The sequence below is a fragment of the Pipra filicauda genome, unplaced genomic scaffold (assembly GCF_003945595.2).
Source record: "Pipra filicauda isolate LSUMZ 115617 unplaced genomic scaffold, ASM394559v2 scaffold179_size1759329_pilon, whole genome shotgun sequence".
Classification (NCBI taxonomy): domain Eukaryota; kingdom Metazoa; phylum Chordata; class Aves; order Passeriformes; family Pipridae; genus Pipra; species Pipra filicauda.
In genome coordinates, this window is record NW_024104286.1 from 206,317 (window position 1) to 350,495 (window position 144,179).

The 144,179-nt window shown below is 41.0% G+C and overlaps 3 protein-coding genes across 7 annotated transcripts; all 3 read right to left on the minus strand.

The window, feature by feature from the left end:
• Positions 1-9,017: 9,017 nt before the first annotated feature.
• Positions 9,018-20,083, minus strand: TAGLN3 (transgelin 3). The gene is made up of 5 exons (XM_027744197.2): positions 19,700-20,083; positions 19,097-19,278; positions 18,086-18,260; positions 13,469-13,571; positions 9,018-9,579 (listed from the first exon to the last, which is right to left on the minus strand). Exons 2-5 carry the CDS (start codon positions 19,274-19,276, stop codon positions 9,438-9,440), a joined length of 600 nt encoding a protein of 199 aa, XP_027599998.1. The 5' UTR covers positions 19,277-19,278; positions 19,700-20,083; the 3' UTR covers positions 9,018-9,437.
• Positions 20,084-28,533: 8,450 nt separating this feature from the next.
• On the minus strand, positions 28,534-36,292 carry ABHD10 (abhydrolase domain containing 10, depalmitoylase). The gene is made up of 5 exons (XM_027744161.2): positions 36,187-36,292; positions 32,597-32,780; positions 31,744-31,855; positions 30,671-30,808; positions 28,534-29,609 (listed from the first exon to the last, which is right to left on the minus strand). The coding sequence occupies exons 1-5, from the start codon at positions 36,290-36,292 to the stop codon at positions 29,268-29,270; spliced, it is 882 nt and encodes a 293-aa protein (XP_027599962.2). The 3' UTR covers positions 28,534-29,267.
• Positions 36,293-38,243: 1,951 nt separating this feature from the next.
• Positions 38,244-106,086, minus strand: PHLDB2 (pleckstrin homology like domain family B member 2). 5 transcript variants are annotated; one of them, XM_027744152.2, is made up of 20 exons: positions 106,039-106,086; positions 96,724-96,833; positions 92,077-93,425; positions 82,767-83,150; positions 80,304-80,447; positions 79,300-79,437; positions 68,888-69,016; positions 64,470-64,625; positions 63,878-63,988; positions 63,031-63,120; positions 59,693-59,836; positions 58,695-58,868; positions 57,764-57,904; positions 56,757-56,856; positions 49,248-49,455; positions 47,319-47,409; positions 46,853-46,999; positions 44,172-44,391; positions 40,928-41,013; positions 38,244-40,211 (listed from the first exon to the last, which is right to left on the minus strand). In XM_027744152.2, the coding sequence occupies exons 2-20, from the start codon at positions 96,770-96,772 to the stop codon at positions 40,071-40,073; spliced, it is 4,002 nt and encodes a 1,333-aa protein (XP_027599953.2). In that variant the 5' UTR covers positions 96,773-96,833; positions 106,039-106,086; the 3' UTR covers positions 38,244-40,070. The 5 variants fall into 5 exon arrangements, with proteins under 5 accessions (XP_027599953.2, XP_027599955.2, XP_027599958.2 ...); XM_027744154.2 differs by lacking the exon at positions 68,888-69,016; XM_027744155.2 differs by lacking the exon at positions 58,695-58,868 and having other exon boundaries at positions 40,071-40,211.
• Positions 106,087-144,179: the final 38,093 nt, after the last annotated feature.

The following is a 144,179-nucleotide window of genomic DNA, read 5'->3' on the forward strand; positions in this document are numbered from 1 at the left end:
CAGTTAGTTTTCCTCGCTCCAAGGAGCAAAGCAGTTTTTCTAAAAAAATAGATTTAAAAAATGTTCTTTTAGAGGTCCTGGTTGCCTTTTGATGGATAGACACTCACCCATCCTGGAATAAAAACATATCAGTAGGAGCACCGTCTTTAGTTTCTTCGTTCTTTCAGTAGCTCCTACTGGACACAGGAACAGTTTGTCCCAGCACAGCAGCTCTGTTGCTGCACAGAGGTGAGGATCTGGAGAGAGCATGTGCATTTTGATGCTCATTCAGTCTTATTTTTAGACAGCCAAGTAAACAAGCAAATGCCATTTCTCTTTGAGCAATGTACACTACCGGTCTCCACTATGAACAGCTTCCCACTAATGTGAATAAAGATCTGTCTTCCCTCATTCCCAGCCAAGACAACAGGACTTTCAGCTTCACTTGCTATATATGGATTTAAATTAGAAATATTAACTGAGAATATACAAACACTGACCAAAGGAACAACTAAAATTTGAGACTTCTGGTGACCCTATGATGACAGAAGGGGTATTGGTGATGTTAAGTATGACCGTTTTATGTTTCCATTTGTAGAGGTCATCATGTCCCTCTTCTCCCAAATGAGGGTGATCTTTCTTTTTTCTATGAGAACAGCTGGTTCTCCTCTACTGTAGTCTTCTTTTTTTCTCCTAGAACTTATTTTGTTCTGTCCATCTTATCCTGTATTTCATGGGTTATTTCAAGTCTGCTCACAGGAAAGACAGCTTTATATCCATCTATTCTCCTAATTAATTTTTCTTTCTAATTTGCTTTTTTCTTTCCCCCCCCTAAAGACCCACCACATGCGTAAAACAGGCAAGTTAGCAGCAGGTAGGAAATGTTTGCTTTTAGTTTTTATTTTCTATCAGATCACATCCCCTCCCCTTTCCAGATTGAAACAAGGAGTCCAGGAATAAAACAAAAAGAAAAAAACAAAAACACAAGAAACAAACAAACAACCCTCCCCCCTTGTTTTCTCTGCTCATTGGAGGGTGTTATATGCATCACCCCCCACTTAGCTGCGACCACCGCAGTTCAGTTCCTTGCAGACTTTGCTGACCACACAGTGCTCTGTTGGGGCTCACATCTCACCACCATGACACTGCAAGCAAACAAATAAATCCAGCTGTTTCCATCCTGCATATTCTGATACTCTAAAAATACCACTGCAAAGTTTTGAAGTTTAAAGCATGCTAACCATTCTGTGCTGGCCTTGATCACACATGTTATACCTACAGTACAATTAAACTAACAATATCTTTAAGGAGATTGTCTTAAAACCAAAGCAAAATTACTCCTCTTATTTCAAAATCACTGTAAAGAATGTAACATTTTCTGAAATTCATTGTCTTCAAAACTAATGATTCATCCCATTATACCTAGTAGAGAGTCTCTTAAAGAAAGCAGACAATGTTCAGGACTGAAAACTCCTTCCTCTATACCTCCCACTTTTTAAAGAGCTGGCATTTATACTTAGCTGAAGGGCATGAGCATCATTGCTCCTGCAGTTAAGTGCTCCCTGGGCCCATTTATCTCCAGCTAATAATCCAATTTGCCTGGATGTACTTGCCTCCAGTGGGAGGGCAATTCACAGAGCAAATGCAGAAGGTAGTTCTTAGGGGACTCATCATATTACACAGAGACAGGCACTTTAAATACAGAACATATTCTGCCAAAGTGAGCTTCTCTCGTGCAGCCCGCTTCAGTGACGTGGCAGTACTATGGCTTGCTTTTATTTCACAACTCCCACTTATAAACCAAGCAGCACAAAAACTGTTTAATCATTCATGGATTCATTTTACAGAATACAGAGACTGCTGAATCTGGCTGTAAACAGTAATTTTGCTTTTGATCCTTATCTATACCAAGTACATAAAAAGAAAGTGGAAAAGACAGAAGAAATAAATCAGAAAAAAAAAGTTTATTACTGTAAATGCACTACTCTTTTTTCTACTTATTTTAACTTAACACATTACAGGTGTCTCACGCCCAGAAAACCCAGAAACCTACCACAACACTTACCTTCACACGATACTTCTTCTTGTATTCCCTCTGGGAAGGTTATGGCAAAGCTTGACTTATTAACACATACACCCCAGAAAAATCATCTCTGTTCTAGCTGTTGTATTTGGCACCCCACAAAACAGCTTGTAAGATGGTAATGCTTTTGGGGAAAGGATTCAAATAATTAAATGTGTCCCAGCACAAAGAGAAGACTTTCATTTTTAAGCAACATCTCACAAAACATCTTACAAAACACATTGTGATTTCAGTGGATCCTTTTGAGACCTGGGTAGAAATGCCTTCTAATTGCACTAAGAAATCCTACAGAGAAGATCTCCAAGACAAATGGTAGAGAATGAAACTGAATGCACAGGAGTCCACAAAGCAATTTCCAGTACTTAGAAACTGCAGGTCTGTTCCTTAAAACTCACTATATTGACCTTCATGGTGGCAGTCAGCACATCTGGGCTGTGGGGCTCTCCCAAGTGATCCAGCTGTCCTGCACTTGGGAGACAGGCACCTTCATACAGCTGCACGCCTGCACAGCCCGCTTTCAGCTGTGGCCACGCTGCCCCTGCTAGCAACAGCTCCATCAACACCCTGCAACACACTTACTAATAAACAGCCAAGAAAAGGGTTAATAGCTGCTTTGCCACAGTCCCAGCAGCACCTGACAATTCTGAGTCATTTTAAGGACACTGCCCCAGAGCAAAATCTCCCACAACAGGAAAGCGAAGTGCACTTTAAGTTATGCACATGAGCATGAGTTTTGTTTTCCTCACCTTCTCTCTCCTCGAGTAAGGCCTAAACCCTTCACTCCAGTTCCCTCATGCAAACTAGCAACAAGCTCTTGCTTTTCAGTAGCAAAACCTTCTCCAGCTGCTACTCATGTGGGCACCCAGCTGTAGCTCATCTTCATAAAGTCATAGAATCATTTAGGTTGAAAAGGAACCTTATTGAGACCTCTAATTGACTCCAACCATTATCCATATTCCAAAATACACTTTTGAGGTAGGGGAATACAAGAAATACTGCTTTAATTTAGCACCACTGGCAGAACTTTGGCACAGTGCTTAATGCATCTGAACTGTCAGAGCAGAACACGAGAAAAGGGCTCCTTAAGGATGTCAGGGGATGATGAATGCACTGGGCACATGCACAGATTCCCTTGATATTCCACTTGTGCCTTCCAAATTTGCTATCTGATTTATTGATTTTTCCTCCTTGAATCAAAAGGTTTTTCTATTCACTTGGAAAACCAATGTTGCCATGGTATCAAAGCACCTAAAAGTCAGACCTGAATTTATGTGACCATTTTTCTGAGAGATGAGGAAGGGGTTTTGTCCTCTTTTACCAAGAGCCAAAGCCACAAAGACCAGGTCCGGTGCTCAGCAGCTCTGGGGGTGTTAAGGCACATCCATGGAGGGAAGCACTCCTCCAGCATCTTTGAGAACCTGGTCAAAACAACTCTTTGGTTGTGTGCTGGTAGGAGCTGGAAGCAGCAGTTACCCATACATTTACATTATGTGTGGGAGCTAATACAAAGAAACTTAGAATGAAGTGTTGACTCATAATGACACTAACACAAAGCCTGCTCCTAAAAGCAATCCCTGTTCACTTTTGTTGTCCTTTCCATGCCTTGACAAGAAATGAGAGAAACAGAACATTTAGCTGATTTCTGTGCAAACAAAAAAGCTTTCATCCACCTCACGTCTTTATCATCTTTATCGACAAGATGACAACGCATACCTTTTCTTAAAACTCAGTTTGGAAATACCCAGCAGTTATCAGTCTGTCTCAGACACGTGCTGCTTCAAGCCCCCGCAAGCCACGTGCCTGGGGGTACCTGCTCCTTCCCTCCAGCACTGCCTCTACCCTTGCCAGGCAAGCTGGGCCCTGCAGAACTCAGAGCAGAGCAGAGACCTCTCCCACATTTCTGGACATCACTTCTGAACCTAAGGATTGAAGCTGCCACGTGGTCTGCAGAGCACTGACTCACTGGAGCATAGGATTTACGCCTTTAACATTTCTACCAAACTGAGCCATTTAACAGAATTTCATTAGGGAGAAAGTTCACCTCTCTAATTTCCCCTATAAATCCAATAGAACCACTGACAAATCTATTTCTACATCTGAGGAATGGCATTAGAACTTCACTTGAATGTCACAGCATCATGCACTCTGCTGTTGCGTAAACACTGCAAGATGAGAGCAGAAAAATTTCCTTCCATCCAAGGCTGTGATTTTCCCCCTTTGGTAATAGTTAATATACTTTTTTTCTCTCCCCTCTGCCATTTTATCTCATGGTTTTCTACTGCTCAAGCTTAGTCACAGGCCTATGGTGGTTTTATTTTGGAAATTCATGTGGGAAGAACAACCTCAGCGAAGTTTAAATAGGTACATTGATTTGTTAGGGTGGGGAGTAGTGACTGCCTCTGCATGTTTTCCTAGCAGTCACTTGTGTTGTCTTGCCTCTGCCACTTGCTGTTTCTGCAGGACAGCCAGTCCCACAAAGGGGAAAACAGTTTTGTTTCCAGTCAAAAGCATACTGTGTGTAAAATTCATGCTGACAAAATTGTCTGTTCCTCTGCCTGTCTGTTTGGTGCCAGTCTTAAATTTAGGGTGTTGCAGATTGTTTGCCTTGGTAGCTTACGTGTGCATTAAAAATATCAGCTTCTATATTTCTTTTTAAGTTTACAGAATGCAAAATAGCTGGAGGAAGGTCTGTGTACACAGGCTTATCTGTAGCCTTGGTAACTCCTCGCTCCCTGGCTCAGGACCTACCATGGCAGTCACCGAACAAGCTTAGAGTAAATGGCTGAATTTCTTTCCTCTAAAGGTGCTCACTCCCCTTCTCAACATATTTAAAGCTTATTTCTAGTTAGGAGACATTACCATATCAGTGATGCTATTAATGTCTGATCTGTTCAAATCATCACTATCAGTATTAGCCTTCCCATTAGAGGAATGGAGGTAGCAAATCCAAACAATGCAGACAGAGCCAAATGCAATCAATTACAGACGTAAAAATGAAACTCTGATGTCCTGAGTCCTTATCCTTGCTCCTTGGTGGCTCTGTTTTGGCCTACAAAACAGCTTAGTCTGAATGCATTGTGGCCAGCGTGTGAACAGTCCATGCAGGCAGGTCCCAGATGAGAGGGACAGGGCTGATGGTGCCCGCTGCTGCCAGCAGCACCTTCCTTCTCCTCTAATCCCTGCTGAGTGTGGGGGATGCTGTTTAGAAGAGGCATCTTAAAAAGTGATGCTTCGGGCTAATTTACTGAAGAGCAAAGCCTCTTCATGCCGTTCACTCTCATTAGTTTTCATTTAAAACACACCACGTTATGTTAGCCTGACAGTCCTCAAGCTCCTGGCTGGACTTAATACTGACTTTCTTTGTATTTTCTTTCTGCTCTCCTTATACATGAGGATAAACTTGGATCCTACACTCATGCATTTGGTTCTTCCTCCCTCACACGTGTTGAGCATCCTTTCCAAAGGCCATCAGATGCCACCTTAATGGTAAAAAGAAGTTACTAAGCAATTGTACATAACGAGGTCATGGTCTCAAACCCTTTATTTAGGCAGATAAATGTCATTTACTTGTGTACAGGTATGTCAAACTGAAGCTCAAGGGTAGCAATATTTAAGGTGTTTCTGGTCCAGCCTGCTATGATGGGTATCTCTGTGGTACCATTATTTAAAAGGGGTGATATTTAAAGCACTTTCTCACCAAAATATTCTATTCTATTCTATTCTATTCTATTCTATTCTATTCTATTCTATTCTATTCTATTCTATTCTATTCTATTCTAAAGCTGGGATAGCTGATTATGTTATAGTCAAGCTTCAAACAGGATTATAGGCAGTGTGTGTGTGAGGGATCTTAGCTCATTCTTGCTGTCAAACTGAGTCCACAGCTTTCAGTGAGATGTTGTTCATCATCTGCAGAGGAAATCCTCCTCTAAGCAGTAGAGCTAGGAGATTAAACATGAACCCCCTTCTCCCAAACACATACTATACCCCTCAGTGTTCAGAGCTCCTGTATGCCTTTATTCTAATGTATATCAAGGCTTTTAAGTAGTAACAATGCAGAAGGTTGTTACAGAAAATAATTAGCCTTCTGGGACACCTGTGTAAGTGCTTCTGATGCAGTAGAAGCAAACTTACAATGACTTTTTGTTAATATGAGAGAAGCGATAATGCTTCCTGATAACTTGGTTACAACTGGCATGGTACTGTATTAAATTTACTTCTTAGCTTCAGATGTTTGTAAACTTACTAGTAAGGATATCTTAACAGAAGAAGATTACTAGGCCAGAGTGCATTAACATTTAATTAACAATAGCATTAATATTTCTGTATCTATCATATGGGGATATGGAAGGACAAGATTAGCCCACAGAATGAAGTATATTTTGAAGCATTGAATGCCAGATATTAACAGCTAGAACAGTTTGATGGCTTGTAGCCTCTTTTTTTTATCACTGCCAGAGGCAGACTGCTGGGCTAGACAAACTGCTGCTCTGACCAGTAGATCCATCTGCTCTTCTGAGTCAGCCATGCTAATGACTTGGACCTGAATTTGCCCAGGTCCTCTCCTGCAAGGTCAGGAGAAAATCTGACAGTGGAGCAGGTGGTGCCACAGCATGGCATCAGGGATACAGAAAGCAACATACCCTGGGAACTCAATTGGCAAGCAGCACTTAAAAATAGTGTTTTTAGAGAGAAGAGCATACAGAATGGAAATTCTGCAGCCAAACAGAGAGGGGAGAACCAGGTCACTGAGGTCAGGAAAGATTGTGTGTCGCCTGTGGGGGTGGTGTGGGGGAGAAGGTGTGGGGTTGTGGCCTTTTAGACCTCTTACCTACCTTCAAGGCAGTTCTTCCAGCTCGTCCCATCCAGCCATTTTGCCTGCTGTGGCTGTGACTTTGCGTTAGAGGAAGGTGGCTGCTGTTCACATTCATCAAGGTGAAACTTCTGGTGGCATTTGTCTTGCCATTTGTCTTGCCATCAGTCCAGATTTCCTTAGTCATCTTATTTGCTTTTATTAAGAAAAACTGCTATTCTCTTCACGTTACACCCGATGTTATGTCTACGGGCAAGTGACATATTACACTTTGCACTGAGCTAATGCCCCACCACAACTGAAAGGTGAGCTCCCACATGAGATGCACTCTCTGGGGTGGTCATCTGCTCCTCTGCTGAGCTTATTCACCTAAGTAACAGAAAAATATCCCTGAACAGGCAGTAAACACAAAAAAACGTGTTTGACAGTAGCACAGTGGAGGAGCCAAGATGCCCTGGCAGGTATAAGAGGAGGTACTAGTGTGGACAGGACCTTTTCAGTGGCAGCTACTACAGATCCACTAAGCTCCAACCATGTAATGTGACCTTCGCATCCCTCCTTGCTCTGCTCTGCAGTGCTTGGCCAAAGTGGGGAGATGTTCTTCCTCCTGACAGGGATGATGGAGCTTCCTATGAGCTGGGGTTCAGTTTACTCAGTGGTAGAAACTTTTGAAGCTACATCAACATGTGTGTCACTGGCTCCAGGGCTACTTAGTAAACAATTAGCTGTCACCATGTGTCACTGGGTTTAAAGCCAGACAGAAGTCACTCCTACCTATGTATGTAGGCACTCAGAGAGCTGTCAGAACAGATTACTCTTCATTTGTTACCTGACTAGATATTATATTTTCAGACCTTCTCGGAAGCCTGTCATGAATTAAAAAGGAAAAAAAAAAAGAGCCCACAGAGTTCAATTATCATGTTTCCCTTCCCACTTGCCTGTGGGGAAAAAGTGATTTAGTTTTGCGAGTGAAGACAGCAGAGACAGTTAACAGCAAGAAAACCCTGCAGAGAAAATTGCATGAATGCCTCAAGTGTATGTGCCACACAGCCCCGAGGCAACCTGAGCTGACCAGCAAATCAAGTATGTGGAGTTAGCTCTGGTGTGCTCCTGTGGCCAGATGACTGTGGCTGCGAGTTCTATTGACACTCCAGCAAACTGCCCCCGAATGAACCACAGGCCACATTTACAGATTGTTTGAGTTTGAACTCCGGGCATTTTTCAGGTCAGAATTGTTTTGGTACTTTTGTTCTATTTCTTTCATTGAATTTAAGACACACCTTGCTTTGTGTGTTGTTTGATATAGTATCAACTATCAGAAGATGAAGCCCGTTCTCACCTCTGACTGACAGACTGTTCTTTCACAGTGAAGAATTCCTCAAGTTTGGAGACTTGTCTGGTGCAAGCTGTACTGAGTCTGGCTGGGATGGAGCCTGCAGGGTGCTGTGCTTTGGACTGGTGACTAAAGAAGTTAATTACGCACCAGTGTGGTGGCTACTGCTAAACAGTGCCTGAACAGTGCCAAGGTCTTCTCTTTCTCATTCTGCTCCCACAGCTGGGGTTGGGCAAGAAGTTGGGAGGGGACACAGACGGGACAGCTGACCCCAACTGGCCAAAGGGATATTTCATACATACTTTGTCAGCAACAAAAGCTCAAGGAAAAGGAGGAGGAAGGGGACAACTGTAGTAACAAGTAACCATCATGCATACTGAGGCCATGCTTTCCAGAAGTGGCTAAACGTCTGCCTGCCAATGGGAAATAAGTGAATTAATTCCTTATTTTTCTTTGTTTTCATATGCAGCTTTTGCTTTCCCTATTAAATGGATTTTGGCTTGATCCACAAGTTTGTGGGCTGCAGTTGACCCAGCATGCTAGTTAAATTGGGTGGGACTACATGAATCAGACTCAATGGATAATAAATCTTTTCTTCTTTTTAGGAAAATTCATTGGATGTGCCTTTAGAGAAACACTAAATTGAACCTGTAACAACACTGTAAAACACTACAGCAAAGAGTCACTCAAACAGGGCTCTGGGTTAGAGATGGGATAGACTGACCATTGAAAATACCTAAATCCTCTGCACTGTACCATGTGGTCATTGGTTTTACTTGCTTTTACCTCTAAATAATGAGTCTAAGAGGTGTCTTTAATTTGTCTTTATTCTTAGGTCAAACAATATCATCACTGAATTGAAGAACGAGGTTACTGGTTGAAATACAAGTGCAGTGTGAGACAAATATGGAAGATAACACTTTGCAAATAAATTAATACAGAATAATTGTCTTTGCATAGTTCAGAAGTGAAAAGTAGGAGGCAGCAGTGCGCACGTGCTGTGAACTGATACACACCACCACAAAAACCCAAGTTCATAGATGAACTCTTGCAGCTGCAAAGAAAACAAACCAAACCAAAAATACCCCAAACCTTAGAGAGCACTAACTATTAAAAACCAGGCAGAAAAGGAACTAATGAGATTTTTTTGTTGTGTTTTTTTTGTTTTGTTCTTTTTCTTAACAGACCATGCTGCAGAAAGTGTGTTTTCTCCACAGACAGAGATGTTTTTAGATAATCTGCCTTGGCATTCCATAGCCTGTCATACCCGACTGTGATGCTCCTTTGTTGCTGCCCATCTGAAGGCCTATTACGTTCTGTCCCTGACGAAGCTGCTCTTCTGAAAATCCTCGTCGATTCTGCTGTGCTTTCCTGTCCAGATACACACAAAAAAAGTAACATACATGCCATCATTCTCCATATGCTCAGAGGACCACAAAAAGCAATCTGAAATTGGCTTATGTCCCTTGTAATGTCATTTGCACCATCCCATGTGCTGGACAATACTGGCTGGGCTCATTGCTGCAGTTAGAAGTAATGCTCTAGTCAAGCTTCAGACTGTCACTGTACCACTTATTCCAGAAGCCCGAGGGACTTCCCTAGCAGCTATGACAGGTAAAATATTTATGTAGTGCTGTATATAACACACAAAATAGGATTAATTTGTGTTAAACCCTATAGCTCTTAACAGTTGTAGTCCATGGGATCTGATCAATGAGACACTTACCTGTGCTATACTACAAGTTGATGCCCATCTAGAGTAACAGTACAAATTGGCATAATTTTACTCCGTGGAGTAAATGAGATCTGAATGTCCCCAGAGCAACAATAGGTTGGTGAAGGGACTTACTTGCTCATTTTTGCGGAGTAGACGGTGGTTGCCCACAGGACAGAACAACCGCTCTGTTTCCATTTCCAAATCTCTCACCTCTAAGCAACAGACTTTTCCCTTTGCACCTGTGTCTTAACTGTATGACAGTCCTTTAAATTCTGCCAAGACATGCTGACCACTTCTGTTCGGTGTCCTAGGTCTCAAAAGCCCTTTAGATTTATGAACCTTTGCTGGAATGTAAAAGGAGCCTTTATCGCCTTGAAAACAGCATTGAGAGCCATAGTGGTAAAGAAGAAACACAGAAGTTTGCACTCTGTTGCCCTGCAAGAAACTGTACAGCTTGGATTAATCTTTCATTTTAACAAGGTGGAGAAAACAGGCAATTTACAAGGGAGAAAGATCAGTCTCTTCCTATCAAACGAGCCATATGAATCAGCAGAACTCCAGACTGAGGGAGGCTTTCCATCTACCACACCCTACTCCCACCCAGGTACAATGTTTTTCCTTGCTGTGTCTGCTTACACTGGGATCAGGTTACGCTGCAATACTGCATCCAGTTACAGTTCCCCTTTTCTCCCCACCCCACCACTAGATGAGAATGCTAGATTAGGTACCTGCTGTGATTGAAAACCATCAACATGATCCTCTCCGTGAGGGTCAGATCCTGTCCTGTGCTGAGAACCCTGGCTCAAGTCCAGAAAAGCACTTACACTCTTTGCTAGGCTCAGGGTGTTCAGGACATTGCAGGAGAAGAACCCACACCCACATGAAAGCCCAGCAAGGCAGAAAGGTGAAAAAGATCCACAGGAAACCAGTACTGACCTCTCGTTTTTTAGAATGGGTCTTCAGTGGTAATGTATTGCCTAGTAAGAGGGCTTATAGAGGCCTGTCACAGGCTCTCAGATTCCACACCTCCCACCAGAAAGCACAAGTACACTGTTTTGGAGGGAGGCACACAGAACCGTGGGTGCCTCAGAAAGCAGCTCCTCTCACTGCTGCTTAATGTCTTTTCCAGAATACTTACACTGGGCATGGAACTGCTGCCAGGATCTCCACAAGAGGATGTTTTTAGAACTACTCCTATTACCTAATTGAATCTCGGGTTCGCTGTGTCTGCCTCTACTTTAATTAAAAAAACAGGAAAGCATTTTTTTTTCTCTTTCCTCCTAGGATTTTCAGCTGTATTGATGAGTACTTCCACAGAAAGTCTAAAAGTAACTGAGGAGGAAAAAAAATGAGAACTGCAAAAAAGAAATAAAAAAGAGACTAGCTGGAAGCCTGGGTATGCTAATAAAAGTTGATTATATATACAATTTGGATTATACAGAGTTATTTTTACCACCATAAGCACCCCATTTAGTATATGATGGTCTTACAGATAGCAACATGTACACAATTTGGTTTTAGGTGGGTGGAAATGGCCTTAACTGAGACTGTAGAAAAAGGGGTGAGGGCAAGTCTACTCCCTCTCAATGTCTCACACTATGTCAAGTTCTTTTTGGCTTGCCTGCCATCACCTGGCGTCACTCTTACCTCAAACTGATCTGTTAACTTTTTGTGCCAACTTTACACCAGTGCTTGTGGTTGGCAAACCACTGGATAACAAACAGCCACGGATCCATGAACTTTGGTGGGGCATGCAAGGAAGAGGGAATCAGGCCTGATGGTACCACATATGTGAGACACTGGCAATGGAAAGTTAAATGGCTTAGCTGAAGTGTGGCATTATCCTAATCACTGTAGATCCCTGCATGGGTACTCTTACACCATTTAATATTGGTCTCTCAGTTTCACTAAAGGCGATTAAGAATCAGCCTGAAAGCCCAGAATTATGAGTCACACTGTGTGGCAGCAAGGGGGCTTCCTCTGCCTGAAGGGATGGGTAAGCTACTCAGAAAACAACTTCTGATCTGCAACATATTGTAACGCCAGCTTTCCTTAAATTAGTGGCTATAAAAGGGTATTTCAGGGGCTGCAACAGATATGGATTGGCTATCCAAGCAGTACAGGCTGGGCAGCCAGCTAGAGGAAAAGGGAGGTGATCACCTCTTCATCTATGCCAATGAAAACTGCTCCCACCCACAATTAAGAGTCCAGATGAAAATTAATTTTTCCATGAAGGACTTTGTTTTAGTTACATAAAACAAATAAGCCTGTCTGGGTCATAGTGATTTCATGTCTGGTTTATATTAAAGCATGTAACTGGATTTGAAATCAATTTTAAACCCAATTATATTCCATAAATATAAATCTATTTGTGCACCACATTAAGTTAATGTAGCCTGATTTCATATAAACAATGCATAGGAGTTTGCATTTATTCGCCTAAAATTCAAGTCTCCCTTACACTCAGTTTAACCAGCGCAAGGTTGAAGACAAACAAACTGAAGTTTGCTTTATTTTTGCTGAGCCTCTCCTAGACATCAGAAAATTCAAGGGAAGAAAAGAAATGCAGTCAGCATTCTTTTTGCTAACATGCCTCAGACATTTCCATGTAAGAAATACTCTTGGATGGCAGAATCTCATGTCAATAATATGCCTGTGGGGCAGGAGGGCTACCTGTGGGAGGATTTCCTTTTCTTCCTGTCCCTGCTTCTCAGCTTCCCTAGCCAAAACAAGAGGAGGTTCAGAACAACTAAACAGCTTTGCCAAGACAGAGATTTCTTCACAGATAAATGGTGCTCCCCAAGAGAAAAGAAGACTAGGAAATGATACAATTTTTGGTTTGATGAAAAAGGGAAAAAGGCTTCATGCCTTGTCTCTGCTTGGTAAAGGGCTCACTATATGGGGGTTTCCAGACATCCATAACAGCCTTCATTAGTATTTCTGTCTGCTATCTGATGTGAGGCAAAATGTACACTTTTGCTGCCAGCTACTCTTAGGACACACATATCTGTATGGCTGCTGCCATTTTCATTCCCTTGGATTCATATATGGATATTGAGGATTAGCTGAATCTTCTGAATAGATGAATGTCATCAGAACTGGTGGCTAAATTTGCTAAGTATCATTGCTTTCCTTCTAGGGAAGGAGAATCAGGGATAAAGTCTGTGAACAAGAAAATTATGCATCTTCTTCAATGATCACTGCAGGCACCTCAAGCAGTAAGATGGATATGCTACAAAGAGAAAAAGCTGCAGTACACAGTTCCCATGGGGCTCCTCCCCAAGCAGTCCTGGTGTAACTTTAGGCCAACAAGATAGGGTAGGACACACAGCTAGAATGCTGGGAGCCAGTGAAGGGTAGAAAATATTGCTGCCTGGGCCTTTGATTCCCTTCTCTAGACTCCAGAGAGAAAAATCTCTCCATTACAAGGAAACTTTGGAGAGATTCATCCTTTCCTTTCCCAATAAATTTCCTTTAATTCTAAAGGCACACAATATTACCAGCTTTCCAGGGAAGACAGCTCTGAGCAGCTCTGGACTTTACCTGTGAAACCAGGATGGATCTCCTTTGTAGCAGCCGTCATCCTTGGTGACTGCCAAACTGCCTAGAGCCATTAAGGTTCTCTGCACTGCTGCCATGTCCTTCCCTAGAAAGCCAGACAGTGAAGTTAATATATGTCCTTGCACAATAAATAGCTTGGCACACTGATAAATAGTTTTATCCAATGTATTAACTAACTCCCTCAGCTCCCCTGAAGAAGTGCATTAATAGCATTATAAATGCTATTTCACTATTGCTAAAATGGAGGTGCTGGCATGCAAGAGCTTATTAAAATGTCAACAAAGGGATAGTGTTAAAGTGAAACTTAATTATTCAGACACTTCAAGGTTTCCTGGCCTTTGGTTATTTTAATGTCTTCTGCCGTACCATTTTAAGGGTATATAATCCTTTTGGTAAAATTTTCTCCTAAGAAGAGATTACTCTGGTGTACAAATAACGGTAATATACTCAGTAAAATATGTCTGAAGGAGAACAGTGTATCAAATAACAGTGCTGTGTCTCATTTTGTTCAGAGTAAAGTTGATCCCTGTGCTAACAAAGCTCACAACAGTCTTGGTGAGCTCCCGTGGAGATAGCTTTTATCAGTTCTTCCCAATTTAACCATCAAACCACCCTAATCCTTCCTACTGGCTTCAGTTCTCTGCACTTTCAAACTTTCAGTTTCTGCCATCCAGTCCACTATTCTTCCCCCTTCTCCCTATGCTATCTTACCTCATTCCTCAGTTCAAAAAGTCATGGCTTATCTCATTTTTAGCCAAATAAAAATTATAGAACTCGTTGCCCAATCCTGATATGCTAACTTTTGGGAAACTTTCTAGCAAAATTGAGTTTGCAGCAGGTATTTCCAATTGTGTGAGGTGGTAAGTTGTTGGAAATCCACCTGCTGCTTCTAACTTCTTCTGAAATTCTTCCATAAGTGTTTCTATGACTCCCCTCCCCTTCTTTCCATTCCAGTTCTCCCTCTTTCCTAAAGTAATGTATCTAGTTAACAGATCTGATTATGGTTCTTCACGTGTGAAAGCAAGTAATTCATAAAAACATGAGATACCAGAGAGATGATGATAATAGACCTCAGAAATACCTCCAGTGGTCCAGTATCAAGGAATATCACTGTACACCAGCTGGAGTGTAGAGGGAAGCGAGCACTGCACTGTCTGTGTTTATGCTGAGCATCACTCTGATTATAGGCAGATTCAGTCTGGGGCTTTGGTTCGTACAAACCTAAATGCCTAACACTGTGGCTGAGGTGAGGAAGACACGCCAAGGCTGAAAACACCTATCAGCTTCCAGTTGTGGCTGTCATTCAGACTACTACAGTCTATCAGAATCCTATTTGCAGAGGACCATTTGCTCAGAAAATAAATTGTCGGTCACCCAGAATCCTCCTTTTACTGTTAATGCAAACTGCATCAGGCGAGTCCTTGCGTAAGGAGGGCAGCTGAAGAGCCGACATCCCACACGCGCACGTACACGGGCGCGCACCGAGGAGGGCGAGGCAGAGACACTCAGAGCTCCCCAAAGCAGCAGATGTACCATATGCTGCAACAGATGCCACATACAACGTCCTTGGGATGCCTCGCATATAACAAGGAGTGCGGTGACTGACTGGGATGAAAAGGGATGTGAAGAAAGATTTAAAAGTGAATCAGCTGAATAGTGACGGCAAGTGAAGAAAAAAGAAAAAGAAACAAAAGACAGGCAGTGAAACATGATGATCAGCCTCGCAGAGCCATCTGGCAGCCCCCCCACGCTCTGCGCTCAGCTCTGCTTTATTTGTCACTGAGTCGGAGATGCTGCAGGGGAAAAAGAGTGAGTGGGAGCTGAACAACACGTGACAAAACAAAGCCACGGCCATGGCTCTGCTCTGCAGAGACTCCTTGCTGCATATGAGGGGTGCTGTGAGTGAGGAAAGACCCAAAATCCAAATGGTCTTGTGTCACTTGACCTCTTCTAGCAAATGTTACAAGGGGCTCGATGGTCACTGTAAAAAAAAAACCACTGTGAAAGATTTTAAATTTCCAGTGAAAAAGTCACCTAATGCTGCAGCCACCTGACAGAAAGGATCATACATGTTCTCTGAAGCCAGACTTGACTCTGGCATTGCAGTAAATTGTAGTTAGTGCCTTCCCTCAGCTCCAGTACTTGTTTATTGGTAGCCACATGGGCTGCCCACCTGGCCCACAGCTTCGGCTCCCTGAATCGTGCTGCAGGGACCCACGCTGATGGCACGCCTGCATCTTCAGTGTCCTCTGCAGTGTGCTTGGAATAGCACAGCCTCCAAGAGGAACTTGGCACTGCCAGTGCAAGGAGGAAGGGGCCTCTGCTCATGTCTTATGCCTTTCTCTTTGGCAGAAATCTCTCTGGAAGGGCCTCTTCTACAAGTCCAGAAAGGGGAAGGTTCAAGTACAAAGATGGAGAACTGCTCTGCCTAGTATTCCTGAAATGCTTTTTTGCAAAGGTTGAACAAATACCCAGAGGTGCAGCTGCCTCTTGCCTGCCTGGAAATATACCAAGGAGGTATCTGCACAATGCATTTATGTAAGAAAAGGCCAAAAGAGAGGTGATACTTCCCCAGATCAAGAAGTCTCAGAGATGAAGACAAATGCACCAGATGGACTCAGTGAGTTTGAAACAGCCAACAGCAAATTGTGTCCTAAAACATTTTCATTAATCATTGCTAAGAATTTCAAAGCAGAAGCTCCCAGAAAACAATTAGTGCAAGGGAAAAGCTGTTTTTCACTCACACCCTTTTCTTTCACTATAAACATTGACATCTCTCTTTCTAAAGAGGTTATGGTGTGAGGAGTAGGAGTGCTGCAATTATGAAACAGCGAAAAAGAGACTGTCCTTTCTGTCCAGCTTCAGATGATTCATCCCTGAAGAAGGACAGATGCTACAGGTCAGAGTTACAGTTAGACACAAAAAGCTTGCAGTGACTCACTGCTGGAGAGACATACTGTTTCATCTCAGCACTGAAATGAGCAGCAGGAAGAATGAAAAGGGAGTGGGAAAGTGAGGAGACAGATTAGCTTTGGGAAGTCTTAAAATAACAGTGAAGAAAAGTCTCCCTCCTAGGTTGCAAGTTGTGTTTTGACTTGCTGTCCTCTGGAAGTTACTACCTTTTTTCCTTACATCTGTTGAGAAAAGGTGATGAGTGAAAGAGAGAAATTAGGAGACAGCCACCATCATTAGGAACTTTTTGTCTTCAAAGCAAGTCCTTTTCCTAGTAAGGATCAAAGTACTGTATTTTCATTTGCATGGTGTGAAGCCTCTGTAAGTTGCAAAAGACTGCAAAGAACATCTGAAATGAGCCATTATCATCCTTTACAAGATAGATGGAGCTTCTCTGTCAACAGCCTGCTAGGCTGAGGGGTGGGAAGGTGCTAGGTCAGGGAAGTGAAAATCTCTTCATTTAAGACATTTAAAGGTAGATTGGATGAAACAGTAAAGACTGAACTGGAAGAAACAATCCTGCCCTTGGCCCCCAGATGTATGGTTTTGTCAAGCAAATTTGGCACTCTGAGACCATTACATATCCCAGTAACTCCAGCCTCCAGCTGTCAATATATCCTTTCCCTCTAACCCATTCACAATGAGCTCCCTAATATTTCATTCCTCCAGCTGTCCTTCATAGGAGTGATCTCTTCCACATATCCCGACTGCCTGTGAAAACAAACCCCACTTTTTTCTCTCAGTGTGTGCTCCTACATAAACTATGCTGACCAGCGTTCCCAGTGGATTGTTTTCCTCTTTCCAGTGTTTCATTCTCAAGGCAGATTTTTGACCCTTTCAAATGTGCCTTTCACTACCCTGCAGCTGTCCTTGCTCTGAGCCCTCATCCAAAGCATTGCATCACCTTGTCCAGAGAGATGCAGGATATACAGTGTACTTGGTTAAAGCACCATGAAGGGATGCATCAACACCACAGAAGTGGGCAAAGCCAGCCACATGAACGTACAAATGACTCAGCTCTTCAGCAACTAGAACAAGCAGTTTCCATTTCGAACATGGGATGGAGACAGCCTTCACCTGGCTTACTGCAAAATCACAGAAGCACCCTGAATTTTTTTGCTGTTGCCATAGTGACCTCTCTTAAAAGACTCTCCTTAGAGAGAGAAGCTCAGCTAACATGGTATTAAGCAGTGAGTTTTGCTTCTCACTAATTATAAATGAGGCCTTATAAGCTTCACAGAGGCATACACACTCCTGGGAATGCATTTTATAGCTCCAATTAAAGCTTTGCTTGTACTTTGAACACTGCAATAAAATCTTGTCACCAGAAAATCAGAGGTTTCCATATTTGTTATTAGAAGTTATTTACTTCGAAATAATTAACACAGAGAACAGTTGTTTTATCAGGTCTGTGGATTTCTATCAGAATGATGGGTTTTTGGATAACATATGAGCTTGGAAAGGTTCCGTTATGCCCTCAGGGTAATATAAATCCCTCAGAGGAGATAATGCAGCACGGGAAGAACATGGTAATGAGGTAAGGCAAACAGAAACAAAAGATAATTACATTAGAGAATATGTCTTAGACAAAATGCAGATCAAAGTAAAATGAAGACTGCAAGCTGACTTCCAGTTTATTATTTTTACCTTCCCATAAATCCACTGTCTGAAAAATATCTGTTGTTCTTACTCCGTAGATTTCAGCAGCTTTTAAGAACTGAGATATTTGTTCCATCTGCTTGAAAGCCATTTTTGATTCAGAGATCTTTGTGATGGGCTCATTTCCCTTTGGATGTAAACTGTTTATTAACTTGCATAACAGCTGAGAAATAAAGACAGAAACAAAATTAGAAAAAAGTCACCAACCTAGAAGGCAATTTCTGGACATGAAATGATGCCGCAAAATGTTTTTGACCTGGCAACTTTCTGTCAGGGACATAATTTCTTCAGATAAAAACAAAGAAGTGAATTGATAATAATCACTATTAGAAAAGCATAAAAGCTTTCATTAACTGAGGCAATAGCCTGACCATATAAATCCTAATCTGCTAGAAACAACAAAGCAATCACTGGTAGAGGTTATATAACAACTGACAGAGAAGAAACCTCATGCCCAAGCCAAAAATAAGCAATGTCAATTGAAATATTGTTAAAGTCACTTTGGCAGAGATTCAATGATTAGCATAGTCTTACAGCCCACTGCAAACAGCAGCATCTGCCTGTTGTTCAATAAACAAATGGAATACAATGTTTTAGCTACAGAATTATTCCCAAGAAGACAGTTACGACACAATTCAATCCTTCAAATTTGCTGTCTCTTCGCCTTTCCTTGTCAACACTGATTATTTCTTAAAGAGAAAAGTATGCATCTGATTTTAAAATGGATCACATTTAACTGTATGAGAAAAGATGCTGAAGGAATGAGTCATAACATGCATGACTCATAAGGATCATAAATATTGTACTGATCCCAGTGCACTAGTAGAATAATTTATCTTTTGAGATTAAGACTCTTGGTTGAAAGGAAATAAATCAGATACTAAGATACATATTTCTGCACCAACCATGAGCTGTGATGAATTTAGCTGGAGGAAGACAGAACACAAGGACACTGTGCATATAAACATATGAAAATGTATAATTGGACAAAACACTTACCGTTCCATCCATCAACCAGGTCTGAAAATGTTGCCTTCCAGGAGGAGGGTGCTCTATGTGTTCTCCACACTGGACAATAATCCAGTTCACCAACCTGGACTCTAATTCCGGGTCATATTTCTGTTCAATCTTTTCCTGAACTTCTCGACTTAAGCCATAGCTTGGTCCTCTGTTAGCCATCTCTGGAAACAAGGTAGAACTTATTTAGTGGGCAGAGTCCTGATCTACAGCTTTGAAGTACGCACCGGAAAACTAAAGAATAACAGAGTGAGCAGCCTGCCCTCAATGTTAGAGAGCTGAACAGATGTTCATGAACGTGGAAAGTAACTGTATGGCACCGGTTATAGCTGTTCCACAGAACAGGGGAGGGATCAACGAGGGAATATCCTTTTCCAAAAGCACAAATCAGCTACAACATTTTTTTTTAAAGAAAGGGAAAAACAGCAGTGCCCCCTGCCCAACCACAAAAACAGAAGAAAAGCAAAATTTAAAACGGAGTAGGTTTAAAGAGAGGTTTCTGCTATGTTTACAGAGAATACAACAGGGTTCTCAGATCAGTGTTAAAGCTGCCTGCAAATCCAAAAGCACTTTAAAATTGCCTACCTAATACTTGCTAAGAAGAAGAAGGTTGTACATGGGAGCTCAAGCAATCCGATTAAAGATGCAGTCAGTCTTCCTCAGCAGAGATGCAAGGATGGATATCCAGAGATCAGCAAACTGAGAAGCGTTGATGAATTTAGGAGATGAAGGCTGCCACAATGCCCTGCTGCTGCTGCAGCATCGTGGTTTGAAGAACAGTGTATTGATTTGATTTCCCTCACATATGAGGAGGGTCAGAGCAGGGGCGTTGCTAAGAGCCATTAAAGAGGCCTGCCTACTCAGTCACAGCCCGGGGATCCTGTTTATCTCACCCATCTGCAGTCTGTTTTCATGCATCTTTCCTCAGCCTTGCGCTGCTCACCCCACAGGCTCAGATTTACTCCACCTAGTCTGCATCAACCCAAACTGCACCAAGCATCCCACCGACAGATAGCTACAAATACAAATAGAGGCATTCTGCTAAATGAAGGTAAACAGAAATTACCACAAATATAATTTATTTTTAATCACAAAGCAGAAGCAAACCCTTTTCCTCCCTGTTCTGCGTCCCGATGCTAACAGGCTTAGAATGTGAAAAATAATTTCTCTTCTTCCCTGTTCAAATGCTGATAAAAAGTTTCAACAAGGGGACAACAGGATGAAAAGTCAAGGAAGAGAAGGTAGGTAGCAGAATATTATCACCCTATCATTAGTATATATTAGGCTATCAAATAGTGCAATAGTGTCCTGAGAAAACAACTGGAACCACTAAAAACAAGGGGAAATCACTGAAAAGTAGCAAACCTACTATGAAGCACAAGGATTTTACTTTCTGCTGGTATGAGTCAGCTAAACTCCAGAGATAGCAAGGGAACCCTTCCCATGTACAGTAGTTTAAATTTTGATTATACCACTGCAGTGGTACAATGTGGAAGGGGAGAGGAGGCACGCTAAGACAAGAGACTTTTCTTGTGGTCTGATTTATACAGATTTAATCCTATATTAAGTAAAATAACTTTGCTTCTTTTCGAATGACACAAGGCTTTGTCAAGTGTCTTTCATTCATGCTGTATTATCCACCCTGGTACAAAATACTTTCTTTTTGGCAAATGATTCATGTTCAGCTTGATATGCAAGGAGGTTGATAAACCTGAGGTGGATTCACAACCAGTTTTGCCAAGAAAAGTCCTCCTGCTGCATTTGGAAAGGAAAAAAAAAAAAACAAACAAAAAGGGGGGGAGAAAGGAATACAGTTCCTTGTATATCTGTTTCATAATGGTCTCTTCATCCATTACTTTCTCATTTTAAGACCTTAAATTATCAGATTTATACTGCTTCAGATGCTACTGGGCTTGTCAGACTCAAGAGATGAAAAATTTAATAGATGACCGAATTCATTGTTATCCTCCACAGGCATTTCATTTAGTGTTTTCTCTTCTCTGCACTGGTAGTTTTAAACCCCTATGAAACACTTGATTACATAACTCAGAGAGTGCTACGTGACAGGGCCACCACTTGAGCACTTTCCACCTCAGTGAACATGCTGTTGAAGGCACAGCAAATACGCAGGAACCAAGGCTTCAAACCCAGCCTGGAGATCAGAGAAGGACCAAGCTGCAGCTGCAACAGTAAGAGGCAGAACATGAATTTGACATCCTTTCCCTTCCAGCAACTGTTAAAGGCTGGGCTTCACACTCTTTGGCCAGTCCCACCAAGAATAAGCTTTACTTTGCATTTTTAGATCTTTTTGTGTTCTGTTTAGAAGGGAACTACTGAGGTTGCTTCGCTGCTTCTGGTCACATCAGGGTGTTCAGGCTCACTGGTACTAAGATCTCATGAAAGTCACTTACCTTTGCATCAGCCTCTGACTCTGTTTCCTAACTTGGGGGCAGGGATGAGTAATTTAACTCTCCTAAGCTGCAGAGCAGAGGTCTCCCCCTTCACAGCTGTTGGCTATGCAACCTGTTCTCGAGGGACCATTCCATACTGTGAAAGCTGAAAAGCAAGCTTGTCCATCAGTATAAATTTTTAACAAGGCTTTGAAAATCTGGAAAACTCCAGAGGACTGGAAAAACACCAGCCCCTCACCAATATTTCCATGGCACCACTAAACAAATCATCTGGCCTGCTTCTGTGCCATCAACCCTGGGAAAACCAGTGGAATAATTATTTTTTTTATAAGTGATAGTGTTGATGCAGTTTACTAAAAGCTTGGTAATACATTAGAGTTGGCTACTGCATGACACGCTAATTAGGGAACTGTGCTGATTCTGAAACAAGACACATTAGAGAATAAACCTGGTAAATAGTAGGTACTGTAATATTACTGTGACTGAAAAATCACTAATGATGGTGTATATTTTATTCAGTTTGTACTAGAATATGTTCCCAGGCCTGAACTATTTAATATGTTATTAGAAGACACCAAAAAAATCCAGGCTCCTAAGAAGATCCCAGCTCATGTGAGCTGTGATGAATAAAACAAAAAAGATAAAAAAAGCCTCCTTGAAAGCAGTCTACCTGCAAGCAGGCAAAAACATGTCTCATTGCAGCTGAAGTCCAGCCATCATAAGAAACGCGCTTTTCAGAGTGCAGCACCCTGTCCTATGACAAAACAGATGCTAAAAAAAATGCAAAGGGTGATGAAGATAAGCAGGTGGGCACAGATGCTGGGTAAGACACTGTGGTTGAGGGGCTTGGCTGAATGAAAGACAGGACATGCAGCAACAGCAGTGGGAATATTATATCCAGTTCTGGCAATCACTCTCCAAAAAAAGTGTTGGAAGAGTGAAGTAAATTCAAATAATTATTCCAGTAACCAAGACTGAAAATTAGAGCCTTTACAGTAATCGCCTCAGAAGGATTATCTGTTTAGCTCACCAAAACCAGAAGTTAAGAAATGGCAAGTACAGGTGCCTACAATATACCTGTCAGACACAGGTATATTAAAGCCTGATGGTTAGAAATGGGTTACAGAAGAAAGGGGAAGGTTTTCAGCTGCAAAAATACTACCATTAGAACACTTCACTTATTGCTTCTGATGGATTTTGTTCTCTCACTTTTCTTGGCAACACAAGACTGGAATTTATGACTAAAAATAGAGTTGAAGCTTGAATAACTGAAGTAGCTTTTCATGCCTGTAAGCACTATGGCTCATCTTCTGCTTTCAGATAATCACAGTATTACCCTATAAATTTAAAAATCTTTTTAAGTCTATAAACAAGTCATGCCAACAACAAAAAAACTGACATTAACTAGCTCTCTACCCACATTTAGATCCAGGGTAACTCAATAGCTTTCAGTATCTTCCAACTGGAACACGGAAGGAAAAGTAAAACTTACCCTAACACAGAGCAACCCTTAATCTTTGCTAGATTCACTGTTTGGTGATTCACTCCTCAGAAAGAGCCTTGTATTTCAACCATTCCAAAGCACTATCTTACAAGGTATGCTAGGTCAATCCCCATCAGACAAAGCTATCAAGCAATTAGAATAGCTGGGAAGTCCAGGCTTTATTTTCCTGGTATGCCACTGTGAAATAATGGACCTTTCATAACTAAGTTAAAAAACAAATAAGCAAACAAAACAAAACAAACCAGGAAGTTTTTCAACACTTTAAGTTTACAGAACCTCCCTTCACAAGAAAACTTCTGAAGAAGTTTCTGGTCAAAGATCCTCCTTGAGAATAGACATGAATGTCTAAGTGTGATGTCATGTTTTCTAGAGTTGCAGAGGATGCTCAGGTCCAATACAAGCTCAGTGAAAGTACAGGGCCTTTTTCAGGGAGTTGCAAGGCAGGAAACTGCTCTGCAGACCCTTGGTTTTATTCACAGCCTTGCTTTGTTGTAAGATACCTGGAGATGTTCTACACAAGAGAACTACTCAGACTAGGGGGAAAAAGTAGCTACTGGAATATTGCCATCTTATTAACTGTGCAAAAACAAGTGGCAGAGATATCAGAATCAGGGGACAACATTAATTTTAAAAATTCTAACTTCCCCATTACTTTGAAATCTACAGTCTAGAGAACTTCAAAGACTAAAAGCGCTAAGCTAAGCAAGCATCTTCCCTTTCACCTGCAAAAAGGTTCCTTTGCCAGCTCTGAAGATGTTAATCCCCAAGCCAGTACATAGTTTGAACACCTCCAATTTGTGATTAAAAGAAAAGTAATTCAGGAAGGAAGGACCTTCCTATTTGTGTGACAGAACAGAATGCACTAACACTGCAACCTACAGAACAAGGCAGCTCCCAAGACTGCCATGACCGGAAGTGTTTCTGGAATTTGTAAGTCACTGCCCACCTTCCATGCAGCTTGCCAGCTTAGCACTGGAAACCAATTCCTGTGGATATAATTGTCAGCATTCCCACAATTCAAGGTGATCTTGAAGGTAAATTGTGCATTTTAGTTCTCACGGTCTCTTAAGTCTTGTGCTGGATTGACAGACTCCTGTGAAAGAAAACCAATACATTTCATTATACCAATTGTTCATCTGTCCCCAACAAAAACGGTACCTCCTGAGAACTACTTTGGTTTGAAAATTATACATTGCAATACACATTTACCAGTAGAACAGAAAGGAAGTATCATCTTTATTTCTCTGAAACATAGGTCAAAACAGACAGCAAGATTTACAAATAAACAAACAAACAAGATCAAATCCCCTAACTAAATAAAGGCTGCTTCTTATGGTTAGGGATTTAGCTTTGCTGTTAGGAACTTTTTCAAGAGTTACTGTCCTAAGGACTAGCACACACTGGCACATTTTTTGCCAGTAAACTATATTCAATTAAAACTCAAAAGCGAGGATTCTTGTAAGGATCAGACCCAATCCTAGCCAGCCTTCAGGGATTGCTTTTCCCATACTAAAGTCCATTTGCATCCCTCCAGTGCCCAGGCGTGCTACTGTTCAGCATACCTTTGCCACAGATATGAGCACCTGCTTCCACCCCGACAGGCAGCAGTGACCTTCTCATGTTGCCATGTGGGAGGCCAGTGGACAACATCGTGCAGATCAGAAGGCCCAAAAAGAACACAGCCTTTCATGTGCTAGCCTGAAAACATTTTAAATATGCATTTTAATTTCAGGACCAAATGGCTGGAAGTTTTAGGAGCTGCCATTTGCTTTTCCTTCCAAATCTGAATGCAGAGCTGCCTGAATCCCCTTGCCAAACGCAAATCAAGTGACGGTAGCAGGCTGAGAACATGTCTATTACTCACCCGAGAGCTACAATTGTAGCACAAGCTACAATTACTGTGTCAGATGGAGGATGCCCCTTTCTCTTTAATGGAATAGGAGCATTGGACCATATAACATACATATGCAGGACTTGAAAGAGAAATACAAGGTCAAGCCTGCAACCAGACTGCAATAAGTCCTGTAATTTAGATTTATCCATTACAAGGCCAGGGCTGTAAGTAACATTATTGTGTTCTAGGCAAATACGTATTTGCCTAGAGTCCTACAGTCAGAAAGTCAATCTGAGCTACAGAAACCAACCAACAAGCAGTAAATCTATGAGCAGTGTATTTTTGTCCATCATCTCTGCCTCTCTTTCCCAACAGTAATCTCTTCCCCTAGAAAACACTTGCCAGGAGCAAAGCACTATGGACAGTGGCATGAAAACCTCATACTTAGCAAGCTGCCTGCTATTTAACATAATGGCTGAGTTCCCTCTGCCTTTCCTGTCCCTGCTGGGTTGGAGAACAAAGGTAGAAGGGTGAGAATGTGCAATGATTTGTGGTATTTCTATATGCATTCCTTATACAGCTGATGAATATTCACCAAGCCTTAGGGAAATTTTACATTCACACACATCTTAATGAATTAGTTCATCAGCTCAAAGCACAGACTGCTGATCTTAGAGACAGGTGAAACACATAACCCTCTTCTATTTCCAGGGAAGCCTTCAGTTTTAATGTAACTTTTCATGACTTAGAGCAAAAAATCTGACAAGGCAAGGTAGGCCTCTTTATGACAGCACAACTGAGTAACTTAAAAACCAAGGAAGTTGAAATCTCGTTATCTCCCCAGAACACGATTTTCCCTCCCACCTGTGGTGTTGTTTTTTTTCCTGCCACAGAGGAAAGGATGGGGGCCGAGGAGAAGTGACAAGCACAATCCTAATGTAGAAACTGACCGAGGCAGTGGTTCAGAAAATGTTGTAACTCTGTATTGCAGCACAACCAGAGCATTAAAAATACTTGAGCAGCTGCAGACAAATCACTGGTTCAAAGTCTCTCTCTAAGCACGTTTTCATTTGATATGAAAAGTATGGTACCGTAAATCTTTTAGTCCCACTGAATAACACCATGTCCAAGAGACCTCATAATCAAAATTAACATAAAAATGAAACAGCAGGAGTTAGTTCTGAGGCCTATGCACCAAGGGTTTTTTTGTGAACACTGATTTGTTTGCATTTAGTGTTGATGCAAGAGAAAATAGGTTAACTAAACTGAAACTACATGAAATACTTAATATCAATTAAGTAAAAAAATAAACAAAGCCAAACAACAGAAGAGACAAAACAAGTAGAATATTTAACAAGATAAAAATACATGTATCTAAACCCAAGTAAGTACAGCTCAATATAAGCAGAATAAGAGCACTTGTTTATTAGGAAACAAGTTGAATAACCTTTAGAAACTTTCAGCACACCCTGGTTTACTGCAGAGTTCAATCCCAAACACAGGAAAGCCTGCCTCATCATTTTTTTCCTTTTCAGAAGGCAGAAGAGTTTGCTTCACCAGTTAAATCTCAAGCAGTTTGCTTTTGCAACAGATTCAGAAAGAAAATGTTGATAAGGACTAGGGACAGTCAAGGCCAGCTGGTAATGTTTGTGGTTCTTTTACATGAAAACTACTATCTACTCCTCTGGTATGCTAATCAAACATCCTGCCTAGCTACAACAGCTTGTTGTTATTTACTCATGACACGTGAATGATCATAACTCCTCGGCAAAAGTTAATATTATGTAGCTTAAGCTTTACGTAGAAGGCGAATACCTCGAGGTGCTTATTCAAGTGGTATTGTTTGATCAAAATCAACAACACAAGCAGATGAGTTGCTTGATTAGTGTCCAGAGTTCCCTTGTACTGTGACAGCAGTGTCAGCCCTGACATGTCCGCAGTACACTCAACGACAGAGGAACCCAAAAGTAATTTTTCAGACCTGCCAAAAGCAAAAGACAACGAGAATACTAACAAATTCAGCTAAGTGCACTACTGGAAATGATTAAGCATAGATTAAGGTATTTGGAGAAAGCCAATCCCCACCCCAGGCAGTACAAGACAGAGTTGGTAAAACTCTGAAACCATAAGACACTGATTATTTGATGAGAATCAAGCTTATTGCTGAGGAAATGTATATTTGAATGAATATTATATATTCACAAAATATACTTTGTATTTGGCAACAAATCAGCTGTTACTAAAAAAACCAAAACAGAACATAATAATTCATTACAAAGAATTTAAAAAGTTTGCACCATGCAGAGCTTCCCAAATGTGCAACACCCTAGTTTAATACAGTATTTCTATAGAGGAAAGAAATACTTGTTTTTAAACATGACTAAATGGAAAATAATTTACTATGTAGGCATCTACTGGCAAAGACAAAAGCAATGCCACAGGCACTAAATCAGGGGACATAACAGCAGCAATTTTGAATGACACCATAATATGCGAATATTGTGGTGAAGATTGTCAGAACTTCCTGACAGGTCAAGAGCTAGTGAGAGGTAGGATGTAAATCTCCCTGGTTATCACTATCCTTTCTATCAGGCATCTGAACATGCCAAGTTTGACAACAATCAAAACTCTGGTAATTTCCAGCATGAACACAAGGAAAATGCTTGCAAAGAGAAATACCAGTGGAATTACCAGGGCAAAGTTAGAGAAGAAGGTCTGCCTGCATAAGGCCTACCTCAGGTTGCAGACAGAAGCTGTGAGTGCCCCATCCCTGGAACTGTCAAAGGCTAGGTTGGATGGGGCTTTGAGCAACCTGGCCTAGGGGAAAGTGTCTCTGCCCATGGCAGGGGGAGTGGAAGTAGATGGTTCTTAAGGTCCCTTCCAACCCAAACCATTCTATGATTCTATGACTGAGTTAGGGAATTGGTATGGTTGAATTAGAAAATCTGCATCTAAGCAAGAGCCATCTTTTTTACTCTCCTACCAAAATTCAAATTTTTTACATGACAGCTTCTTGTTTTTTTGCAGTATTGAAGCCTAAATAAAACTGTACTTCACAGAAACTCATCTGAAATTTAGGGTTTTGTTGTTGTTGTTGTGGATTTTTTTTTGCTTTAGTTATTTGTGTTTTTTAAATTAAACCCCATTACCTCAGCAAAGCCCCATACAGCACACTAATAGTGACACAACTAAAACAGAAAAAAACAAACTCTAGAAATATCATATCCCCGGGAGCTTTACTCTTTTAAGGTAACAATAGTGATGCCATTTACTACTTAAAATAATAAAACCAGAAAAACAACTATATAATTTTGACTGATGTTTCACATTAGGGTCAGCCTGAACTTATTTCAGCCTCTCATCTAAGTTCCTCTCTCTCAAGTGTATGAATGACACTGTATTCTTGGAGAAAAAACAGGTAATAGTCATGTTTGCAATTAAATCCATTTACTTATAAATTCTATGGATTTATATTACGAGATTTATCCAACTATCCAATCGCATTTACAGCGTTTCAGGGTTGCACTTGTGCAGCTCAAATTCCTAACTCAGAAGACACTGTTCTCAGTGAACTACAGCTCCTAAGCCATGGGAAAGAGGCAGTGGTGCCCTATGGCACCTGTACCCCCACTTTAAAGAAGTTACTATAAAAGTCACCATACAGATCCAGTTTCAGTTCACACCAAGATTATATATTGCTCCCTTAACAGGAGGCCCACAATGAACTATTACAAACAGGCAGCCTGGAAAAGACAACATATACCCTCCTGATAACAATAGATAAGAGAAGTCTTAAAATTTTGAGGCCCTGTATTCTTAGAAGTTAAATTCTTTCTTACGTAGCACCCCAAGCATGCCATCAGAGTCTGCCTTCCACTTTTTAATTTTAACAGTACTTAAGAACAAAATAATCATTTATCTGAAATCTGTTTATTGTGCTTCATGGTATTCACTATTTCTAATAATTAACTTCAGTAAACAAGTTGTATTTTGCCTTGCACAGATGGTTTCAGACATAAGATACAATACTGTTACAGCAGAAGGACAATACTAAAAGGTTTCAAAGATGTGAAAATAAAGTTTTACTGTACAGGCCAATAGTAACAAAAATTAATCAACATTTCAGTACAAAATTGTAGGAAATCTGTGGAAAAAAAAAAGGTTTAAGTGCTGAAGGAGAGGTTCTGAACAAAAGAGCAGCACTCCTTTACATTTTGGACTGTGTGCAAATGCAGCAATAATACAATACCTGTATTTACAATACAGAGGTAAGAAAACAGCAGATAAAGCTCAGTTCCTACTGTGATAGTCACAGGCCTGCCATCATCTGGTTAAGAACAGGGCTTCTGCTACTCAAGGAAAAGAGTCAGGTGTAGAGTTCATGCACTAGTGCTACTCTGCAGCTTATGCTAGTGTTGACAGCTTGTCAATTAAATCATCAACAGTATTCACAAGGAGTTTCGTGTCCTCCTTCTCACTCATGCGGTGTTGGCCAATTTTGCGCAGGATAACATCCACGTCTTTGCTCAACACGCGATCGGCAACTTGCATAGAGATCTGCCAAGGGACATCACCATCCTTCATGCCATGAATAAGTCGTAAGGGACATGTTATAGGAATAGGACTATTCAGCACACAGTGGTTTTCTGCTTCTTTGATAAAGTCATATGTCAAGGAGTAATATCCTTCCTCATTATGCTTTGTTGGAAACTTCCATTCACCTTTTTCTTCTATTTCCTTTTGTGCCTATAAAAAAAGAGAGCAAAGAACAGACAAGACAGATGTTAGGAGTATTTTAGAGTGCCTGAACTTATTTCTGTTCCAAAACTCCTCGAATCATTAGATTTCACCTTGTTCATTTTCATTAGCAAAGGTGTATTCCTGTTCTTCTCACAGCATCTGAGAAGACTAACCCCTTACCATGCCACAAAAGCTGCTCTGCACATCTCTCCTGCAAATTAATCTAGTTAAAATTCATCAATGAAATTAAGTTTCTCAGTCAGAATCTATCAGAAAAAAAAAAAAAAAAGATGCATAGACACTGTGACCAGTAAGTTTCCTTGGCTTCAATCAGTTCACTGAACATCAACCAAAGACAATCCTAGGAAAAGGAATTTTCCATTGATCAGTCCTTTCAGTATTTGGCACAATCGCTGTATCTAAATACTGTACTTCCAGATTTTTACCTTAGTCCTGAGAAGTAATGCTGACACTACAAAGTGCCTTAGAAAAAAACCAAAAAAATCGGGAAAATATTTTAATTATTCTAAAGCACAAGTTATTTATTGCCATATAACACCTGATTTACTTTCCTAAAGACTGGACATTATTATCATCAAGGAAGAAACTCAGAAAGGCAGTTCCCACTACCTAAATCTTATAGTCTTTACACATTAATGTGAAGAATTTCCTTCCTACACACACAACGTATGTCATACTCATCCAATGTCATGTCAAATACATTAGTAGCTACTTCTCCATCCCTGAAAGCACAAGGATTTAATTTCAATGCAAATATAAGATATTCAACGCTGAAATCTAATGGACTGCTCACAGTAGGGATCTGACTTCACATCCCCTATGGCACAGTAATAGAAACACATTCTGGGTAGTGCTCACACTAGTCTCATCCTACAATGCACAGTATTTTGCAGACTTTTAGATTAATGTTAATTTTTAGCTTACATCCACCACAAACACAGAAAACTTAACTGCAAATCTGCAGGAAAAATACAGTTTGAACAACAGGGTTTCTTAAACAGTTGATGGATTTTCAGACTGCACAAAAGCCAATCATCAACACTGACCTCAATGGGAAGCCTCTTGAAACTTGTTACAAGGTGGTCTGCTGCTACAGCTACTCCAACCAGAGCAGCTACTTTATCTGGGCGTGCTATTGCAGCATGAAGCATCAGCCATCCACCCATGCTGGAACCCACCAGAATCTGGAAAAAAAATAATAAAAAAGAGAAGAAAATATAGTGTTTTACAGGGAAAAGGGTGATAAGTTTTTTCTTCTTTTACAAAGTATCAGTTTTCACTTTGTTTAACTACTGAAACCTTGGGCATAATCCTGCTGTCCTTACCCAGGCAGAACTGCTGTCACCTCCAGTGGAAATTTTGCCTGAGTAAGCACCACAAGATCTGGTATTTATTATTCTGTTTGGCATGGTTGGTTATTGCTGTCTGAGACTGAAACACTGAAAACAAAATGAGAGTTGAAACAATTCAGTATCACATGCATACTTTATGTTTCCTTCTTAAAATAAATGCACATGGGAAAGGCTCAGTGCAGTGAAAGGAGTAAACGAATGCAATTCACAATACAAAATTGTTTTAAACAAAACACTAGGTATTTCCAAATTGAAGGAGATTCCAAGTTTCTCACAGTAATTTCTAAAGTAAGTGAAGAAGTCAAATACTGCTTCTGCTTGACTTTTTTTTTTAAAGCTATTTAATCATATAGAGTATCTTAGCTTGTAACCTTCCTGCAAATCCTTTAATTAATGTGTCAGCATGGGACAGCAACACACTTTTTCTTAAGAGGGCTGCACTGCACTGGAACAGTTCCCTGTCCCCTGTCAGGTGGCACCTCCATCATGAGGCTTTCTCAGACTCTCTGGGATGACAGCCCCGCTCTGAGCAGGAGGTTCTAATAAACAGCTGCCAGGAGGTCCTGCCAACGCACGCTTCCGTGATTTTACGATCTACCTGTTTGCAAAAAAGGTTCTACAAATAGGACCTCTCAAATGATTCAGCTTGAAAGTGAGCAAGTGTCAGTTGTTCAGCAGAAGCTACTGTCTGCCAGAGCTATTACGGCATATCTTTGATCAATGTTCTACCTCGAGGGGCAAAAAAAGGATTTAAAATAAAATATTACCTGTGGTCCATCTGTAAGTTCATCCAGTACAGACAGGACATCTTTTCTCCACTTCCCAACTGTACACTCCTCAAAGATACCATCTGAACTTCCACATCCTGTATAATCAAATCTGAAAAAGTAACCATCAAAATGAAAGTCATAGTACTGTCTACAGTAACATAGACACTAACTAAACACTACTGCTTAATCAAATTGACAGGGGACAACCTAACACATTAAATATTTTCTTACTTGGTCCCGCTCATTACTTAAAAAGAGGTTTAAATACAGCATACACAACTAAGTGATGCAGTGTTCTCTTATAATTTGATATAATAATATCTTAACTTACAAGAATAGGCAGTTTTTCTTACAGACAAAAAAATCCCAAATACTTCAATTTTAAAGGTATTTTTAAAATGTACAAACTCTCTTTCAAACACTGTAGCCAAACAGGAAAATTTAGGACACTCAGCATTCAGCCTGGTCTATCAAAGGATGGCATCATCGACCACGGGCATGTTCTTCCAAAACTACAGAAGACACAGGGTAACTTAGTCAGACTTGGCAGGTAAGGACCATGCTGACAGTGGTAACTTAAAAAAAGAGAATTCCAGGTCCTTCCTTTTTCATTGCTGTGCCTATATCCTGATTGTAACATGTAGCACTGGTTAGACTATAGAAATTTATATTAGAGAGTTTTCTGAATTGCTTTCAGAATACATTCTCTCAATTTACCTCAGTCTCCCTACAGACAGAAATCCTAAGTTTGGAAACAGAAGAAAGACTTCGTAGCTTATCTACAGCACAGGACACATTCCAATCCAAATGCCAGAGTTTACATTTCTCAAGAACAATACACTGCATGTACCTGATGAAGGAATGACCTAGTGATTTGCAAAAGTCTTCAAGGGCAGTTGCTTTTTCACCATTCATATTTGAATTATAGCCTGGAAGGAAAATAACCCCTGGACTCCTGCCTTTTACTTTATGATAAGCAAGGTTGGGTCGATCAGGTCGAGTAAGAAAGCTGACTGATGACTTCAGCCTGCAAACTAATAAAAAAAGCTATTTAGTAGAATCATCATGATAACCTTGGCAGAAATATTAGTGTTTTATAAACCTAGGGTTCAGGAAATATGAGCACATTACATGAAAACAAGAGATTTTGGCCCGAGAAGAAAAAAGCATGTCCTATATTATTTAATGACTGACAAGTACTGATGAACCTGAAAGGGAAAGCTGACTGTGATTCATTCTCAACTTATTAAATGCCAACCATATACAGAGTTCACTCAGCAATTAGTAAAGTTGTTGACGGAAGACAAATGCTAAGATTTCCTAGACTTCATCTGTCCTCATGTTTTATACCATCTTTTTGGTTTTTTTCTGGACTGGATTTCAAAAAAGTAAAATTTTGGGACAAGAGTAAGTTGTGCAATGTTAAGTTTACAAGTACATGAGGTGACAAATTTTCCATGAAAATCAAAACTAAAGGACAAAACTGCAGCTGTATCTAAATCCGAGACCCACACCATATATAGAGAGGTACAGTGGGGAAGTTCAAAATCAAGAATTGGGAAAGAATGTTGTGACTAACTTTTTTAACACGATGAACATAACATTAGCACTGCTCAAAACCAAATGAAATAAGTAACATCCAGCCCTTTTCATGATATCTTCAACAGCTATTCTGCTTAAGTTAAAGAATATTGCCAGGAACACTGAAGAAAAAGAATCATTTTAACACTATGCTATGATAACATCAGCCGTTTTCTCAGATAGGAAGCACAGCTACATTTTCTGTAAACAAAGAGCAGCACATTAAACACATCCCATAAGAAGAAACAGAATTGACCTCTGTAGAGCTGTGATTTTCTTATGCTTTTTCAAAAGATATCCTATTGCATGGTCTGGTGCATTCTTGCTGGAGAGGTTACATTATTCCAGTACTTGGATTATTCTGTTTATCCAGAATGAAAAAAAGCACATTGCAACTCCAAGCAGTTTGCAAATATTAAAAAAATGAAAAATAATTTTGTGCAAATTCTGTCAAAGAAATCTGCAACACATTATAAGAGTGAGAAGCTTTCCTATCAGCATAAACTTAAAATTATTTTGTTCTGGTTTACTTCAAAATAACAAATGAGACACATTTAGAAAACAAACACTAGGTTGGACTCTAATATTCACATTAATAAACATCAACCAACCCCCCTCGAGTTTTCAAGCAAGAAAAGAGGATTAACAAAGGAAATGTTAACTAATTAATAACTATGCTGATCTCAGCAGCTGCTACAGTATTTAATCTAACTTTAGCAGGCAATTGTACCTCTGCTGTGGGTGAGGAACAAGTAATTCATAGAGAGGTGTTATGGAGATTTAATCCACTCTATTATACCACTCGGCAAGGTAATTTGTTAAATCAAAAGCTTGGTCAAGTCTTCTAAGGCTTTGATACGCTTAATTCTTAGATTAGAAGACTAGTTATTCAGTAGCGGGGTACAGAAACTATGCAACCCGATATAATGTTTCAGGGCTTCCTAGTGGCATAATAACAGGATAAATACTGCAGAACCAGACCCCGACAGTATCACAGTGCAGCCTTGAGTTCTGTTTTGTCACTATCAGAGAGATTACATTCAAGGGGCCTGGGGGGGTCTGTTTGTTGTTAAACTTGCACGTGCCTGAATAAATGTGGGTGCGTAACAGATGCAGGATGTTTTTGGCACTTTCCTAGAGTCTAACAAATTATATCATTTGAACTACAGATTAGAACCATTAAATTTCTCCTCACACAACAGGACAATTCTTTATCCTACTGATGCATAAATTATTATAAAGGAGAATAAATGCCACAGTAAAGGTATTTGGATGCATCCACGCTAAGGCTTTCGGTTTGTGTGTCTCTGTCACTAAATGAGTGACTTTGCCTGCTAGTAACAGAGAAGATACATCAAGAAGTGTTAAATTTAACAGAAAAATAATTAGGAGTACTTTTCTCTCACTTAAGCCCTGATAACCATCTCTGAAGTCACTGGTTTTCCTTCCCGCAGCACCCTGGAGGTGTCCTCAAGCTGTTTTGACACTGGGCAGGGTTTAAACTGCAGCTACAAGACACAACCACTGTCTAAGCTATTCCACAAACTGTTCTGCATTTAACAAGTTACTGCACCAGCAGCAATCCTAATCCTAAAGCAACCACCTCAGCCAACCCAAAAGCAAAGCTCACTGGAGTAACACTGATTTCCTTTTAGACAGACAAAACCATAAATAATGGAGTAGCTACCCAGTAATTTCTCCTCCTGATTTCAGTGGAAGACCTTGCTAAGAGCAGGGAAGCATTTTTGAAGGGTGTAAGGTGGTACTCAGTGTTTATAAAACCAAGTTACAGACAGAAGACAGCTATAGGAGTACCACAGGAATCTTGCCTGATGCTGTGGAATTCTCTTCATATCAGAATCCCTGTGCAATTTTAATTGTGTTATGAACATCAGAAACTGTGACTGAGACCAGTGCTATACGTCAAAACCAAAGAAGTCCTCTGAGCAACTTTGGGAATGCTCCTGCACTGCAATCTACCCACTGCCGACAGCAGCAGAGTAATGCAGCTGTGACAGGTCACGGACTAAACCCTGTCCACACCTGGTTTCATGCAATCTCCCGAGCTACAGGGGTAAGGCAGGACCAGCTCTGCCAGCAGGAACTGCTGCTTAGCCGGGTCCCAGAGCACCCAAAGACACACTCAAACAAACAGACACTCTGCTCATGTTATCGTTATAAACCCACAGAAAAAACAGCAGCAAAACCCCACTGTAGTCTTGTTTTAATGCAGCTACGAAACGTGCACCCTTAGTGGCAAGTAAATTTTACTCACTGAGCAGCCTCAGATGAGGTTCATCACTTTTCTGTCAAATTTAAGGCAATGAATAAACTCAACAAGTCAGACAAGCACAGAATCTGGAAGAAGGTGTGGGGGACATTATGCGTTTTGCCAGAGGACCATCTCACTCAGAAGTGGACGCCAGCAAAGTTTTTCAGGTGCCTGGTGAAGCTTTGCACGCAGGCGAGTTTCACACCCAAGCAAAGGAACTGGCACACTGATTTCCGGCTCCTCAAAACGCAGCAGGGGCGGGAGGAGCTTAGAGCCCCCAAAACACACGCGGGAAAGCAGCTGCCCTGCCCTGTGCACAGAGACACCGAACCGCCCCCGGGCAGGGTTGGCAGGGGGCGGGAAACCCGTCAGGAGCGCCGTCCCCCAGGGGGGAGCGAATTTTAACATGCCCATCCCAACCCCGGAGGACGCGCTCGGGCCGTTCCCTATGGAGACGGCGCTGAAGGGGTGTCACCCCCAGCTGCCCGAGAACCGCCCCGCGGCCAGCACAGCCGGCACCGACCCACATCCTCTGCCCTGCGGCTGACACCCCTTCTCCTCCGAGCTCCCCGGGGCCCTTCCCTTACCCGGGAGCCCCCGGGCCGCGCTCGGCGGTGACAGCGACACCCCCATGGCCGAGGCACCGCGGCCGCCCCGCACCAGGGCCCGCAGCGCTCCCGCCATGGCCGCCATGGCCGCCGCCCCGCGCAGGCGCCGCCCCGCCTCCCGCCTGCCCCGGCCGTGAGGCGGGCGGGGATCCCTGCGGTCAGTGCCGGGAACCGCCTCGGGAAGCACGAAACAGCGTTTTGTCAGTGAGAAAGCGCTGAGTGTGCGCTTCCCTAGGCGCGTGTTTCCCTGAGCCAGCGGTGTGCCCTTGTGGCCAGGAAGGCCATCGGAATCCTGGGGTGCGTGAGGGGGAGCACTGCCAGCAGGTCGAGGGAGGTGATCCCGCCCCTCGGCTCAGCCCTGGTGAGGCGGTATCTGCAGTGCTGTGGCCGGTTCTGGGCTCCTGAGGGCAAGAGAGGCGTGGAGCTCCTGGAGCAGGTGTAGCAGAGGGCAACAAAAAATGATTACAGGACTGCAGCATCTCTATTACAAGGAAAGGCCGAGGGTGCTGGGCCTGCTCAGCCTCGAGGAGAGATGACTGAGAGGGGACCTCATTAATGTGCATAAATACCTGAAGAGGAGATGCTAGGAGGGTGAAGCCAGGCTCTTCTTGGTGATGCCAAGCACTAGGATGAGAGGCAGCAGGCAGAAACTGATGCACAGGAGTTCCACCTGAACACGAGGATGAACTTTACTGTGCGGGTGACCACAGACTGGAACAGATTGTCCAGAGAGGGTGTGGTGTCTCCCTGATTGGAGACATGGAAGAACTGTCTGGACACAATCCTGTGCCATGTGCTCTGGGATGGCCCTGCTTGAGCAGGAAGGTTGGACCAGTTGATCCACTGTGGTCCCTTCCAACATCACCCATTCTCTGATCCTGTGTGTGTTCTGGAGAGGGCACCCTCCTCGAGGGCCTCGGTATCAGGCAGGGCTGGATGCACCTGTACCTCAGGTTGCCTCTCCATATGTAGGTATAATCTGTTAGGGTTCTGTATCTGTTGGGATACATTTTGTAATTATATATATACATATATATACGTATAAAAAATCTTACACTAATTACCTACCCCTTATAGACAGCCAGAAAGGGCATTTGAAATGCCAGCTTCCCTCCCTCAGTCACCTCTCCAGCGGCATCGGTGTGTGGCTGTTTGTCAGCCTGCAGGGCCCCCGAACAGGTTCACACCTCCTCACCTTCTCTCCTCAGCATTGGCTGTATGGGCACAGTAGCCAAAAGAAGGTCTTTCTTCACTGTACCTTTTACATACAGCCTGTAGCAGACACTCAGAAAGGAAGAAAGCAATCACAGAATCACTGAATCATTTAGGTTGGAAAAGATCTCCATGATCAAGTCCAACCAGCCATGGGACATGGGACACAGCAGCTGAGGTTTTTAAAATGCAGCCTACACGGTTTGCAATTGGCCAAGATCCTTCAGGGTAAGCAGGGGCTTGACTCCCATGGGAATTAAGGTTGGAGAGCTTGAAGACTGATCATAAAAGATGGTGCCTACCACCATGCTTTGCTTACAGTGTCCCGACGTCCATCACTACAAAGTCCATCACACTTTACGATGACGACTGCAAATAGAAATGAAATAAATCACAAGAAATAAAAAAGGAATAAATAATAAACTGCATGGACTTCCCCAACAAGCTAATAATTCCTGCAATTCAAGTCATGTCCTAAGTGAAATACTGTGAAAACTAGGAAATCCTCAAACTTGAGCAATTTCTGGTTGCAGATTAACAAAAAAAATTGTCCACATCCAAGTCTGGTGATAAATTTTTCAAACAGACTCAAAAAAAAAATGAAAAAGGTAATATAATATATACATGCAATAAACAGACTATGCTCCTAATTTCACTGCCATCTGAAAGATTATTTTGCATAGCTCTTTTATGGGGAAACACAGGGAACAGCTCAATTAAGCATTACTATGAAACACATTATTGCTTGCACAACTGTATATGACTATTTAATAGACAAGCAGAAATGTCTCAAGATAAAGCAGCAAGAAAATATTTGAAACAAGTGTATTTTTAAAAATGTTTATTGAAATGCCTTCATTGCATCATGCAGGATACAAAAGTTATTATTAGAAAACCTTTATAACCATACTTAGGAGTAAAATCAAGATACATCAGGGAAAAATAATAATTGTATAAACAAAACCAGTTTATTTCTGATAGTGTTTTAAATCCTAGATTACAGGCTGTGATCTGCACAGATGATAACAATTATCTTGTGATAATAGTCCCTTCTTTAATGAGTCAAGTCAAAACTGATGTTTGTCATGCTAGAGCAACCACATCACCTGTGTATACCAGAAAAAATGCAACCCACTCATTAGATATAGGGTTTAAAAAATATAAAAAAAAATATTCTGCCAGGATACTTCTATTCTGCTTTCAGTTTGTTCCATCAAAAGCCATTAACTTTTTGTCAAGAAAAAAAGAAGGCTAATGTGCTTTCTTATAGTACACAAACCACAGAGCACGTGAGTTTCGATTACAGAAACTGAACCTCTTTAAAGTCATAATATAAAAGACTTTCTTGAAGTTCAGTTTCAATTAAATAATTTACATTTTTGCAATATTAGTCAAGGACTTCGAAGCGATTTTAAAATGGGAGACTACTGCACCCTCAGTGTTTTTGTTGTTTGAGGAATCTCAATCCCTGCTACTTAAAAATTTCAGGGTTTTTATTCATATACTGCTTAGTGTGAACTCTTAGAACTTGCCTCTCTCTTTTTATTCTGTTTGACAGCATTATTATGTGCAGATATAATTTAAACAAAAACAACAAACCTACTCTCTGGGGCCGAGAACCTGGCTCCAAAGAATTTAGATAGGTAGAGATTGTGGTCCTGGCTTCAAGGTGGGCAATGTTTGAGAGGTTTCAGTAGAGGGTTCACTTGGCACAGAGTAAGATTAGAACCACACTGGGACCTTACTACATAAAAGAAAATTGCTGTAGGGTCCAGAATCAGCTCATTCTATTCAACAGTGGAGATTAAAAAAACCGCTCCTTACGAGGAAGTGAATACATGTGTTTCATTTAACAGCCTTGTGGAAAACAACTGCACCTTTATAAGGCTATCCTTCTCTTTTTTTGTCAAGCTCCATAGATGCAGACTTTAAGCATACAGTTGGTGCCTCTGAGTGCTTGAACACGCAGAATATCATAACAATTTAATTACATTAAAAGTCGTGAAGGAATTTGGCACTGTCCCCTTACAGGAAGTTAGGTAGGACTAACAATATGAAGACGTTATGATACTGGAATCTTATAACTCTTTGGCTCTGTTGTGACACTTAACTACTAAGGCAAGAACTGTGTGTACCTTAGCGTTGCTTTTTTTGTTTGTATTTTTATAAAATACTTGATTAAAACTTTTTAAAAAATCACCTAATCATCTATAAATGTCAAATGCTGCATATTAAAATATATGCTTATTTAACCTTTTTTGTTCCAGTACTAGAATTTTTTTGCACACTTGATGACAACACACACATTTGTAAACAGTTCAGTAAGAGTTTACAAAGGCATTCTCCATATAAGAGAATTTGCAGAAACCTGTCGCTGAATCAAGACGGTTTAATGAAAATTGCCTGATTATCCGTTTTGGAGCACTACGATTCTCTCAACAGCTTTAGCTCTTTTGTTCCTATAAATATCAACTAAAACAGGTAACAACCCCCCCCCCTTTTCAATGCATTTGTAAACCCCTCTCAGTCAGGTTTTGGGTGCACATCATAAGGAGGACATTTCAGGGTACTCACTGGCTTTTCAGCTTTCACTACATATGGCTAACTTCATTTGTTATGTTATTGCAATATGCCCTACTGCTCCCCTCTTATTACAACATGAAGTGGGTGTAGCCTTCCGCGCCCGTGACAATGACATCCATCCATATCCTCATGGCTTCTGGAGAAGGAGCAACCATATAGTATATGCGGTCATGGGTCTTGACGCTGAAAGTGAGCAACGGGTTGGGACTCTAAAATAGAACACAAAGAGGGGTATCAAAAAGAATGAAATCAAAGCCATTTATTGGTACCAGAAGTGAAATTGCCTACAGGGATATTTATGAATAGGGTTAAGAAGATGATAAAATGCAAAGTGCTGTACCACTGCATCTTATCGTGCAGCAGATGTGTTTAAAGTGTTTGTATCCACCATAAACACTTTTTACAGCGTGTTTCCACTAGACTTCTGCACAGCAATACAGGGTTCTACCTTGTTGTTTCATGCCCAGATAACTAAACTCCGCCCCCCACTGCCCAGTGGCTTTCACAAATCCATTGAGTCACACACAACTCATTTAAATTACAGGTGAGAGGCAGGAGGTGCCAGTTAACTCCCTCCCTGGGACAGAGGCATCCCTTGATTTGCCTAAGCCACTGATTTCAGTGGTCCTGCCACTGGACTAAGGACCTCTTTGCAGCAAATCCCAGTTTCCAGGTAGACACTCTTATCTCTGCTTTCATCAGTATTAAAACAACCCCCAGTGTTAATCACTGATTAGCTTCCTCTTCCTTTTCCTCCACTCCAGTTTTTCTTTTTTTTTTTTTTTTTTAAATGTTTGTTTTGGTTTTTTGTTGGTGCTTCTTTTTCCCTCGAATAATGTCAACTCTCCCTTTTACTTCACAGCAGTTACCATACTCTGGGTATTGCTCTATGATATGTGGTTAAAACAGCAATAACAAAGTTTACCTTATATGCATTTTTTAGATGATCATAATAGACTTCTTCAATAGCTTGAAAATATATTACACCTTTTAATTTAGTTTCGTGTTTGTCTAAAATAGAAAAGAGAGAAGAGAATGACTTGAGAACTGAAATAAACAGTACTTTAAGAACCAAAATCTTAATTTCATTTCCATATATGTTCAGTTGATAAATAACTGGCTCAATAGTCCTGCTTGTAAAATCCCACGGAAACCTTCAACCTTTGTTATTAGTTTGTTGTTTTTTTTGAGAAATGCATTTTTGATTTTACTATGTTTTCTTTTCCACTTGGTTTCAAAGGAGAAAAGATTCTGCAATTTGCTCCTCTATTTGCAAGTAACTCCCTTCACTGAGGTGTCTAAACATTATGGTTGGTATTAGCCCACAGAAGGACAGATGTCTCTCAGGTACATCCAGTCTTCCAACTGAATGAAAGCTAGCCAGACTTCACACAGCTTGCAGGTTAAGACCTCCAGTTTGCCTTCAAAGGAAAAGTGTTATGATAAGCAAATTTTCAATACGATCTGATGGCAAAACCTTTACATTAGAACATCCTTTGTGCTTGGACTTTTTAAAAAAAGGCTTCTTCATACTTATAATAGTCTCCCTCAGTCTCGACCTAATATCTGTTATTCAAATGTGGGGTTAGCAGATTGTAGGCAAGTTTCTATGGGTTCTGACACATGGAAAAGTTTACAGGGGGTTGAAAGTTCTGGGGCAGCAGCTCCAGCACCATAATCATCTGTTTGTGCTCTCCTACTCTGACACCCAAGGTAAAAGCCAAAGTAACTACACAGAGTTTGCTCTCATTGCAAAAGGGAACTAACTCCCTATTTGCTTCAGTGTCTGAAATAGGAATGCCTGAATGGATAGTTTTCTAGGGAGGCAGCTAACAAGGAGTAAGTTGTTATCCAGTGGTACTATGTACCAATATCCCACTGCAGCAAAGCTGAAATACAGGCTGGGAATTTTTTCACTTGAGTTTTGATACTTACAATGGAGACACGGTTGACTTAATGTCCCTTGAAAGGCAGTGGAAAGAAGCAGACACTTGCAGGGGGTCAGTTCTAAACTATTTCAGACATTATCTCATATTGCCTTTGGTCCCATCATTACCTAGTGAATCATTAGGGCAGGGAGGGTACAGACTGGGAATTTAACATCTTACCAGTCTCAACTATAACGTTTCACAAGAAAAAGGAGCGGGACAGATCAGCATCTACCCTGCATTTTCCTGCAGTGGGATGAGAAATTGTTAAGAAGCATCACAACTGCATGTGACAGTGAAGGGCAAACTTCCTTCCACTCCTGGTATGGTTGTATTAGGGGAGTATAGTGCTTTCTAACCCCAAATTATAGTATCACCTTAACACTGAACAGTCGTCTTTATCATCTTTATCACTGAACAGAACATCTTTATCAGTCCCTTGAGAGATCCTGCTGTCATTCTGAACACTCACAGAACTCAGTTTAAATGCTGTTGGTAGCCGCAGGCAGTTTTGAAAGCTACGTATGATGGCAAAATGAAATCCCAGAGAGCAAACGATACAGTGTTGGGAATCTCTCTGCCAGCCCCCAGAGGACCAGTAGAAGTTCTGAGGTATCAGATTACGAGATTATAGCACAGATTATACTCAAGTAAACGCAATACTACACGAAGTATACTGTCTGTGCAGTACGAGCAAACAGTGGATCCACTCTCCTTTCAAGCCCCACCTGGGAACTTGGTTACAAGATTATTTCAGGTACCCACAAGCTCCCACCCCAACAGTCTACAGAGTTTCCTGTGTTCTTCAGGTCAGAAAGTGCAGATGCTTCAGTCACCACACTAAATTGTCAGACTTTAGTGCACTTTGTCAAGTGCACTTGCAGAACTATAGCAATGTACCAGTATATTCACTTAGTGTTGAAATTCTCTGAGTTTACAGCATCAATATTTATTTTGTAAGTCTACTATGCATTTAAAGATCTAGACAGATCCTCACTCATACAAGCAGTGGCATTTTAGTGCAGCTGGTACAGAATTCTCATAAAAATATTCTTCTGGGCTGAAGTCCTTCAGACTTTATGAAAATTTTTCTTTTGTAACTGAAATTAAATTATGGCAACTTAATGCAGTCAAAACTTATACTGTTAACTGTTAACATAACTACTAAAAAAGAAAAAAAAAGAGATCAGTAGCAGATGAAAACACTAATTCGTGTTACAGGCCTTGCTAACCAGATGTTAAGAACAAAATAAAAAATGTTTGTCACATTCTTCATAGTATTATTGCAAACTAGTAAGAAATATTCAGTGGGAATGTAATGAATGAATATAATGAATTCAAATATATGTTTTAAAAGAGACAGAGAGCAATGCATAACCCTACCATCAATTTTAAGTTCCTTATGAGCTGCTAGAAAGCAGTAATGTCATAAAAATAAATGAAACTGTTTGGATGGGTTTTGTACTCGATGTTTTCTTATGCTTTTTAGCAATGACCATCCTACATATGCCCCTGTCTGGCCTCTCCTAACAATAAATATTCAGAACACAATGTCATTTTTCTGGCTTCCTCTGAAACTTCAAAGTCAAACCATGTGCACAGCAACTGGAGAAACATGTATGTTCCTAAGTTCCAAATTTCTGGGTTTACCCCAAGATAACAAAGCAAGGTACTGTTTATAATGTTTCCAGATATTGTATAGCACAACTTAGTGTACAGAAATCTCTTTAGAGTATTGCATGTTCTTCATCTGAAATTCCTTAGACTCTCAAAATAAGGCAAACTCAAAAGTCTACCTCCGTATATTTAATTTCCTGAAAGTCTTTTCAGCACATCAAGCAACAGGACTACAGAAGCATTCCATTCAATTTTCATGGTAAGTATAATAAATTATATTCTTGTAGGAAGGGTACAAGAAATCATTCTGTCATTGGGGGAAGTATGTAATATTTTAAAATAAATTATGTGGAGCCATTATTCTGTGTACTTGGAACCTGATCATCTTCCATTTTTTTCTTGCCTATCTGCATGTCTTCCTTTGTTTTGCATGCTCAGTTCTGCCTTACCTGACATTAGGATTGAACACTGTAGGGAAGGGACTGCATGAGCTCTAAGTATATGTGTAAAACACCGGATGAAATGGAAATGTTTTATCTGGACTCCATACATTCATAACACAGATGAGGTTGATAGGAAAACAGAGAGAGAGAGACGTACCCTAGCAGTGATCCTGCCACCTACCTGCGTAGTAACTAAAAGTTCTCTTGTTTCTGTCAAAAACAAACCATCGTTTTTTCCACGTTTTAATTTTTCCTCCCATTTTAATCAGAAAGCCTCGGCAGGTCTTCTCGGTGAGGGAGATATGGTAACAGGTCTCGATGTTGTGCCCAGCTGTTTCGATGTGACTACGTAGGTCAAAGTCTTCCTTTCTAACGGGCAAATAGCGAGTCAAGGGACGGGCCTACAGGAAAGAAAAGAAATCATATTATTTTTTATTATTATTTTTTAACTTCTCCTTCACTTTTGCTGCTGCGAGGACGTAACTGCAAACTGCTCGCAGACTCTAAGAATGAATATAAGAAAAATAAAGAGTTTTTTGCTGCAGCCCTAATTTTCTTTGAAAGAAAAATCCTTTAAACTTCTAACTTTACAGTGTTGGAGAACTTACTTTATAAAAGCCAGGTAGAGCATGGTAGTTTCTTGAAATCATCAGCTGATAAGCTGGTAAAACACAGCATAGAAAGGTTGTTTTAGAATTAAGATGCTAATTGAATTTAAAGGTGTGTTGCTACTTTAGATGAAGTCCAAGAACTTCACTTCTATGATGTTAAGCAAATCCTTTATTTTTCTGGGCTAAATACTCATTGCACGTATCTCACTCTTTAATATTTCACTGTTACAGGTATTTTCATGCAAAGTCTAATACAAATAATAAGAACTTGATATTACAGGAAAGATTAACAATGGGAGTGAACTGTAATCACTAGTTAGTTTCAGAGATTACAGTGAATAAAATAGAATTATTTTCTTCTGAATGAGTGAAATATGATATCTAGTTCACAATCAGCAACATGGTATAGAGAGATGAAACGCATCCCTCTGCAAGAGTCAGCAAAGCAGTGCAGGAGATGGTGCCTCATTTCTGACTGCAGCTCAAGACTGCACATCAAGCCTGGATAGTGTCAGTTGGGAGAACGAGCAGGAGGAGATAGTAATTTGGGATCTCTGCCAGCTGAGGGGATATGCTTGTTTTCTGTGTCTGGAGGGCCTATGCATAACCACCCCTGCTCATTTTAAACATAAAAGACATGTCTCCCAGGGCACCTGCTGCAGTCAAGGCAGAGAGAGGCTACTTTGGAACAGAAGCTGATTTTAGGCACTTTGAATCATCTGTGAAAGGAGCATCTCCCTCTCTCTCTTCCCCTGGACGCCAGAGAAGTCAGTGACCTGGAGAAACTAATCTGCCCCTGCTTCACTCCTAAAGTTAGCCTGTTAAATCCCACTGTGACTCTCAAATCGAAGGGACTTTCCCTCATTGCATTCTTAAGAACCTCTTGATGCAATGGGAGCTGTGTTGCCCACAAGAACTCTTAGCACCCTTCTAAAATTATGCAGTCCTGTATGATACAAGCTGGCACCAGCTTTGGCAAGTGCAAAGGTGGAGTTCCTTCCTCTAGCTTATGTTTCTAAGTGTCAAAAACTGTTGGAAAAAAAATTGGGTCTCACTCTACAAAGGAAAGAAAAAAGTTAGCAAAAAAATTGTAGTAATTTCTGGCAGATATGTTTTGTCTTCCTGCCAACTCAGTCTTCAGCCTCTCTGCCAACTCTGCTAATCAGCAGTAACTAATGGGGCATTCTATTTACAACACATGCACACTGTAATTGGGGATAAAGATGTCAGCATTGCATTGTTGTTTATGTCATACTTGAGTTGTCATCAAAATTTCTTAGGAAAAAAGGCCATCAAGTAAGTAAAATTTAGTATCTGTAATTACATCTTATATTAAAACAAAGGAATGTATCTATTTTGACTAGAAACAGCTGGTTAAATACCAGCAAAGGTAGCACAGATAAAACGAGAAAGATGTTCAAATATGATATAGAAACTTCTGCACTCAGGTACATCTATTATGGTGGAGACATTTTCTTGCTCTAGTTTACTAACAATGGCTGCCTATTCTATTTGCTGTACCTTATAGGTATTATTTGTTTTGGCAGAATAAACAAATAGGTAAGACCTCTAAGCCTAAAGAAAGCTCAAGATGCCTCTAAATCCTAAAGAGAAGCAAAAATGTATAAGAGGTAACACTTTTTTAAATTCAGTAGTGTTTCTCATGTATAGTTTCAGTAATTTTAGAAAAAATACTATTTCCTCTCTACAGTAGATACGGAGCTGAAAAAGATTATGTTTTTCTTGTGGGTTTGTTTTGTTTTGCAGGATTTTTTGTGTGGTTTGTTTTTTGGTGTTATTTTGTTTTGGTTTTTTGTTAACTATTTGGAAGCAACGATTCACATTCTAAGGTATTTTATGTATTAAAAGAAAAAAACAAAACAAAACAAACCCCACACCAATGGTTTACAAAATTAACAAACTCACAAATTTCTGTTGCTCTGGCTAAAAAAAAAAAATCTGCTCTGCCCCTATTCAGTAACAAACCTTACAGGATTAATATTTATACTTTATATGTAAGATGCTAAATAGATATCTATGCTATTATTTAATTTTAAATGAATACTTGAGCATCTAAGGCTCCAACAGCCCAAACATAGTTTTAGCAAAACAGTTGCACCTCAGAAATACTAAATCCATCTTTTCAGCTGAAAGCTGTTCTGTTTACCACTGGCAGAAATACACTTAGTCCTTTCTGTATATGAAGGGGAAGTCTTGCACTTCAAAACTATTTCACATCAACATATCTCACCTGTGCTCTTTGTTTCTCACGTATTTTGACTTCCTTTTCAATTAGTTTTTGCCTCTGGCTAGTTTCTTCCTCCAATCTTTTCTCCAGTTGCTCTCTGCGGCGTTTTTCTTCTTCCAGAGCTCGTTTTTTAGCTTCCATCTCCCGTTCCTAAATACCACAGCACACAGAGAACTTCAGTTATATGTGAAACTTATAGTTGGTAATGCAATTTCTAAGCTAGGGCTAAATACCTTTTTGCCTCTTAAGTAGGCTGACCTAGCTTCTCAAGGGGTTTTGTCATCAACTCGCCCACTGAGACAGCAGATATTGCATATGGGCTCAAAGGTATAGTGTGAGGGTGAAACTAGGAAAAGGAGGGGTACTGTTTACGTGTTTATTAGGTGTAAACTATTCAGGATTCAGTACTGTATTTAGGAGGATATTATCTGAACTAACTAGTCTTAGTTTTACTCAAAGTTATGCTTACCCTGGTCTCAAGCAGCCTAGTCTTTTCAGCATGTGCTTGTTTCAGAAGTCTCTCCATCTCTTCTATTCTTGCAACGTTTGAAGTGCTAGCACTGCACAAAAAAACCCCAAACAAACAAACAAACAAAAAAGAAGCCCAGAGTTATTTAAAGGAATACTTGGTATTTAAAGAAGTATTTTTCAGTCCAACATCAGACAGTTTAAGAATGGAGTTGATAGTTTCTGATCCAATTCAGTGCAATAGCCACTAACAAAAAAAAAAGATGTACTACTGTTTGGCACATTGATGAATGACTACAGTTCTGTTTCTTCTGTACCATGAGCACTGACAAATGTTATGCATTTTCAGGAAAAAAATGTCTCTCTCACCTTAAACATGGTAAAATATAATTTAAGTATTTTAAATATGTCAGAACAAAGCATCATAAATTGTCTTCCCTTACAGTCTGACGTGGCTAGAAAATATTGTCAAACACCATCTAAAACAATCTGAAATTAATTTTGCTTAAGGGAAGTTTCGTCAAGGAAAATTATCTGCCTATCTTCCAAATTTTATCAACAAAATCAGCCCACACTCTTTTTTTCCCTCACCAAAGTCTGCCCTGTGAGAAACTGAAAGATCTGTTGTACTGGGTCCTTTTCTGGTTTTTCAGTTGGTTTTGTTTATTGGTTTGGTTTCTTCCAGCATTGGCTGGAAGCTTACAAAGAACCAGCGTGAGGCAGAGGGACAAACAGCAACAGTGAAATTCAACCATGAGGGAGCCATCGGGGCTCCCTCATCCGGGGCTGGAGATTGCGTGTACAAAATGGTCCTGATGTAGCTCAGACACACCCCATCCTCCTCCAAAATGGTCAGAGCAACAAGTCTCAGGGACACAGATCTCATAGCACTGCCACATTAGATCACTGCATAGATAGTTAATTCCCAGCCTATCTCCAGCTATCAGAAACTGGCTGACTGTATCTATTTAAAACAGAAATGCTCAAAACTTGAGTCCTAATGTTTTTACTTTAAAAAAACCAAACCCAGCACCAACCAACCCAAAAAAACCCAAACAAAGAAGCCAGCAGAATGAATGCCACTGCTATTTTATGAAGCACTTAACATTACAGTGATAAAGACTACAAGGGGAAATCAGGGGGCTTCCCTGTCAAAGGAAACAGATGCTGTACAAAACACAACATGCTAGCCAAAAAAAGCTGTCCTTGTGTTCACAAGGGATTCATAATGCTGTGACAAGGCTGTACTTAATTATCAGCCTCCACTTATGCTTGTGAAACTGCTGGGGCAGGACTGTGAGGATGAATGAAAGCACTACCATACTGTCAGAAATGAAAACCAGACTGTCAGAAGGAAATTGTTCGCACACAATTTTGAGACTCGGCTGGACTTTTAACACAGATCGTGGATGTTCCTTTGATCTGAGGAGTGGCATCTGAGGAGGAGAAAAGCAGCCAAGGGCTCTAAACCTTTCAGTGCCATCTCTTCGTTTTTACTGACCCAGAAGAGGGAGAGGGCAAAAAAGACTCCTGGAGGAGCCCTAAGTGTTTCATCTTAAGCATCTAGTAAGTTAACATGTTGGACTTATGGAACAAGTGTACATCACTGACAGCATGTCTGAGAAATTTCCTATCAGAGGAAATTCCTTCCCTATAGTGACCAGGGGAGGAAGCACTGTAAGGATATCTCTGTAAGCTTCAACATTATCACTTAACATTTCCATATTTTTATTTTGCATCTTCAAATAAACAGGTGAGATGTAGTTAAACCTGATTATGAGATGCTACACAACTATTATGCCTGTCTAGTGATCTTCTATTTTCTTAACCAGTTAGCAGCATTCACACTACCATAGTATCAACATGTGCCTATTCTCTTTTTTCATTATGACCCTGTGACATTACAAGCTCAGAAAGAAAGATGGTTTACCTGGAAATGTTATCTGGTGAGCATGCTGATATGCTTGTCTCCATACTGTCGGAACTGTCTAAGCTTAATGTATCGAAGGCATGGTCCCTGTAGCTACGGTCTGGGTAATGGAAACTATTCAAATACACATTGGATTCGGATGCTGTTCTGCTGTAGAATTCAGGAGACTTCTGCCTTTGGTTTTCACACATGCGCTGATGGTTATACCCTATAAAGTACAGAGAAAACCTTTGTTTTACACAAAAATTTTGTGACTGGAACGTAACTTGTTAGCAGCACAAGCATTTTGAACATCACCTCGGTCTTAACTGCACTGTGGCCAAGGTGCTACAATATTACAGTTAATTTCACAAGTTAATCATAACTGAAATAAAAGCTTTAAATACCTGTTTTAATCTATGGTGTATGCAAATATATGCAGATTAGTATACTGCTGACTTGTCGATAAATATTCTTCTATGTGTATGATGAAAATCTAATTTGAACGAATAAAATTTTCATTTTAAAATTAAAATTTTAAAACTTTCATTTTAAAGTGAAAATTAAGCCTAATCTGGAAAGTAAGGCAGTTAAACTCAGGGATCTAGGAGAACTGACACTGATTAAATTAGGCAAAAAAAAAAATGGGTCTTGAGTACTTTTCTGATTGATTTTATTGAATGTGGGTTATTTTTTGTCTGTTTGGGAAACTTTGCCTTCTGGTAACTGCAAGTTGAAGTTTTAGTTTCAGCTGAAATAATACAGGCTGCTTGTCACATCACTGTAGTTATTAGTGTAGAAGTACTTTCCTGGAGTTTTGAAACTGCAGTTCACCCTACATGACTGAAGCAGATCCTTATAGCTCAATGACTGTAAAGAAAAATCAGGTTTACGCAATGGTTACATTCTTTATCCACACAATCATGATTTTTCCACAAAATCATTTTTTCTGAAAAGCCATACTTCTTGAACACAGGGAATTTTATTTGGCTATGTGTCCTTTGAAAATGTTTCTTCAGAATTATTTTTATCTCATGTCTCCATTGCTCTTTCAATATGTTGCAGCAGTATTTATACAGACTTACAGAGAGGTTGTTGAGCTTGCCTGATGAAGAGGAGAGTATAATGACAGTTGTCAATTTAACTGCTGAAGTATTCCACAGTGCCCTTTTAAGGGCTGTTTAATCTACGTGATTACAAATCCAACTGAACTGCTCATCTTTTCCTTCGGTGAATGGAAGAAGTGAGACTTTCTCACAGTTCTGATACTCAGTCAGGTTTATAATATTCTCTGCACATTCCTGACCCAAATTCTGAGCTGCTGGCGGAGACGGGGATTAGAAAGGACTGACAGACTACATGAAAATCTCCCATTTGTACAGGAAGGCAGCCACTGACATTCCACATATTTAAGATAAAGAGACACAGGAGAAATGCAGACAACTGTAGAAATGCAGCAAGGTCCAGATAAAAATGTTTACTAGACACTATTGAGACACTGATGTTAGGAAAACATGCTTGAAGTGGGAATATTTTCCTGTCTTTTTTCTCTATCTGCACATACAAGGTTACTCTCTGGTATTTTTTGCCATGCCAGACTGGGGAGAGTCCCAGTTCAGAGAGACAACAGCTGCAGGTATCTGAGAAGTGTGTCTGCAGCTGAATAATTAAAGCACATTATTAAAGAAATTGTGCCCTACAAGCACTTTCACGGCAGATTGTTTCCTCCTCACTTCCCTTTGTACAGTACAAAGGTTTCTCGCAGTTAAAGCTGGTTTCTAAGGAACTAATGGGACTTTATTTGCCATTTAAAAGAACACTAAATTTCAATAAAAGTTCAGTTGAATCGATTAGTAAAAGAGACAAAGGGAACACAAACACACCTCAGCAGCCATAAATAACACAGGTGTTACTGATTCATATGTGCAGTTTGTTTTTTCCCCCCATTATTTTGGCAGATGCTGCTGTTATTGCAGATAAGCAATTACCTTTCATACGCAAACCTTTGGAATGACTAATTGCTCCTGTGAAATGGTTATCAATTATTCATTAGGGAAAGAGAAAAAAAATAAATTACTGCAAGAACTTTATTCAAATGCATGTTTTTCTATTGAGCTCTCTGCAAAACCTTGCCTATTCAGAAATCTTAATTCCACATCTTATATTTCACTGAAAAATAAATCCATCTAAAAGGCATAGAGAAGCATAGCAGTTCTACACCCTCCTAAAGGAGTCAACTTTCCATTAAGATAAAGAGCCCATTTTTAAGTCAAACATTTTTTCACTTAAATTTTTGTACTCATGCAAATGTAAATGAACACTGTAAGAAACACACATTTGTTCGTTGCAAAAAATGAGACTCATTCACAGAAAAAAAAAGCATAACTCAGTGTTCTCCTTTTATCTTCATGCTGTAAGCAACAGGCAGCTCAAAGCTCAGGATGAGCTGAGCACCGACACCAACCTGCCTCCTTTACAGCCACACTTACACAGCGGGCAGGCACCATCTGTTCTTTAAGGAATTATTAACTGCTCGGGTGCCTATTCACACAACATGCACTTAAAAATATTAGACTCCTTGTAAGATCCAGCACTTAACTAAAATTTTCCCACAAGACAAGATTTGTCTTAGACCAGCGAAGTCTAATCTGATACGAAAGCTAAAATGTTTCTTGCTGCATTGGCTTTATTACAGAAATCCATTGCTCTGTAGTAAAACAGTAAACTTAACTGTGTTAACAGCCATACTGTTGAGCAAAATATTGCAAATATCCATAAAGCCATATCATTAAAGCCAAATATTCCAAAGGAGTTACTGCAGAATCACAAAAACCAGGTATACCACCACAAAATTCTTGTGCGGGTAGAAATAAAGGTGAAAGCTATTATTGAAAGTGGCACTGTCAAGTATGTAAAAAACCCACCAGTATTTCATGCAAAAGATCCCATTACATTTTCTTTTTCTTTAATTTCTATTCTTCCTTCTTTCCCCCTTCTTTTTCTTTTTTTTTTTTAAAGACTGACATTAACATGTCAAGATACATTTGTTGTGTGGAAACATGCCAAAGTAGGAAGCCCAAGTCTGTCTACCTTGTCATCTTCACCCATAGAGCTGCAAAGATTTCTAAATTTTCTGCTCTACTTGCTATGAGCAAAGAAGAAAAATTAGGCCTGTGCAAAGCCATAGCTCTGCAGATATTAGCATAAATCAGAAGTTTTGTTGTGATAGGTTATTTGACAGCACAAAGAAAAGAATTTTTGAAGTGCTATCATTATTTAACGATTATTTAAAAGTTTTGCAATATTTTGGGAACTACTTGACAGTGCTGATGCAATTGGTACTTTTGCAAAAACATGACACAGTAGATAAAGCCAGGTAAAGGGTTGTTTCATACCTTTTCTGGCTTTTCCTGAGTTTGGTAAGAAAAAGAGTGAAAAACAGACAAACAACAACAACAACAACAACAAAAGGCAAACTGCTTTGAAAAGCTTATAATTTGTTTGTACAAATATCCCTTGCCTGCAGTATACTGTTTTTTCTATAGAGCTTAGAAAGAATACAAATAATCATCTTGCTGGTACCTCACTTCCCTGTCCCAACAGCTTTGTTCCCAGTGCTATGTCTGGTCTTACACCTTAAATCCCAGCTAGCCATTCCCTTTTCCCTTCTGGAGTCAATCCTGCAGTCAATGGGACTGAACTGGCTAACTCTCCCTCCTCACTCCTGCCTGTCCTTGTGCAGGCTTCTGGCACCCCGTGCTCCATGGGAGCTCCCTGTGGCCAAGTCTCAATCTGTGCAGTGTGAGGTCTCTAGCTTGTACCAAACAGCAGCTTCTTCATTCTTTTTTTTTTTGCATGTGGTTTGGTTACAAAGGCATGTACACAGGAGGTGAATTTATAAATACAGTGCTTCAAAAATACCTCATGAGTGGCAGCTAAGAAACAGCTTTTCCACTAAAGATTTATAACCAATATGCATCCTCTGAAACAATTTATAAGTTGCTCTTAACTCAGGCTATGATTACTGACAGTGACCTTTTCTTTCAATAACAATTCTTGAACTCACATGACTGACTAAACACAGTTTTGGTAATCCTGGAATAAAGACAATTTGGTACTTAAAAATCTATGAAATTATTTCCTACTGCATTCAGACTAAAATTTATTCATAGATATTACTTGTTCCTGCATAAGGAAAACGAAATTGAAATTCACGTTCAAACTTAAGGGGCTGTTCTTCATTTCCTTAATTCACTTTTAATTTTCGTTTTTTCATCTCAGAGTTTTATGTTTACCTTCTTGGACTGAAAGAAGAAAAACTGGAGAAAGCATATTAGAGGAGACTTATTTCAGACCATGACTAGTTTAGTGATAACACTAAGAAAATATCTTAAAACTAGCTGAGCTGCCACTTCCTCCAGCCAGCGTCGACTATACTTGTTTTCAGATCTATACACACCCCCAAAAACATCTGGTCTAGAAGTTTGCTCAATGTTATCAAGCCCTAAGGAACACAGGGAGCTACTAATACCACTTCAGGACCGCACCATCCTCTTTGGATAGCAGTTTGTGGGCCACTGCATGATATCCAGGGCTCCAGAGTGAGAGGATGAAGTGGCATTTAACACATGAGACCCTGGCTCTCCACTGAGCCAAGTACCCCCAGATCCAAGGCACTGGGTGCAGCTCTATGCTCAAGGCATCGAGAAGCCAAGATTCCCGTGTCATTTGCAATAGATCATCCTGAACACAGAAAACTGACGGACTGAAAAACCTGTCAAGTGGGAAAACAGACCTAAGGAAAGCAAGCACTGGTTCAATGACAGGTAGAGACCACTTTATCTATTCATCACCTTTTTTAGGTGAACAACTAATTTCTGGAGCAGGAACAAAAGCGAGCTCATATTTATCAGTATAATCAGTCCCTATACATTTGCAGAGTTCCACTGATTTGATAGCAAATCTTATTCCTCAAAAATATTCGCAGTCTGAAAAGGTAAATCTGACCTGCCTCAAGAATGGTTTTGTAATAAATACACTGTATTTATTATAAACATTTGTCATTCAGTGATAGAATAAGAAAACTTCTCCAAGTATGTCCGCTGACATGGCACTTGGCTTGGTTTTCAATGATGTATTTAAGGGAGCCTGCTGAAATTCATCCTAGTTACTCAGACAAGTTGCACTGATTTTAGTGAAAGACAGGTAAGATTTTAGAATTTTAATGAACAGTGGTATTCCATTTCAGTTGTACTGTGTGGTGTGTGGTTTAAATAGCACATTGTGTTCAGAACATTACCCAAATCTCACCATTCCACAGAAATGCACTTTCTTTACTTGTGATCTTGAAGAAAGTTTACTTTCCCTCTGTGTGCTAAGCATGGGTATGAAGTGCTAGGGGAAACTCAGTCCCTTCCCTGCTCAAACCCTGACATTTATTAAGGCTATGCCCATAATGCTGAATGAAAGGTGCCTGAAGACTGTTTGTCTTGCCCTTCTGTATAGCTGGATAGAAATACTGGATAGAAATCTGGCTCCAGCCACCTGATTTGGACATCTCTGTCCTTGCCAAGTTTTGTCCTGCAGGGCAGAAAGAGCCCTGCAAACACTTCTGTGGTGCGTTACCCCATCAGAGGAGCTTTCCCCAACCTACAAACGTGGCACTTCAGTGCAAAAGCAGTTACACTCTTCAAGTTCCTCCAGTAGCAATAAATTCAGGGAGCTCTATGTTGAACATAAAGGAAATAAACCCTTCACTAACTACTAAGAGGACACAAACAATCCTCGTGTTCCTCTATCCTTCCTGTTACAACTCTCTTACTTTGCAAATCCTGTGACAGTTCAAATAAAGCACCTGTCAGCAGCATTATTTCCCTTTGGTAAAGCTGATGTTTCAGAAAAGGATATCTAGAACCGTCCTCTTTCCCAGTAACAAATTAATCCCTTAAGGCTCTCTTCATAATTTACTATTTCCATTCCAACTGTTGGATCTTTCAAAGCATAATGGTCACCTAGTATGAGAAGCAGTATAGCACATGATTCCTCAATGGCATATGAAAAGCGCTGTGCCAAGTGCCTTAATGAATACATCTCTCTCATTCTCCCCTGCTTCCCTTCTGCCATATTCAATTTTGATTCATGAGGTTTCTCTCTTTCTCACTCTTGTGACAAGAAATCTGACCCTACTCGTAGATTGCCTTAGTTGCACAGTGACAAAAAATTAAATATTAAAACTGATTTATTTTTAAAACTCCTTGCCTGTGTTAGGTTTGGTAACACTTTGTAATCATGTTTTAGGTCACACCCTAATGCGCTTTTGCAGCCACTTTACAGAAGTATTTCCAATTTTAAACATGATCTCTTGTCAAAGTTTAGCCAAGACATTCTAATTGATTTTCAAACTGAAAAAACATACCAACGATATTCCACTCTTGCACACACGTGATTTTGAAGCTGAGCATGAAGCTCTTTTTGTATTGCATCTAAAATACCTCAAGGTAAGTTAGCTACAACACAGTAGGTTTGTAGAAGGCCTGCTGCACAACTAAAGCTCAAAACCAACAGATCAAAACTATATCAGCTCTACAAAGGGGATGTATTAGGTCATGATCCTTTCTCAGCATGCTTGTTCTATCCCTGTATTGAGTCATCTTGGTGCTTATGACTAACATCAATCATCTGCTTTGACCTTTAACAGCTGCTAGCTCTGACAAGTCCTATAACAACGGGATGGATCCTATCTCAGCTCAGCCTTAGTCAGTGCAATTCTACATAAGGGCCTCTTGCGCTAATACCCATAACAGCAGTGCAGATGCTGGAAAGAAAATAAATGGAGAGATAGCACTGAGGAGTGACTCCATTTGAAGATGGGACACTTATGAATAATCTATCTTATTAAAGCAGAAAATAAGTGTATTGACTCAAGTCAACAAAAAACAGACACAGAATCCTATAGCCTGCGAGATCATCTTTCAGAGATGTAACTTGCTTTTGGATCCAGAATTGCCGTGTCCCTATTACAAAACTCAGCCATCTATCCACAATGGAACATATCTCTCCCTTCCTATTTTGTGGCCCAAATATTTAAGAACACTTACAGTACCATAGTCATAGCTTCTCAATTCCCTGTCTGAGGAATTTATGCAGGCAAAAATATATGCCTGTGAAAAACAATTTTTAAGATCACATTAAAAAAAAAAAAAGGAAAAAAACCCCAACATGTAATATACTGCCTCAAAATCATTCAGAAAAATTACCCAATTAGCACAATGTGTATTTTTCAATATACTTTTCTTCTTTACTGGATTATATTTGGTTACCATGTACTTCAAATCTACACATGCACCTACATCATAATATTAATATCTTATTTTGCCTATTAAAAAAATTACACTTAGAAATTGTTTTTTTCACCAAGAAGTAGATTTATTTTACATATCTGTTGATTATAATAACACCAGTTTCAGGCTTATTTCCTGAAAAATTGAACACTAACTTTAAATAGAAATGAATCAAATAAAAAGGTCTTACCTTTGTGCATCCTTCTTGACTCTGACTCTTTGGTCATGGTTGCCAGGCAGTGAGGAAGTACGCTGCCACAGCTGTTGCTTTGTCCCAATGGTAAATGTCCCTGCAGGAAATATTGTACATATATGCTTAAAACTACATTACGAGACTTTTTTTTGTATCAGCAACTTGCCTTGTCATGGGTATCAACATGTTTTCAAAGTAGTATCTCCACCTTCCTGCTGTTTGCTCATTTACAAATGAAGATTATTTCACTTTATACATAACCTTATCTTTACCATTTAAAGACCTTAGGTAGGAAAGAAAGCAACACGTTGTGTCCCTAGAATCAATTTAAACTAGCCTGAAAATACAATCCTTGAGATAGAAATCATGCATTTATGATTACTGCACTACAGCACAGCATTTCCACAGGCTGGAATAATGGCTGGAAGAATGGAAGGCTGTGATGGGAACAGTTCCAGGCGTGGAGAAAAACATACAGCAATTGACAGGATTTTATTACATGGACCTTACAGTTATTATATGGACTTTACTGTTATTATGTGGTTTCATTGTATTCACACTACACAGTGCACAGCCTGGACATGCCCAGGCTTGCCATGAGTTTGCCTGCTCCCTGCTTCCCCCGCTCCTCCCCCTTTTGCCCAGGATAGGACAAACCTATCCTGGTTTGTCCCCCGGTTGTCTCTCTCATGCTCCACCCTATGTTCTGGCCCTTTCCCTTCCCAAGCTGATAAAAGACCACGTGCACACGTGAATAAAGGATGCTACTTGCACCCTCCCTTGTGTCCCTGACCCGTGCTGTGCCACGGTCCCGTCCCCCCTTCGGACCGCGGCAGAAGGCTTTGCGTACACTCCTATATGTTAATAAACCTGAAGTTCTTTCAAAGTAATTTGAGATGTGAATTTGGGGGATTACCTAATGCTTACAGCACGACCCAACCTACCCTGTAACAGGATACAGGTTTTATACAGATGCTGGAAGGCTATAAACAGCAGCCACGTACTTTGGATGCGGTGTTCCGTCCCAGCGTGGCGCTATTGAAGTGCGGTGACACAGACGGAGGCGTTTTCTTGCGAGGTAAAGTATCGCTCATGTACGTGCATTCCCTGTGCTGCTTCTTGCGCTCTTCCAGATTTCTGAAATGCTTCAAATGCAATTTGTTACAGTTTTGACAAAATGAATTGACGTCCTTGCTCAGTTATGCTCTATACGGAAAATACTGAAGGCAGAAGCCTGGAAAGAGCAAAATCTAAAATACAGAGTACATCCCACTTCACAACACTTTCCAGGAGTTTTACAAATATCACATTAAAAGAATACTGATTAAAAAAAACCACATTAAATTCACGTGCACATTTTGTGTACATGTCCCTGTACCTTTTGTTTTAAAAATTCAAGTCTAGCATACAAGTAGAACCCAATTACAAAGAAAAAGTTTTATTTACAAGTTACATGTCCCTGTACCTTTTGTTTTAAAAATTCAAGTCTAGCATACAAGTAGAACCCAATTACAAAGAAAAAGTTTTATTTACAAGTTATTCTAATGAATTGGTGGCTTAAAACCAATACAGTTTTTGAAAGGCATTGTCCAAATGTATATGAAAAATTAATTTAGGATTTCAAATATAGGCAATGAACTTTATTGTTGCAAGTCCTCTGACAGTAACAGTGGTTCTTAAATATTAGTATTTGCCTCTGCATTGTTCATATAAGGAGAAATTTTGTTCAGTAATATTCTAAAATACACTGTGTTTATTTTTAAGTTATTTTTGCCTTAATGATTTTTGCCTTTAAGTGCAACACTCTGCAAGCACGATCAACTCATGTTCTATCATATTACTCTCAAAACCTCATATGTAAATCAACTTCATGGCCACCACAAGAAAAGCAAACAAAACAAAATAATCCCAAGTTACCATCTTTGAATCTGTTACCTGTTGTTGCCTGCGGTGTTTCTTAGCTGGCAGAGGTGGAGGTGTATCAGATAAAGGAATAGGATCTACATGAGTAGCCATGACCTCAGGCCAATGGACTGATGGAAGTTGAGCAATAGAGCGAGGAGAAAGAGAGTGAGGAAACACAAATCCAGAACAGAGAGGTGATCTTAGCTTTATAGAAAAAAGAGAAATTACACACAGAGTTTTCTTTTTGGAATTTCTCAAAAGATACGGCACATACAAGCTGCAGTTCTAGCACTGTGTTTGTTGCAGTGTTTAGCAGGAAAGGACATGTGTTGTATTGCAACTCCCAAGGCATACTGAGCTAAGAGAAGCAGCACAGAAATGCCAAATTCTAAACCAGTTGCAGCCTTATTGCAACATAAAGGTAGGTGGCTTTACAATTGTAAGGTTATTCCATTCCTTTAAAAGGGGATTTATTAAAAATTCGCTATGGTCATTACAAAGCCAAAAACATCACAAAGACTGAGGAAAGGAGAGTAAGCTAGAAGACAGACTGGACAGACTGCATGGAATAGCTAAGATAGGTAGAAGCTACCCATCTCCCACAAATATTCGAGATATACTTCTACCACCTTACAGGGAAAAAAACAAAACAAGAAGAGGCTGCAAAACATACCAAAAGAACACCTGAGCATCACTGATCCAGTCATCATTAAGCTTGTCCAAAGACCGTTTCCCAAAGATGTTTTGTGTTTGACAGGCAAAGACTGTCATTTAGTGCTGCTTGGGTCATAAGGATTAAGGTTTTTTGACCTTCAGTTCCATCTATCTCATCAAAGACACTTTACAACTGGAACAGTCCTTCAGCTTTACTATTAAACCTGTTACCTGACCTGGTAACTGCCATATAGCAGTTTGCCTTCGAGGTCAATTTGTTACATGTTTAATTACCAAAAAATGAAAAATAAATAAAATAAAAAGGCACTCATGAAAAAACAATGCAAACAAAGGGAAATGTCTCTCAAACAAACCTCTTTATTTTGTGGCTGGCTCGTCAGCACAGCCGTGGAAGGCTCAGTGGCAACTGCTTCAGCATCTGTGGGGGTCTGAGTGGAAGGGGATATATTCGTGGAATTGCCATACAGCTCACTAATTTCACTTACACTGATATAGCCCTAAAAGGAGGAATTCAGAAGTTAAAAGGAGCAAAAGCCAAAAGACGTGCAAGAGTATTAATGTATCCAGTACAATGAAAGTTAGTTTAGAGTGATACAGCCAAATATTTGTTATCAATTAAATACTTAATCACAACTAAAATAAAATTAGCATCAAGCTTTTTAAGCGTTAAATACTTGGATTCCGAAAATTGTCCTTAATTTATTTTCAAAAACATTTGTGTAATCAAAACCCAAATGTACTTTAAGTGTCCAAAAGATTTTACTAAATGTAAATACCCATTCCATCAGCAATTATGTAGCTCTTTCTCAGGAAAGCAAATTGGGGGAAAAGGAAGAACAAATCTTATTTTTATATCCTAATTTTTTTGTCCATGTTTAAATAAAATAGCCTGATGTGTTTCTTGCCTACCTACTAAGCTAATTTGAGTAAATCAAATGATTAATGAAACTGGGAGGAACTTACATAAGGACAAGCCATCCCTTAAATTATGCTAACACAATATCTTTCAGTTGCATTGTCTGGAAGATACTTCTGACTTTTATATCTTACCAGAAGACTCAGTTAAGATGCTGTTATTGTCAGCCCTGTAGCCATTACAATTTGCTTCTTTTTTTTTTTTTTAATTAACAGTCATACAGGACGTGATGGAGTGAGGGATGGCAGGGACATCAGAGTGTGCTGCTGCTTGCAGAGAAGATGTATGCAGGCAGATTTTGGCAAAAGAGAATTAATGGATATGTTTTGGTGTTAGCTGAAAAAATGTTATTTAGAAAATAAAATATGGATTCTAATCCATTGTGTATAGGATTCCAGGCTGAACAAAGTCAAATGTCATAATTTCTTATCCAACAAGGCTATACAAAAGGAAGGATAAATGACTGCTGAAGCAATGTCATAAAGATGAGATAGAAATATGCTTATTTTTTAAATCAAGAGGGTAAGCTGCTTTCACATTGAGAATGTGTTGAAGGGACTATGTTTCTATTCCTGTGCCAACACAGTGTCGTACCAGTATGTCTACTTCAGCAGTTCAGTAAGAGAAGCCACAGACTACTATAGCATTTTCTTCTTTTTAAAAATGCCTAAATTTAGCAATGATCATAGAAGGCAAGTTGAAAAAAATACCAGCATTGCTATCTGTTGGCATAATTCTCAATGTATTTTATCAGTTATCTCAAGCAGATAAGACAATTCTGGAAGATAAGGTATCATACAGTGAACACAGCACTACACAAATAGGAGGCAAATCTTAATGCTGATATTATGTCATGATCTATTAAATGAGGAAACTGGGTAAGATACTAAAGTTTATCTCTCAAAACATGTGACTACAGTAAAATAGAGTCCAGTATGAATTAACATAAAACTTGCTTAATCATCTCATAGTAGCAATAACCAAAGCTCAGCAAGTCTATGGATACAATATTGTGTTCATTTTTAAAGACAAAAGCACTGTCACCACTGTATGAAAAACATTCACTTCTGACTTACAATGCCAACGAGGATTCATCATGAGGATAAAAGACAAAGTAAAGAACAAATGACTGTGCTGTTCATTAGCTCAGGCCCCTATTACATTAGATAAATAAATGGTTTCAGGTCAGATTAGTCATCCAAGTAATTTTGTCAATGCTGAACTTTTAAACAGCATTGATTTTCTGTGCTTATTTAAGTACTAGGATAAGCATCCTGCCTCCTTATGTAAGGCCATGTTACTTCCTTGCTTTGCAGAAAGGGAGTAAGCTTCACAATGGATGGAGGAGTTACAAATGGGTACTTTGGTGAAGAGGGCCTGGGAAACGCTGGAGCACAGACTTGACTGATGCGTGAGCAACTGCATGGTGAGATTAACTGCTGTGTGCCAGCAGACTGTTTAAGCCTGTGTGCCATTTGGTGCTTGATTTTTAAAGTGCCAGAACAGCCAGATAAAAGTTAAACTGGACTGAGATAAACACAACACCTGGCAAAGAAAGGCATTTCTTTTATAACACAGAACCTATGGGAACACTGAGGATGAAACAGATAACTCATGCTGTTCCTTCTCTTATTTGCCTTGGAGTAAGTCCTAACTGACTTCACTGCAGTGAACAAAATGACACCACTGAATAATCCATTTCATTAAAGAGTGTAGGCGCACTTAACGTAGTTGCATTTTGAAATATGTGATTAAACAAGCCATTATGTGGATATGAAGAACAAAACACAGAGATAGCACCCACTCTAGTAAGAGAATGAACAGATCCATCTCTAAAAGAAAAAAAAAAAAAGAAGCTTAGACTAGCCAGATGTCCTGGTGGGAAATCAGATGTCCAGGTCAGAACACACCCTAGGGCACTGGAAGTCTAAGCATCTGCAACATGGCTTGCAGCAGGGAACAGTGCTCAGCCCCACTGGCATGTGAAACTGCACACCAGGAACTTGGAGACCACATAGCAAGATCCCAATTCCCAGGTGCTGAAAGGACACATGGGTGCTTTAGACTTCAACAGCCCAACTTCCCACAGTGACACCTACATCATTAGATGTGGCAGACCTTGTTCAGGGCTTTGATACAAGCAGATCCAGCAAGTCCAGTCAGTCCTCTTAAGCAGAAGTTAATGATGCAGCCATAAATAACTGTCAGTGTATTTTAAATGCTAAATTTTCCACTTACTCTAGCTATTAGGAAAAGATAAATAAATATCTCAATAGGTATACAACAACAATAGCCTGAAGTCTTCAATTTAGTGCTTTTTGAAAAGAACAGAATGTACATTTGTCATGCTTTAATGCAGAGCCTTAGAATAGGGGAGGGGATGCAATGATAAAATCTACAGTGCAAAAATAAGACTGAACTGTATTTGTACTTGAACAGAGTTATTCCCAGACTCATTCTTCTTCATTTCAATGAGGTTTAATTGTCTATTTTGAGAAAATTAGACATACACACACACTCCACACATAAAAACAACCAATTTTCCAAGGCAAGAGATTAAGGCAATACCAGTCATATCTGGAAGACTGTCAAGAGAAGCTATTTTTGCTCACTCATTCATCTGGACTTCCATCAATAACTTAAAAAACCTGAAATTGTATGAAATTACTTTGGAAAGATGTGATGACTAGGACTTCACTAAATACTAAAGTGCTTTTGTATGAAGCATTATTAGAAGTTACTTATGGTAATGTCAAAGACAGTGAAAGTCTTTACCTCTTTTAGACTATTGGGACTGACAGGAAATCCCTTTCCTCCGGAAAGTGTGGAATATTTCTTTTCCAGATTACAGAGATTTTCTTTTTCCTGTTGAAACCAGACATTTCATGTTAAATGCCAACAGTTTTGTAAGCAAAAAATAAATGCTAGTCATTTTCTTAACTGTATGAAGAAACACACTGGGATGGAAGGCTGAAACTGCACAGCAGAGTTTTAGCTTCATCCATTTAGAGTAGAACTGAACAAAAAATGGAGGTGCAGAAGGAAAAGTTAGTGGAATATTTTATTTAATAACCACAGCCCAGCCAAACCAAATAAGTGTTCCTTCAACATTTTGGAAATGATGATTGTGCTCAGTAAACTAATGTGATTTTTCTCATACTTAAAAGCAAAACATAAAATGGATGCAAAGGGTTCACACCAGCTTCTTATTACCCAGCTGTTAACTGATGTTAAGGAGCTTGTCTTGTGGCCTAAGTATAGGCGATTACAAGCCAATATTACAACCTGCACAGTTCCAGCAGCCACACAGGGAGCACAAGCTTCTAGCTTCAGCATCCAGGTGAAGTTGAGTTCTCAGGTTGAGCCCTCTGAAAAGGGGGCACCTCTAAAACCCTTTTAATTACCTAATGACACTAGCATTTTCTCTTAAGAAATCTGCTGATTAATTGCAAAAGATTTCTTTTTTTTTTTTTAAGGTGAATGGATATAAACCTTGTCTCACATTACACCAACTTGTTAGCTTTTGCAGAACTGATGCTTTACTTGTGCTCTACATTCTTTTATTCTATGAAATGCTCTTTTACTACATGCTAAAAATGTTTGAAAGACAATAAATACTTACCCTTTGCAGCATCATTATTAAGTTGTTTTTCTCTTTTACAAAATGATCTTGTTCTCTTTGTGCTTGTTGGACAATATGATTGGCCTGTTTTTTGAGAGCAGAAATCTTTTCCTAACATAAAAAGAAAATAATCACAATTTATGTTTCATTTTCAAAGTACAAAACAACCTGCATCAAGGATCCAATTCATGAGAGTTCACCGTTGATGTTCTATTATTATTTTAACAAAATCATTTAACATCAACTAACAAGCCTAAAATAACTGTAGTTTTGTCCAGAGTGTACAAATCTCTTTTCTTAAAGAAGAAAAAAATATGCTTTGGTGCTTTTTTGTAGCAAATTAAAGGGTTTGATTTTCATGTGCAAATATACAAACAGGGCAGGAAATGTTGTCGATTTACTTTCTTTTGGAGAAGTGAATGATTTGATCTGTGTGGGATGTCACTGGGCTATTGTCTTTGCTCTGCCTCAAAAACTTTTTCAAAGAGGAACATTTTGCATTGTTTGCCACAGACGAGCAGGTTGTAGAGCCATTTCATTACCTTCATACTCAACAACAAAGAACAAGTTAATCGACTATTAGTGCTTTTACCTTTCTACTGACAATGCTGCGCTGATATTCAGCTACTTCATGCAGGAGCTGTTGGGTCAGATTCTCTTTCTCTTCATCTAACCTGCTTTCATGTTCAAGCTGCTGAAATTCCAAATCTTCAAAGTGTTTGCTTTCTATGTCCAGAAGATCAGCATCCTTAAGGGGGGGGGGGGGGGGGGGAGGTAATATATATATAAAAAAGTAATTGTGCTTTCACTGACACCAGAGGTACTTACAAACAAACACAAAAATCAACCTAAAATGATATTTACCTATCTCATACAACATGTTCCACCAGGAGCTCAATGCTTTTAGTGGCCTACTGTCATAATAAGAGAGGAAATAGGGCTAATTATTATTTTGATGTTGCTTTCTCCATCACTCCTACTGTGCCTCTTGCTAAGAAGCACCTTCAGAGTGAGGGAGCCGTTTTGCCATGTTCAGAGCAAGCTGAAGCCTCCCAAACTGGCTGGGCAGATCTCTCTGCTGTAGCCTAACTGGGACATCAACAAAGCATGAACCCATCTGCTGAGGTTGTCAGATGCCAAACGGGGAGAGCGTCTGCTTACCAACCGAAAAGGACAGAAAGGATCATGCCAGTAACACCAGAGAACTGCACACAGAATTAACTGATTATGGGAAATCACACTAAAACAAAGGAGTCTGGACTGCAGTTAGAATTTCTTCATGTCTATCCCAAGTACCAGCACTGATTTTATTAACATAGTCAGATAAGACAAAAGATATGTGGAGCCGTGTGCCTTCAGCGCACTGCCAGCACCTCAGCAGTGATGTCCAACCAGAGGCTGATCATGGACACCAAACTGGAGCTGAAAATTGCTCTCTGTGCAATTAAGGACTCTGGTCACCCACCCCAGCCAGTAGGTGTATTACTCCAGAAAAGGTATCAGCCCACTTTTATGCATTTCCTTGAAACGACACCAGGTTTTGTCAGAAAAAAAAAAAAAAAGAAGTTGATTGCAGCAAAAAAGACCCAAGAAAAGAGTTCAGAGAAGAGCAATGAGGCTGGTGCCTTGAGGCACTTGAGCACAGGTCCTCTGAGGAGAGGCTGAGGGAGCTGGGGCTGTTCAGCCTGGAGAAGAGGAGGCTCAGGGGAGACCTCATCACTCTCTACAACTCCCTGAAAGGAGGCTGTAGCCAGGTGGGGGTTGGTCTCTTCTCCCAGGCAACCAGCAGTAGGACAAGAGGGCATGGTCTTAAGCTCTGCCAGGGGAGGTTTAGGTTGGATATTAGTAAGAAATTTTTTACAGAGAGAGTAATCAGACATTGGAATGGGCTGCCCAGGGAGGTGGTGGATTCTCCATCCCTGGAGGTTTTTAAGATGAGACTGGATGTGGCACTTAGTGCCATGATATAGTAACCATGGCGGTGTTGGATCAAGGGTTGGACTTGATGATCTCAGAGATCTTTTCCAACCCACCTGATTCTGTGATTCTATGAAATAAGAACACACCACTTAGGGAAGCACAAGAACTGAATGCTAATCATGAAACATCTGTGCATTCATAATATGAATTCCTGCTTATAAGTTCTAGAGTTCTGAAGAAAAAGGTTTTTTTAATAATCACAGCATTAGTAAATGCTAAGGCTCTCTAAAATAAGCATGTTGTGCATAGCTTGTTACACAAGAAAACCTACATCCTAGAAGCAATTTATTATTTTAGAGGAATGCAAACTTTCTGCTTTTCTAATTTCAACCTACAGCAAAGGTTTGTGACTGGGATAAGAAGACAGGTCCCTACAAAAGTCATTCAAACCCAGCTTCCAATGTACCAGGGAAAGACACAGGATGCAGAAACTGAAGAATCCAAGTTACTATATGAAATACCAGCATCTTCCCATTACTCTCCAAAGATGTTCCCTTCACTTGTAGGAGACAGTGATCAAAAGCAAAGGTGTGGGCTAAAAGTTACAGGAAAGGAGTTACCTACAATACAGAAATGCTTTGTTCACATTGGTCAGACATCTTCAGCATCCAAAACAAACAGAAGGCCTTTGCTTGGGCCATGAAAGTCAATAAATTCAGCCTATTGCATACCACATTAATTGCTAAGGCAGAAGAACAGACTTCAGGGAAGGCAACCGATAGCCAAAGACAACTGAGAGCATTGAAAATACCATTCCTGCCCAAGAGGGAGAGTGTATATGCATTTTGGACACAGGAAAGCCAAGAGTTTGCCAGCTGCACACCCCAATCCAAACTCCAGACCCACCCTGCAGCCAGCTGCTGCAGTGAAATTGGCTGCCCACTCCCCCAGGCACAAATTATTAAGCTACTGAAGCCCCTGAAGCCCCTGAAGGGAATTCATCTTCACACCTTCTTTGCTGGCAGTAAAGTAGCACAACATAAGCTGCTGCAGACTCAGGTATTTCATAGAATAGTTTGGGTTGAAAGGGACCTTAAAGATCATCTGGTTCCAACCTGCCTGCCATGGGCAGGGACACCTTCCACTAGACCAAGTTGCTCAAAGTCCCATCCAACCTGGCCTTGAACACATCCAGGGATAAGGAGTCCACAGCTTCTCTGGGCCACCTGTTCCAGTGCCTCATCACCCTCTGGGTAAAGAATTTCTTCCCAATATCTAATATAAACCTTCCCTCTTTCAGTTAAAAGCCATTACCCCTTGTCCTATCACTAAAAGATCCTTCTCCAGCTCTCTTGTAGCCCAGCTGCTCCGAGGGAGGCTGCTATAAGGTCTCCCTGGAGCCTGCTCTTCTCCAGGCTCAACAATCCCAGATCTCAGCCTGTCTTCATAGGAGACATGCTCCAGACCTCTGGTCATCTTTGTGGCCTTCTCTGGACTCACTCCAACAGGTCCATGTCTTTCTTTTGCAGGGAGCCCCAGAGCTGGACTTATTTTGGAGGAAGACGATTTTCTATTTTGGGTACAATACTTAGAGTCATTTCATTCCCTCATTAGAGCGCTACTGTGCACTAACTCAGTGATAACTTCTACTGCACTGACCACTGCTAACTTCCACTACAGCTGGCCTGGAATAATATGCAATAGGACTAACTGGACACTTAACTACACCACCACATTTCAAGTTGTGTCCCACTTTCAAATCCAAAATCGTTATTAAAACAAGTTGGAAGAAACAAACAAACAAACAAACTTTAACCAAACATATTTCTAGAAGCCACTTGATGGTCAATAGTGAAAAAAAGATTTACTACCCTCCCATAGCAACAATACTGCAGCTTCTCACAAATTAATACCTTTAAGTATTTGACTGCAGATGAAAGGCTTGCTTTCCTTTTAATATGTATGAGACATTACATAACACTGCCTTTTTTTTTTTTTTTTAGGTAACACAAAAATCTTTAAGCGTCTCAAAACCAGCAAACTTCTTCTGTACTAACTGAGAATTTAACATTGTTATTGCCAAAGCTGGACTTTTTCACTTTTTGTTCTCTGAAACAAACAAGCAAAAAACAAAAACAACAAAAAACCCAAAAAACAAAACAAAACAAACCACAACAAAACAAAAAAAAACAAACAAAAAAACCCCAACAAAATGAATTCTGGAAATAAAACAACATACAAAGAGTATTTCCTATAAAGCTTTTTTTTTAATCAGTGCTATTACAGCCCTTTTTCCTGATACAAACAATCAAGACAGAAAAAAGATTTGACTCTCATATGGCCTCTTGAGCTTGCCATACTGATGCTTTGAAAATTATTTCCTCCCCTGCTAAAGCTAACTATATGTGCTGTATAACCCACTTCACGTTAATGAATACTAAGAAGGTACTAATGGTACCTTCATAGACAGTATTGCAGCTTTTTTTTGATTACAAATTACACAAACTAAAATCGTTGCAATTAGACAGTATGAAAAGTTTATTTATACCAATGTGTAACTCTTGAAAATGAAAATGTAGGACAAAACAAAGCTATTTTACTAAGTGGCAAAATCTTCAAAATTAATTTTTCAAATACAGTTCAGGCTAACAGCTAAGTTATATACTGAAAAAAAGAAGTTACCCATGGCTTCACTGAGACAGACATTTACTGGCCGATTCCAGTCTTTGCTCACACAGGTAAAGAATGATGCTCCACCATTCATCTAAAAATCACAACAGCTTCCACATCACTCAGAAGGCCTAAGGGGCTAATTACAGGCAAGTAGCCCAAAACTTTAAAAACATTCAACACAAAATGATTTCTAATCCACCCATTTGCACTCTACTTGTCTGCCATCATGAACATCATCTACTACAACCATTCCACAAAAAAACCCACCCTCGTGACTATTAAAAATTCTAAGTTGCAAATATGTTCAGACACTGGATACTTGAAAGAGAATATGTTACACTTAACTAAAAAAAAAAAAAGAAAAAAAATTAAAAATCAACAAAATAAAAAAGTGCACTCTTGAAACTTGCTACTAACCCTCTTCAGCTGCTGCTGTAACTGTTCCCTCATGGACTCAGGGCAATTATCAAGCTGCGTCTTCTGCTCGGAGTAAAGCTCCTGAAGCCTCTCTAGTTTTTCCCTCTCAGCATCAAGTTTTAATTTTTCCTGAAGCATGAACCAGAAAATAAACACAATTACCTTCAAACCCAAGCAGTTGTTAGTGATTATGACAGTGCGTGGCAAAACCTTAATGAACAGTTGAAGCATGTTGGTCAAAGACAGAAACCACTCGTTAGTTGAAATGCAATGGTGGGATGCAAAATGATCAAAACAAAACAGAAATCATTTTAGTGGGGTGATTAATTCTCTCCGTTGTCACTGTGTTTTGTACCCGTGCCTGGATGATGCTTTTAAAGCCCACTGCCTGTCTCACCTAATGAAAAAAAAAAATAAGGAAACAGTTGCCATGTTAGCGAGGTAACTGGTAAAGCTGAGAGAGAAAGAGTAGCTTTTAGAAAGCAAAATGGATGAAAAATGACTGTAGTCTGGCAGTGAGGGATAAATGGATCTTCCCGGGAGAATGAATTACATGCCTGTGTGGCTCTGTACAGACAAGTACATTTAGCAAGCAGTGAAAAACCAGAACAAGACAGAGCTTTATAAAGAAATAACTCTGGGCCAGGAAGTCCTGTTGCAGCAGAAACACCAAGTGATCCAGCAAATTTGCTTCAGGAGACAGGAACTGTAACCTGTTCATGGGGATCAAAGGTGACAGCTTCACCTCCCTGGTCTCCACCAACTAGGTCAGCTTTCCTCTCGGCCCACTCAAGCAGCAGTACTCAGCCCACTACTTCTCACCCTCCAAAGCCTTTGGCCTTTTAATCTTTGTAATCAAATACTACATGATTTACTGTGCAACGCTGCTCTGAAGACTGGCTGCAGATCACTTAAAGCTACCCAGCAGACTATTATTTATCTGGGGACCAAAGTTTGGGAAACAATAAATCAGAGCACAGAGAATTCTTTTAGCACCTTTCACTTGCATCTACGCTGGCCAACACAGCAGATGCATTTTCTTCAAATGAGCAATTAGTAACTGGAAAAAACAATATGCCTGATATGCCAGGCATAAATAATCAACTAAGTCCCTGAAGCCTGGTTCTCTGATACCTTCTAGAATAAAACTGGTATAGTTCTCTTTTCCTATTTGTTGTTCTGTAGTAATGCGTCTCCTCTCAGATGGTCTCTAACTCTCCTTAACACTCAAAAATTGACAGTATCAGTCCCAAAATTTTAGCATCTTCTGGTTACTCCAAGAACAGTTTAATTCTGTCACAGCATCTACTCATTTCTCCTCTTTCCAGTCCCAACTAGTATTTAAAATCAAATGTGTGGCGTAACAGGTGCTATATGATTAGACACTCTGCATCACTCTTATGGCACATGCCATAGAGAAGGAGTGTCTTTTACTACACAGTACGTGCCATTTCAAACTGTGGGAAGGCATTTCCCCAAACCTACTCTCTGCTATGCCTGACAAGGTTCTCAAACCCTTATGCATGGCAGAGGCATAGTAACATGTATTAGCTGCCTGCTGTCTTTATGATTTTATCTCTAAATCTGAGTGGGAACAGGGGCTGGGATCTAATTTTCCCAGTATTTAAAAACAACAGCAGGAAACATTTTATTCAAGACCAATGTCGACCAGATTCCCAGTGCCCTTATGCTCACTTACACATGCAGCTTCTCAGCTCATACAAGCAGATGAACAAAATGCTGAGCACAAATATATTTTTTTCAGCTTATGAAAATGAGCAACTGAGCACGAATATTCTATTACCTGGAGTTCCTGTACTAGCTGCTGTCTTACAACAGCGGCAGCAGGGATCAGAAATACAGAGCATGTAGCACGTGCAAGCTGTACAGTGAGGGAGAATCATGCAGCTCCTGAGAGATCAGCTCTAGACCTCTATCCCCAAGAAGCCCCATTTGTTGAATCACCCTTACTTCCAACACGGAAGGAAATCTATGGATAAACTGGTAGTTCCTCTCCTCACAAACCTTGTCAACCATTTAACATGCAACCTATGGTCTGCCACATTATTTCACACTTTCTTTTTTTACCCACCTTACCATCCAAAGCAAGGATTTCTCTGACCTTAGCTGCAGTATTGTGCCTCTGAAGCCATTAATAGCTCTCTAAATGTCTATGCTCTGCAACAAGTGTGCTCATTGATTATAAAGCAAGTCAAATCTCGAGCGTGAGGAGACATCATCAGCAAGTATAAAACTCCCTGAGAATCTTGCCAGAGATACTGTTACATCCCTCAAGAAATTAGAAATGTATTCCTTTGAGATTGAAAGCGATACTCATCTGGTCTATTTATAGCATAGGAAGTGCTAGCATCTCACCAAACTGGCTCCCTTCAAAATGTGCAGTCTTAACAGGAAATATCACTTTCAGCAACGAGATGCATTATATGTTTTGCAGCTGTGGAGTTAAGTTTGCTGACGTCTCAGGCTGTGCATTGGTAATCTGATAAATAAATCAATAATTATAATTTCTTCATACAGTCTTTTCCACAAATGAATCCAGGCAAATTCTTCTAGAAGGAAAAGGATTCATAAGTTTGCAAGCCAAGTGCAAGATGCAGCTGAGGCAGGCCTGTGGCTGACTCCACGAGCTGTTTGCCCAAGAGCAGCCAGCAGTAGAGCTGTGAACAGAATCCATGTGCTCCTGCTGCTCATCCTCATTTAACCGCATGAGCTTGTACTTGTTAAGTATTTCTCTGCAGACAATCGCTTCCCAGCCCCAGCACTGATGCCAGAAGCACAGTAACTACAGTCTGGTTGAGTCCTATTTCCAGGGAAAAAAGTAGAACATCTGGTCTTAGCCTACTGCCCAACTTGCCCTATGGTCTGCCTCTAGATGCACGTTAAATGAACTTGGGGTCAGCCAGGATACAGAGCAGGGCTGATTTGGGGTTTGATGATACTGGGGCACAGCTTGGATCACTTTTGGAGGATTTCTGAAAATTGTGAAGGACAGCAGTAGAAAGAATTGACATGTCACACTGTCCCCCAAGAGCACAGACATGGGATGTCAGCAAGAGCACATGTGGTATGAACACAGACCATTACTGATTAACATGGGTCACAAAAGGAAATCAGTCTTTAGATCTGGTAGAAATTATTTTAGGGCAAAGAAAGAGAAAAAAACAAAAGAATATATACCCAACACATCTCAGAGATGATGAGGACACAGAGGAGATAAAAGGATGGTTTTAAAGACAAACGTAGCCCCTAGATGAATGGGAACAACAGAAAGAAAGCAAAACAAATTGCTTCAGTGTTGTCTCTGGTGGTTAAAGATGCTCTATGCCTGATCAATGCTGCTACTTTTAAAGCCTTAGTGGATCTCCACACCCCTTCTGCAGAGAACTTCTGCTTTTCAGTTTGTCATTCATCACAGTCTGCTACTGCAGGCAGGCTGGCTAAAACTGTAGAGCAACATGTGGCTGCATGCACATGTGCCCTCTGAACCAACCTTCTCGCATAAACTGGTAGGAACTCTGCAAAAATGGGAGTAAATTTGATGAAATACAGAAAGCTTCTCAAAAACCCAGATAAAAACTGTGTGTGTGTGAGGGGAAACCAAACCCAAACCCCCAAAATAAGAACCCCTATCATTTTTACCAGGTCAGTGTGAAATGGATTGTATGGCTAAGTGAATTTGGTTCACTGTACAACCTTCCAAATCACTCCACAAAAAACCACAAAAAAACTTCCATGAACAAAAAAACTTCCAAAAATCAAGACGTGTCATTTTCATACAGAAATGGCAAATAAACCTACAAGACAAATGGAAGAAAAAACCCCCAAACCTGAATGTATTCCCATCTAATAGGCTCTTAGCTTTCAAAGCTGCAGTCCGAAGTACTCCACAGTCTTTCTCAGTCCAACCCACCTATAAATCATCTTTTAAGATAACAACATTTGTAATCTACACTAACCTTCAGATATGCATGCTCTGTCTCTCACTACAGAATCAGTCTCACAACTCTCACGGGTTTCTGAGAAATAAGGAGAAGCACATGCAGTTCTTTGAAAAGTTTCTCCACCTCATCTTCATGCTTTCACTTCTAGCCAAGCCTTTTTCTTTACACTGCAAAAGAACATCCCCCCCTTCTCCAAAATAACCTACTGCAAAAGCTAAAAGTGGAAGAGAAAGAGGAGACTACAGAAATTATTCCTTTCTACTTGGAAATGGTGTGGTGCTGCTGGGTTTGTCTATTCAGTAGTAATGGAGAATAAGCGGAAAAGCAAGAAAATTTGACTTGAACACTGATGAAATTGGCTTAACCCTTCCCACGAATTTCTAAGAAAATAGTCTACTCTCTAACAAAAAAGCAGATACAAAGATAACAACACCAACCAAAAAAATCATCTGCTCTTCAGTGGTTATCCATTGAAGGAAGAGGGCAAATGGTATATTTGGGGAAAGTGTTAAATGTGAGGTCTACTGACTTGTCCAGCACTCTGGCAAATTAAAAGCATTTACAATACTGTGGCTGATACAAATCAGATCACATACAATTGTTTAAAAAAAATACTGCTGAAATAAAAGAGAGCCTCCTTTTCAAACTGTATGTGCTCATCTTCTATATTTTCAGACTACTCTTTCAGGTCTCTTTCAGGACAGAAGCATAAAACTTGTAACAATTTAACTGTTTGTCATTAAATCCCTGTGGGTTTCATGACAGAAGCCATTAAGAGGAAAGAGTATGTCAGGTGTATTAAGAGGAGCATAATAAGTCAGAAGGTGGTATTTCACAATAGTTCTTTTTTCTGTATGAATGGTAACTAATTTATTATATAACTGATTATATTCAGTGATGGCATCTATACAAGAGATCTCAATATTTTTGTTTCGGGTGCATGCATAAAGCTACTGTTAAAAAGCATTTTAAACCAGAGTAAGCAATCTCTCTGCTTTAAGTAAAAGAAAAAAACACAATAAGTGCACACATTAACTTACTGCTAAGACAACTCAAGTTTTTTGCAGTTTCTAAGCTCATTCTCTGACCATTGTAATGTCTTGTCCTAATGAACAGGGAAGGCAAAAGAAAATCCCTGACTCATGAGTGTAGAAGAGAAAATAATCATCCAACCAGCAGAAAAAAAAATTCAAGTTAGAAAATTCAAATTCTGTATAGTCTTTAACATCTAGATGACAATAGGAGGATTCCCATTAGCAGTATAACCCATTCTGCTATTTCTCTCATGACTGTTTTAAAAGAAAGCTTGCAAATTCAGATTTTTCTCCTTTGGTCTTTGTAATCATATTTTTCTTTATCAGTGTTCTCTCTACAGGATATCCTTATGTGGTTATATCCAGTGGATGCAAGTATGTCTCAAAACCCTTAATCTTCTGTATTGTGTCTTAAGGAGGTAGCTAATGTTATGGATATGACAACTCATCCATATGAAACACTTGCTTATATATTGCTGAACTGGAATCTGACCAGGATATAGGAGACATAAATTTGTCAGATTCATCAGGATAACAGCAGCAGGAATTTTGCATTCAGAAGAGAAAGGACTGAGGATAGACCACCAGTGTATTTAACATGTTCTTTCCTTGACTCTATTCTTCAAAGTCTTTGCAGTACTAATTTGGCAAAGAGGCTGAGTTTTAAGTGTTTTGGTATGTCTGGGATATTCTGTTCATGACTGAAAAACATTTCCACAAAAGCATGTGGACAAAATTAAATGTATTCCAAAAAAAGATGAGTTATCTGCTGCCAGCTGCTCCTGATTTCTGCTGTTGAAGACAGACAGGAAACCCTGGTTGATAAAAGAGTTCCAAAGGCACCATGATGTAAGGCAAAGCTCCTCCAGAAGAACAGGAATAATGTCCCTCTCTCTAAAAAAGTCTCAACTTTTGCATAAATAATTGTTTTGAAACTCTATGCCAAAACTCCCATTTAGCTATGATTGCCTCCCACAGCACTTCTGCTGAATTCATTATTAATTTCCAGTTACTCCATTATATTCATGCTCACTGATCTTTTCTTTCTTTCCCTGGCTACACTGTTACTTTTAACCTCATGCTTTAACTTGGAGACCTCAGGCATGGGGGATCATTAAGCATCCTTCTCCACATATGCTGGACTGCATTTTTTAAAATGGCACAGATTAAGGAAGCACTGTATGAAAAGGAAATACGTTGCAGAACTGGATAACATTCAAGCAGGCAAATGCAATTTTGTTCAGCTCCCTTACAGACAAATGTCAATCCTGAACTAAGTCTCACGAGCGAAGATTCACTGGGAGGAAGTTGTAAATGTAAATTCCACCATGGGCCTGAGGTGCTGTTCTACTGCAGACAATACCATCATTATTGTACACCAACAGTACAGCAACATGAATGCCTGCTGTGTAACTACAGGGAGCTGGGCCTGGATGGCAGGGAAAAGGGAGCTTGTTTCACCTGCTTGCTTATTTCTGGGTCTGTCCAGCTCAGCTCTCTCCAGAACAGGCTGTGCTCAAGGTTTTTTTCTCAATATCTGTAGCACAGCTCTTTCCCTCAGAACTTCAAGCTGTATCTGTCAAATTGTGTTAGTAGTGACTTATCAGGGCTGCCCTTGCGTAAGTGGAGCTTGTGATTAATTCTTAAATGTTGATATTCCCATATGTCCCTACTGGGCACTGGAACAAGCTCCCCAGGGAAGTGGTAACAGCACCAAGCCTGATAGAGTTCACAAAGTGTTTGGACAATGCTTTCAGGCACATGGTGTGACTCTTGGGGATGATCCTGTGCGGGGCTAAGAGCTGGACTTGATCCTTGTGGGTCCCTTCCAACTCAGCATATTCTGTGATTCTGTGATGTAGCTAGTCACCTTCTTCTGTGGATAAAACCAAATATGTAGTGCAAGGTAGTTAAAAAAAGAAAAAAAAAAAAAAAGAATGAAAGATTGTAAGCTTTGCTCAAGAAGCACAGCCATGGAGGCAAAGTGGTACCTTCCTCCATTACCCTGGCATGATTTCCAGCGTAGCTGAAAGCACAGGTCATACCAAGCAGCTCTGGAAGCAGCTACCCCAGCCATGACAACTGAGTCCTGACAGCACTTACACCTGACAAAGAGGCACCACAACCAGAACTACAGCAAGTCCTGCAAGAGTGCTAAAAGGTTTTACCATCTTTTCAAAATGGCAACCACTCATAGCTCTTATTTCTAAAACCCAAGTAAATCAACACTAATTTCTTTGCTCCTTACATTTTGAGTGGTGGCATAGTCACGAAGGCAAGGGAAACGGTCCCAGCTCACCCAGGGTGTGTGCTACATCATCTTTCCCACCAATTCATTCATTCTTCCTCACCATTAGTCCTGCCATGTATTCAGTAGGGTTGAGCGCAGGACTCGAATGAGATCAGGATGCAGTTTAATATATAACGTACAAACCTGCTCACAAAATACGTTCCTGATGTACAAGCGAGGTGTTGGGACACAGAGACATTGTACCAGAGCAAAGAGCACACTGACACAGCCCGAAACCAAACTCACAACTCTCCTGCCATCTGCCTTCAAGTATGTTTTCCAGTCAATTCTGTTACCTCACAAGGACTAGAAACTGCGGCTTTAAAATTGTGCAAAAGTTGGCAAAACTTTGTGTCCTCACCTAAATGAATTGTGCATGAGGCATTAAAAAAAAAATCCAATAATCAGGTAGAAGGTAGTACAAGAGCTTCCACCTGCAGTCCATTTTAGGTACATAACATGGCCCAATAATTAGGCTGTAGTTTGTGACCCACCTTTTCAAGAATTTCACAAGGTTTTCAAACAGGTGCATGGGTAAAGATGAGACAGAGCCAGGCAGGGGTTTCCTGTCAAACAGGTGCCAAGATCAGGGGCAAATTCCATGAGATGCTCAAGTCTCTTCAGGGACAAGTGCCATCATGTACGAGACTAATGCCTCACCATCATTTCACAAGTCAAATGAACTCTCCCTCTCACCTCCAGACAACCAACACCATGTGGTGTGTTAGGGTATCACTCCCTTACCCTGACAAAAATGTAACCACTGTTTGAAATATGGGACACCAAAAGCTTCTTGCCTTGAAGCCCCACCAAAACCAAGACCCTAGGTATCACTAGGGGTGAAATATTCAGGCAACTAATAGAAATTGTGACCACCCTGTGGACACTGGGACACTTGTTCTTGCAAAAAACAACACAAAAAGTACCATCAGCAGAGTGGCAACTCTTGGCCAAAACTTGAGCCTTAATGCTGTTGAGGAAGTCCTAAGTTTTGATTTATTTCAGCAAAAAGGACCACTTACTGCCTCCACCTGAGCCCCTTTTGGGGAGTGGAGGGCTGATCCTGTGCTACTACAGAGCCAAGATGTTGCCTGTCTTGCATCAGATCTGCAGGGCTGCAACCTTAACATAGACACACAAATCAAGCTTTTACAAAATGCTACTGTTTCAAGCCAGCCCAAACTTTTATTTGTTGACATGATCAGTGCCATCTGCTTTGCTGGCTGACACTACTTTCTCCAAAACCCTTCAGCTGTCACTTTATATTTTGCCTGTTCACAGAGGCTCATGTCCGATTTCTATTTTAAACTTTCACTTTTATGCAATGCTTTATTCCTACAAAGAATATTTCAGTATTAACTGAGCCATGGTTTTAAGTTTAGAGGACACATTCACAGCTGGGGTTTTTTATTTTGTTTGTTTAAAACAAAAAGAAACACAAAAGACAAGACAACTAATATTTTGTAACTGATCTGACTAGTGCCCATGCTTCATACTGAAAAAAATGTTCTGAGTGAACTTGCCTTTTAAATAACAACATGCTTTTTCTAGGCTGCTTTCCATGTTTCAGTTCAACTGAAAATCTAAACTAGACTCGGCACTTTTATTTTCTGACTGCTACATACTAATGTTCCATCATATGACTGCAAGGAAATTTAAATTACCTACAGATTTTACAGTAATTTCCATTAGCTTAATTCAACTTTGAGGCTACTAGAGAAGCAATATAAAAGGCAAAAGATCTCTTGAATTTCTGGACATGTTATTTTTTACCACTTACCAACCAAAACCAACGATCCTATCTGCCCACTTTAAACTCATCTTTATACTAAAAAGCAAGAATGAAACATGTCCCATAGGCAACTTAAAACATGACCACAGGTAACACTGAAAGCTGAAGGATCTGTGTGGAGTACACACGAACAAAAAAAAAGTGCAGGCAGGGAAGTTCAAACTTAAACTGGATTGTCTCCCCACAGAGCAGAGAAGCGGGAGCAACATTTTCCTTCTCAACCACAGGCTTGATGAGCACAGCCATAAAATAGCAGTCAGGCTCATGACAGGGCAAGCAGAAATCAAAGACAAAAAGCTCAGAATAAAACAATGCAAGCTAAAGGTGAGAATTAAGTGGGAACTGCAAAAGTGCTAAAAATGTGCAGCTTGTCTAAGAAAAAGCAAATAATGCAGAAGACTTCCAGATATTTCTGGAAGGCTTAAAAGAGAAGAGAGACTAGCTAGAGCACTTCCACAAGTGACAGGTCTAAGTTATGAGGCAGAGGATGAAATTTAAAAAGGAAATAACACTGGCTGAAATTCCTGGAAAAACTTCCTGACCTTGAAGTATTATTGGCCCTGGCACATCCCCTGTGGAGAAGGGAACTGCATGCCTGGAGAGGCCAGTGAAGAGCCTGGTGGAGGGAACTGGCAGCCCAGGCTTGAGGGGGACAACTTCATCTTGCAGGTCCTTTCCATTTCTGCACTTAAAATCCTATTATAGCGCTATCCTATTTTGGAACATGTTTTGCTATATAGTGGAGAGCAATTAAGTATCTGACTGTATAGGAAAACTAATTAATTCCTGGGACTTAATCACAGAGAGAATAATTCTACAGTACTAAAACTGTCAGTCAGCAAACAAAATAAAAAAAATGATTGCTTTAAAATTACATAATTGACAGATGTCTTATACATCATTCTATACAATAACAGAAAAAACCTGCAGCCTTCTTTCATTCTGTTTCTTTGCTGAGAAAGGGTTCTTTTTCTTTTTTTTTGTTCTCCAAATTATATAACCTACAATGGAACAGCTCAACTAGTATTGTTCTTTTAAACAACAGATAACCCAAGTACAAGCCCTACATATGTTTTTTTGTTAATAAAAATTTCTTTACGGTAGATCAGGTCTTTTTACTTAAGCATACTATATTTTGCTTTGTCAAGCATACCTTGGAACACATTACTGTTAAAGGGAAATGATGGTGAAGCAACTATTTTTTTCTTCCATATTTATCAAGTAAATTTACCTATAGACAATACTTCATAAAACAACTTCCATCAAAGTTAATCATATAAATATATTTTGAAGATCAAGGGGAACAGAGCACACAGCTAAGATAACTGAATTACCTTTGTCTTTTCACCAATAACATTTCTCTCCAGTTCAGCTATTTTTCTGTTTAGATGATCCAAAATTTCCTTCTCTTTCAGCAGCTCTGTTGTTTCAGATTTCTGTTCCCCATCCAAAAGGGCACATTCCATATCCAACTAGGAACACAAAACATCTTTCAGAAGCAGTCCAGATTCAGAAGAAATCTTGATACACATTATTTTCTGGGGGAAGGGTAGTGAGTTGGTGGTTATTCACAAGAGAAGTATTTTAAAAAGAGGGAAGGGGGGAAAAATGTTTTACTGCCACAGAAGTTAAAAAGAGATCACAGATCTCAGAAGAAGTAAAACTGAAACACAAAATACTGCAAAATAAAGTCCAAACCAACTTTAGCTTGAAGATCCTTTTTTTCCCAAACTACTTATTTTCTATCTCTTCTCTGTGCTCCCTCCTGTTATGATACTGTACTGTCTCTGTGCCCAGCTCAGTCAGGAAACCCTTCTGGAACAGCTGTTCCTTTCCTGTCGCTGATAACTGGAGCAAGCAAAACCCAAATGCCTGGCCAGCTTAGTTTGCAACTGAGAGATTCCAGAAGTCAAGGGGGTGTCAACACACCCTTGCCACCGTAAAGCCAAGGAGGTTTGAAAGGAAGTTGTCTCACTTCCTGTCTCTTTAAACAGTCATAGGAGATACCACCATAAAACTCCCAAGTGACACAAGGCATTTGGATCAGCTGAGTGGCCATTAAACAAGCAAGATTGTTCCAATTCCACCTAGGAGTGTAATGGTTACAGCTGGCAAACGCTAACCCGACCATCATATCCATCTCCCAGCTGGGGAAAAACAACCTTCATAACAGGAGACAGCCAGGTCTGTGATTCTGTGCCTAATCCTGGTGAAAATCACAGAATATGAAGGCTTCATACATCAGTGAGTTCCCCACGTACTTACTGGACCCATCAGACTTGTGCTATGTAGACATACGTAACAAGCAAGACATTTAAAACCAAAACGTATTTCATACCTCCCTTGAGGATTCATCCATCTGGTCATTTAAATCTTTGATCTTCTGCTCAAGTTCTTCCAAGTTGTTTAGTATTACTATGCGCTCCTCCTCCAGCCGACCCAGCTCCTGCCTTCTTTGCTCATCACTGGTGCATTCTGGTATCTGCAGTTGCACGCCACGAGAGGTTCATTAGAAAAAGAGTTAAACACTGTCCCTTCTTCCCCTCTTCATACATTTTTCATTTTAGGCAAGTACAGTACTGCTGGTTTTGAACCCATTACATATTTCCCATCTACTGTATTGCTATTTCTATATTTAGAAGGTGCACAAGAGAAACAAACATGATACTTTACTTCCAGGCATTGGAATTAAATACTATACTTAACAGTAAATACTATTCATTCTAAAGGAATTACTAAAACTTAACCTTTGAAAATACTTTACATGCTGTGCTATATAGGTGGTAAAAATCCAATTTTTCCCTTACAAAAATAACGCAGATAAATGAAGATGCTTTTTATGTCAGCTGTTCATATAAGAGAGGCTAGGAGGTAGGATAGGACATTTTTGTAACCAGCCATTAAGATGGGCAGGCTACATAAAATAAGGACAAAAGTTGGTTCTGTCCCCCCAGGTAGCGCTGAGGAAGCAGTACCCTTAATGTTCTTCTTTTCATTGCCATTTACTTACCAGTAACTGTGCCAAGAATTAAATCACTTTATGAAGAAAATACCTGTGATCTTACAGTAGCAAATGGTAGATCAAGCAGATCATGCATTCTTCACATTTGCCTGACCCCAGGGGTTTGTGATCCAATCACTCTGGTAAGGCTGCTCGCTCATTGTCCCCAGTCAGAATTAGAGGTGGGCTGTGTGCAGGGCTTCACAGTAACCACTGGACCACACAACCTTGCTCAAAAGAGGCTCAGCTCAGCTACTGAATGGCTATTCTGAGAGCAGCCGTTTTATCCTGAACAAATCTGAGCTCGATATTTTAAAACAATGTACTGTGTTTCATTAACACAGTTCTTACTTGCTACTGCTTTTCTAAAGGGCTTAGCAGAACGCCCTTTACAATGAATGAATGAATGGTATTCCTTGATTTAGCAATAGTAATCCTAGCAGGAAAGCCTCTTTTTGTCCGGTCTCCTGTTTGGATAATGCTGACAAAACATCTTTGATTTCAACTTCCTAATAAGGATTTAAAATAGGATCTCTGACTTGCATGAAGAAAGTAGCAAATGGGAAAGAAATGCAAGACCACAGCAACTTGAAATGTCCTACTACCTTTTCAACATGGAAAGACCAAGTAAAGCCATAATAGCTTTCTATTCTATTTCTGTCCTGTGTTTCTGTTCAACACAATTTCACACCAGAAGACTCAGCAGACAGATTTCCAGAGAGATAACCTTTTAGAATAGAAAATGTTTTTCTACCACACCTCCTCCTTCTTCTACCTACACATACTTCTATTAAGTTGTAAGTTAAGCAGGGTTTAAATACAATTCACGTGTAAGCATGCTGGAGATCATACAGTGTGTAAATAACATGAAAGAGAAGAGAAACAAAGTATTTTGAAGGCGTGAATTTGTTAAACAGATACTTGCTTTTATAGCTTTGCTTGGTCTTATTATGCTCTTGATTCTAACTCTTGAATCCAGTTTTTAACATAATAATGTCTCTGGGACTTGCTGTGCTGCTGCTCTGGCACGGCAGAGCCTAGGAACTGACCCAAGGAAAGGAAAGGCTCTTATCCCAGCCCAGGGAAGGCTCCTGCTGCTCTAGCAAGCAAATGGTTAGGAATGCTGTTAGTTCATTTTTTAAAGGACAATTTCTCTTCAGTAATGAAAACAGCAGTTTGAAGTGTACAGGAAAGGAGGTGCAGCTTATTAAATGCAGGAGTTGGGTTAGAGGGGCAGGAGGCTGGCTGCTGCCATGTGCCCCTAGAGACAACAGCTGATCCAACAAATGGCTCAAGTCCAACCCTGGGAAAGGAGACAGGACAGTAAATTCAGCTCAGGCAACAACCTTCCATGTGACTGTTCTGGTTTGACAATGAGAAAACATGCTCCTCTTACAGAAGACAGGAGCCTCAGGTTGGAAGAAAACAGCAGAGCTTCCCTTCCCTCCTACAAGCCAGAATGATGCTATAAGCAGGGTTCCCAAAACCTTCCTTATTCAAGTAGCTATAATTGTTCAAGCAAATCCTTTTCTCCTGGAAAAACCTTAAACTCCTCCTGAACTGTACATCCCTCTGAGAAAAAAAAAAACCTTCCAGTACCATTAGCTTCCACAAAATACAAAATAATGATGTGCTGGCTGCTACATTTTGCTGGCTATATTTTCTACACTTGCTGGCTTATAAAACTGTATGAGTTCTGAGATTAATTCTCATACCTAAGCCAGCCTAATCATTGCCAGGACAGTCTAGAGGAGGATTTCAAACAGCAAAACCTGGTTTATACTCTCTACAGAGTGTTACCTTTGGTGTGATGCTTAGGTAGGATGACTCAGTGGCATCCTTCACGAAGCTGGGAGCAGGAAAAGGTGGAGGTTTCCCACTTTCACTGAAGTGCTCATCAGCTCTCAGCCCCCTGGAGGGAAGGTAAGCAGCAGTGCCACGGCTGTGGTTGCTGAGCTCCGAGAAGTCTGAATCGCTTGCAGATGATTTCAAGTGGCTTCTGAACCTCGTTTCCAGGTTCATCTGGGAGTCTTCGAACACTGAATCCTCGTCAGAAAGCTGAAGTTTTTCGAGTTCTTTGTTAATTTTTTGAACATCAGCAACTGTGGTAGCTGCAGCAGGGCTGCTGTCAGATTTGGAGTATTCTGCACACAGATTGAGGATTGTCTCGAGCCGCTGTCGTTCCTAGTTTAAAAAAAGATAGCAGCACTGAGTGTCACATGTGAGCTAAAGATGAAGTGAAAAATAAAATTTTGCTGGGTTTTTTTGTTTTGTTCAGGTTGAGTTTTTGTTTGTTTGTTTTGGGTTGGGTTTTTTCCAGAGTGAAGGATTAAAGTCCATGTAAAGTCTATCTCCCACTTAGAGATAATAAACATAGATACATAAATAAATTACAGTGCAAGTGACGAATCAAAGTTAACATGGAAGAATAATTAAAAAAATATTAAAATGTTCTACATTGGAAAGATAAATAAGTATTAGGACATATTTAAGTAGCTATTAATTTCTGTGAAATGTACTTTAAAACTTTTTATTCAGGTTGTTGTCTCCACACCCCATTTGTACATACACATGTCAAGTGATCTCACTGCGTAAATCACTAAGGGTTCCACTTCACACTTACGCTATATTCCTACCAAGCTGCAAAATCTAGCACAGATTTTCCATGAACTCACTCATTCCTGACTTTTTGGATTTTTTTCCATTTTGTTAACTATGGTTCCCTTTTTTGAGAGAATTAGTCCACATTTTGAAACTCACAGTTTTAGGAGCATTAAGAGAGAAATCAGACATCACATCTATAATACAACAGCTGTTAAATGCACAGAATGAGGGAAATCTTTATGTAACAGTTTATTCAAAATCCCTATGGATTCATACCAACATTTCAAACATGAGACTCTGAATAGCTGTGCCAGTTTAACTTGATGTGCTTCAAGTTGTTATAAACATTTAATTCCTATAGGATTTCTAGATCTCTATGATACTGTTTATAAACTATCAGAAAGCTATATTTGTTTTATGTTACTGTATGCATAGCTTCCTGTAACTTCTATTTCAGATGAAATTTTTTTACCCTTTCATTTTTAATAGGTAATGATTTTATGGAATTTCATGTTACCTTTGCTAACCAAAAAGTAAATAAAAAATTGCTTACCATAAGCCTATTGAAAATTTTGCTGGAAAAAAGACCACTGTGAGAGTTCCAAGCTTGGCATTAATACCTGCACTAATGATGTCATTTCTGATTTCTAGGAAATCCTTCTTACTTTTAGTAGTATTTAAAAAGAAATTCAAAAAACCCAACAGCCTCAGCCTCCTTTCCCAGGAACCACTACAGACATGTTTGCTTTCCAAGTTCTACCTGGCATTAGATTTGTACACAGGATTTGCAAAGCAGCTACTTCTGACAGCCCTAACACCTCCTATGCCCAACAGCAAGTGATTACAAAGGTCAAGCAAAGCAGCTGGGGCAATGCATTGCCTACCCTTTTCCCCACAGCAAGCCACTGGACTGCATGAAAATTTAACACTGGTTTACAAGCACCCAGCTCTTTATACAGCCACCAAGAGATTACCCGGCTGTACGCACCACATGTTCGCATCACCCCACATCACCCGCAGTTAAGAGCTCTGTTTCTGAGCTGGAGAACCCATCTGAACCCGCCCGTTTCCAAGCACTACCCAAACAAGAGAGCGCTGCGAGAGAGAAATTTTGCCTTTGGGTAGCTTATTCCCAGGTTCCCACTGCAGGTTTCCTCTGAAGCCTCCTGAAGCACCAGCAGAGACGAGGCGCTGAAATAACGGAGCCTGGGGCAGCAATTGCAAGCTTCTATTTTCCACAAAATAATCCAGCAGATTCTGCAGACATCCTTCAACCCCAAATGACTGACATAATTATAACTCTCAAAAGCCTTGTTCCCTCCAGGCAACTACTGCCAGACCCTAAGACTCTTCCCTTACCCCTCCAACACCGCTATCCTCCCTCTTACTAAGTCGTTTGGCCACGCAACCCAATTCCTAAAGCGCTGAGCAAGTGCTGGCTGGGACTGCCAGTAATTATGCAGCTCTCCCTGTTGTGACGGCATCGGGCCTCTCATAATGGTTATAGACAGGAAACATGGCATGAGGACATGAGGTCCCATACTTCCCTGCAACAACAGGCTGTATCAGGTTACCCCATGTTAAACCTCCATCCCGTTGGTAATAAATAATAGGAAATGGCAAATTTCAAAGCGGGGCCCCTGCTCATCCCAGCTGAAGTGCTCAGGTGAGGGGCTCTCATTGCAAACCTGCCCTTTGCTGAGCAGCCCGGAAAAAAAAGGGATTTCTTTTTCCCCCAAGTCTCAGATGCTCAGAAAAAGCTTAAAAGTTGTAGGAAAACCTCTGTCAGTCTTAAAAAAATTCCTGATGAGCTTTCAGACACATTACAGAAATACTGATATCTCTCACTTCTATTTTGACATGTGCTGAGAAGCTTACGGACAGGAAGCTCTGTGGTTATTTTATACGCTCTATTCTCATCATTTCATCTCAGTCAACTCATTCCAGCTCCAGCACACCTGCATTTAACTGTTTCCAAAATAAATTTCTCAGTGAAGCAGCAAGCTAGGAAAGTACCCCTGCAAAGAGAAGTGCAGAAAGAGTAGCCAATGGAAAATCCAGTCAACAATTTTACAAGAAATACAAAACAAGTTATTTGTGATGCTGAACACAGCAGAGGGGAAGAAAAAAGGTAAAAAAAAGGAAAAAAAAAGGTATGTCAAAGAAGGAATGGGTTTAAATTTCCTCTAGTGGGAGGGAGGAGTGTTGAATCGAGCCTTATAAGCCTGCCAGTGTGTTTCCCCATAAAATGTTCTTTCTAACAGACTAAAACACCTCTGTGTATTTTCTGTGGTTCTCTTTGCCTGCCACAAAAAGAGGTAACAGGTCTTGTGTGCTTTCTGCCTGAGCAGTTTCACTACTCCTGGCTTTGAGAAAGCTACAAATCACCTATGGTTGGCTGCAAATTTAGGTATTGAAGGAGAAGGGTGGGATAAGGAGATAATATCTCTCTTCTGCTATTGCTTAACAATGACATTAAGAGACATCCCTGACACACTGTTAAAAGAAATTTCCAAAACAGCAGAGATAAATATCCCACTTTTTTAACAGTAACCAAGAGATGATTCCCAGATTTGTTCATCTGCTGCATTCACGTTTATGAATTTTACAAATGCGTAGAGGGGATCCTGTATCTAGACATCAAGGCAAGACTTAGTTAATCAGCTGTGGCAAGCAAGAAGCTTTTTAGATAAGTGCCATTAGCAACTGAATAACTTCACATTTCATTAAAAATACATGTGCAGTCTATCCCTTGTGGCAAACACTAACATGAATTACAGCTAGTCCATGCAGCCAGGTTTCCTTTGCCTGAAGAAGCGACTGTTGCTCTATTCAGCTACCAAAGAACAGCACTTTTCTACTGTTGCTGATGCAGACAACCAACCACCTTCTCAGCAAAAGCCTGGAGCAGCGGCTAGTCAAAAAGGATGGTGGGGAAAGAGGTAGAGAGACTGGGGAAGAGAACTGCAGAAACTCCCCAAACTTTCTTTCTTACAAATACATTCAGTGGCCCAGAGACAAGAGGCAAGAGAAGCTTTCTCTTTTCTTCCTTCATTTCTCAGGAGCTTATTTCAAAGCTAAACTTTACCTGGCACTTATAACAGTTAGCCAACTGTTCTTCCCCTTCCCTCCAGTTTGCACCAGTTTCTCACTCCAGCCTCATTTATTTTCTCATTTTCAATCCTCATTTTGCTATAGTTACTGTTTTGGCTTTGAGGTTACCACCAACAGCACAGAATTCAGAAGAAGCGCCTGTATTTCGTGTCTGTCTCTCACAGGCAGCCTTTGACAGCAGAGGCACCCGCACAGCGAGCTTGTGGAAAGACCAGCCCAGATCACAGCAAAGGACTGGGTGTGCCTCGTCCTTACCTCCCCAGTACAGGCACAGCAGAAACAGACTGGTAAATGCAGAAGAGATCGGTGGCACAGGGTAGAGACAGCCTCCAGGGAGGAGCTGAGCAGATGACTTCCTGCAGAATTAGCTCCTATATCTGCAGCCATGTATTTGGCTCCTGAGGGAATGCCATCAGCTTCCAAAATAAGTGTTGTTCAGCACAGAACTTTTGTCCCTACAGTACCTATGCAGATGCTCCTTTTCAAATCACACTGAAGGCAAGAGCCTGAAGACTGGAGCTGCACTGCAGTATTTAGGTTCTGTAAATGAGAATGGGTCTCCTGAAATTTATTTCTTCCTGGCCCATACTGTTAGGTTACATAAAATATAGCTGCAAAAATTAAGCATACGTAATCCACACTTTGGCTTATTAAAGACCCCACAGAAATGTTTTACAACACAATTGAAACTAAATGTTCCTGAAAAGTTACGGAGTCATCAATATTAGTTATATTCTGCAGGGGGGTTTTATCCTATTATACAACACTTTTTCAATTACAAAACTAAACTGATGTTAAGTAGCTATTCTGTAACACTACAGACACTGTCAAATACCAGTAGTGTGAAAAATTAACTTGAAGGTAGCCTTTGTCTACTTGGCTGGGCTTCCTGTAAGAGCTAATCACTTACAGTTTTACATACAGCTTGGGTACTTTATGCTTAAAGACACAGTACCGATATAAATTTATAAAACATGTATATGATGTTTTCCACAAGCTGTATGGGAGATTTACATAAGCTCTATTAAGCATGATTTTAAAGCAGCACCATGTTGAAACCTCAGAAATATTTTCATTTCATTTTCCCTTCACAATGAGCACATCTTACTAAACTGTAATCTGCCAATGCAAACCAGGCACAGGGATATTCTGTATTATTCCCTACTTCTAAATTAACTCATGAAATTCGGTGCTCTACTGACTGTGAAAAAGTGGACTCTGGAATAAGCTCCGTGAATTTCATTACTGCTTGTTCAGGCATTGATAAACTGAAATCTCTCCCAGTACAACTCCTGCATCCAGTAAAACCTCATTAACAAGCGTATGTTTACAGATCCATACAGACAGCTGGCCTAGGAAGTCCTCACACAGTTAATGCACATGTAATTTTTAAGTACCTACCACCATCTAGAGGAAATACGTTGTACTGCCTAAAAACCAGCGGTAGAAAATTCAGCTTCAGTGCTATTCAAATGAGCGGCTATCAAAGAAAACAGATGGCCTTTAATATCTACTCAGCTATGTTGCCTGTGCTGTTCCACCTCTGACCTCCCTGTGGGCCGAAGAGAAAGACTGCCTTTTAGTTCCAGCAGCAACCACAATTGGGCTTTCATCTCAGACAGGAAAAAAAGAGTGAGATTTCCTCTCTAAATAAAAAAAAAATTAAAAAAATCAATAGCTAATTGAATCGCATTGAATATTATTAGATCAGAGTGATAATTTTTTCCCTTGTTTATAAGGCTCCTGGGCTATCATCAGCAATAGCTCCTCTCCCTTCTACTTGCATACAGCTTGTATAAACATCCCTACACCAAGATGCAATGTCCGGTCAGCTGAGCTGGAGAGGAAGCAGAGGCAGATCATGACCCACCAGCCTGATGCCTGTGCCAGCTCCAGGAGCAACCTCATGCTGTCCCACCTGCTCCCATAGCCCATCAGCCCCCAGCAGTAATGCCAGCGGGATGGCAGCCACGAGAATTCCAGTTCCTCCCGCTCTTCAAGTCACAGAGGAACAGGCTGGCAAAACAGAAATGGCATCAGTCTTCCGCTAGCTTGAGTTAACCCAGCCTAGAAAGCAAATCTAGAGAAGATGATAGGGAAAAACACCAAATCCTACCCAAGTACATACATGTCTTTTATGTTTGGTGCACAGAAACAAAATACAACTCAGACTTTTAAAATAATGTTTTTAAAAAAAAAAATCTTGCATATTTTCACTATTTGTACCTTTTTTCTAAAATTTATTCTCTGTTTATTTATTTGGGCAATGACAGCAGATAGTTTGGTTTCATATGCAGGCTGTAGCAGCAGCTCAAAACACAAACTTCCAGAGGAACCTCTGTCACTTAAAAAGCAAACTAAGCACAACTAGAACTCATAGAATAATTTATACGGAAAAGAAAAAGAAAACAAGGTAAAGTAAACAGCAGAGCTCAAGGGCAGATACTAGGTCAGATTACAATAAGTGCATAGATTTTACTACCCAAAAAAATCCAGAAGTAAATAGCAGCTATCAAACACAACGCTCCCAAACCACGCTGTGCAAGCACCATAGCTACAGAGGCAGTGCTGGTGCAAACAAAGATATTCTCCACTTCATATCTGAGCCATAGAGCAGTCTAGTCCTCTAAAAAGGTTTATGTTTCTGATGGAGTTGCCTGAATAGTCTTACATGGTTTTTCTGTCTTCCTTGCTTCAAAAACCCAGTATGGAAGAGTCTGACACTTGTGCACAGAGGGACTACATTTCCCCCGCCATTTACCTACCAGCTACTCAACCTGAACTTTTAGACAGCACTGAAGGCTCAGAGCACACAGTTTTGATATCCACGAGTGCTTGTTTAGTTGGGGTTTTTTTATTCACACCTTCCCCCACCACTCAAAAAAGAGAGACCTGGACAGATATGGATCTCTGACCTTTGTCTAACCTTTGTCCATGTACAGGCAAGGGCAAACAAAACTCTTCTTCGGAAGCTCAGGCTGCATATATCAAGTCCCTGTTTGGACAGATCCCTGACTGTCCTTTGGGCAGGGATTCACACAGAAGGACAAAAATAAAACAAAACCAAAACAGGAAAACAGGACAGACCCTAATGTACAAAGTGCTAATGTGTGGATTTCTTTTTAATATATATTTTTACTTCTCAGAGATCTAAAAACCTGTTCATGGTGTTTTTCAGACTCTCAAACCATTGGAAAAGGGCATTGTCCAAATATTCCCCTCTTCTACCAGATAGCTCTAACAAGGGGAAAAAAAAGGTATTGAGGAGGATCTTGAGCATAAGATGAACTCAAGCAGTATAAGATGAACTCAAGCAGAAGGAGGCTCCTTCATGTTCAAATTATATGCAACACACAAAACATCATTTTTTTTCCATGCTTGGAAACACAGTATGCAAATTCTCTTTTTAAAGAATCAGGACTTGAAGGAAGTACTACTCAGCAAGAGAAAAAATACTGGAGGGGTGGGAGAGGATGTAGCCATTACATCCAAATATAAAATCAGAATAGTTTTACCATTACCAAATAGTGAAACAACCCTGTATCTTTCATCCCTCACCACAAATTAAAAAAAAAAAAAGAAAAAAAAAAAGGCAAGCTGTTCTCTTTGAAATACAAATACGTTGCTTTTATGACTGATTATCTCAGGTTTTACAGCATGACTGTCTGGAAAACCTTCTGATAAGAAGCAAAGAAGAAATCACCACGTCGTATACACAAAATACCAGGACTAGGGAGAAGGAAGGAGATTTCTGAAAGGAGCAGAGGAACAGCAGGACAAAGGCAGCAAGAAGAGAGAGAAACAACCCACCACCATTTCTGCTAATGCTTCCCACAACCTTTCCTAAGCCATCCAGCCGTTTCCACTCACAGCTGGTCCTTCTCACCCTGGGGAGCCCAGTCCCTGCTCCTGAGAAGCCGTAGCTTCAAGGGGAGCCAGCAGAGGTTCTGGGGGGCAAAGCAGGGCAGGGGTGCACACACCCTGACACTCATGGAGCGTGAAAGGGGCAATGCCTGCCACCCTCTCACACCCATGCCTCAACTCCACAGCCCTGGCTTTGAGCAGGCAAAGATGAACATTTTCACATCTTGCAAACAACAGTGTGTACCTCATAAACTACAGCGCTGAGTGGGTTAGGGATGAAAAGGAAGGCTCCTGCCTGTTTAACAGGTTCCTCACCAACTTGCATCAAGGACATCAGTGAGACAGGGCAGGGGAGATATCTGAATGGGTTCCAATTCTTTAGCTGAACCTGCTCACTCGTGTGATCTGAGATGGGAACAGTGGCCCTGCACAGGCACTGGGTCATTGCTAGTGGCCCTTTACAGGCAGCCCGTGCTCCCACATTCCCACTACCCCTGCATCCTGCCTCCCCATGGCTTTTCACCCCCAGTCCACCCAGAAAGTGAATTCTCCTGCAGCCTTAGTGTCTGTATGCAAACTAGACAGGTTTAAGAATATCCTACCATCATTTTGCTCAAATTCATAATTTGAATTAAAGCACAAAAACGTAAAGTTAATGTCTCCAATCTAAGACTCAGGAATACCAACTGGCCCATCTATAAAATTAGGAAATATCAATGCATGATAACAGGGTCAGGGACTCCTGGAGCAACTTAGAAAACCTTTTTGAAGAACTACTAAGTATTCCTCCAGAGACAGTTTCAATAAGAAGCTGTTTCAAAGATCTTTGTTTGCTCTGAAGACCTTTCTACTTTTCCTACTCAAAAGTTGTTTCTGTAATACATAAATTACATTTCACTACCAAGTTTAATCCCAAACTGAAGCAGCATGCACTGCTTTACATTGACTAGAGGCAAAGAAAGAAACCCTGTCCCCCTCTGCTACTTGCCATTTTGGCAGGGGGAGAAGCAAGGAGGCCTGTATTTTAATGAAAATACTCAGGAGGAAAAGTAAAAACTAAGCAGAAGAAGCTCTGCTGATGGATGTTGAGCCCACACCAATGTATACCTAACTCCACAGCACACATGGCTCAGCAGCTTAGAGCAGAATCCCTTTTATTTCCCCACTTACCACAAAACAGTGCCATCATCTAAAACTAAAAGTCCTGGATCCCTGCAGTGTAATTTATGGGTTTTATGTACACAGACATTTTAACAGAGCCCGCAGGATAACTGAATGCAATTTACATGGGTTCCAACATTTTTTCAGGATGGCTGAAGAGTACTATCCAAGCTGTTACTGCAGCAAGCTATTTAAGCGTTAGCTTCGTGTAGCGCGATAATAAATGACGTGTCTGAAGCAGCCAACATTTGAATTTCAGAACAGAGCAGCCTATGCTTTGCTGTCTAGCCATCAGAAAGGTACCTGGGATGGACATTTTGCAAGTGCTAAATGTCATGAAAAACTAAGAGGAAAAAAAAAAAATTACCAGGCGTTCCATCTCCTGCTCCCGAAGTCGCTCTTCCCTCTGCCTCCTGTGGTAATCCATGAGATCTTCTCTTCCTGAAATGGAGCTAATGCTGTTCTTCCGCTCTCGCATGGACGTTTGCAGAGAATTTGGCATCTGTCTGTAACTTTCCAGATCTGGGTCATCAAGTTCCATGGAACTGGTGGAAAGGTTTCTTCGGACAGAGAACGACCTGTCAAAATCCACTGGGGAGAAAGAACTACTCGGACTTGTTCCTGAGAGCCCAAGTCTATCAAAATCATCAGGTAAATATGGGGAAGAAGGTGCTAAAAGCATTTTTTTAGCAATTCGAGGGCTTGCAGGAACACTAAGAGTTGAACTGACATAGGGATTACTCCCAGAGATAGAGTTTGCATGTGGTGAAACCCCTGAGCTGCAAGAAGAAAAATTCAGGTAATTATCAGCATCTAAAGCATTCTGAGGTAGATCTTTTTCTCCAAGTTTTTTCCTTTTACTATTACCCAGAGAGCTTCTGGGAGGCAAACTTAATGGCACCAGCTGGTTTTCTGTTGATTTATAAAGTCTGGGTAGGGAACGACTGTATGCTCCCATATGACTTAGAGATCCACCAGAGTATTTCCTAGGCCGTGAACCCAGAGTTTCCATCATCACATCCTTGTACTTAACTGGCTTCATGTGAAGGGCCAGGCTGTTTTCAACATTCATCCTCCTACCTTGCTTTGGGCTAGAAGGCATGCTGGCTGCCCCCGAATTGCTCGCAGGTGAAAGCACCAGCTCGTTCCCCAAGCTTCCATTCCACATAGTCAGAAGAGAGCCTGAGATCTTCTTTGTCTCCAGCATCCCTGGGAAGTAGATGTTGTCATAAGATTTATTTTTCTGACTGTACTTTGAGTAGTGAAACTTATCCATGTGTCCAAGGGATTTTTCATTTTCTCTGCTGGCATGAGTATCAAAGTCTGTCCTTCCTAAATTGTACCCGCTGAGGGATGGTGATGCACCTGATATGGAACCCAAATGCTTTACAGAGATGCTTTTATCTGGAAGATATGGGCTTTCACAGGGGAACTGCTTGCCTCCTTGAATTTTGTTAATAGAGTGTGTATTTTTAACACTGGAGGAAGGATTAGGTTTAACTGGCATAGGTTGTGAAAGGGTTAAATAAGAGCCAGCATAGTCCCCGTTGGTTTTAAATTTGAGAGTTGATGAATATTTCTTCGTATTGAGGTTTTCCATAATATCCTGGAGACCATTTTCAAGGGAATTTGCCACAGAACCCTTTCCCAAACTAACATTTTGTAATTCCATCTGTTTTTGTGCGTGGCTATACTCTGCCATAATCTTACTGGAATCTGTAAAGAAGACAAAAGAAGAAAAAAGAAGTTTTTAGCAAGGAAGTACCCTCTTGCATGTGCATGCCTTCACATTAACTTAAAAAGAACACTTCTTGGAGTAATTACTGTGCTTGTACTAAAAGGTGGGGATGCACAATTTTCCCATCTCTGTTTTTGCAAAAGATGAGAGACTGAAAAAGGTAGAGGGACATCACCAAATTCATATCACAAATCAGCAACACAATTGCAAAGATGCTATACTCTTCCTGTGCTGTTCTATCCATTGCAGGAGTCTGTGGGTTAGCCTTTATAATTCTGAGCCTCTTAAGATGTCCATGACGTAAGGAAGCATTACTGTCCTGATGTATTACAGCTGTGGAACGGAGGCTCAGGGAGAAGATGCAAAGCAGACAGCAGAGTAAAGAACCAAAGTCAGGTTTCCCAGGGCCAAGGACATGAGATCCTGCTCTGGATCACCTCTTCTTTTAACCTGTGCAGCTAGTGCATCCAAGCCCAACATACTAATGAGCTCAATTCAAAGCTCAGTAGGAGTTTGTCACCCTTTTGCTTACCCTGTGGATTATCCTGCAAAGCTTAATGGGAAAATAAAAAATCAAGGCACGTTTTTCAAGGTGTTTCAGCTCATTGCTCTTAAAATATAAAGCTGTAACTACATCTGCAAAGAGCACTTTGGTTAAAATATAACCTTAAGGAAGTACAATGCTAGGCTCCATGACTTCATTCAAAACAACAAAACCACATGACTGTTAAAAACACTGATGGGGGCTAAGGTTACAGGTCCTAATGTTTCATGTTCAGAACTACAATTTATATTCTGGAAGAGGGAATAGGCTAAAAAAGCCTTTACTGTGGTGAATGTTATTGTTCAATGATGTGTCAAGCTCCAGCCTACAGTTCTGAGCTCCACTTTGCCAAAAGCACAGAAAGGAATTCAGCTCCTGACAGTGCCAGTTACTGCAGGAGATAAACAGGACCCCCAGCAGGCCTACATTCAGACCTCAGCTGATGTAGATATGACATTATTTAACATTTACAGCAGCTCCTGGGATATGCTAGGCTGTGCTTCAAAGTAATAAAGGACTTGAGTGTCAGTTCCTTCAGTGCCAGTGAGTGTTGATTCTGAAAATAAGGGTCAGCTCTGGGATTTACTCTTGGCTCAGTCACGTTTCACCTGTGACTTCAGCCACCTCATGAGAAACCTAATTTCAGCTTGTCACTCAGCAGGAAAACCTAATGTGCAAAGTGCCCTTAAAATCCTTGGAGGCAATATTTTAGTCCTCTTCCAAGTACCACTTCAGGCAATTATAAGAACCTAGAAACAAAACATGGGATTCCTGCCCCCCACCTGAGTTCATATGATCTGGTCTCACTGAGGATCATTAGGTTCAGATATCTAGTGGAAGGTGGCAATGCATTCTTCATGAGAGTCCTTGTTTCTGGGACCTTCCTTGCTAATAAGGCAAAACTCCATGGAATTCATTGCTGTCCAAGGCATCAACAAATCTCTGTTGCACAGGCTTCCTCTGTGCAAACCACGGTTAGTCCAAGTACGTAACACCACATTCTCCTAAATTCTTAGGGAAAAAACCCCATAAGTTTAAGAACAAAGGTAAACATCACTAAGAATAGAATTGAATAGGCAGAAGATAAAAGGAGTCATCATTAGAGAACGTACACACAAACCCCAAAATTAGATCAAACACCTTCTTGACCATAGTGGACCTGGCTAAGCAGCTGTCAATTACAAGCTCTGGTAGTGGCCAAAAACATTAACTTGCACCTTCAAAACTAAACCTCAAGTTTACTACTACACAGAATTTAATATTTTTATACTGGCTGTGATTATGTGATTTATACTACATTTATAATTTTAACACATTTGTAATGATAATCCAGCTATCTAAGTTGCCTTTGAACCAGTGAGTTCACAGAGTCCTCCTCACACTTTGAGCAGTGAAACTGCAGTTTCTTATATTAAGACATTTTACTTGACATGTTTTAGCTACTTTCATAAATTTTGATAACAGCAATAATTAAGTTCAAATGAACAAAAGGAGGAACATGACCCACATTCAAAAGAACTCTTGTCAGGACAAGACAACATCACCTGGAAAATCAAGCATTCATCATATTAGTGGTGTTTTAAGGAAGAAGAATATGATGTAGAAGTTATTTAAGAGCATGGATACAAAGCACAATGTATATGCCTTCTATACTTAGCCTTCCATTGTGGAACCCAATCTAAGTTCCATCTTCATCTTTCTTTCTCCTCCTCTCTTCCAAATCTCTCTTAAATTTGAAATCTAATCTCAAATCAAAATTTTACTGTCCAAAACTTGACTTGAACACAGCTGAAGTTCAACTATTTTTGCATAAATTCCACTGGCTTCTATATAAATAGCTTAGCAGACACATTAATAGGACATTAAAAATTGTTCATTACTCTCTTGCTACACCAGTAGGGCACATTTAATCCTACAAAGACGGGATGCTTTTGCCAAAAAACAAGTTAGTTCACGGAAACTTGCATGTCTGTTCACCACAGCAGAGAAGGGTTCATTGTACTTGAAATCCAAACAAGTACAGTAAGAAAAGATGACGATACCTTCATGTAGCCACTCAATTTCAGCTTTTCTGTACTACACCTTACACCAGCTCCTCTGCATTTTTGGTTCCAGCACTGTAGTGGTTAAATCCCAACCGGATGACAGCACATGTTTAGATGAAAAGTAGCTGCTTCCCGCAAACCAGATCTTGTTTGTTTTGTTTATTTTTAGGACAATGTTTGGGTAGAGACTTTATGAATATGCCAGGATGTGTTACACATCCTGGCTGATGCTGTCTTCACATGCAGCTATAGAGACTGAGGCCAGGAGCATTGGGATATGACGTGCCCTGAACCCATCCTGCATCCAGGTCAGCCCCAGCTTTCACACACAGCACAAGGGTCCTCTGTTTAGCAAAGTATTTGCTGCCTGGAGCTACAGAAGGAAATTCTTCCAGTTTTTTATATTCTCTTTTTTCCCCTCCTCATTTCTTTTCTTCCTCTCCCGAGCTGTTTAGCTGGGGGTCACTGATATATACTCCAGCCAGGCATTAAACTGATGGGGGAGGGTTGGCTGTCTGCAGCGTATCCAGCTGTGGCCTTGTTCTGCCTGGTAAATGGAGTTAGGCATGGAATAAGAACAGAGCGCTGATCTTATCCATGTGTCAGGAGAATTAAAGGACCAAAATCAATCACAAATGCTGAAAGATCTCAGTACATTTACAAACAAATTTCATTTTAATTGATTACCTGATCCAACATTCTGAAAGGAGGAGAGGTTACTTCTGTTCGGCATCATATTCGTCTTCTACAGGATGGTTAAAACAACACTAATTAGAGTGAACCAGATAAATTTTGACCTGCAAATAAATAACGAAAGAAAACAAACAAATAAATATTGTGTTAAGAAGTGCATTCTGAGAACATTTTTGAAGTATATATTATAGACAACAACTGGCTTTTCTTAAAGGGAAATTTCCCAAGACATCTCAAAAAAAAAAAAAAGAGTTAAAAGGATATTTGGAAGGGACACTGTGCTTAATGTGGAGACTGTGGAAAAAAAACCAAAACAAACACCTGTCTGCAAAGTACATATAATTTGATTTGATAATCAGCTATTATCTATGATCCTCACTCTCTACAGGCAGTTACTAGTCACAGCTCCTGAGTTTTGTCTGTGATCCTGTTGCTTCCTTAAGAAATCATTAACACGGTTGGACTTTGATTCTGAAGACTTTATTTTTGAAAGCCCACAGCCCAGTTTCAGCCCATGCAACACCAGCATCCTGCAATCATGAGCAAACCTATGCAAAACCAGGTGTGTGATCCAAAACACAGAAAACGTTTTGGCATGCAATGATTTCTGAGTTTCCAAAGAAGCTAGACTAGGAATGCAAAGAGATTCTTTAAAGTTTGTTAAAAAAAACCACAAAAAAATTGATATGGCTACAAGAGAGACTTAGCTTAAAAGAAATGCCAAAATTAAATTCCAGCCACTAAAGACTAAAATTAAATTTAAATCCAATAGAAGATCTCTAGTGAGTTGATCTGTTACAAGATTTATTTTTTTACACACACATCTGTTTTTAAATGGTTGGCAAAAAAAAAAATTGAAATTGCATCAAGTGACAAACTTAATGGCGACCATCTGTAGGTCCTCTGGGCTTTAACTCTGGACAAGCAAATAGAAACGCATCAGTAAAACAAGTGAAGAATGGAGACAGATGTCTGGGGTTGTCTAGAGACAAGCCACCTATTTAATTAACCACAGTCATCACAGCCCCAAGGTTCCAGGTTTCTGGTGCACAGACTTTCTGTGCCATGCTTTTTCATATTAGTCTCCTGGGAGGACTGGGAGCCCTGGGAGAAGGGAGCTGACTGCTGATCCTTGCAGAGGGAGGCTCCTTTATTGTGACCTCTGGCTTTTACCTCATCTGCTCCTCACAAGCTGCTCTCCCAAAGGGAAGCCAATCCCTGTCCTTTTGCTCTGTTCCCCCAGGAATCCCTCTGTGCCGGTCTCACTTTGCAGTGCTTTTTCTTTCTCTGCAGAGGTCACTTCTTAGCCCTAAGGGGAGTTTCCACCCCACCAGGCACCTCCTCCCCCTCACAGTGAGAAGTGGCCTTCCTCCAAGATCCGGCAATTGACCATTCCCCAAAAACAGCACTGCTTTTCAAGGAGCCAGGATGAGGAGGGAGACCCCTGGAGCACCACACTTCATGAGGGGACTCACCCACCACATCCACTCTCTCCAGTATCACAGGACTGAAATTCTCCAAAGCAGATGGGGGGAAAAGAACCTGGACAGCAGAGAGCTTTTCCACCCAAGTTTCACGCTCAACGGGTTATTTTATTGACATGAAACATTTACCATCCTTTTTACCTCACTGGGTCTTCCACCCCACAGACAGACTCCCTCCCTAATTCCTCCAAGTTTGCCTCAGCTCCTCCAAACTCAAAACCTGCCTAGCATCTCAGGAGCCTAACTTTGCTGGAGCAGGTCTGGGGGACTGCCCACGGATCCCTAGCAGGGCTGTGGCAACAGGCAGCTGAGCCCAGCAAGAGGTAACAGTGTCTTTGCATGTCCACTTGTCTCTGCATTTCGTCTGCCTTCCAAATGTGAAGCACTAGGACACAAATCCAGTTAATACTGCCAATACATTGCCATCTTGGCATATTGCTTGTGTAATTTCTATTAAAAATACTGCACTTCAAGCCCAGAGCTCCCCAGAAAACAACCAAAACTTTAACTTCTTGAGAACGCATTCAAGTTGACACAGAAAACTAGTGACTCTCAACATTTCACACTGTTCTGCAAACAAATTGTCACTGTATCACTGAACAGGAAAAAACAAAATATGGGCAACTTGGAATTAAAAGACAGAAGAAAGGGTCAGTTTAAAAGAAAGGAAGATATAATTGCACTTCCTGCGTCTCTAACATTGCTGCTTTATGGTTAAGATCACCAAAAAAACCCATCCTTTTTATCTCGTGAGATGACGACTACCACTTAATCAACGTGACAAACATTAAGGAGAGCACGGCTAGAAGAGAAGGGTTTCTACGCAATTGAAAATTCAATCTTCAGTTTGGTGAACACCTGGGTTTGCTAATAACTAAAAGGAAAAATGTCTTTTTTAAGATTAAATATTTATATGGTTTCAGTTCGAGTTTGAGAACTCATTACACATCTCTTTTCTTAGAGGATGAGAGATCAGAGAAGTCATCACCTCGTAATAATTGGATTTGGGGGAGGAGAACTTTCTAAAAACTCTCCGCTGTGAGCAAAAAAAAGAAACAATTAATGAATTAATGAGCTAAGATAACAAACAGCTCAAAATCCACAGTATATCTGCTCTCCTGAAATCATATGCTTTCCAATGAGGTTATACAGAGCCTCCAACAAGGCCTCCAGCAAGGCTGACTCTCATTACAGAGCACATGCCGCACTCTGCCTTGTCTGGAACGAAGCAAAATGATTTCATCTGGGATTTATAAAGTCATCTGAAGTGAATGTATACAGCACTACCAATCATGTTTCATCTCTACAGAGCCCAGGCCAAATTAAGTTTTGTTCCACTAACGACCAGAAGAAACAGTGATTCACAACTCAAACAGGCAGCAAGTCTAACAAAGGATTCCAATTTTAAGACATTATAACACCAGGTGGCTCTACAGTAAAAACTCCTTTCCCTTGTGCAGTGGTTTAACACCAGCTGGCAACTCAGCCCCACCAGTGGCTCGCTCTCTTCCCCCTCAAGATGGGGGAGAGAATCAGAAGAGTAACAGAGGGAAAATTCATGGATTGAGTTAAAGACAGTTTAATGGGTAAAACAAAAGTGACACACAAGGCAAAGCAAAACAAGGAATTAAATCCTCAGGAAAGCAGGGTTCCATCACCCGTAAGAGTGACTTGGGAAGACAAAAACCATCACTCTGAATGTTGCACCGCCTTTTTTGCTCTTTCCCCAGCTTTATATGCTGAGCATGATGCCATATGATGTGGGATATCCCTCGGGTAAGCCTGTCACAGTTGTATCCCCTCCAAACTTCTTGTACCCCCCAGCCTTCTCACTGGCGTGGCATAAGAAGTTGAAAAGTCCTTGACTTAAAAGAAACACTACTTAGCAAAAACTAAAAACATTGGGGTGTTATCAACATTATTCTCATTCTAAATCCAAAACACAATGCTGTAACAGCTACTAGGAAGAAATACCAGCCAAAATCAGGACACTTTGGCTTAAGAGCCTAAAGCTGCAGCTCAACTAAGCTACAGGAACAGGTGTACACACCAGTTAGTCCACAGATTTAGGGCGATGTTTCTCAGTGCATAAGTGTCTCACCTCTTCCTTTACTTCTGCCTGGACTGATTCCCACCTCCCTTTACCAGAGACTGCTATAGCACCCACTTGGTTCTTACTTTACCAAGGGAATGGATTGCAGTGCCTCAAGCATCGCTAAAGCGCTCCTCTGACTGAAAATAGTCAGTTTTAAACAAAGCTCTCAAACTTGACCATCCCTCCTTTAAGGTTTTTCTGTTCTTCATTGTTTTTTCATTTTCAGTTTCTCTCAAAACATTACCCGTAGCTCCCTGCAGCTCCTGTTACCTCTAACTATCTCTGACACTTCTCCTCAGAAACTCCTACAGCAGTGTATTGCCACTCTTGGAAACAGACTAAACTCCAAGTAGTGGAGAGTGAGGACAAAAGCCCATCACTGGCACCATCTTCTCATCATTACAGTTTCATTTGTTCTGCAATGAGATTTTCAAACTATTAGAGTCTGTTCCAATTATTCCAATAAAACACACACTGTTTTGGAAATAAGAAAGGCTCCTGAATTTTCACACCTTGAACAAAATTTGGTGAATGAGTGCTGATAGCTTCAGTATCCAGAGATTTTGTTTTTCCACAGTATAGCACACCTACGTGCATAAATAGACTGTTCCTTTACCAAATTGATTTACCTTTTTCCTGCATAATTTGAGGACAATGTACTTGCTCCTGATTAAATCAAGCCTGTTCCCTCCCTCCCCCGACTGACTTCGCTTATTTACAAACAAAAGTCTTGATAGGCTCAATCTGATGGCAAAGTAAAACTCACTGGGATCTACTGTTTACCTCCAAAACACTTAGGTGTAAATTCATCTTTCCCCAACCCCTTGAAGCCCACTGTCAAACTAAAACAATACATTCACAGAAAGGCACCTGCATGATTTGGTGGAGATTCTGTACCCATGAACTATTGAATGGACACATCCTTAAGAGAGAGCAAAGCCATCTCTGCCAAAAACAGGACAACTCAGCAAAGCCATTATCTAAAGACCACCCTAAACATCCTTCTTCATTTCCACCTCCCCCACAACAAAGTACATCAGACACCAAAAGCTACAGCTAATTTCCTCCCAGCATAGCCCTGAAACCTGCTCAGTCCCTGACTTTTCACAATATAAGTCCTGCCACACATAGGTCCCTGCATGCAAGTGAGCACAAGGTCTGGCTACAGGCACAGGGTGTTTTAGTTGCTAAAACTCACAGTTTGGCACCTTCAGCAACACTAAATAAGTTAAAAATCAAATATCTGTGAATCAGATTTGACTAAGTCATCCTCTTGCAATCCTGCAGGTTTCCGATGTGGAAAAGGGAGTGGCACAGGAAGTCGCTCTTATGGCTTACCTCTTCCTCTGAGAAATTAGCGTGTTGGACATTGAAGAAGGAGCAGAAATAAAACCATACAGCAGAAAACACCCTAAATAACTTTACTCCCCTCATAAACCACATCTATTTTCCTGTAATAACCACCCCAGCTACTGCAAAACCTGCACCTAAATACGACATTTTTTACCATTCTCTCTTACTGTTAAGACATGATTCTCTCTTATTTGATAAGGACTGATGTTGTAGGCATTGCCACATCAATTGCTCTTTCAAGTAGACAGATGTAATCATTTTAATCAGGTCACGACAGCTGACAATTTTAAATGCACATCAAAAACGAAAACATTCATTACCATGTAAATACTATGGTTTGGTGACTACAAATTGAGATTTAAGCCACTGATATAAGAGATACCAACTGCTGAGTGATGACTGCAGAAAAGTTGAAGCTTTATAACTTTTGTGCCATAATAGGTACTCTTACCTGAAATTGAAATTGTTAAAGTACACGTTTCAATGAATTTAACCTCATTTCCTACGCATTTGGTAGGACAAGAGACTAGACCACTTACTCATAGCACATTATTTTAGTGGACATCACTGTCTCCTCCTTATCTTACAGTCACACAAACCACTGTTTCATCTGGACTAGTTCACCAAGAGAAGTTAAAGGAAGAAGGAGAGTTAATTCTTTTCTGCCCAAATAAAAGCCACCGAGGGTAGAAACATACTAGAAGAGATCTCCGTTAAAACACTTAACTCCTTTCTTCACACAGAAAAACAGGCTGGACAAGCCTAATACCAGTCATGTGCCTCTTTTCCATCTTGGAACCTTTCTGGTAGTTAAGCTAAAGAGTCTGACCAATGACTGATTCATCTCATGACAGTAATGATAAGCTCCCTGGTATTGTTCTGACACTATTTCATTAACTCCTTTCCTATTGAAATTGTGAGCATGCTCAAAAGATTTGCAAATTGAGACTTTAAAATTTCACACAGAGTGGCAAATGGAAAGCTCTGCTGGTGGCTGGTGGGCTGTGACTGCTTACACCTCATTGTGCAGACTAACAAACAAAACAACCACTAACAAACCAAACAACATAGCTGCTGTAGTAATATCTAGATCAATATAATTCTCACTCCTGAAGCCCAAGAAATACAGACTTTCTTCATCTAAAATTTCAGGAAGGGGATGGAGCACAAAACAGTTAGGTATCCAAATTCATACCACAAAGGAGCAGCAGTTGTCACTGTACAAGAGCACAAAGGCCTTAAAGTAAAGTTTCTCCTTTTTCCCATCCTACTTGACATGATCAACTTGCCTCTGGGACACCCCTAACAAATTCAATGAGAGCTTGCTACAGGTAAGTAAGGTAAGCAGGTAAGTAAGGCCTAGAAAATCTAAGCAGATAGAAAAACTAACCAGAACAGCTTCAAAGATCATCTACTATTTTTTCTTTTTTCTTTCTTTCTTGGATGTCCTTACCATTTTCCCCCATCTATTGCATTTTCCCACTCTCTCAGACAAATTTCTCCCACTATCTGCTTTCCTCTGTGCCGATTTCTTTCACTGCCACTTTGTGCCTGTCACTTCCTTTCGTTAATCAGTTCTCTCCAGTGCCCACTTATTCTGACAGTTTCTGTCTCTCATTTCGTTCTTCCATTTCTCCTCAATTTGTCTCCTTTCCGAAATGCTTGCCCCATATTTCCAAACGTCCCCTCTAGCTCTTTAAATGCTTCTTCATTTTCCAGCACTCTCAGGGCAGCAAGCGTGCCCCCAGACTAAATACTTCTCATCACACTTGCTTGGCAAACCCCGTCATGACAGTGATAGCTCAAGTGGCATCTGCTGTGGCTGCTGTGCTACCAAGCCATGGGTCTTCTTGCACAAACACAGGACAGCATTTATCAGCAAGTCCCAGCACTGTTGTTCCCTTAAGCAAGGAAGATGGGTACTATACCTGCAGTTACACCATTTACTATAATTAATGAACTTAAACAAAATGGTTCACTTAAAAACTGATCCCTGCATGAGATCTAAGTAAAGAAAAAACCAAGCTTGGTCACATTTATGGAGTTCACTCTACATGACAGTCTCTGGAAGACTTCCTTTCTACAGGGGAAAACTCCCCTTCAATTTCTGTGGCATCTTGGGTGTGTTCCACTGGTCTAAAACAAAACCTAAATGAACAGCACCTGCTCTGAACACCCCAGAGCAGGGCATCACCTTATAGGTAGTCATTTAATTCAATGCTTCCTACACTGACAGCTACCACACATCAGAGTCAACTGTTTTAACAAATTAAAATGGAAAGAATACACTCCATGTGCAGTGAACACAGCATTAACAATCATCAGCACTTCCCCCCATCCACTTTGCTTATTTCAGCTTTTCTCAGGATCTTCAAGTAAAAAAGACCAAAAAAAATCTTCCTGTCCAAACCCTTTTAGTCCTTCTGATCCAACTCCAGCCTCAAGATAGATCTGCAATCTTTACCTCACCCATTCTCAGCTTCCTATCTACAAACAAAATACTTGAAATTTTTCACGATGGTCTTTGTTCCTTCCCAGCAATGGTCAACTGGTGCCTTTGCCTACTTTCAAGGAGCTGGTTGATAACTGCATCTGATAAGCGTAGACAGTAACTGATATGGAAAAAATTACTACTCTTCCCCTCCTGCTTGCTGGCAAATATTTCCATTCCCTCAGTAAAAATGTTGACACACAAGTGAGTCCATTTAGCATTTGTCAAAATGGAAGGGAAATAAATTGCTGGTGTGGAAAAGGAAGTGTGTAAAATGAACTATCTAGAAATGATAGTATTACTATTTGACAGCCTGAAAAGAATCTCTTTCTCTGTTATCCTCTCGGTTCAGACTACCCCTCCCCATGACAGCAGATGTAGGCACTCTCCCATCTTCTGATTACTTCATCTTGTTTCTTTCCTACATTGCTTCCTTCTGCTGCGGGAAAGCAATCTCATCCTTTGAAATTCCATTTGGCACTATCATGCTTTACCTCCTCCCATGTTAGTACCTTATCTTTGGTGACATTATCCATGAGACTATAGCGAAAGGGAAAACTGAGAAGTTCATCAACACGAAAACTTGCAAAAAGGGCTGCTCCTGTGTCCCTCTTCCCCCAAAAGAGAGGGAACGTGTGGCACAAAGATGAAATATTCACCATGTTCTGACTGGCATCATGTTCACGCAGATGCCCTGGAGATGCAGACACAGAGAATTTGGGCACGTGCGGAGGGAGTCAAGGCTCAGAGACAAGATGACAGGTTGACAAGATGAGCATTTGGGGGGAAAGGAACTGGTGACAAAAGCCATGTGTTCGAGATCACGCAAGCACTGTGGCAGGAGCAGAAAGCCCATCTCTTGAGCCTCTATGCAAGCACACTCAGTCTGTTTACACTTCTGCACAGGGGGAAATTCCTCGGGCAGCTTTGGAGCAGGAGGAGAAGGAGTGGGGGCTGTAGTTTTCATCCCGTTCCTCTTTTTGCTGGTGGGCAGCAGGTATCTTTCCGAGAAAGCTCTGATTTCCAAGCTGAATTCACCGCCGAGCGTGCGGCTCCCAGCGCCACCGAATCCCACCCCGGCTGCTGACAGGGTTACACGAGGGAGGACTTACGAGGTCTAAATCTGTCAGGGGAGACAGAGCCCAAACCCCTCGATTTCCGTCCGCAAACCGATCAGCCGTAACGCCGGGTTCCTGTTGCTAAACTCCAGTGATGCCGAGACGGCATCCATCACCGGCTCAGCCCCGGGAACCCATCCCCGCCGGGCACGGCAGCCCTCGCACAGCCGCAGGAGCCTTTAAAAGCCACTAGCCGAACAAAGGAGCGCGGACAAAGAGCCCTGTCCCACGTATTCCCTTCCATCAGGTAGACTACTGACGATGGAAAACCAAGCCAAGGCAAACCAAGCCAAGCCAAGCCCTGCCGCTCCTCCCTTGCCTCCTCGGACCACGGACGCGCGAGGACGGATGTCCCCGCCGCCGCCCGGGTCAGAGGCTTTGTTCATCGGCGGGGACGCGGCAGAACCGGGGAGAACACCCGGACGAAGAGGGAGGGAGAGGCGTCCGGTGACGAAAGGGACAACGGGGGGAGCCCCGTCTCTTTCAGCTGCGGGGTCCCTGCCGAGACGGGCAACAAGCGGGGGACCCCGCCGCCCACACCCGTCAGACGTGCGAGGGGACCGGAGGCGAGGGGGTGGCACAAACTCCCCTAAAAGTAGCCAAAACCAGGGCACGACTGCGAGTGGCTGAGCCGGCGTCAGCCCGGGCTCTGCGCGCGCGGGAGGGACCCTCTCCCCACGCCCGCGGGGCTCCGCCGCCGAGAGCGGGGCCGCCGCTGCCCGGGTGGGCTTCACCCGCCCCGCGGGACGGCGCTTTCCCCGCACTCACCACCGGCTCCGGCCGCCGCCGCTCCCCGCGCATCCCGGTCCCCGCTGCCCGCCCGGCTCTGGGAGCGCCGCCACCGCCCCCGGGAGCCGCCCCCCGCCGCAGCGCCCGCCCCCCGGCGCGGCCGGGACACCCCCGCGGGCGGAATGGTTCGCTCCCCTCAGGCCGGGGTCGCGGGAGCGGGGCGGCCGAAGGGCAGCCGGGATGGGGGTGTGCCGGGGGCGGGGGTACACGGGCGAAAAGGGGCAAACGGGCACAGGGATGCCCCCGGAGGGGCTGCCGCGGGCTCTTCACGATCCATAAATATGAGTCGCCAGGCAATTTCCTGCCCGCGAGATTAGCTGAGCAAATAGGGCGGCGCTGGCAGGGCGCGGGCCCGGTTTTCCGTGCCCGGTTTTCCGTGCCCGGGGCTGCCTTTACCTGCGCTCGCCCTCCACCTCATCTTCCTCTCTTCATCATCTCCGGTGAAGCCGTGTGCAGGGGGGGCTGCCCTCTGACCTCCTGACTCCGGAGCGGAGCCGGGTTGCCTCCGTGCCTTGGTTGGGGTGTCCCTGCCGCACACCCAGCCTGGGGTCACACCCTGCTGCCACCTGCCAGAGGCGTCCCGCGATTCAGTCTTACCTGAGGAAAGTATGCCTCTGAACGTGTGTGTGTGCACAGACACACGTGTGTGCATACACACACACAGGGGTCCCAAAAGACCCCCATCCAGGCCCCATGCATCAGCGAAGGACGCACGCAGGTAGGTGGCAGCTGCCACCACCAGCATTTTGCTGTCCCAAAGCGGGCAATGGGCCGGTGAGCCTGTCTGGCCCTTGCTGGAGGGGTTTTCACACCAAAGCAAGCCTACGAACCAGCACCGGCTCGGCAAAGCACGTTTGCCAGATCAGCGCATCTCACCCATCCCGCGTTTGGCAAGTGCCTGGGGATGCCAGTCTGGACCCTTCAGGGTTCCTGGCTCTGGAGAGTGCTCATTGACAGAGGCAGCGAGGCTGACCACTGGGTTGCAGCTGTTACAGGGAAAAGAGGACAAAGCCTCCAGGGAGGTGTCATGCCATCCCTGGGATCACTGGATGCTGAGAGCCCAGGGCATATAAGCAACCTTCGCTTTCCAAGCGCTCGTGTAGTGTCAGCTTGGTAAGGCAAAGCCCGGCGATGAGAGATGCGAGCCAGCCTGGAGGGCTGTGCTCAGGGCAGTGAGCCAGAGTATCCTGCATAGCGATCTTGTTTCGTGCTGTGTGGCCTCATCACTCTACCTTTTCCCGTTTTTTCTCAAAGAGGAAATTCAGGCATCGCAGCACATACCTGCTGTGCAAGGGTCCTGTGGGATGAGTCAAAGCTCACACAGCCCTCAGCCAGGTAACCCATTACTGCGATTGCTGAGTGTTCCCATGTGCCATGAGGAAATGGGGGCCCTGGTGATCCGATTCCTACCTGGCGTATTCCAGAGGATATTTTACTTGGCTAGAACAGTTACTTTACCACAATATCAACGTTGCAATAATTCATTAATATCTGGAATCTGTCTAGTAACACCCAAAATACCAGAGAATATTTAAAAAAACCCAACCCAACCAACCAAAAAAAAAAAAAAAAACCAACACCCCTGACTGTCTACTGTAGTTTACATACAAAAAGACAGCTTTGAGACTACTTACACTAATAGGCCAGAACTTAGATGGGTTCTTCTGTGATGCCTCCACAAACACCCCAATGCTTCATTTATCACCAGCATTGAACCTGGCTTTTCTGTTTTGTTCATTGAACAAGAGAGAAGGAGTACACACGGTTAAAAAAATAAAGGTAGACGCATGTAATTAATACAGAGTTAAGGACATGCTCACAGCTGGTAGAGGTGAGAATGACTCTTAACCCTGCCACAACCAGAACTGAAAGCAGCCAGTCTTCCCTTCATCTAACACGATCTTCTTTTTCCTTTTAAGTGGGAAAACTCTAGATAACAGTCTGCAAAAAGCTCCCTAGAGAAAACGAAGCCTAATAGTACGGAAAGCTGTAACTTTGCTCTTGCCGTTAAACTGTTACTCTGAAGGACTTTCGATATGCGAGCTGAAACACACCTTCAGTTAATTCCTACACAACACAAGAGGTGGCAGCACACCTGGATAAGGCAGACCATGTGCTTCCCCTGATACCTGTATGATCGGACAACTCTCTCTGAATAAATGTCATCTGTTTCTTGGCAGCAAAGGAAATAAAAATAAGGAATAGGACTTATCTCTAAATAATAAGAGGTACTTAAAACCAGCCATAGCTGAGGCCCTAAAATAACTTGGTGGGTTGTAATGTCTAACAGGTAAGACTCTGGCAATTTAAAACAACAACAAAAAAACCCCATCTTGGAATTTTTACGAGTGGGAAACACTTAAAAATTAGCAAAGAAGTGAAACTCCAAAACCTAAAGAGCTGAAAACTCTTGCTGAAATAAAAACAATGCTACTATTAAAGAAAGTCAGGAAAAAGTGTATGGAAACTGGCACAAGAGCTACAAGCCATAGATGGGTTCAACAATCCACCTAGCTAGTATAAATTATTTTAATGGCAATTGCTCAGCTACAACAACTGTACTGCATATTATAGAGCTTTTAAAATTCTCCACCCCTCAGCATGCAAGCATGCCCAATAAAAGTTTAGTTTCCATGGTAATTCATATAAGTAGAAATCAAATTTTGGAATGTTTGCAAAAATCATGCTTTAATCAGGAGCATTGCAAATGGTAATAAAATATCATTTTATTACCATATTTCAATGTCATGTTCCTGTAAGAGGAAAGGAGAGATCAGCTGCTTCAGAACCTCTGAGCAGGCACCCACAATCACAACCTGGTCCCTTACCTTTACAGATTTTATCCACATCAGGTGTGGACATGACTGCATTTCTGTCAAATGAGCCAGAGCCCACAGCTGGGAGTTGGTTCAGGTTTTATGTTACCTGCAGGAGGAGAGCCTGACAAAATCGGTTGAGATAAAGCTACCCATTGATGACTGGGTGCTGTTACACCCAGTCTTTTCTTTGGTGACAAAACTGGTCTGGTTTCTTCCCTTTCCTGCCTTAACTATTAATTTGGGTTCCTGATTTATGGTTTGTGATCTTCTTTGGAGGGTTGATGCAGTTATTTGTGAAAACCAGACCAAGAAAATAATCCAGGCGAAACCTCTTCCTTCCCTGCACCTTTACCCCTTCCAACAAATTTTCAAACAGTACTTGCATTAGGGTGATTGATGAGAAGAGAAACAAATAGATCTGAGCCGCTGTGCTTGAGACCAAACCTCTGTTTCTTGAACTGGCATCACCAACACACTAATGGATTATTAAATTGCACCCTCTTTGAACAAACATGTCACAACAAATGAAATCATAAGGTTCAGTGCTTTCCATCATTTAACCAGACCATTTTGAACCACTGTGAAAAAACCCAGCTGTTGTTTGCCATTGAAGAATAAAATTATACAATTGTTTATAGCTTGAAAATAATAACAATCGTCACAATCAGAACTTCTGGTGAAACTTCAAAGCAAGCAGTGATTCTTCCGCTGTAACTTCCTCAAAGACATTTTGAGGCAGTGTAGAAGACTGGATGCTAGGTACTGAAAGAAACTTGATTTTTATGGCTCGTTGGGAATCTCTGCAAAATCTAAAGGCAACATGAATGGTACTGCATTCATCAGTACCATTCCAGTGGAAAAAAAAATCACACCCAATAGTTACAGTGGTCATCCTAGTTAAAAATCTAAAAATCTGTAAATGCAGCACACAGTAGGGGATGCATATCAAACAGTAATATAATAATGTAAATTGGTGTTCAACCAGTGGAGTGTTCTTATGACTCGGCCTGAAACCTAAGTCGTCACACAAGAGCTATCAAGAAGAAACTGCCCGGGGAAAATAAGTTACATGAGTAATCAAATCTCATGCTCCAGGGCGCAAGTCAATTGCTGGAAGGGTCAAGAAAGGAATTTCCTCACTCTCTTCCTTTGCACAGTTGTACACAATTAACTAGGTTGTAATTGCAAGGCAAGAAAGCAGTTAGGTCTTGCATTCCTCTGAATCATTGGGCACTGGCTGCTTTTGCAGCTGAATTCAGAGCTGAAAGGACAGGTCTGGTAGGTGGGTTTTGTTGCAGTTCTGTGAGGCTTTGCTTGGAGTTGCAGTGCAGTTGTGAGATTTGCTCTTCCTTTGTGCTGACTGCCTAGCCCAGAGTATGACTGTGTTGCAGAACTACCATTAAAGCGAGACTAATTTAGGCAGTTAATTTTCTGTTAATAATAAGTAGTTACCTTAAAAAATCTCTCTGTCAATAATTGCACAACTCATAATGACTCATTTAAGTAGCAGCAGTGTTGTAGCCATAATGGCCTAAAGATATAAACAAGACAAGATTTGTTGGAGAGGTAACCATTTTTATTAAGCAACTACACCATTTAATGCAATAAAAGATCATGCTGTTTCTTCTTTAAATAGAGCATTTTAGCGATCAAAAGAATTTTTTTCTAACACAGGACAGACATTGCTTCAACTCACAAGAGCATTCCCCTGTTAGCTTGTGTATGGCTCTCTGTCTTCACTGCTGATTAATTGCTTCCCTTTCCTACAATCAGGGTGTGTTAGTGAGTGGGGGTGGCTTAGGGCTTCATTAGCTGCTACAGCAGCTAAGCTCTCTACAGTGGTACTAAAGTGTTTTTTTCCTGTACACAAGTACGTTTTTGACATATGATCTGTGAGAAAACATGTTGAAAACTGCAAGCATTAGGTCTGCAGGCAAAACCTTGGTCAGCGCTCCTCATAGATGCCAAAACAGTAGGAAAACAGTTGGCAGAAGACATGGTGCGAATTCTGTAGCTGCACTGGCTTACAGTTATAGTCATGGATCAGGGCAGCCAATCATTCTGTACTCAGTGGTTGGATACATGGGTACCTTCACTTTACAGTTGCCAGTCTTGCGTTTTTCCCAGCAAGCAGTAAAGCTACTCATAGAATCACAGAATGTCTGGAGTTGGAAGAGACCCACAAGGGTCATTCAGTCCATACCTTAACCCTGCACAGGACAAAAGTTCCTATATGTACGTTAGTCTGGGGCCTTATGATTTGCTTCTGATGCCAAGCCAGGAAGTTTTCTGTTCTCCTTTGGTCTCTGTTTATCAAATCGGCGTGCGTATATAACATTATTGTGGGTCATGTCGGTGAGATAGTACTTTCTTTAGTAGGAAGTGAGAAGAAATCTAAAAGAATTTAAGCTGTTTGCCAAGGGTTACATGAGAAATCTCAGTAGGGGCAAAGTGTGGAACATAAGAACCAGCATTACTACTTTAATTTCACAATTAATCTTTGTAAAGATAGGTCTCCCTGTGCTGAAATAAATTCTCATTTGGTTTCTTCCTCCTGAAAAAAGTGTTCTTCCCCTTCAATTGGAATGAAATTAACTAGTACAGTCAAAAGAGGTAAACCAGTGTATTTGTACCAAAAGGAAAGATGGTTGCCAAAACTTACTTCATTCTAGTAAGAGTCATTTGGTCTTTTGTAAAGTAAAAAGCTTTGCCTAACAAAGTTGAGATAAAATATATTCTCACAACGGATTCATGAAGCTGCCTTTGCTGGCAAGTTTTTATATGTGCATTGAGAAGGGTTGTAGAGATTTTCTTCTCAGCAGATGGCCCCCAAATGTGGAATTATGTCCCATTAACAGCACAAAGGATGACACAGTATCGCTACTACTTTCTCACACTAGTAGGGGCAGAGTAAGATGCAGAGATATATTTTAGCCTCAGATTTCTGTTTCTTTTTCCTCCTAACAGAGGAAGGATTATAAGCAACTGCAAAATACAAATTATAACCATTCTCTCCCTACGAAGCCTCTACTTAAAATTGCCCTAAATGCTTAGACAAAATATACTAAACCCGATGATAAACATCCTGAAGATGCATGAATACACAAGGTAAAATCAACCTAAACCAAAATAGAAATCAAGTGAAAACCGACCATCTAGCTTCCCCACTGCACTTGCACCCCCTTCAACAAAATCCTAAAAGTATTACAGGGTAGTAGAGAATGTCACAGAATGGAATACAGTCATACACTGGGCTGGGCAGTCAGCACAAAGGAAGAGCAGGTCTCCCATCAGAATATGCAGGGGAAGGGGGAAGGTAGTTCAGCTTCTCCCAGTAGGTTTTTAACTGATGGGTGCTGTCAAAATCTGGCTCCTGAGGCCAGGACAGCTTCTGTACCAGAGAGCTTGTTGGTGTGCAAGGCACTGTGAGATAGGATGTGGCACATGCCCATCATATACGCCCTGTGCCAGATTAATCCGTGTCCTGTCCTTCCCTTTCCTCCTTATGTCAGCCCCATTTTGAGTTACCCTGGGGAATAATGGAGGACCATGCCCAGCCATCCTACCGGTAACGCTGTTTCCCTCTGCCTGCTCTTGGGTGTGCCACCTTCCTCACAGAGTCTGCCGTCATGCTAGTTACAGGATTGGGCTCTGGCAGGCAGGGCAGGGGATGAAACTGGGAGGGCTCCACATGACCTCAGCCTCTATGCAGGCTGCAAACTGCTGGAAGAGCTTTTGGTACCATGATCTTTGTGTAAAGGAAGTAAAGCACTTGGGTACTTCAGATTCAAAGCTCCGCACCTCTCCACCCGCCCAGCCTGCAGCGGCTGGGAACCCTGCACTTTAACCAGAAGCTAAAGATTTACAGAGCAGCACCCAGCTAACAGTACAAGGTAAACTGAGAAGCAAATAAACACAGAGATTTTGGGAATACGAGTAGTTTGGAAAAGCTGTTTTACAGGAGCTGGACCATGAGAAGTCTGCTGACTTACGCACATATCCTTGTCTACGCTGCTCGCTGGAGAGCGTCCGTCCTCATCCCACAGCGCTGTTCCTGGCAGCCTGGGTAGCCCGTTTGCCACAGAACCCTGTATGTGGTCTTCACTCTGGGCCTGCACTGGTGTGGCCGTGACACCACATGCTTCCCATGAAATTTCCACTGACTGATGTAGGATTAGGCCCACAGGAAGTAATAAAATATGCTTGCTGATCCCACAGTATCACAGGAAATTAACATATGACAATATTTAACACATTGTTTTAATAAATTATAATTTTGTACTGTAGTTTAAAGACCACTATGAAATCTGAGATAGGAAGCTGGGAGTAGTCTGGCTTCTTTTTCATAATGCCTTGTTTGCACGTTGCTTTTTTTTTTCTTTCTCTTTGTACTACTGAAACCTTACAGCACTCAGGGGGAGGCATCCCAGTGCTGGTGAGCAACAACCTTCATTTTGGTTGCAGGCTTCCCAAACCATTCTGTGAACTAGAAGCCCATTCTAACCAAGAAGAGAAATGCACTATCTCAGTGATACGCTTTGCTAACAGGACATAAATTACTGAGCAACATGAAATGGAGACACAAAACTAGCCCATAGGAGCCAGGCGATTAGTGCATAAAGAGAGAGAAGGGCTGACAGCAGATCCTCATTAAACTTAGGAACAGTTTGTCATTAGCATGTTTTCTTAAACCTCAGAATTTTAACGGGAGATAAATGCTTCTTTCTGCCTCCGATCTCCTCTTTAGTTAACGGAGGTTTCAGGTTCCCCCTCCCCCTTCATTTCTGGAGAGGCTGCCAAGTTTTCCCAGAGCTAAAAGCAACAACTTTCTGTTAAACGTTACTTCATGCTTCTGGTATTAATCTAATAGGAGGCTGGATGGGGAGGAGGGGGAAGCAGCAATGAAAGCTGATTTCCTGCCGTGCAGTGGGAAATCCATAGAAAATTCAGATTTAACACTAATTTTAACAGCTGGATGACTGCTTTGGCTTTTACTCGCCATAGGAACATACAACTGCATACTATTTTTTTGTTACAAAAAGAAAACAGATGTCAAGCAAGCAAGAGGCAAAATAATAAGTAGGCTTGCATTTGTAAATACCCTGATTAAACCATCCTATTCAACTATGCTAGAAATATCAACAAATTTTGAAAATTACCTCTCATTTCTGTTAACATTTCTAATAAGATTGTTTATGGAAACAGAAAATATCCAAGGAAATCGTCTTGCTAATAAGTAGTTCAACAAATATTTACTTGGGAAGTGGTCCAGTGACCACTTTGAAAAGAGTATTAGTGGGTTTGAGAATCACACAATCAGGGCATTGAAATAAATCTCCTTGATGGAGGTGAAAAAAATCAAAACAAAAGGAGCAGATTGTGAATACTCAAAAATATAAGTCAGAGACAGCAGTCCTGAGCACTTTATGGCCATAGACAACATACACCACAAAACTGTTAGCAGCACCTCTCTCAGGCATGCAGCACACCAATGGATAACTTCTGATATTCAGCCTCCATTCTCTAGATAAGTTCTTTATTAAGAAGGCCTTGTCTATTTATTCTGATAATAATTGTTTGGAGGGGGATGGCCACAAATATAGTCCTTTATCTTGACTAGTAAAATAGTGGTTGTTTTTGTCTTTCAGTGCTTGTTGCTCAGCCTTTGCTCCACCTGTTTCTCACACACCATATGGCTCAAATACTGACATATTGCAGAAGATTTTTTTTACATTGATGCAAAGAAAGCTTAATACGGTACACATGCTGAATCTGAAGGCTGTTTTGGAGATGAAGCAGGGCTATAGCTTGTTTATGCATACTGAGTATCCAAGGAAGGACCCTTACTGGATTATCTTGATTATAAAGCTTTACCTGCCCGCTGATGCGTGCAATCAACAGAACATGGCAGCTGGTTTTTATGTCTCTAGCTGCAGCCAGCTGTTAGACTGAAAGTGTTAATCACCCTTTTCATCGGTCCCAGGCTTGCATTAAGCAAACTGGAAGACGCTCAGGGGTAGTGATGTCTGAAAAATCCCAGAAGCTAACACCCAAAACGCGAAGTAGAAGTTACGCTATGTGAGCTGGAAAGCTTCTCGTGGGGCAGATAAGCACAGGACTGGAATATTTGATAGCCTGAAGTACTTATGGGCAGGAGAGACAAGAAATGAAAGTCTTGAAAACAAGAGACAGCATGAGAAAAGTTCCTGTGGATGTCACGTTAGGAAGAAGTTTTAACAGATGAAGCTTCTTAGGGGTCTTGAAAAAGCAAAGACCTCTAAAAAGAAATTGTTTCCAGTTTCTTTATTCTGTGTTCCTAAACCTCAGGACACTATGCAAAGTTTTTCAGTCAGCAGGACCACTGCCATTGCACCCTCTGTACTCCAAAAATTCCAGCTGGTATCAGGTTTTCCTTGTAATGGAAACAAGCTGGCAGAACTTCAAAGTCTTGATAACAGTTTATACAGAGAAGGGACAGCAACAGTTTGTTATACTTCACTATTAAAAATCTTGTTTTCACCTCTCTTTTTTCTTTCTTTGTTTTTTTTAATTTTTTTTTTTCGGGCAGTTGGATAGAATATGGCAATGAAATGGTGCCACTGGTATCTGGTCGCAGCTCAGGAAGAGAATGTCAAAATGTAGCTGTACTGGAATTTGTCTGGGAAATGCTATCTAAGAGCTCAACTTTCATCAAATATGCCATTGCCAGGGGCTGTGAGCACCATGAAATCACTGAGCTCAGTTGGACAGCTTTTAAATGGCTGAAAAACTGAAATGGGAGCTTTGAAAAATAGGGATATTTGAGTATCCGATCTATTTTTTTATTGGAAAGCACAGAAATCACACCACTGTGATAAACATTGTCTTAAGGCAGCACAAACACTCCAAAGAACATATGAAACTGAGTGAAAAAATGTTAAGTGAAAATAACACTTTAAATAAATTTGGTTTTGATTAACAAACGCAGTTCAAACAATTCCCTCGGAGTCTTAATGTTGTATCTTTTCTAATTTTCGACCCCAGTAAGATTGTAGCTCCAGTTTCCAGGCTGTCCTAACTTTCCATGTAGTACCAAATGGCATATGAAGAATGTTAACGCAGCGTGGTCTGTGCCACTTTGCAAAGATTTAAGAATTATGGGGCTGGGGCTCACAGTAACCAAAGGCTGAGTATCTATATAAAGAAGACATTTTTACTTCTCTGGAAAAAAATGTTTCTCTTTTAAAAGTATTACAGTCCCTCATTTCTTTTCTTCCTCCTTTACTTCTTCTCTGATCATGTGCAACAGTAGAAACGGCCTTTGTTAGCTTTTTCTGGGCTGGCAAGAAGCCCAAAGATCCAGCTGACAAAAACCTCAAGTCAGCAAATCCAATGTGAAGAATGTCCTTTTCAGAGTCCCTGTTTCACAGTCTCCCTGTCACGGAACACCTCAATAGCACCACACAGCAGAGCCTTGCCTGGCCCTTCCTTACAAGGTGAATTATCCTTACCCTGTTCCTCATGCTTAAATAATTAGCTCTTGTAACCCACCCGTGTCTGCCCAGCATTTGTATGCTGAGCTCTGGGGGAGGCTGATGCGACAGCATCGGTCCAAAACGAAGCTCCCATCAGTGGGTTCAAGGAGCCATTGCAAGGCTCAGTGGGTTGGCCCCTGTCCCTCCCACCCCTCATTACATCTGAAGCATAGCATCCTGCACTCAGAGGCAAGCAGCCTGAGAAGGCTGTGTTACCCTAGAAGAGGTACGGTCGGCAAAAGCTCCCCAAGTTAAGTACGTGTGCTGCCGTAATCCTCACCTGCTACTGGATCACTGGATTTGCACCAAAATTTCTAACACAAAAGAGTCAAGGACTTCACAGAAGCTACAATGGTCAGCAGTCAGAAAAACAACTGGTGTGAACAAACTCAAAGGTCTGTCTCATGCATTAGTTGAATAAGGTGAATTTTGATTTTTTTTTTTCACAAAGGAATTCAATGGTATTTAAAGAAATAAAGAACACAGTAAATAAGGACTTCACGGAGTGGGACAACAATCTGCACTACAGCTTCGCAGCATGGAAGTGGTTCATCCTGCAGTCACAGCATTTCATAAAATATCAAAATAAGCACTTATTTCTCATGCAGTTTTCTTTCCTGAGCCTTTCCTTAGTGGACACACCGTGCTTTCTGCTCTTTCTCCTCCCCTTTCCTCAGTGGTCCTTTGGTATTTACCTCCTCTCATTTTGGATTTCCTGTCTCTACCCTAGGGAAAGGATTTTCCTGTGAGAAAAAAATGTCACATTGCTGCTCTGCCTGGATGCCAATAGTCCAAGCCTATCCTCCATCTGAAGCAAAGCTCTCATCTACCTGCTATCAGAATAGTACTGCTCTTAGATTTTCTTCTTTTTTTTTTTTTCTCAGATTTCATTTGGAACTAGCTTTAGGTCCCTAACAGAGCTGCTATTTCCATTTATTAAATTAAGATGGATGCAGCTGTTTTAGGTAAGTGAAGACCTAAACTGGACTAAATCTCAAAATTAAAACCAAGCATCTTTTTGAAAGCACACCTACTCTCTATAGGGTCCTGCATAGCACATATCTTTTTGGGTACTATATCTGATGTTTTGCTCTGAGAGGGGGAGAAAAGCATACTCCATATCTCTTCTGCACATATACAGACAGCAGGGCACAGCAACTCTGCTAGAAGCATCCAGATATGGTGATATTTAACACACACAGCTGTTTCTGAAATTACAGAAGGTGGTTTTGCATGAGAGGACAAATATCCCTGGCAATTCACACCTAATTATTCATGGAAATAAAAGTCACCAGCAGGATGTGAGAGGAAAAAAAGCTGTGCATCTGAGCAGTGAAAATCCCAGGGTATGTTTCTGCTCAGATGGTTGGGACCCAAAACTTGCTCCACTTAAAGCACAGATCAGAGTTTTTTCTCTTTTTCCAGTGACCAAAGAGACCAATAAACCTTTAGTCTCTGGACTGGGTCATGGCCAAGGCTGCTGAACCCTCAGTTGCCTTGCTGACAGGTTTTGGAAGTGCTTGGGAAGGACAAGCTCTGGCTCTGGAGAGGCTAGAAGACAACAGAAATGTGCCATGAGACTGAAAGCTCAGCAGGTATCGTGTTTATGTGCATGCATGTGCAAGCGCAAGGTGTGCATCCTGTACTCAGTGTATGTAACACCAGCAGGGTGCTGAAGTCTGGCTAAAGAATGGGGGAGGATACATTGCTTAGTGCATTTTTGTTTAGAGGCCTTCAGGGTGTTTGGTGCTTAGGATGTTGAAAATGCCTTAGATTTCTTTGCTATCCTCTTGTGGTATGTGATAAGAGATGCTAGACTGGCATGATTGCAACAGCCTGACTATGACAAACAACGGTCTGTGGCTTTGAATGGGTTGTGCTGTACCTCTTAAAGCTGTTATAGAGCATCGGGGAGTGTTTTGTGGCTTGTGGTATATGCAGAATGGGTGATTTGTAGACCTTTTGGGTCTAACCAACTATTACCTCTGCACTTGTGAGGCATTGGATTGGATGGCCCTGGTGGCTTATTCCATGTACAGTGCGTGATATCTCACACTGCTCACTATTTTATGAGAAATAAATTATTGCATTGATTATATTCTCACTTTGAAAGTTGATGAAAAACTTCTTTAATACATATGAAAGAATGTCTGGAGGTAATGCATTTTGGAAAGCCCAGAAAAGCCAGTAGTCTGGCCAGTGCATCACCAGAGAGCTAACTGGGGTTCAGAAGAATGCAGCAGAATTACGTGCAGCCTGGCTTCAGTTTTAGCTTGAACCCATTTGCTTTTCATTTTCTGCAATGAAAGTATAAGAAGAATCTAAATCTACACTTAGTGATCATTCATGGAACTAATGAAAGTCAGATGCAGACAGTGCTTTAATAAAAGTCAGACTCAGTTGCACGGGAAATTATGTGGAGCCTGCAGACACTTTCAAACCAGGGGAAATATCTGTGGAAGGGACAGTTTGGATGATCTTGAACTTTGTCTCAGTTGCAGCCCAAACTCATAATGTTAGAAATCTCTTAAGGTCAGGCTTATAAACAGACTGTCAAAAGTTTGGGGTTTTTATAAATAAAGACATAAGGAACAACCTTTCTGTCATAGCCAGACAATCTATTCACATGCTAAATGTAGTCAGCAAAGCAAACATTGTGCAAAAAATCTGGTGTCTTCTAAGCAATAAGATAGGTGAATAACCAAGTAAAGCTCTTTCAGTGGAGAAAGCATGTGGGACACTGCTCAAAAAATCAAGGTGAACTGTGGGCAAATTGACTGTATAATAGGGAGAAAAAGCAAACCTCCAAAGTGTAAGTCTCACTTTGCCAAGTTCAACTCTGCAGCAAGTAAATATTCCTATGTAGAAAGCTCCAGTAGAATTGACTTAAGCCAGGTGGGCCTAGTTTGAGTTTTATTCTGATCTGGCCTTTCCCTTCTGGTTGATGTTCATTTATATTTTCCACACTGAAATCTGAAGTTTCATTCCATATAAAAGATAAATTTGCTTAACTACAGTTAGAAGCAGAGATACCTGCTTCTTTGCCACTGCAATAATGAGGAGATCTATAAAGCATTGCCACATTCTACCTGGTCAGTACTTTTGTGTCATTTGTCTCTTGCAGACAGACAGATGTTGGAAACTGGTACTGCATTTTTCTGATACAAAGCCTTCTGATTTCAGAGCAACTCCTTAAACACAAGTTCTCACATATCAGTGACAATTCAGGGCAGATAACACCTTGCTTGCTTGGAACTCCAGGTGCCGGACTTCTGAAAACTCAGCTTTTATTCAGTCAGGCAGAAAGTATTTGTTTGGCTGTGACTTTCTTGATGCCTTCTCTGCATGCTGCCCTGATGTCTTTCTGGTTTCTCTTACACATGAACAATATTCAGCCACCTGCATGTTAACTCTGCCTGTTATCAAACCCTCCACCTACGCAACACATTCTTAAACAGCTTTGTGTGTACCCTCATTTTCGGGGTGGTGGCTCCTATTGTTTCAGCTATCTATTCCCTAAAGCCTAATTGCACTTTGCAGTTGACTTAAATGAAAGGTGGTTGTTACACCCACTACCTTCAGCAACTGCCAGCATCACAAGATGAGCATTTTTAGTACCCAGGCAAGCCATTGTGTTTGTGTGCCTCAGAACTGCTCAACAGGACACTAACCACTGATGGCAAGTTTTCTCAGACACACAGATCGCTTCCCATGAAACTGCTAGAGCTGCAGAACACATTCCTCTATATTCCTACAGTAGAGAAGCTCTGTATTTAAATGCAGCAGCTCCCTTTTCCTTGACAAAGGTAGAATCTGTTCCACTCTTCTTCCTGCTCTTTAAATCATTCTCGTCTCTCCAACAAATTCAATTTTCCAGTTAAATATGCCAACAGGCTGCTCTATTTGCTGAAAAATCTGGATTTTGCCTTAGCTGTAGATTCATACCTTTGAAACACAACTCTACACATTTCAAAATTAACCCATATTGTCAGCTAGCCTTAATGTGGTAAGACAGAGTAGTCAGAGTATCTTGGGGAATAAAGACATTTTTACCTTTTGGTCAAAGCTGGCATTTTTGGCAATGAGTAGAAGCTGGTTTCATACTCTGGAAAGCTCTTGACAATGAGACACCCACATTCAAGTTCCTGATGTATTCATCTGAGCAGGTGTGGAGTAAAAACCTCTGCTCCAACTTGGGCAGAACTTTAAAGTGGGATCCTATGTCAGGTCAGTGCCTGATACCAGAAAAAAAAAGGTTCACGAATTAAAACATCCTATTAGCATCCAAAAGCAAACATTAACATAACTAAGTTAACAGGAAAAATATATACGTAAAAAAGAGAGGAACATTTCAAACAGTTCTCCTTTCACTCCAGCAGGGAATAAACAAATTTCAAGCCTCTGACACTGCTAAGGACCAAACATTGTACTCCAGCAGTAACAGAACCACAGCATTAACACCAGTGGAGTTTGGGCAGAAACCTTTAAGGTTCCACTGTTCACAGGGCATTTTCAGACTTTTGGGTGGTTCTTCAGATATGAGTCTCCTAGGAGCCAACTTGGCACTCCACAGCTTGTTCAGTTTTTTTTACTTCCTTTACTTCCTGGGCAAAAGCTGATGTGTGATGGAACAAGGACTACTGGCCCTTGCAGAACTTCCCAAAGCACAGGATGGTGCTCTGAGCACAGCAGCAAGTTCTCCTCCCTGTGGTGCAGCTAATCCCCCACCCTGATCCTGCCCTTTGCAATCATCTCCTTTAGCACAGCTTCTGAATGCTGAACTCTAGGCTGGGCCAGCTCCAAAGCTGAGGAACAATCCCTGTTTGCCTAATGACACCAGCCTTGCCTGGAACAGGGATGTCCTCTCTCTGACCCACTTGACAGAGGAAATTTATCAGCTTTGGAGCTTTTCCACTTTAAACAGAGAGACTTGCTTCAATGCTGCTTGCCAAGACCTGCTGCACAAAGCACACAAAGGAGCACAGTGTCATGGAAATAAATGAGCCACTTCCTTGGGATTCTTCAGCCTGGCAGGTCGTGCCCTGGCAGGTACCTCACCTGGCACCTGTTTTTGCCAACCAACAGGTCATTACCCAGAGGCAACACACTGTTGAGAACAGGCACAAGCTGTTCACAGGAACAAAGAAAACTGAATGCATAGGCAGGCTTTGGAAATCCCATGAAATTTTTACCTGACGAATGACGAGCAGATCACAAAAATGGTTAAATACTTCTGGGAAGTACCAGATCCCATAACTGCTCCATCCCAGGAAATTGCATCATCACTAGGCAGAGGAGTCACGCTACCTCTTGCTTTTTGCTCTGTGGCTTGATGAATCTTTCCTTCCTTTTCTGACCAGATCATGACCTCATATCCACATGTGAGGTGGAGAGCCTCTCTGTGTCAATTCTTTAACTGGATAAGCCAATTATCCTGCACAGGAGGTGTAAATTTGAGCAGCCTCAGGGAAGGGCTCATGCTGAAGTGATACCCCTGTTTCCTGGCCAAGAGGTGGGCACTGACACAACTCAGAAGAGAACAGCAATTCCCCCATATATAAAGACACAATACAGGTGCCTGAGCTCAAGCCATGAATCCTGGTTTCAAATAATCCCTTATTTCAAATCTGTAAGCATACATTCAGCTTGGGAGAGCACAGGAATTTTTGGCACATTTTTGTTCCTGTCAACAGCCTTTCCATAGCTTTTTGCTCTCTCTCCAGTATGTAATGGCTAGTGAGCCCCATTTTAAACACTTGGACTAAGACTTGGAATTGCAGTGTGAGCCCTTGCTTTTAGTTAGGTATGTTGCAAATCATTGTTCCCATGCTGCTGTTGTCCAAAATGACATATGCTACTGCTGTGTAGACCCACAAAAGATTCACAAGGTGACTGACAGATGGAAATTTTCTAACTTTCAAGCAATCATTTCTCTTTTAACAAGATTCTAAAAATACACTTTGATACGTTTCTAAAAGAAAGTTTAAAAAAGCATGGAAGTAATATCACATAGAAACTTCAAAACTTAGTACAGACCTCTGATCTGTGGGGTTAATGGTAAAGTACACATGAGAGCCAATGTCACATATCTGCCTTAAAGCATGAGGTACTAATACTTCTCTCTGAAAAGGTATGTACATTTCCCAACCTAAGTTCAGAAGCCTTCAGTGAAACATCCTATATTCAGCATGAGGCACATGTCCCTTTACTGGTTAGTTCATCCTTGACTTTTGAAATTCACAAAATCCTAAACTGTCAAATAGAACCCTTAATGTGCATATTTTTACAGTAGCCCTGAATGCATATATTTGTATCTGCTCTTTTTGTAACAATACAGTGCTCCTCAAGGAATGGCTGACAAAGCATGGATCCTTACTATGCTTTTAAAATGGGCAGTCTAGGAGAGAGTGAGCTTTTGCCATTCAGTCATGCATGAGCTGGCAGAGGAGAAGAGGTAACAAAACCAGCTGTTCAACTTAGCTGGCTCGGCAACACGCTGTCCCCATAATTAGCTGTGCCCTCTGCAACCTCTTATTAGGCCAGCTGACCTAAGAAACATCAACATTTCCTCAGACCTGAAATGTGTAGAGCCCCAGTCAAGAAATGGCATGCGCTCACCTTCACAGCGACGTGGTAAATCCTCAGTGTGAATGACCCGCACTCCTCAAGTTTAGTTGTCGCTTTCCAAAAGCTGGGGTCGGGACACAGGACTTCACTGATGAAGACATGCTAAACCTTGTCGGGCTCAGAGCACACACACCAAGGCTGCTGGAAGGCAGAATAACCATACAGTCAAAGCCAAGTCACACTGATATTGTACGGAGCGTATTTGGAGGCTTGGCCTCAATTAGCATATAAATTAAGTGGTACACGCAGTCGCAGCTTGCCAGAAAATGAGACAGAATAATCTCCCCAATTTGGCAGCTCTCTAGAGCATTTAGTTTGTGAATGAAGAGCCAGGCGCACTTGGAAGCCAAGCTGGGTCCACAGCTTACAGCCAATTGACTTTACATGGTGAAAGCAGGTCTTGAGAAGGCGTGAAGCAGCCCCGTGCTTTTTCTGCTCTTAAACGAAGTTTCTATTATAGGAAAGTGACTTTAAAGATACTAATCACCGTTCCAGTAGACTGATAGCATTTCACCTATTGCATCCCCAGGCCCAGATGAGCTGTGGTATGGCTCGCCTGCTGCAGGCATCTGGCCATTAACAGAGTGCTTGATTTTATTCCAAGTAAAGAAGAAGGAACGGAAAGTTCACAGGAAAAACGATACGGAAAAGATGTGACCACGTAGCTGCTGAGCTTTTACACAGGCAGAAATTTTACTTGGGGATCTTTATTAGGGTAAAGAATAAGGACACAGAAACTGGCACACAAGAGCACAGAGGGAAAGAGTAGATGTGTTTATTTGTATAGCCTACACAAGCCTTTTAGGGTGTTTCAATTGAAACAGAGGGAAGAAGGCTTGTGTTTTTGTGCAGATGCCTTTCACATTCATTAGATTTTAGTTTCTCTTCTTTAAATATTTTCAGTTGTCAGGGGCTCAGCTCAGACGCAAAAGCAAGGAAATGTAAGCACAAAGGTATGCAGATTTTTCCAAGAGCAGTGCAGTCTTGCTCCTATAGCTACATAGTTTGCTTTGGGGACAATTTAATTTCTCGGAGAGAAAGCACGACAGGTTTAAAAATAGGTAAAATGTACAGGGGAAAATCAGTGTTGGGCACGAATGGTCTTTTTTCTTAATACTTTAAACTCTGGTTTAAATAGAGTGCCTTGAAAAATAAAATCCACAGTCAAGCCTAGTCTGACTATATACATAACTGTATTTTATTCTCCATCCTGGGACAAATGCTTCTATTCATTATAGGGTAGGAATGACAAGAAAATTGTATAGGTCTCTCTTAAAATCCACTCTGTATCCTTCAGCTAGCCTGCAGTTTCTTTTTACACTGAGTTTGTCCTTTTCCCTTATTTTTAAGCTCCAGTTTAGTGCTTTCCTATGATTCTATAGCAGCTGCAATTTGGAGCTGCACAGATGACCCACACATCACAAATGGCCTGGGACTCCTCCTCAGCTGGGCTGAGGTAGGTGCTGTGGTTCTGCACTCCTGCCCGTTTCCCCTTGTCAGCAGCTGAACATGTGGGTTCCTATCAAAATCCAGAGTCACTACCTGGTCCTGGACTTGCTGTAGCAGTCAGGTAGATACGGTCCTATCTGGTGCTCACAGCTAGCAAAGCTGTGATCTGAATAACCTATTTTTCTATGGCATGAAATGGTCAAGCAACCTTAATGAAAAGCAGAAATGACAGTGTGCTTGAGCAAGAGCTGGGAATTTGAACAACTTGGATAAAAGAAACGTGTGACATCCAACTTGCTTCAGTAAAAAAAAAATTAGATTAATGTCACAAGACAAGAAAAACGTTGAAATAAAAGTACTCCTTAAAAAGCCCCTCCCCTTGTCCATTTCATTACTGTTACCCAGCCCTTGGCAATCTGCTTTCCTGGTAAGCCATTTCTGGCACAGCTATTGCATGAAGGGTGGTTTCTGATCTTGCACTCTGTAAAATATCCCATTCAAGTTTCAACAAGGGAGAAATTTTTCTCTGAGGAATTAGCATTTGTTTAACCCACCCTTACAAAAAAAAAAAAAAAAAAAAAAAGGAGCAAAGTGGTTCATCAAGAATGAGTATAGCAGAATGAAATAAACCCATGACTCAGGGCTGAACCAGAGTTGTGATGTAAATCTACTAGTGACTTCAACTTGCATCTGTTCAAATTAAAGGGCAAAACTGCTCTAATCTTGTTAAGTCTTGCATATTCTGACACCACCACCTGAACTGGAACAGCAACATAATTTTCCAGTTGTCTCCACACTTTGCTTTCTTGTGGTCAGAACCCAACAGTAGCTCTGACAGAAAGAGAGGGCTGCTTCCCAAAATTTTTGCTTTGTAAATACATTTCTTATTCATGCTTCTAGGCACATAACATCACCCCCGGGATCATGAACCTTTTATGACCATGACCTATAGCTTAGAAGTTACAGTTTATTACAAAATGAAGCTCTCTCCTGAACTCACCCACAAAAGGCCCTGCACAGATTAATTCATAAATCTTGTTTCTGTCTCTCTTCCCCTACCTCAAAAACTGAAAAAGCAAAGCAGCATAGATGAGTAGAGCAGGAATGATGATAATTATGTGGAGCTTTTTCTTGATCCGTATTATCTCAGCACACAGTCACATCACCTTCCTCTCCTTGCCTTGATGACTGCCAGAGCTGCATCCAGCCCTGACACCAGCTCCTGCCTCTGGTGAACTTCCCCATTTGGAAAGTCTATGTGCTGAACAGTTTGTAAATATTCACTAACCCCCAGCTATTTCTATTGAGCCTTCCTGTACCTATTACTTGTAGAAACTGTCATTGAGAAAGGTCAGGAACAAGGCTGATTTCTTCTTCAAAAGGAACTAATGTGTAAAACAAAGATCTCAGAGGAGTTAACAACCTTCTGTGAGTGTAAACATGAACTACAGAGACCAGCTGCAGAATAACAGTTCAGTTTCACCTATAAACAAACTGAGTTTTACAGTGGGTTTATGTATCTATTTCGGTGAAGTTATTTATTCTACAGGAAAAAAAATGCTATTTGTAAGGCCCCAGGAAGGCAGGGGGATGAGAGGAGAAAAGGAAGTCCTGCTTATGTTGTTAGAAGAAGTTTCACTGCTAGACTCAGAAAGAGACTCTAAAATAAATATTTCACAAAGCCACAAATTTTGAAAGTCTTCAGGAAAATGATGCCTTTTTTAAAGCAAAAAAAAAATAATCTCACAGTTCTTCCAATAGGATATTTAAAGCTACCTTCCTGCCTTTAAAAGCACACCCTGCTTTTTGTTTCCTGGCTGGGTGGGGGGAAAAACCCCACAGAGATACAAGATACAGAAATTGCAGCCAAAGGTAAACAAGAATAGTATGTGTTTAGTATCTGCATGAGGCAGTGAGGTGAATGGAATAAAAACTGGATTGAATATAAAGGACAAGAAAGAGATTGATTGCTCAGGTCAAAGACTCTTTGAAGATTCAGATTAAAAACTGTTCTGTGTGGCCTTAATACAAACAGTATGTTTTAAATTAATTAATTTCACACAGTAACTTGCTGCATATAGGTTAAGGCCACACTGAAAGAAGGGTGGCTCTAACTGAAGGAGGCTTCTAAGTGAAAACAAGTGATATCTGTCATCTTCATCTAATGTAAAACACACAAGTACTAAAACATGCCATTTCTTACGCCATCCTATCTTGTCCCTCAGAAAAGTCCAGCTTCTTCTGTAGCTAAAACTCAAAAGCAGACTCTTTTAGTTTCTAAAAAGATGAGATAGTTGTTTTTTATTCTCAGATTTCTCCAAAACACCAAAGTGGTCTGGAAACCTAATCATGAGTAACAGGCACCCAAATGGCACCAAGACAGGAAACATTTCCAGAAGCTCTCAAGCCAGTAGGACCCTGTGAAACCACCACATTCACTGAAAAGCTTTACTTGTTCCTTCCAAAGATGAGCTTTGGGGCCCAAGGAGCCATAGGTTATATTAAGAGTACACCAGCCACTGATCTGTCATTACTTTGTTTCTTCTCCCACCATGACCTATTCCACAGATATTTGGAGCTTTTTTAATCATTAACTTAAACTAATATTTAAAAAACTAGTCTTGTGTCCCTCTTTTCTCTGATTCTTGACTTTATTCTCTGCTGTATTAATAATGACTGAAGTATTTATCTTGTTTAATGTACAATAAATACTATATATAAACTGCTTTACTCTGCTAATTCTGTCACTTGTATTATACACTAAATTTAATGATTTAATCCCAAGGCATGCTCTATACTCCTGCTTCATGAAGTTTGATGCCCAAATAAAATTCTTTTCTTACTCAGTATTAGCAAGAGAAATAAGTACTAGTATTAGCAAGAGAAATAAGTACTAGCGTAATACAGTGACAAATTTATTTGAACTAAAAGTACAAATTCAGATCCAATCTACTAACCATTTGAGGCCAAATACAAAAGAGCACAAGAAGCAACAAAATGTCTGTGTACGCCTCTTGATGGACTTTGAATGCATGCTACTAGAAAGAAAAGCAAACCGTGGAAATTTTTTAGATCCACTTTCTAGAAGGCAAACTAATGACATTTTAATACTGCCTGATTGATTCAGAGTCTACTAGAGTCACATTTCAGAAGGATGCAGCTCTGTATCAGTATCTCCAGCAGCAATCCTCTGATTTTTATTATCTTTAAGCAGGAACTATTCAGACAAACAGCATCAACACACACCACACAAACAGCTGTGCTGCTGTTGCTCAAAAAGGGACGGGGGACCAAGCAGGGATTCTGCCACAACGGGCTGGCCCCAGAGAAACATTAACAGGGTACTTTCAGTTTGGCTGAGCTGACATCCCATGTGGTTTAGGTGCATTTCAAATGTTATCTTTTATCTCAGCACAGGAGCTCAATGTGTGTCCTGCTGGGTCTGGGCAGTTTGGTAAAGTAAGAGCATGTGTAGTCAGGGACTTGGTTGAAGCAAGTAACTCCCATTTTCTAGGAAGCATTACAAGCATTGTAATGGGAGAAACATTCAGTATTTTATTTTTAATTAGCAGGTTGTCCTTTTAGAGATTAATCCAAAATGAAATATCACTATTAATGTTTTAATTTAAAGCCTTTCTACTTATTGGTTACTACTTCTAATGCTTCATGCCTGCAACTAGGTTGTTAAATTTAACTTCCTGTATCTCTAAATAAGCAGCTTTTCTTTTTCTAAACCATAAAGTTTCACTTATTGTTAAATTTCAGAAAATATTTTAGCAAGATGGAGTTAGTATCAATTAAAACATGGCTTTATTTTCCACAAACAGATTGCTCTGTACTTTCAATTTGAAATATTGAAAAAATAAATATACATTTTAAGACTTACGTAAACCTTTTAAAAGTTTAATCTGAAATGATTCTTCTTCAAAAACAGGAATGTTTATCCAAGTTGCAGAAAGTACCTGAGGAATACTGAGTTCACTTGCCTGTAAATATGAGTTAGGTATTGATTTTGGAAGATCAACTATGCATCTGCCTCAGCCTGAGTAGGGAATTTAGATCTTACCATCCAGTGTAATGGGAAGGAGTCAGAATAATTTTTTATATTTGCACAAAACGCTTTTGGTTTTTGGCAGTTAACAAAATGTATTTTAATCCATCACAAATGTCATCGACATCTTGGTGGAAAGCCAAAAGCTTTTTCTTTGAACATGTTGGGCTCAACTGGCACATCTGGAAAAACTAATATTTTGAAGTCTTGCTCCACTTCATTTAGTTTTTGATTCGTGATATACCAGAAAATCTAGATTTGCAGAAACATGTAGACAAATCTTAGTGCCATGGTCTAGGTGACTTGGTGGTGTTCAGTCAAAAGTTGGACTCGACCTCAGAGATCTTTTCCAACATAATTGATTCTGTGATTCCATAAAAAGACTGCAACATGTCACAAGTTAACCAAAATTCTAATTAGATACCCAAGCCAAAGGCTAGGATTTTTCTCAGAATTCAGTCAGAGCAAACAAGTCTCTTAAAAAAGGCTGGGATTTTCTTTGCACTATAAGAACTGCAAGTATTATAAAGTTCCCATTGCTTAAATACCCACAGCAATAGTAATAAAACTGAAAGACTGACAATATCTATGTCACTGGTGAAGTCAAGAGAATTAGTCCTGGAAATAAAAATATGAAGAATTCATTTTTAAATATTCTAGTCTGTACTTTCTAAAGTAACTGTGAGTTTGGATCTCTGATTCTGCATATGCAACACACAGAGCAGCTCAGATGGCATTGTTTTGCAGACAGTATTGAAGACTTTCCCTCTGAAAACCCAGATCCTACATGGTGTATTTTAAGAAGACACCACTGGGAAGACAACACCAATAGTCACTGTAGAAAATTATGCCATGCAATTTCAGTCTGTGCTTCAGCAGGGACTTCATTATGGATCACCCATAATCCACATGCAGTTTTTGGTCACAATTCTCAAAGTAAATTTTAAACAGCTATTTTCATTGCCAAGGGAAAGATGGGGTAGTTTCACTGCCTAACTGAGGGACCTACCTCAGGAGGTTACATTACAGGACCAGTCTCCTCATGCACCCTCTTTGATCTTTCTATCAGGGATATATAAGCAGCTGGTGACACCAATACACCTTTGAAGAAGGGACGACTCAGTATTTGGGAGCTGTGTCATGAGAATCCTTTTTTTCTTCCTTTGTGAACTGCCAGATACCCACCCAGCCATCCCATGCCATGGAATAGGGACAGCTTTGATCTAATTCCCTGGGGGAAGAGACAGCCTGAAGTTGCTGCTTCTGCAGCTCATTCATGACACAGATTTCTTAGGACAGCCATGGCCTGAACCCTATGTACGAACCCCAAGGGGCTGCTGGCTGCTGTGGGCAAACTAGCCCCTTTCCTGCTGTACAGCAGCTACTGAGAGCCCATGTTTAGGATATAAGGAATGACCAAGTACTGAACTGAAGCAATGCTCCTGCTCCAAGCTGCCTGCATGAGGAAAGGCTTTCCCAGCCTCGCCCCACTATTTAGGTGGGCCAAATGCCCTTGGCACTTACCTTGGTGATACAAAACACCTCTAGATATCCAGCCCAAGTCCTCGATTTTCTGGCCAGCTTACATGTGCCTTTAGGAGTGTAGTCACTGACCTTGACGGCATCCAAAGTGCACAGGGAGGTACCGGGTGTTTCAGCCTCTCCCACCACCCCTCATGTGTGTTCTGCCTTTCTGTCCTCACAGACAGCTCTTAAAAGTGACAGAGGGGCCACAGAGAGGCCAGGCAGAGACACGGGTGTGTGCACATACATGTGCTGCCTGCTGCCAGCTTCAGGCCATCCCTGTCCTGTAAACCAGGGTGAGAGGGGGTGTTCAACCACCTCCCTTTCTATTTCCTCCATATGCCAGGGCTGCCCGTGTTCAGACATCGACCAGCAGCCCAAATAATATGGTCAGACATGCTGGAACATCTTCTGGAGGTGCAAAGAAAAGGAGGTGGGGTGAGAAGATTCGCATTAAGAAGATAAATGTGTTAAAAGTGTCAATATTTAAAGCTGGCTAAAAAAAATGATATTGAAAGCTGAAAATCAATCTTCTATAAGCTAAGAACTGTTCCTATACAAAAATCATCTGTCAGCATTAATAGCCTAAGGTATATTCCTATATATTCAAATCCTAAGTCAGCTGCAGTCCTTATGCAGGTGTACCTTCATTTCTTATAAAATTGAAGAGACTGGTTTTCTGTCTGAGTCTTTAATCATCACTAAAATATATATCTTTTTAAACTGATCAGAAGCAGCCATACCTAGAGGCTGGGAGGCACTGGGCAGGGGTTCTGCTTACATATGCTGGGGATCTCAACTTTTGATTGGTACCAGAGAAGCCCAAGCTAGACAGTGTGAACAGGCAATACCTCAGGACTAGACTGAAGTCAGCCATACTAGGGTCCATCTTCACACTTTTCTTTAGATTTTGTTTCATTAATGAAGAATGATGACACATTAAACATCTTCCTCCAGACTGTTTATTCCCTGTGCGAGTCACAGGGACGTTTAAACTCACCAACCAAATAGTCTCAAAAAACCATCTTTTAATACTATCTAACAAAGTAAAGTAATCACGTGCCTATGCCAAATGAGTCAGCAAATACACATAATCCTTTCTAAGGCAAAGTAATGGCTTGTCAAAGGCATAGTCTGTTTTAGGTAAGTTCTACTGCTCCTTACAAACAGGCCCATATTATCAAAACTGATAACACTGGAAAGACTGGATATCAGTGACTCTGTGAGGAATGGAAGATTGTTTTTTTTCCCCAGTACTAATATTTTCTCCCTTAACCACATCATATACCCTCATGAAAAGGCTGCTACTCCCTATATATCCCTTTGCTTTATTTACCACCTATGGCTGCAGCACTTGAACCCATGTGCTCAATGGATCCTCAGAATTTGTTTGCAAAATGGTCCACTGAGACAAAACATCACCTTACAAGATGAAGAATCACATGCTTAATTGCCTTCTCTGAACAAGCAGAGGTAATTGCAAAGTATCTTGTATTGATGACTCTTCTACATGTAGGTCCAAAAGGAGAAATGAGTCTTAGATGCATTCAATATGGGGCTACAGAAAGCAATGACTCTGCAATCAGAGCTGTTTTTCTTATATGAAAAAGTGATTACTCAACCAGTGCTGACTGTTTAGGAAGCAAAAAAGAACTACAAGGAACAAATGAGCAATACATTCAGCTGAATATTGTTTCTCTCCAGTGGGAAGAGTGCAGTTTTTTTAGTATTAATTGCCTAATCATACAATTTGCCCCTCAAGGATAGCAAATCATTTGCATGGACCATTCAGAGACAAAGCCATTTGCCTACAGCTGAGACACTGCAGGAGATTTATGAGGCTCATCTACATCAGACATTTCCAAAACATCGTGCAAAGTTGTACAAATACCCAAAGAGGCCTCAGCTAGGGTAAAGTTTAATTTTTTTGCTTGATATTATGAAGCTGGATTTTCCTGACAAGGTTAGAGGGGCCTAACAGCAAAACAATTTTTATTTCCAAAGGCTAGTAAGGCTACACAATTATATGTCCTGCTTAGCTTGGATTTAAAGTAATTAGCCTGAAAATTTAGGAGCCACACAGATGAAGCAAACATCCGGAGGAGCTACACAGTTAAAACTTTTGCAAAGTTTTGAGCCTGTGCCTCTCTGTTGCTTGTTCCACTCAAAGTTTCCTTTGATAATTATTAGATCCATTACTAGCGTGTGAAGAAGAGATGTGCAAGACAGATGTCACTTGCTTCTTAACTTTCTTTCAAGGATTCAAGAAAAGCAGAAATAAAAAGTCTGGTACCAAGAGTGAGAGGCTCGCTGCTGAGGCTCCAGGTAGGCCCATGACATCTCCTCAACTCTACATCCAGCCATAGATGAACAATGCTGCAGGACCTGAATGGTCTTAATTAAGGTTTCCCAGACAAGTTGCATGCAAGATACTTCTCATATTACAGAAACTGCCTGAACCAGCAACCATCTCTTACTGCTTGTGTACAAAGCACAGAGTCCAGAGCTGCTGCTGTTACCAGTGTCAATACTGAGGTAAACTAATTTTGGGAACCATTCTTCTAAGTGAAGATGGATCAGTGATGAAAAATTAGGAGATGGTGGGGGGCAGAAGTAGACGAGGATTTATGTGGGAAGGTGGTACTTGCTGGTACCAGTCACGAGAGCTGCCCGGAGGCACAGGTCAGGAGCTTCCCGTGCTTTGTGCACCAGCCAGTAGGCACAAGAGGGACTGCCAATGGGTGCCATAAGAGGGACTGCCAGTGCCAAAAAATATATTATATCCACTAAGCTGATGTTGTGGGTTGATCCTGGCTAGACACCAGGTGCCCATCAAAGCCACTCTATCACTCCCTTCTTCAGCTGGACAGGGTACAGAAAATATAACAAAAGGCCCAGGCTGGCCACAGGAACACAGCCTGCTTTGGGCATCCACCTGCTCTGGTCCTCCGCAGGCTGCAGGTGGATATCTGCTGCACCATGGGCTGCAGGGGGACATCCTTCCTCACTGTGGTCTTCACCATGGGCTGCAGGAGAATCTCTGCTCCAGTGCCTGGAGCACCTCCTCTGCCCTCCTGCAGTCACCCTTGTGTCTGCAGAGCTGATTCTTTCACGTACTCTCACTCCTCTCTTCTCTGACTGCAATTTGTTTCTGCAGAATAACTTTTCCCTCTTTCTTGAACATGTTATCACAGAGGCATTACTCCTGTCACTGATGGACTCAGCTTTGATCAGTGGTGGGTCCATCCTGGAGCCAGCTGGCATTGGCTCCATTGGACATGGGGGAAGCTGCTGGCAGTTTCTCACAGGAGTCACCCCTGTAACCCCACTGCTACCAAACCCTTGCCATGCAAATCGAATAATGTTGAGCTTGTGCATTAGCAAAGAAAAAGAAAAGCAGCCAGGGCAGCAGTGGTGAGCGTGGCTGTGCTCAGGGCAGAGACCCTGGGAACAAAGCAGAGCAATGCAGCAGGAGAGCTCCTGGCCTCAGGAACCCAAAGGCTTCTAACTTCCTGTGGAAAATGATACCCTGTGACAAACACAAACCCCTGTGGCTAGCAACAATTTCATCAAATTCAGTAGCATGGGAACAGAAAAGAAAGCTTAAATTAATACACAGCTTTAAAAACAATTAAACTCAAGTTTAATTTGTGTTCGTTTGCCAAACCAGAATATTAATTGCTTGCAAATATTTGAAGATTACCAAGTATTTGTAAAAGTGTTTATGGCTCCTAAAGCATTGATCAATATTAACAAGATTATGAAATTTAGAATGTCCAAGTACATTTCCTTTCTTTCTCTAATGCTCTTCCATGTATTTCAGTCATGTAGTGGGGGAATAGAAGTAGCATAATTAGGATAACTAGACCAAGCCCAGAGTAAGAAGAGCAAATAATCCAAAAATATTAAGCAAACTATATATACACCATACAAAAATGACTAATGCCACATACATCTGGAGGAAATTAGAGTTAATTGGAAATAATGAACTAACCAAGCAGGCCCAACTTCATAGTCTGTTATTTGTGGTGGCCAGCACTAGCAACAGTCAAGACATTCATCCATATTTGTATGCTCCATTTTTTAGTTGTCACTGCAGCTCTACATAAATAATTCTATCACATCCCCCATCATCCAGACATATTGCCTAATATGTAAAAATAAATTGCTATATTTCTTCTCATCTCTCTCCCATCCAAACCACAGATATCTCCTGTATGCAGCATATTATTAAAATGTTGAGGAAGGCAAAAGTTAATAACTGGTTTCTCCATAGGAAAATATCTTATGCTCTGAAGGGATTTATTATGTGAAGTCAGGCAGGCTGCAAAGTTTGCTGATGAGAAACAACCCCTCTGCCTTATTCAACTGTTTTGACAACTGTTAAATACAAGTGATGACACAGTTGAAATACCTAGTCTGAAACAAGATAAGATGAATCCCTCATATTAAATGCTTTCTTGTACTAACACCTGTTTTTCCATGTATTAGCACCAATAGCAGAACAGCACTCAATACAGATGAAAGCAGAATTGGACTTGTAACCTTTAATGTGAGTCAGGTGTGATTCATAGCTCAAGCTATGTCATTCCTATCTGTACTTGCTTATTTTATAATAAAAAATGGGCCTTTTAAATACTAACTCTCATGAGATCCGCAGCCTTGTACTTCCATGCTGGCAGCTCAAGCCTAGGACAGGGCATACATGAAAAAATCCCCTGCTGCTGTTGAATAGGGGGGCTCATTAAAAGGCACCCCAAAACCCTAGCCAAATCCCCAGTGGGCCAAACACAGGAATGTCCCCACTTTTACTGGCTCCCAGCCTGAAGCCACTCTTTCCTTCACTGTCTTTTCTCACTGAGCAGCAAAGTCACAGAATTGGGTCAAGGATGCTTCAGCTCATGAGTGAAAATCCCTGTGCTCAGCAGTGAGACACACCCAATATGACAACAGCTCTCCAGCATCCCTCCAGAATTTCCTCAAGGACACAGCAGACTGGGAAAAAATGCCATGAAAAAAAAAATCCCAGTGCACAGACTTATGCTTAGAAAGATGTTAATACATCAATAAATGGGACAGAAAAGGGCAACAGGCAACCAGAATGGAATTTCTTTGTAGGTAGCTTGCCAATAGTCTACACAATGGAGTGGATATTGCACGGAGTGAATAATGAAATATTGAAAATAAGTTTGTTTTCAAAGGCCAGTAGAAAGCCTTTAAGAATAAGAGTAAAGACTACTAATCTTTACCACCCTAATGTATTTGCTCTGTAGCATTTTATAGGCAAGCAAAGAACATATAATTCTGCTAGAATTCAACAGACCAACCACATATTAGGAGCCCAACTAAAAACTAAAATTAAAGCTGAGATTTTCATACTGTGTAGATTTCTTCCAGTCTATCTTTCAGACTTGGCTAGCATAATGAATTCTTTTCCTTTGACACAGACCATCAATATCTCATGAATATTATAACATGTCCAAGTCCAAGCAACTGCAGAGTCAAGCGCTTGCAAGCAGTTGATTACAGCACACAGAGCTATGTTGGGATTTGTCTCTCAAAAGGCAATCAAAGAGTGCCAGTGCACTAAGATGAAGCCACACTGTTAGAATCAAAACGTTTCATACAGCTGCTTCCAGAGCAGGGCAGCAACCCTTCTGACTCTAGAAAGCTACCAGAACTGGTTAGACAATGGAAATTTGGCCTATAGAAGCTAAACAAGTGAAGAAGCAACAGAAAATTACACTCGGAATTTCAATGACACCCACCACTGGTTTTCAGCTGGTTTTGTTTACACATTCTAGCCTGACACACAGTTTAGTGAATACTGTGATTTCTCTATGAAGGTAACAGCCCAAATGGCAGCACAGATTCAAAAAAAAAAAAAAAAAAGCTTCTCTAACCCCAAACTGAATTTCTCAGCCTTGTAGTGTGAAAAGTACCAGTGCCAGACCAACAGCAAAACACAGAAGCTTTTCTATTAATTAGAAAACCTTTTGGGGCAGGGTGGGGGCTCCAGGTCACACATTGCAGCCCACCATCAATAGTCTTTTCTGTACTTCTGTAGACACATTTGTATTTGTCCCATTTAGACATGGTGAGGAACGCTTTTTTGGGCAAAACTGAATCCTGTTTGTCAGTTCAAAGCATTACTATAAGGCATCCCCAATTCTGTTGTACAGTAGATAGAAGTGGTAGTCTTTCCATCTCATTGCTTCTACTCCTACTCACAGCATCAGACCTGTGCCAAAGCATCAGTATCAAAGTATCTCTTCAACCCCTGAAAAAGGAAACAAGGGTTCCCATCAGCTTCTCTCCTCATAACCAGCAGGCCTACTCAGAATGGATGGGCTTACCAGAGGAAGAAAAATAATCTGCAAATGCAAGTTAATTCACAGGCAGTTGCACTCTGAGTTTTGTGCCAACTAACATGTTCAGGTAAAGCCAATATAAGACTGTGACCCTACTTATAGCATAAGTGGTCATGAACTGCCGAAAGGCTGGCACTAGCTAAATGTTCATTTCAAAGTGTCTTGTTTTTCCCAAGAATTGATTTCCAGTTTGTGGAGAAAGACTAACATGAAATGTCATTCTTTTGTCCTCCATAGCAACTGTTGCCCCTACCAAAGATCTGTATTAAAGCCCTCCTGAGAGAATTTTATCTATTTCATCATACTTAAATCTCAGGGAATAAATGGAAGAGGATTATTTCTGCCCTGCCTCACAGAGACATGCAGGAGCTGCTCTTAGTCCTTGTGCCTGTTTTCCCCTCCTTCATGCAAGTCAGAGCAATAAGGCTTTACTTGCAGCCCCCTAATTCAAACAGTGGACAAGGGTAATCACATTTCACACTTCATGGTTTAAACTGATCACCATATGGATTAGGAAAGAAACTGTGTCTCACCGCATACGAAACTATCACACCAGTTCATAGCTCTGTTAGTGGTTTCTTTGCTGTAGGCTCAAGAATTAAGTACTTGCCCCAGCTGGAGGTGTGGATGCTGGATATGCATATCTTCCCCTTGCTGCTTTGTTTTTCTAGCTCTGTTTTTGAAACTTGTCCAGAGCAGAAATCAAGACAAGTTTCATTGCTCTGAGCTGAGGATGCCTTTGTGAGATTTCACACATTGCACTTTCACATACCAATAATGACTTGCTAGGAAATACCCTTGCTGTGCTAGTTAGAATGCACTGGAAGAATGGCTTTGATCATCTTCAGATGCATTCAGTCTTTGGGGCTGATTTTTCATTTCAGATTAAGTTTTAACATAGTTCCCATTAGGACCTTTAGCCATTTTGAGGGTTTTAGTTAGCTTTGTTTGCTTATTTGTTTGTTTGTTTGTGTGTGCGTGGGTGGGTTGTTTGTTATTGTTTTGGATTTTTTTGCTTTTTGTTAAGCACAAATTTTACATTTTAAAGCTATTTTTAGAAAAATCCAAGTTTTCATAAAGATTTTGGGGGGCGGGGTGTGATGCACCCACAATGTGTCTGCCCAGGTGGCTGTCCTTAACAGCTCTGAGAAACCTGCTAGGTAAAACAGCTGGAGACCTTCTGAACAGTTTCCAAAATTTTGGTGGGGAACACAACTGCAGTTTCCAGGGCCTGAATCCACATTCAAGAGATGCTGTACCTTCAGCCGCTGCCAGGCTGCAGCAGTAACAGCAGCAAAGCTGTGGAAATAGGGCAGATGATGTGAATAATTATGCCCAGTTTCTCCTCACCGACCAAAAAGCAAGCAGGATCTGGCAGGAATGTTCATCAGAGGCAGGAAGCAGCAGGGCAGAGAAATGGAAGAGGGAAAGGGCTTTGGGCCCATTTCAAACAGTTCTGTATTCTCCAGTGCTTTGTCTAATCAGCTCTCAAGCAACAGTGCTGCCATGACTTCAGAGAACGTGTCCAAAGGGAGTCACTCGGCTCCATACCCTGCATCTTTGGCCCCTATACCTCACTCCCTCCCCAACAATTATTGTTCGTATCATCTCACTTCAAAAACTCCAAAGACTTTTCATTACTGCCTTTCCCAACAAATGGGCTCCTTCAGCCCTCCTTCCCAGTGGCTAGAGTTTGTGTTCCCTTTAGGAAGGCTGCCCATACATTTCACACAATAGGCACCATCTCCATGACACCATGCACTGTCTGCACAGGGAAGAACCACAAGTTTGCCACATAAATCCTACCATGTAATCGATTTTCATGCCAACATTTCTGGGTCACAGCAAGCACTCATGCTCTGGGGAGCTTTTCATAAGCAAATGACTTCATGATTGCTCTGCTCTGAATAATCTACTCTGACAATGGCCATTGTTTATGCTTGGAGCGCCAGTCAACACTGGAGCCCCACTGATGCCAGACAAATAGGCAGGTAAACAAAGCCCCTGCTTGAAAGGACTTGCTGTATAATTTATGTCAACACACAAGCAGAGCAAAGAGTCTGAGCTCAGGAATTAGAAGCACAAGGTTGAAGAGAGGCAGAAGCAAGCACTGGCCAAAATGTTAGATCACTACTGGTTAAGAGTTCCTCCCTCCCCCTCATGTCCTGATTTGATTGCAGAAGCACAAGACCAAATGGGGCCTCATGAATTCACATCCCCAGGCATGGCTGCACACACACCACCCCTGACTGACATGGTCATCTACACGGTATGAACAGAGTTACTGCAAGTTGCCTGTCCCAACGACTGTTACTTTCAGTGAAACCATCTTAATTCCTCTTCTGGCCACCGTGGACCAGAGAACAGAGTATTGCTTTTATCTTCACAAAACTCATTTGGTTTCTTTCAGCTTTACCATCACTTAAATTACACAACCCCATACCTTTCTCTTCATGGTATAGGACCCTGGTCTGTCTTATTCTTTTCAAGCCTCTCCAATTGGTCTTACCACTATTACCTCCACAGGGAGTATGATCCCTTTGCATGTCCTATCATCTCTGTCTGTTTAACCTTGTGGAATAACTGATAATATATATTATGGATAATATATATATCACCTCAGTCACTGTCATTTTTAGATCTTTTTCTGCAGAATTGCAGTCTATCCATTTGTTTCCCACCTTGTAACCAACTGAAAAGATGACTTGTTACAATACAGAAATTCACATTTGTCTTCCCTGGACTATAATCTATTTTCAAATAATTTTTTCAGTTTCTTTCAGTTATTTTGAACCAGAAACTTGTTGCCTAGAACTCCTGAGCCCCACTCCCATCTCAAATTTTCCATTTTCAAATATATTTAATCATGAATCACTGTTCCATCGTCCAGGTCATCAGGAAAAATACTAACTGATGTGAGGCCTCTCTGATGAATTCCTTCATTTGGATAATGAGCCTGACTAGCACTTGAAGAGCACTTTTCTGATCCACTGTTTGATTATATCACATTTCCCAAGACTTATCAAGCAAGACAATACCAACACTTAGTAAGAAGGTTTGATTAATAAAGGACACATTCACATTTGCTGTATCATCTTTTAAAGACTGATGTAAACTACTGTGGTGTTGAAAAGGGATGATCAAACTACTTCTCTCTGCAGAGGACTGACTGAAAAGCTGCAGATTAAAACATCTTCAGCAAGCATGGATTTACCAAGCAGAAGAGGAAGAGTGACAAGTATCCCATGTTCTCTCTCAGAAGACACAGCCACATTTTACCCTCTCTTCCAAAACCTGATCTCCTAATATCTCTTCCCAAGCTGTCTCTGAAGCAAATCGGGTCAGTCATTGCCTATCTATTTCTACTATCCCCTTGAAGGACAGGCCCCAGAATGCTCTTTATAGGGTTATAGAATGGTTTGAATTGAAAGCAATCTTTGAAGATCATCCTGTTCCAACCCCCCTGCTGTGGGAAGGGACACCTTCCAGTAGATCAGGTTGTCCAAAGCCCCATCCAACCTGGCCTTGAACACTCTCATTGATGAGGCATCCACAACACCTTGGGGCAGCCTATTCCTGTGCTTCACCACCTTCATTATAATCAAGAGGACCACAGAGGACTGATTTGCTGCTGCATCATACAAAATTTGGTTTTTTTCCCCAGTTCAAGGGATTTTGGCTGACTGCCCACTCCACACTAACTGCAGACCAAGGGCATGCCTGCAGTGCTTACAAGGAGCAATCCCACCTCACAGGCAGTCACTGCTCCTTTGCATGCCAGATCCTGCTCCCCTTCACACACACACAGCCAGGTAATGTCTGGTGTTTGTGCTGGATGGAACAAAAACATTTTTGCTTGCTGCACCTTGCAAAAGGCAGAGTGTAAGAATTTCATCCCTAAGTGTGAAGGCTTAGGGTCTGACCAGTTTCAGTGAAGCCAGGATCAAAAAAAAAAAACAAACCAAAAAACCAAACATAAAAAGAATAGGAAAGGAACAGTGCCAAAATACAGTACAGCTTAAGCTGAAAAACATCAGTTGATAGTGTCAATGATCAACATGGTCTGCACATGCTCAGTTTTATTTCCCATTAATTTCCAAGGGCGTTATAACAGCACAATAAAACCAAGGATCTAAGTGGTCTGGATCTAAAATTATTATTTGACACACACAAAATTCCATCACGCAAGTCTCAGAGAAACTCAAAATCTGGATTTCCAAAACCGCTTAATTAACCCCTTTTGCAGCAGTATTCTGTTTTACTGCTTACAGTTGTACTATTCTCTTCTACAGTCAAGCATGGCATTGCAGAAACTATTTCTTGTTGACTCTAATAACACCATTTCTTGTTAATACTGGTCGGTGGATCTTTCACTTTGAAGACCAAAGTAAGTATGGTCATTTGATTTGCATGAAAAAACAATTATCTTTGCCTTCAAAAAGGCATTTAAACCTGGAAATGAAGAGGCATCTTGTCATAACAAAAACTTTTAGAACATTACAGTTTCAAGGAGATTTAAAAACTGCCTACTGCAATTGCCTATGATTTTTTCCTTCACTTGTAAACGTCAATGTTCCATAAATCTTCCTATTTTGCTAAAGCCAAATTTTTAACACCATTACATATTCCTCCATAAAATAAAATGGCTAACACATCACTTCCACAGTATAGGAAATGAACTATAAAGTAGTCACTTGGCCTCTCTGAGAATCTTTAAAGAGGGCACAGCTTTTCCACAGTTAAAATTGTCAGCAGCAAAACTGCCATTTACACTGTACCACTGCTTTAAGAGGATTTCCTGCCACAGTAAAATATTCCTATTTTGGCCATCAGCAGGAATATGCAAGCTCTGCTTGTTAAAGAATAGGCTTTATGCCATTTCATGACTTGGCCACCATAGTGTGGGATACCTGAAGTTCATTCATGTTGAGTATTATCCCAGCACTGTCACATCCCACTCTCACAGTCTACAGGACACTTTGGAGCAGGTTTTTTCCCTGCAAACACAAAGATGAGACTTAGATCAGCTGTAAGGAAGATTCAGTACCAAAATCAGACTCATCATCCAACACTCCTGACAAGCCACTACATGTTGGCAAGAATTGATTTTTACCCCTCCCAAAGAGTTGTCCTCTCCCACTGAAAATCTGCAGTCACGCATGCCACCTGAAAGCAGCCATAGCCAACCCCCATGGCAAGAAGAAATGAGTGCTCTGAAACCGAGCCCTTCAATGAGATGCTTGAGAATCAAGTTATGCAGGACTTCTAAATTGCACCTCTCCTTAGCAGGTCCAGTGAACAACTCCACCACCTAGTAATGGGAAACCAGTACTAGGAAAAACCTGCAGAAACATGTCACAGTTTGCATCTGTGAAATGCAATTCTGTAAAAGTCACACTTTCTTTCCCCCCCTCTTTTTCATTTTTTTTTTTTACACATTTACAGAACTTTTAAACACAGAAGTAACCTTAAATCTCTGCAATTTAATAACCATTTTATACCCTAAAGAAGCAATCTCCAAGGTGGGAATTTGCACATCTTGACTTCACATTTGTTGCTAGAGGCAGAATTTTCCCCCTCTGCCATGTTGCTGATAGGAGTTCAGACAACTGAGCAATCTTAGCTCTGTGTTTGGGAATGTGTTAACTCTGGACTTGCATGGGGGGGTCAGCGCCCATCACCATTGCCACGCTCTACCATCTCCATTCTCCAGCAAACAGGGCTTTGCTCAGCACATCGTTGTGTGACTACACCACTACAAATGTCTTCAGTAAATATGCTAAAAAACTAGAGCCTACCCCAGCACAAAGGTGGAACATCTGCAGCCTCCCAAGGTGGCTTTCCCTGCAGCAGAGGCATTCACAAGGGCTGCCCTGCATGGATTCTCTGGTGTCTATGAAAGGTTGCAATCACCTCTAAGCTCTCGCTGGGGGATGGCAGTGGCTTCTCCACCCTTTCATTGCATTTCATTGACAGAAATTAATTACACTGAGTACCTTCCTCCCTCTATCACACTTAATCAAAGTTGCACAACAGATACAAACAGTTTTCAGACAGAAAAAGACATGCAGATACAGTACCAGGTCTGATCAAACAGCTCTGCGTCCCTAGAAATCATATTAATGTTTACTTGCATTAACCCTCTTTTTGCTTCTCGCTTAACCTTCTAAATTTCAGTGTTATTTGCCTCTTCCATAGAGCCTTTCCTATTTCTGGGTACAATGTGAGAATCACACTTGATTCGCACCACTTTACAATGTTTAAAAATAAGTGTACTAAAACATTTCCTTTACACAAAGGCTTCTTTTGTGTATATTTTCCTTATGCACAAAAGCAGCCACTTCTCCCAATTTTAAAATTAACCTTAAATTTCAGATCTAAGCAGTTCTCTGTCACATTTTCAAAAAGCTGATGGATGAAAAATATGCAACATTGGCTGTAACTGGCTGGTGCCAGTGTAAAGTATTTATGCAAGACAGGAATAGAGAGAGGGAAATAACTCTCAAACCCTACTGAAGAACAACATGCCCTTTCCCAGGCCCTGTGTTTTGCTTATTGCTCAGTCCATAACAATTTTCCAATCTGCTGGAGGACAGTGGCTCTGCTGCCAGGGAACCTTCACTGACTCCTTCTAAAGCAATGTATGCCGGTCAGGGGTTTCTCCTTTCCACTCCTGATTTGTCTCTCATACTTCATTTCCCCATCAAAAACATACTTTGTATCTTTTAATCTCACAGTTTTTCCATCTGACCGTGGTATCCTCCAGGACCACTACAGCACAACAGAAGACCCTCCTCCTTGTTATCTTTCCTGTGCTTCTGAGCATATCAAGAAGTCAAAGAAGTGCCCACAAATGTGATAATTTTTAAGTACGTTCCCTTATGTCGCAGGAAGGTACTGAAAGGGAGTCCTATTCACACTCCCCACTCTTCCCCAGCAACACCTCTAGCAGATGCTTGCATTGCTCCCCCAAGGTTCAGCTCTGGAAAAAGCTCTGGTTCTCCATTAAGGTTGCTGCTCCCTCTACTTTCAGCAGCATGAACAAAGCCCAGAATAAGAGCTCCATCCAGCACGAGCTACAACATGAAGTCTGTACACAGGTGCCCTGCCATAACACTAATATAACCATCAACCCATTCCAAATGCCATTTTTCACAGAAGAACGGAGAAAGCAAGTCACAGACCTGCAGGGTCTCTCATGGGTGCTGTTTCAGTGTTTACAGCCACCTCCATCCCTCTTCCCCTTCGTACCTTGCCATGTTAGCCACCCCTGAGACACGGCAGACTGGGTGGATCCACCAGGTATAAGAGGGAGACAAGGGGCCCAGGACACCTGAGCATTAGCACAGTCACACTGACAAAAAGCTACCCCATCTGCCCCTCTGGGGTTTTGATCTCATACAGCTTACCAGGGCTGCACCGTTTGTGTTGTTTTTTCTTCCTGGAAGTCTAAAGCAAATCAAGCTCAGATGTGATGTTGGGCTGGTTATGTCTCCTCTGCCTGTTCCTTCTTCCCCTATGGTAGGATAAGGTCCTGCCAAAACTCTGTGACTGGAGAGCAGGAGGCTATTTCAAGTCTAGAGCTTAGCAGCCTAAATGAAATAAAAGACTAGTGTCCTGGGGACTCTTTAGCAGCTCTGTAGCTATATGGATTTAATGATTTATTGTGGATAAGCCAGTCAAGAATCAGTGTCTGTTCTTGAAAAACATCATGATATTTAGGAATAATTCAGTCTTAACAAGCGTGAAAGGCTGGGAAATTCCC

Excerpts from the sequence above, each read along its gene's own strand:
- TAGLN3 (XM_027744197.2), bottom strand. The coding sequence starts at position 19,276 with ATGGCTAACAGAGGACCAAGCTATGGCTTAAGTCGAGAAGTTCAGGAA. Across the intron at positions 18,261-19,096 it reads CCTGGTTGATGGATGGAACG|CTGTTATGCAAGTTAATAAA; the intron begins GTAAGTGTTTTG and ends TTTATTTCTCAG. Across the intron at positions 9,580-13,468 it reads GATCCATCCTGGTTTCACAG|GAAAGCACAGCAGAATCGAC; the intron begins GTAAAGTCCAGA and ends GTATCTGGACAG.
- ABHD10 (XM_027744161.2), bottom strand. The coding sequence starts at position 36,292 with ATGGCGGCCATGGCGGGAGCGCTGCGGGCCCTGGTGCGGGGCGGCCGC. Across the intron at positions 32,781-36,186 it reads CGCGGCCCGGGGGCTCCCGG|TTTGCAGGCTGAAGTCATCA; the intron begins GTAAGGGAAGGG and ends TTTTTTTATTAG. Across the intron at positions 30,809-31,743 it reads AACTTACAGATGGACCACAG|ATTCTGGTGGGTTCCAGCAT; the intron begins GTAATATTTTAT and ends TTTTTTTTCCAG.
- PHLDB2 (XM_027744152.2), bottom strand. The coding sequence starts at position 96,772 with ATGATGCCGAACAGAAGTAACCTCTCCTCCTTTCAGAATGTTGGATCA. Across the intron at positions 69,017-79,299 it reads TTATTGGTGAAAAGACAAAG|GAAAAATTAAAACTTGATGC; the intron begins GTAATTCAGTTA and ends TTCATGCTTCAG. Across the intron at positions 64,626-68,887 it reads TACAGCAGCAGCTGAAGAGG|GATGCTGATCTTCTGGACAT; the intron begins GTTAGTAGCAAG and ends CCCCCCCTTAAG.